The sequence below is a fragment of the Mixophyes fleayi genome, chromosome 2 (assembly GCF_038048845.1).
Source record: "Mixophyes fleayi isolate aMixFle1 chromosome 2, aMixFle1.hap1, whole genome shotgun sequence".
Taxonomy (NCBI): domain Eukaryota; kingdom Metazoa; phylum Chordata; class Amphibia; order Anura; family Limnodynastidae; genus Mixophyes; species Mixophyes fleayi.
This window is the reverse complement of record NC_134403.1, coordinates 322296430-322436309: the sequence shown is the minus strand read 5'-3', so window position 1 is coordinate 322436309 and position 139880 is coordinate 322296430. Positions and strand designations below refer to the sequence as shown.

Here is a 139880-nt window from a genome sequence, read left to right as displayed (position 1 = left end):
TAGTTGGCCAGCGTCTAAGCAATCTATTGCTAGGTGGCTTACCCTAAAGCATGTATTTTCCATGTGCACTACTTGCAAATTAACAAGTTCTACTTTGGACTGGAAGTGTTTTATTGGTAAACAGAATATTTTAAAATGTAGGTTTATGTCCACTTATTTACATATATATTCAGTAAAGCACACATACAATAATTATACAGAGAACCATATTTCTCTGTGTATTTATTAACATGAAACGAATATATTTGACAAGGAAAGAAAACTGTCATCACATTGCACTGAATAGCTGTATTTGCTGTGTGTAATATTGTTAGACCCCCCAAAAAAAATACATTTTTTTTGCTCACGACCCCACTCCTTCCATATCTAAGTCCATTGCCCTGGCATCAGAGCCTTGAAATTCTGATATTTGGGGAAAGGGTATAGTATAAAAAAAAAAAAAAAAAAATTGGAGTTCCTTAATGTAGAATATTTTATTTCATTTTGTAAGCTTAGTGTTTAGGCCTAGTTTTACGTTTATTTGGGGAACTTAATTTTTACATAAGGGGTTTTATATTTGGCTTAAATTCTAATTTTGTTCATTCACTTTGGGATGTTTGTTAGTAAATTGGGTATGGGGGTAATTTTTTGTCTTGTTAGATTTTGGAATATTAATAGTTGTATGATTCCAGGAAGTTAATATACTACATTTTATACCCCTGCAAATAAAATGTGCAATTCTGCTGCTTACCAGAAGGTGGCACTTTTTGTCCATCTAACCATATTCAACCAAAAAAGATCTGTCATTTGGAAATTATTTAACATATTTTTATTAAATGTAAAACAGTATTTGGACTACTAGTTTCCTATATGTTGGTCAGCTGTACACTGTATACGTTATTGGTCTCCATTAATTACCATGGCTCATTTTTAGCCATATTAACTTTTGCTATTAAATATTACCATATATGTACATTTCTAGTTTGTTTATAGTGAATTAGACAATGAAAACCATGAGCAAGGTAAGGACAAAATTAATTTGTCTTATATTTTTTTCCTTATCCATATCTAAAACAGAAAATTGCTGATGTAATGAAATGGTTGCATTCATTACAGACTTTTAAAGACTTGTTTCTATATCAATTTGCCATCCTGCTGCCATAATCTGGAATCTTCAGCTTCAAACATCCTCTTTAACCATTAATCAAACCTATAGTCCTCTGGACTTGGGCTTACAGATGTGCCTCTCCCAATCATATCTGTGGGTGCAACTTTGAGCTCAGTATTCCTTTACAAATGTAATATCTCATACTCTGCCTATGTTGTGAGCCAGGTTTTGTCTTTTCTGGGCCTCAATACCCCTTAACAAGTCATGTTTTCAGGATTGAACGCTTAATACATTTCCCTGGGCTAGTAATTATCCCACCTGTCACTATAGTGTGAAATCATGAAAATATGACCTGTTGGGGCTGTATATACTGTATAGCTTTTTTTCCTGAGTGACATCAGAGTTGTAGCCAATCGAAAATTAGAACAGTCACATGACTAAAACATCTACTAGCCATTCAGAACAATGGAATGTTCTAAAGTCAAGTACCAACTGCGTTACAAACAAAATGCATGTGTAAAAAGCCCCTCTGCAAAAATCATACATCCAGCTTGTCTGTTCAACCAGTTATGTAGGTCTATTAAATGTCTATCAACAGATTACACAGAAATGTAAGGTCATGGCCTAATTGTCGGAATGGATGTACCGTTATGTCAGCATTAGTCTGTGGTGGGTTATCCTCCCCTGCATTCATTATATGGTACATGTAGCTTAGGTGCTTGTGAAAACAGTGGTCATTAAATAGCTATGACAAACACTGTTTCTATAGTTGTACAAATGCTGTATGAAACTACAGTCATAGTCTGTCCAGCGTTTTTGCATCTTCCCCAAGTCAGTTTTGACTTGCATTTAAAATCAATTTATTGGAAGGCAGGTGATGCCCAGGGAGTAGCTGATGTTAAACCTATTGGAAGTGCTGTACCCGTGGGGAGCATTTGGGGGCAAGGCCTTGTTTGGATCCACCTATTATGTAGTATTACATGTTTGAGGGTTTTGTTTTATTGCAATTAATCTTAAGGGTAATTTTAAATTACATATTCTGTTAAACTGTGACCAGTCATACCAAAATAGTATCTCTGAGTACTCAAAGGCATAATAGAATAATTTCTAACTGAGATCTAAGCAGTATTTAGTTGAGAAGGGTACTGAAACTTTACTTATTTTGCTAAACTGCTTGTAGCTGTCCTTCAATATTTGATCAGTATTTTGATTAGTAAGTAATGTAACGTTCTACATTTTCATGGGCCTCCTCTAAGTGCATGTTCCTGAGTTGATCACCTTAAATTGTATGCAAAACTAGAAAAGTTCTGGAAAGTTGAGGGTTACAAAACACTTTGGATGGGAACATCTAAATAATATGTTTTATATGAATTTACAATTAATTTTGCTCAAATCTGATGACTTGGACTGTCTGCTTAAAATGTATTTTATAAGAAGGTTCTACATCATACTGTCATGTGGTCAGTACTAATTTCTAGGTCACTTATATTATTTTTGAATACACACATTACTTCTAACATTTTGTTGTTTTTTTATGCATTCATTGATAACAAAGAACAGGAAAAGGGGATGCTTTTATTCCTGTTTTACCACAGCTTCTGTAATGGATTCTTAGAACTACAAGAGCGTACAACTAGTGTTTTTGTTTAAAACTCAGATGACATAATATTAAAGAAGTTACGTATTTGTATAACAGTACTTAGATATATTGTTTAACTGTGACTGTTTTGCAACGCCAAACACAGAGTGCCTGACTCAGATTGGAACATAAGTGTACTCCCTATTCCAATTATTCTGCTTGACAACAGAAACACTCTTTGGACACTTAACGTCCAACTTGCTAACATGTACAAAAACCTTTATAATGCTACAAACGCAATTTATTTAGCATCATTTAAACTTGAGGAATCTAGTTAATACCATTGGAACAACTTTCTGGCATGCATACATAATTTTTCTTTTTTTTTTTTTTGGTACGACACACTTGACAAACTTTTATAGCCGAGTGACTACTAAAGTCTTGTGTTTTTGAATCATTTGCAAACCTCTTAATTACAAGCGGTTCGGTGTTCATAGAATGTTCGGCCTCATCCACTACTTATACCTGTCAATGACCACCCACAAATAAAACCACTTTTTCAGCCGCACCTGTGACTGACTCTGTCTGAATCCGTACGCTATTGCTTGAACATGCCCTTACCGTGCATTGCCTACGTTAGAAAACCACTTGCCCCCCTCCTATTCGGACGCAAGGAGTCTTTAAGTGCCAAAAAGTTAGAGTTGCATACTTTCACTCTCTGAGCATGCACAGTGCAAGGATACGCTGTATAAACAGTCATACGTCTCACTCTGAATCATTTTATAGTGTACTGTGAGCACTATCGGATTAAAGTCTACAGAAAAGTTTTTATGTTCTATTTGCAGATAAAGCCATATTTCAGCTCTCCATAAGCAGTACACATGTGCATAGAAACAAGCTTTTTAAATGCATTTTACTATAATTATTGTATTTTCTTTCTAGTATCAAGATCGTTGTAGATTCTTAAGTATAATATTGCCATAGACAATCTTTCAGTGTTTGGGTGGTTGCTGTAGCTTTGTGCTGTTAGAATGGCATAGGTTACTATGGTTCATAGTAACTAGAGAGGTTTCACTAACACCACGTTCACACTGCCACCCCGGAAATAACCCGGGATATTGCCGTGTCACAGATCATCCTAGCTCATCGGACCTCATTCACACTGCACCTTGGACCTAGGAAATTCCAGGGTTGACCCTCTTCATACTGAACCTGGGTCTGCCCTGGCAATAAGTGTGAGTCATCACAAGAGGAGCTTTGATTGGCTGACAAAGATGAGGTCATTTAAATTGGCTCATTTCTGTGAGACCCGGATCGAAAAACTGGGTCGGACCAATCACACTTGCGACTACCCGAGACGGACCCTGGAATAACCCTGCAAAAGTCTTGGGTCTAATTCCCAGAACATCAGACCCGGGTAATTGCAGGGACCCCCGTTCATACTGAGCCACGACCCGGCAATATCCCAGGTTTTTAGGTCCGTATGAACGTGGTATAAGTGGCTTGGCTCCAGTACCCCTCAATAATGTATCTGGTTCCTTGTGGATCTATAGACTGCACCCACAAAATGCCTACCTACATTGTTATTCAGTGATTTGCTGTGGTTTCCTAGTGAATCAACAGAGTAGATTCATAAGTGGTTGACTGACTTTGACTGAAATGATAGGGTGCATTAAAAAATATGCTTCCAATATGTGTACAGAATGGGTGCAATTTAATTTGTACAAAATGTAATAGTGGTTTTCACTTTAAAAGTGTGATGATATAAATGCACAGAGGCAATAACATTCCTAGGACATGTATACAAACAACCCATGAACAAGTTTATATATGTATTCAAAAGCCCTGCTGGTTTCTGAGTCACTTATTAAAGGGAGTATGTGTTGTACTTCTGCAAGCTCTCTCTGCTGTGACCTAGTTTTGTCTTCTACGTACTGATATCAGAGAGTTGTGATTTACAAAGCTTTGGTACATTGCTGTATGTGTCAGATACTCAGCCTGAAGCTTGAACCTCCATTTGATCTCCAGTCTTATTCCCTACATTTGTACAATCGGCTTTATTTGCCTTGTATTGTGTTATCCTGGTAGAGTGTAATAGATAAAATAATCCCTAATAAATCTAGTATTCACTACCCCGTCACTTTCCAACTCTCCTGGGGTGGCCAGGGCAATGAACAAAAAGGAGGGCTGTGGAGTGACAACTTCTGGCCACCATCTCTGCTATAATGAACCATGTCCGTTATACAAAAAGAAATATGTTCATAATTTTGAAAAACAACTTTAATTTAATAAAAAACCTAGAACCGCACATAGGTACACACATGATTGGCCACAATATTCAACTATCCTGTGGTCATTAAACAATGATCTACTTGGAGAATTAATGACAAGTGTGCAAAGAAAAAAATAGCCCATACACTTAAACTGCAATCATTGGCTTGTATTGTTGATACCCAGCAGCATGGATCCATGGACAGGCATGAGTTACACCATATCCTGATCCTTCCCGTCAGTGTGACATTCAGGAGACTCTCTCCAATCCTTCAGTGTTTGTATTCCTTACACAGCGCCTTGTCTTTCATTGTCCCAAGAGAAACTTGGTTGGCTGGCTGGCTGACATACTGCATACTTGACAAGATACATGGGCTGCATTCTGATATAACTTGTGCACAACTGTTGTACTTTGCTGTGAGCTGACTGTAGTCTGTCTGTTACTCCTCACAATTTGTCGGTCTCTGTTGGCCACTTTCATCCACAGTAATGGTTTCCATTGGCAGAGTTTTATTAGGTGGTTGACCTATTCTCTCATCACCATTGATCCTGTCATGAGCAGTGCTGTCATTCTGATACCCTTATTCTGGTGTGTCTGGTATATATTAACATGCTTGTTCAAATATTTTATCTTGCTCTGTTTTTATTGAAATTGCACACATGTGACCTATTAGTACTCGTGTACGTGCCGTGGAAGGTGTAACAACAGCTCTCCTTGTGATGTTATTCATGCATTACAGTAAGTAGCTGGAAGTCAGAGTTTATTTGAAAATAATGAGTGTCTAAAATTCAGATCCAGCTGTTGCATAATTATAGAAGATATTAACATGTAAGCAAACCAGGGAGTTGTTGCAGTGGATTTATTCCAGTTCCTCAGCAGCAGAGGAAACAGTAGCTCTCCAGCTGTTATGGAACTACAGGTTCCAGCATGTGCTTCCAGCCCCTGCGTCATTAAAAAAAAAAAAGTAATTAACATATATAGACATATATCTATCATACTTGTCAACATTGGCATCAAGCTGTCTGGGAGGTGGATGCATCATGGGGGAGGCCCGACTCCCTGTCAAACGCTGTCAATTTTGGCCTGCCACGGCAGGGGGTGGGGCCAGGATGATGCTTATAGCCCTGCCCCCCACCCACTTCACCAATAAACGGGGCATGATCTGGGAAGTTGCCCTGCTCTCTTGGGAGTCCGGGATATCTCCCAAAAATTCAGAAGTCTCCCGGACATTTTGGGAGAGTAGGCAACTATGAGATTATAGAGATAGATATAATCTCTATATCTCTATTTGTTTTGCAAGTATGAATTTGCGTGTGTTGTGATGGGGGCAGGGGGAGATATTGACTATTTTACATAGTTTCACGTTACAGGTTTGTTTACAAATTTGCTGGGAAAATGGGTAAAAATGCATGCAAGCCAACACGTTTAGTGATTTTAATGTGTCATACGCTATTCATACATTGCGCTTTTACCAATACATTCTATTTTACTGGTAATATGTGCAGCTAATGCCAAATTGCTGTGCTGCTTTTTAAAACTAATCACTGCACCACAATATTAGAACACAGTGGTGGGATTTGCATCATTGACCTTCATGTGTTTATTTAAAGCATCAAAGAGTGGATAGTAGAGAATGAACATTTGTACATAAATACAGTGATTCTGTAAAATGAACCTTGGTACTCTGGTATGCAGTCTATAAAATTGGACATATATAGGCAAGATTTCTATAAACCATTGCATTGTGATTGGCTTCAGAGTCTCATGCCTGCACCTTACCGACCTTTCATGTACAAGGTTTCATAAAACTCAACTTTAAATGCAATCCATAGTTTTAAAGGACAACCCCAACTAGTGTACAGTCTAGTGGGAGTCATTTAGCAGCTTTAGGCATTTTTTTTATTTAGCATGACCATTTGACCCTGTATGCTAGGATAGCATCAACACTGAGTAATCTGAATCCAGTTTTCCTTTCCTTCTACATAACAAGTTATTAGATGAAGTACTGAAATGGCTGATGCTATTTTTTTTTAGATACTTTCACATAGCACCTCAAATTCCTTTGTGTCCTTCCCATATTAAAAGGGCTCATACAATATGAAGATCCTGCAAATGTACACACCTCGCCATAGCCATCTGAGTTAGCTGCTGAGCCAAGCAGGAGAGCTTCACAGACAAGAATGACACAGTAGTAGTATCATTTGTGTTATTGTTAAAGTTTGCATTCCACTCTGTTTTCTTAACACTTCGGCATTATCAACATTAGAGTTAGTTAATTTCACTTTCAATTTACTGGAAAAGGAAACTCCCCAACTAAGGCTTTTATTTCTGGTCATGTGACTACACAGCACGCACTATCACAGAACTCATGAAAGCTCTTATCAAGTTAACTATTTGTTCTTTTAGTCAATTTTAGTGAGCGGTTATGTTTTTTTCACGTTTCCATTTGATCTGTTATTCTGTATTCTTGTCCAGTCTCCACAGAAATTAGACTTGTCAGCAACCAGTGCAAAAAGGAAAATGAAAGAAAATAAATAAATAAATAACCCTGCAACTAGGTAGTAACTTTGTTAGGTAGTAACATTTCATCTGCTCTTTGGGGGACAACTAGATTAGACTATATTTGATTACATATTTGGTGGTAAAAAAAAATGTTGCGTCTGTTTATCAATGTTTTTACCGCATTGTCTTGGGATTGTTTTTTTCATCAGTAACCTGCCCTAACTCACCACTCAGTGATGTTACTCTGTCACCACCCACTGATCGCGAGTGCCTACTGGACACCAGTGATAGGGGAGTAGTCTCTGGAACCCCAGGCTCCATCACGGGAACCTGGAACTGCTTACTTTTAGGTGTTGTGTAGGTGCTGCAGCACCTCTTTGCTGGCTCTTCCTGACCACTGAGGATCAGAAATGCAGGATAGCAGACAGAATGTTGACTCAGACCACTGGATTCAGCACAGGACTGCTGGGATTCGGATTAGTGTTAGCTCTTATCTGTAAGTCACACAGAAACATAGAATTTGACGGCAGATAACTGCTTGGCCCATCTAGTCTGCCCATAATTTAACCTATGGTAACCTCAAACACTATTTGATTCTTAGTTCTTTGTAAGGATATCACGGGCAGCACAGTGACCCAGTGGTTAGCACATCTGCCTCACAGCACTGGGGTCATGAGTTCGATTCCCGACCATGGCATTATCTGTGTGGAATTTGTATGTTCTCCCTGTGTTCGATTCCCGACCATGGCCTTATCCGGTTTCCTTCCACACTCCAAAAAAAAACATACTGTTAGGTTAATTGGCAGCTATCAAAATTGACCCTAGTCTCTCCCTGTCTGTCTCCCTCTCTGTCTGTGTCTATATTAGGGAATTTAGACTGTAAGCTCCAATAGGGCAGGGACTGATGTGAATGAGTTCTCTGTACAGTGCTGCGGAATTGGCGCTATATAAATAAATGATGATGATATCCTTATGTCTATCCCAAGCATGTTTAAATTGCTCTACTGTATTATCCTCAACCACCTCTGATGGGAAGTTTTCCCACTCACCCACTACCCTTTCTGTGAAGTAGTTGTTTCTCACAGTTCCTCTGAACCTGCTTCCCTCCAGTACATGTCCTCGTGTTCTAATACTTCTCTTCCTTTGAAGAATGTTTCCCTCATGTACCTTGTTAAAACCCTCTATATAGTTGAAAGCTTTTATCATGTCCCCCTTTCCCTTCTATGTACCAAACTATACATATTAAGATCTTTTAGTGTTTCTGGGAAAGTTTTGTGCTGTAGGCCATGCACTATTTTAGTTGCCCTTCTGTGTACAGTCTCTAATGTATTTATATCCTTTTAGAGATAAGGCCTCTAGAACTGGAAATGATTAGCAAGTAATAGATGTTGTACAGGATCTTGTAAGCAGGATAGTGTTATTGCTCATAAATAGTCCTTTTAAGGGCTGTCGCAGATCTGTTTATGGTACTGATGATACACACAGATGGAATGCAAGAATGTACACATATGTTGGCAGGGGGTAATCCAGCCCCCTGCCCATAACCACACGTTGGTAGGGGGTAATCCAGCCCCTTGCCCCTGTTACCAATACAGGCTGATTCATAAGTCTTGCATATGTATGAGCCTATATGGTTTCACACCTTGTAACATTGCTTTCTGTTGCTGTGGGGGGTTTCTTCCCTCATGTCAATGCACTGGTAGTGGAGAGAGTGCTGAGCCCTCCTTCACTCTAAGTCTGGGCTGTGGGAGATTTAACCTTTAAATCTCAACACAAAATACCACAAGGGGACGCATACCGTTGCTTGGTCCAGGGCAGCTTCTGCAATGCCTCTACTAAACTTACCAAGGGGAGCCCCGCTAGCATTACAGCACTCGGGTTCCCAACAATCACCATAGGACCACTAGGGCAAGGTAAAATACATTTTTATTTAAATACATGCTTTAAAATACATGTAGTTGACACGTTAACTCTGTTGGTGCCGCATTACAACACATTTTACATATCTTTTTTTTAATATATATATATATATATATATATATATATATATATATATATATATAATTTATTCCTATCACATTTGTATATTATTGGACTTTGCGTGCAGTGCTGTAGCGCTGGACATTAACCCTTCCAGTAAGGCAGCTTGGGTCCTTTGGTTAAACAAACCCATAGTATGTGCTTGCTTTAAATGTTCACGCCCTACTAAATACCCTCGATATTAACATTCTCTCTATATAACTTAAATATATAGAATTGATCCAACCTTAATTCTGCCTATGCTTAAATATTTGTGTGTGTATATGTGTGTATACATATACATGTGTGTGTGTGTGTGTGTGTATATATATATATATGTGTATATATATATATATATATATATATATATATATATATCTAATATATATCTAATATATATATAAGCCTAGCGGCGTGTGTTAGTGTGTGTGTGTGTGGAAAAAACTATTTTCTCAGAAAGGGCTCATCCAATTGACCTGAAATTTGGTATACTGACATTATTTGACAAAAAAATTATAATAGTGAAGTCAGTTAACTTCCATCATCCCCCCTTCCCCCCCGTGGGAGGGGTAGTAAAGGCTAAATTTACCAGTTGAGGGCTCAAACTCTTGACCGTGTGGGTATTTACCAGAGCCTGTGTTTGGTCATGGACAATTGTATGTCGCATTTTCACGAGTACGGAGAAGCAGTGATGTGAAAGTGCAGGTTATGAATACTGCCCTTCAAGGAAGACTGGTTGAGCAAAGCGATAAGGTGTTTAGCAGAAACGTTGTATATCGAGAGGTTTTAGAACAATAAGACGATGGAGATTAAGGATGCGGCGATGAAGATGAAGGATGAGGTGATGGAGAAGAATGATGAGGTGGTGACATGTGGACAAAACCACGTTAAAAAAGGGCGCTTACGTCGGGAAGTAACGCTCTTCCCCTGAGGAGGCCTGGCCTAGCCCCAAATGCATGACAAGAACCTTTTTAACACCTTAAGTAGCTTGATTTGACTAGAATGCATGAGTATCATGCACGGGTTAACTTGTGTGTGTATATATATATATATAACAACGTTTGTTTGTTGGTGAATATTCTCGACACCCCTGCACCGATTGGGATGAAACTAATGCGAATTGGTCCAGTTGGATACTGTCCAGGTTTTAGGGGGGTTAGGGTCCTGTTGGTGTACGCTGAGCAGAACTTTGACCTGAGAGCCTGTTCTGAGCCTTCCACTGGATAGAATTGGATGACCTTTTTATATATAAAATTCATTGGTCAGTTTGTCTGTCTGGTTTTGCATTTCAACACCCGTGCACAGACTGGTACGCTTGGATTCCAGAAGAAGTTCAGGTCCCAGTCGCACCTCCCGTTGGTGTACACTGGCCAGAACTTTGACCAAGGTAGCCTGTGTGGGGCCTTCACTAGATGGCTTTGGATGATATTTAATATAGAAACAAAAATGACACTGGGCAGCCACCACGTGGGTGTGTTGGAAGAGCTGCTAAATTGCTAATTATGTTTAAAATGTTAAGTTACATCCAACTCATTGATAACTTAATAACTTGGGCAACGTTGGGTACTTCATCTAGTTGTTAATATACTTATAAGTGGGTTTATGTGGTTTTTCCTAAATCTCAGCCAGCTAGGGGTTATGTGATGACGCCTCCACATCCAGGCGCGAGCTGGGAGAGGGAAGCCCGGGGGGCACACAGGCGGCCGCATCGCATCACATGAAACGGGATGCGGCCCCTGTCATGTGACGCGGCTGCCTGTGCGCTGAGGCGGCCGCATCTGATGTCATCAGATGTGGCCGCTAGTAAAAATGTGCTATATTGCACCCAGGGGGCGGCCGGCCTACCCCCCGGCCCTAATAGCGGTCTGACCGGGCCTCTGCCCACCTCGGCCAGCCCGCCCCTGTCCACATCAGTTGTTTAATACTTTATAAATTCAATTTTTTTTTCCTGCAGTAGTCCAAGTGGAAATGACAAATAGTCTGAATAGATGTCCACAATATGACATAATATAGTTGTGGAACTAATGAATGAAGTCAATATGCAAACAGTCGTATAGAAAAATGGATAGTATACTGTACTCAACATATCCTTGCCTACCCCCAGTTCCTCCTTTCCAGATGTAAGGGGCCGCAAGCCTAAGATATGTTTAAATCTAAATATGAAAGGCATGTTTTTACAACCCGCAAATGGATTTACGGCCAATTGTAAATGAGGCCCTTAATGTAGCCAATAAGTGAATTCTAGCACAGACAACCAACTAAAATCTGTTTACATTACTGGCACTATATATGCTAAAATATACGCACTCAAAGAATAACATTCTGACATTGTTCCTGCGTTTCTGGTTTCAATCAGCCTCACTCACCTTTATTGTCTTTGTTATGTTAAATCATAATATTAAGATAAAAGGACATGTGCTCTGGTGGTTAGAGTAACAATTCATCTCCACTATTTCATAACCACAGATAGCTACAACTTCAGAGGGTTTAAAAAAAAATAAAAAAGACATTGCCAACAGATATCGTTATGCACATGTTACAGAATTTTCAAATGGTGATTTGTATTGAATGCAGATACTGAATGCTGAATTATTGCTATTTTACATGTTCAATATAAACCATTAATACATATTGTTATAGTTATTGGGAGACTCGCACAATTGCTATTCGTTTGCTGAATTTAACATATTGAAAAAAAATAATAGTACAAGCGGAATGTGCAAATGTTTGGGCACAAGTAAGTACTTATTCCTTTCACCCAGACAATAGTTTTTGTGCCACTGGTTGACACCCAACCTCACTGCAAAATACAGCCACCCCATAACAGGTGTTCTTTTCTTCAAATGTATCTTTTGCTGATGTGACCAATTTACACACTGTTCTTTCAGAGATTCTTTGCTGGGTTTTCCAGATCTTGCCTTATTTCAACAGTTTCCTTTATCTTCCATTTGTTAATGATGGTTAATTGCGAAATACGTAGATACTGATTTCATAGACTACGAACCGGAGGTGTATTGTGGGAGTTGGAAGCCTCAACCCTATGTAAATAGCACTCAATGCTGTTTAACATTGCACATGAGTGAGTCTGATGTATCGCTACTTTTAGGCAATAAAGGATTTAAAAGATATTAGTTTTCATGAACAGTATTGATCACCAATAAGGGAACCTCTATAGCATACTTGTTGGCATTTAATTTCTCCCCTCCGGGAGGTGACTACAAAGAATTGCGTCATTTTGGCCCCTGCGATGTAATGACGCAATTGAATCTGAATTGTTGCTGTTAAACTTATTCAAGTGAAGTCCAAACATCCAGATGGAAATGTGAACCCTTTTGTGCAGTGACAATTGCCCTGTATGGATTTGGGACTTGCTGAGATAATCTACAATGCTGTTGTCCTTGCCTACCATGTTGTCTACTTCCCCCATTTCCAGAATGCATACAACTGCTTTTTGCCCTGTAGTCATGTAATTGACTTTTATAGGCAAGGTGTCACATGCGGAATCTTCAGCTGGGTGCAGAGGGCCAGATTCAATTGTCCACAGTGTTCCTAAGAACACCGTATATGTGTTTTTTTCACCGTTACTAAGGTAAAAAGTAACACAGAATTTTGCTCGCACCTCTATGGGGCGCAAGTAAAAATCAGCGTTATTTGTGTCAAAAACGGCCGTAAGACTTGTGTCTCACGGCCGTTCCAGAGGGAACTTGCGCAGATATTTAGGGAATTGAATCTGCCCCAGAGAGCGATGACACCATTCTGAAATATTAGCATCTTGATGTAGGTCCTTGGAGATATAGACAGGCTGAATTGAAGATAAGTATACTGTTACTTTATGGAAGTAAGTCGTCTTCATTGTGTGGAGAATGTACTTCTCCAGATCCTTATGATTTTGAGTGGTAAGTGTTTCAGGCTCTGCAAAATTTGAAACTCTGTCACCCATAGAACTCATTAGAGATGGATCCTGGAAACTGTCATTGAGAGAGCTTCAGCCCAGGGTTCGGTTCCTTACTCCAGAAAAGACATGGGGGTAAATGTATCAATCTCTGGTTTCTTCAACTTGCGGGAGTTTGGCGAGATGACAGCTAAAATTTAAAGCGGCGCTGCCTTGTAAAGGCAAGTTTCCCTTTACAAGGCAGCGCGGCTTTAAATTTTAGCTGTCATCTCGCCGAACTCCCGCAAGTTGAAGAAACCGGAGATTGATACATTTACCCAATGGTGTCTAGAAGTGATGTTCAGAGGAAGAGAAAAAAGAACCACTTATTCTCTGGTCTTGAGTTAAATTATTAGATTTTCCTCCAGAAATATTTTGTCATTAAGTCACATTTATCACTTTAGAGAAAAATGCTTTCAAAAGGAAACATGGCCATATGATTCTTTGATTGTGGGTCCACCACCCTAGGACACAGCCAGAGAGCTCTCCTAGCGACCACGGATGAAGCCATGCTTCTGGCATAAAGGGTAATCATCCCTAGTGAAGCTTCACATAGGAAGTAAATCCCTTGTCTCATGATGTCACTGCTTTAAAATAGATACTGTCTGTAAATGTTCTGCCTGCAGGGTATCAGCCTATACTCTGAGTGCCCTGGAGACTAAGTGCCTGAGTCATTAAGGAGATCAAAGCATAAAAAAAAAGAGTAACTTTGCACCTGGGCAAAACCATCTTGCATTGGAGGCGAGGTAAATTTAAAATGTGATGACCGATTTATAGTTTGGGTAGGGCATGTCCTAGATCAACGTTAAATTTCATTGTAATCATAATCATCATTTATTTAGCGCCAGCAAATTCCGTAGCGCTTTACAATTGGGAACAAACATTAATAAGACAATACTGGGTAATACATTCAGACAGAGAGGTAAGAGAACCCTGCTTGCAAGCTTACAATCTATAGGACAATGGGAGTTTGAAACACAAGGGCATGTGCTACATCATATTGCACAATTGACCAGTTAGAATGCAAAGGTAAAAGTATTGAGTGGGCTATGTGTGTTGCAATGTTGGTCAGAGGGTTGTTGTCTTGCGTTCGCTGTGTAGAAGAAGGTAATAGGGTAATCTAGGGAAATTAAGATGGTGGTTGAGGAATATCATAACCTTGTCTGAAGAGGTGGGTTTTCAGTGAATGCTTGAAGGTTTGAAGCTTAGAAGAAAGTCTTACTATGCCTGGGAGGGAATTCCACAAAGTGGGTGCAGCCCGGAAAAAATCCTGTAACCGAGAATGGGAGGATGTGATGAGAGTGGAAGAGAGACGTAGATCTTGTGCAGAACAAAGGTGTCGAGTAGGGAGATATTTTGAGACAAGTGAGGAAATGTATGTCGGTGCAATTTTGTTGATGGCCTTATATGTTAGTAGAAGAATTTTATGTTGGATTCGTTGAAATACAGGGAGCCAATGTAGAGACTTGACAGAGTGGCTCAGCAGAGGAATAACGGTTTGCAAGGAAAATCAATCTAGCTGCTGCGTGCAAAATAGATTGTAGGGGTTCAAGTCTGAATTTGGGAAGACCAGTAAGGAGGGAATTGCAATAGTCGATGCGGGAGAAGATGAGTGCATGAATTAATGTTTTTGCGGTGTCTTGTTTCAGATATGTGTATATTCTGGAAATGTTCTTTAGATGTATGTAACATGATTTAGATATAGAGTTGATGTGGGGAATAAATGACAGTTGTGAATCAAGGATTCTACCTAGGCAACGAGCTTGCGGGGTGGGATTTATGGTCATGTTATCAACAGAAATGTCAAGCTTCTGTTTTTGGGTGGGAATAAAGCTATCAAGTATTTGTGTGTTACGTGAAAAAAACAGCCAGCATTTAACTTATGTGCTAAATAATAAACTAATTTGCACCTCTTGCATTGTAGCATGGTTTGTCCCAGAGAACATTTACTCCTTTTTTTTTGCCTTACTTTCCTTAATGACTCAGGCCCTAATCCTGCAACTAACCCAGACTTGAGCATGGTATCCGAGGAAATATGAAGTTTCTTAAAACAGTTTTCCATTTTCCGGTCCATAGGATCTTTCAACAGGCCTCCATCCTCTAATGAAACAGTGATCCTGGCTGAAAGATTGACATTTTAGCCACAAAACACTTTTTGAAGTCTCTATCCTGAAAAGGATAAAGTGCGAGCAAGTCTCTCTTGATTCGTCTGACGTATGTCCAACTGTCTCCATTCCTTATCCTTAATAACCCTCTGCACTTGGAACATTCTGCCTTTATACTGATGATCCTCAAAAAGGGAATCTGAAAAAGAAAGAAGCTCTCAAGCCTCAATTTCAATGGTCCTATTAATATGTTTGAGGAGGGCGTTCACCACTTCATGGTTAAATTACTTTTGTCTTCTCAAATATCAACTGAATCACTGTCAGATAACCCTTCAAGATCACTGAGAGAACTGAATAAACCCCAGGCAAATGTTCCAGGCCTAACATCCTCCAGCTCCACGCTAGTCTGACTCTGACTAAAGTTTGTCACATGCTCCACAAACATGATGATGAGACATGCTGCTTCACTATCCTTCAACAGGCTCTGAAATAGTACTGACAAGCAAGAATAATTAACTACTATTCCATATATTATTATCGTAGATTTGTAAGGCGCCACAGTGCTCTGCAGAGCTGTAGAGTAGGGAAAACAGGACATACATTAAAATAAGAACATACAAGGCAGACAAAATTAATGCACATATGAAAACAAAGAGTAAGGTGGACCCTGCTCATTAGAGAGCTTACGTTCTAAAGTGGAAGAGGGCAGAGCTGAAACAAGAGGAGCGAGTGTGACTTAGAGTGAAGATTGGGACAGCTGTAGGTGTATTAGTGTGAATCGTATCCTCAGGGATAAGGTAACCTTTAAAAATAGATGGGTTTCCATATGTGGGGAGCAGCAAGGGAGATGCTTTTTAGGCGCCAGTAAGAGGTGGTTACCAGAGACGAGACAAGGCGCAGGTCAGAGGTAGATCTAAGAGGGCGGGAGGGAGAGTATTTTAATAAGAGATTTGAGATGTATGCAGGGGTAGTGTTGTTGAGGGCTTTATAGGTAAGGGTGAGTAATTTGAATTGGATTCTGGAGGACACAGGAAGCCAGTGTAGTGATTTGCAAAGTAGTATAACATGTGCAAAGGTGAGAGAGGAAAAGCAGTCTTGCAGCAGCATTTAGGATGGAATGTAGTGTCAAAATATATGTATCTGGAATGTCGGATAGTAGGAGGTTGTAGTAATCGAGACGGGTAGTCGAGACGGGAGATGATGAGAGAATGGATGAGTTTTGGTAGCATGTTGAGTAAGAACAGGGCGTATTCCTGCAATGTTCTAAAGTGGAATTGATAGGAAGTGTAGAGAGTCTATGTGAGGAATAAAGCAGAGGGCAGAGTCAAGTGTGACATCAAGACAGTGGGCTTGGGAGACTAAGGAAATTGCGGTGTTAGTGACAGTGAGGGGGATTTAAGCGGAGGTGGTGATTCTGGCAAGAGGGAAGATAATAAACTCTATTTTGGATATGTTAAGCTTTTGGTACCGTTTGGACAGTCATGTGGGGATAGCTGAAAGACAATTGGTTACAAAAGATGGTACAGAAGGGGAGAGGTCAGGGGAAGAGATATAGATTTGGGTGTCATCAGCGTAGAGGGGGTACTGGAGGCCAAATGAGCAAATTAGTGCTCCAAGAGGAGAGGTGTACAATGAAAAAAAGTAAAGGGCCAATAACAGAGCCTCCACTCCAACAGATAGTTGGAGTGGAGGGGAGGATGTGCCAGAGGTAGAAACACTAAAGGAGAAAGAAAGAACTGTGTCATGAAGGCCAGTTGAGTGAAGGGTGTGTAGAAAAAGAGGATGATCAACTGTGTCAAAAGCAGCAGAGAGGTCCAGGAGAATGATTATGGAGAAATGACCCTGAGACTTTGCAGTAAGTAGATCGTCGATCACTTTTGGGAGAGCATTTTCAATGGCATGTTGAGGACGGAAGCCTGATTGTAGAGAGTCAAGAGTGGAGGGGAGCAAATGTGAGAGGCGTTTGTACACCAATCACTCAAGTAGTTTGGAGGCAAAGGAGAGAAGAGAAATAGGGCGGTAGTTAGATAGGCTGGATCGAGAGATAGTTTCTTTAGAATTGGTGTGATGAGCATATGTTTAAAGGAGGATGGAATTGTGCCACTGAAGACAGACAGGTTGAAGAAGTGAACTTGGGGAGGGCATGCAGTAGAGGACAGGGAGTGGAGAAGTTGGGAGGGAATAGGTTGAGGTGACAGGTTGTAGGTTGAGATGCCTTACCAAGGCTTGCACTTCTGGAGGTATATCTCAGGGACCATCGGGATCCCACTTCCTTGATCTTATTTTCTCTAGAATATGCTTAAATTCTGATTTCCATAACACTTCTTTCACCCTTTCAGATCATCACCAGATCAGCTACATGCCCTCCACCAGTATTTAAAGTGATATCCACCAGAGCTAGAAAGCTACACAGTGACAACACCCACCACCCTTGTGATGTCATATTAGTTTTGAAGCTGGGAACCTCTGGGATGATGTGACAGATGCAATTGGATAATATCAACACAGAGAGGTAACTTGCCTGCAAACAAGGTGTTTGTGTGCGTGCGCGCGCGCATGTGGTGTGCTTTTGTGTGTATATATATATATATATAAATTACCTCAACACTCAACCATACAAATCCTTCCTCCTTCTGGACTTGTTGCACACACATCCACATAATGAGTCTATGGTAGCTGTGACCTAGCAGTGTCCGGATCACTGCACAGCCCTTCCCATCTCTGGAAAGTTATGTCCCTGGAAGAGAAACTCAGCGGTATGGTGGTAGTCTCTGTGCCATTTGAAAACAAAGGGAATGAGCTCTGATGCTGAAGATGTGCTGATTGAGCAAGCCACGTCCACTCTGAGCAGTGTCACTTTCACCCTGCATTTATAGGAACCATGCCGGAAATGTTGTGTGTAATAATTTCAGTATGTCTACATGTCGATATTACTACATTCTGCATTTTATTGTCACTGTCATTGTTGTCAGAATTTTTCTACTCACCATTTCATACCCCACCCATTTTATCCTCTTAAGTCAGGCTTTCTTTCGCAATAATCCACAGAGACTGCATTGACTTAGGTTGTCAATGATTTGATCACTGCTAAAACTAAAGGCTATTACTCTCTTCTATTTCTCCTGGATGTTTTTGCTGAATTTGACACTATTGACCACCCTCTTCTTATACAAAAGCTGCAATCCCTAGTTCTTCAAGACACTGTCCTATCCTGGTTTTCATCCTACCTATCTAATTGCTCTATTCATGTTAATTTCTCTGGATCCACCTCTGCTCTGTATCTCTTATCAGTTTGAGTACCACAAAGCTCAGTATTAGGTTCTCTGCTGTTCTCGATCTACACCACTTCTCTAGTATAACTAATAAGCTCCCTTGGATTTCAGGATCATCTCTATGTGGATGATGCAGACATTTATCTATTCTCTCCAGATCTCTCACCATCTGTGTTGTCTTGCGTTACTGACTGTGTTTCTGCCATTTCATCTTGGATGGCCTCTCACCAACTCAAACACAATCTTTCAAAAACAGAGCTAATAATATTTCCACCCGCCAACAGAAGTTACCTACCTGATATTTCTATTTCTGTTGACAACATGACCATAAATTGCTGCCTAGGTAGGTATGATCCTTGACTCAGAACTATCCTTTGTTCCCCACATTGACTCTAAATTTAAATCATGCTGTATACATTTAAAAAACATTTCCAGAATACGCCCATATCTCACACAAGACACTTTCCTGCATTCAGACTGTATTTGTCATTGCTTGGAACCTGTTATTTCTGTGGACTTTTTCTGCCTTTCATCACACCTGTTCATATTTGTGTATTGGAGGTATACCTGTTTATCCTTCTACCTGAAATCTGCATATTCCATGAACTGAATCCTTGTTCATATATTTTGCCTGAATAAAGACATTTGATTATTATACTTCTGTTGCTGCTTCCTGAATTCGCTAGGAATCATAACACACATAGTTCTTTTTATTCAAATGCCATAGATTTAATAGTTTAATATAATAATGCTAAAACTTCTTCAAAGACATCTAATGCTCAGGCTATAGGAAATGTACCATATCTACTGTCATACTAATTCACTTTTTACCATCAGAAATCCGCTACTATCGGCTAAGCAATCGCACCCTGCGCACACTAGTTATGGATGATAAAGGATTAATGCTCCTGAGGGAAGACATGTAGGCAACAGTTGGAAAAAGCTGCCCCCACCCTCGCAGACCATCGTTTAAACCGACCTATGACCTGCATTGTACTGGACTGTCCTAAATCCTGACCCAATGGAGAATGCTTCTACAATTATCTTGTTTACTTTATGACATCATCACTGTTTTTTATGTAACACAAATTGTGTATAAACCAGGCACTTTGACCACAGGCTTCACAAATGAATGACTGTTAGCTGGATCCAGTGTGCTGTGTATGTATCAGCTGTACTGTAATTTATTATTGTGATTTGTTACATCTTGCTATTAAATCTCTTTTGTGTGTTGGAACCACATTAATCACAGCGGACAACATTTATTGGTAGTGACAATATGGACACTATAATTTGGGTGCTCGTGAGCGGAGGCCACACTACTCGAGGATTCGTAAAACCTACATATTTTGGGTTCTCAACAAAGGGTGGAAGACGCATCTTTATCGGGTAAGAACGCAAATAGTTCCATGCTTTTTAACCTCCAGCGTTGCAAAACCGAATATCCGCTTTGTGTAATCCAAGGGGTGCTTGTTAAAACCTTGGCACAAGATAGAAAAACTGTTTCTTTTTCATGTAATTTTGCGATTTAAACGTGGTTTGTTTGCATAGTGTGTGCATCTTTCCCTGTATTGTCACATGTTTAAACGGTTGTATTGATATTAATGTTTTATTCTATAGTAAATTGCATTGTTAAAACCTCTGAGAAGTTATTACCAACAGTTGGGAAAGTCTTTTTTTTCTGTACAGAAAACAAAGGTGTATGTGGATTGTGAATTGTGTGATTTATGAAAGTGCCGTTTAAGGACAAATGTTCTGTTGAGAAAACAGGGTATAAAGAGACCTTTGTGGTGTTCTGTTGAGAAAACAGGGTATAAAATACGACGAGGTAATATACAGGGTATATGGTGATACCAAAACAAGACTTTCTCATCATAATCTCAATTCTAATTGCATAAGTGTGCAGATAATTAGTACCTGCAGGATGCGCTATGGGACCGCACGTGTTGCATACGCACGTGATTGTGAAATTGTGGATGGTGGGAGGAAATTCGCTGGAAAGGCTAATATTCTGCTATATTCAGCTCTCCCAGTTCTAAAGTATTCAGCAGGAACTCAGCTGGAGCGGCGGGATATTGTTTTGTGCTGCGAGGCGTTGAGGATTCTGCTTCCACACAGGCACTAAATCATTTCCGTTTTTCCAGTTAAGTGACTGTGTTAGGGTCTTTGCTGTGTACACTTATCGTATGAATTGTTAAGATGTATCCAGCTGAGAAGAAGTGAGTGGACACAACTCACTGAATTCGTCCACAGCCACCACAAATCTGTAGCAGGAGTTTTGCACCGGGCAGCGTTGAGGATTCCGTTTGCACATGGGTTCTAAGCAAATATGTGAGATGGCCGATAGGTTCAGCGAAGTAAATTATAAGTGTGAAATATGGTGTGTATGCAACAGCGTACTGTGATAAGTGGGTTAAGATGACCGATGAATGTGTGAAACCCTTTCCTAATAAGGTTGGTAGTTTCGATCCAGAGGTATTAAGTACTGTTAGAGATAAAACCTGTTTGATAAAATCGCTAAAACTGAGAATTAAACACAATGACTGTTTAAAACTGTGGCAACAGGAAGGGATCATGTGGCAGGATAGCGCATGCGCAGCGGAATGTAGCATTGCGAAGCGAAGAGAAGCAAGCGTGCCCCTCTGCCATATGCGGATGGGGGGAAAAGTACAGTCGATACCAAAAATGATAAAAAAAATAACATAAGTAAATTATATCCCATATTGAGTGGTATGCAAGGTAATGTTTCTGAAGAAGATGATGAACCCACTGTTGTTTCAGCCGTTATTTCAGTGGGGGAACATTCACTGTACTGAAACAGTGCTTCCAGCAATTAGTCCAGAATGTAGTGATTTAGTAGGCTTACATCTTGTCCATACAATAGCAATTCCCAATGGGAAAGCAGACAAAGATGATGTAGTTCCATAAAACATGTAACAATGCATTGTCTATGTACTAGGTCTCGGATGCATTCAATTAAGTCCGATTTCCCAGACCCAAGGAAAGATTTGGCCAAATGTCACAAATTTGTTAAAGATTAGGTAATGCACGTGAGCCAACTAATAAAGATTGGCAAATGGTGTTGAGGGCCTGTGTTCCTCCCAATCCTGACATACAAAAGAATAATAATGATTGTATGTTGGAGGAAGATAAGTCCCTAACAGATGGTGATAATCAGACAAACATTAAACACGTAACTGTGTTGGGCATATATTTTCCAGTAGTAGTGGATTGGAGCAAAATTTTTAGTATCAACTGTCAACTACAAAAAGACAGTGAAACTGCAGCAGATTATTTTACTAGAGCCCTAACAGCAATAGCCAAATACACTGGGTTATCAGACATAAAAGATGATGTGCACTACAGAAAGGTAGCTGTTTCAGTTTTAATGGATGGTCTGAAGGAAAATTTGAAAATCAGGATGCAAACCTCATTACTTAACTGGAGAGGGATCACAGTAGACATTCTCAGGGATCAGCTATAGAACATGATAGAAATATAAATAAAAGGAAGGTGGTGCAGAATGAGAGGTTAATGACAGTAAGTTTCAGGTACTAGAAGAACTACATAAACCACCACAGTATCACGACACTTATTATGGGGAAAGGAAATTGGCAGGAGACAGAGAGATGCTTCAGATGTCTTAAAGACGGGCATGTAGCAAGGAACTGTAGTGAAAGAACAGATATAGAGGAACACAGGGACAATAGGAGATTTGGGCCACCTAGGAGGGAATTGCATAGATACCCATAAAGGAAACATACACAAGCCTCAGAGGTCTCCCATCAGTTGCCCGCACACATTATAGTAGCAAATGGTTTGCAAGAGAACAAAAGCCAACACTAGGAGTTAGGTCATACCTATATCCTACAACCATTTAGGTTAATTGAAAACCTTAGGGAAGAACCCACAGTGACTTTTGATGTATCTGGTGTAGATTCTTGTAGATACAGGGGTGACCAGGTTGGTGATAACTGCTCCCTTAAGTTTACAGGTTACTAACAAAACTGTTTCAGCTATGGGAGTAACGGGAAGAGTGCAACATTACTCTTTGACTAAATCTGCAGAGAATACTATCGGGCCCCTGCATACCAAGCATTAATTTCTCTTGGCTGCAGCTGCTCCTACTAACCTACTGCGCAGGGATTTATTATACAAAATGGGATGTGTTATTTACTGCACCTCTGATGGTGTATTTCTGGATATTCCACGGATGTTTGCACATGAAGTACAGGACATATTAGATACCCCACAAAGACTAATGCTGCACTCTACTGTTCTAGAACAAAGTCCATCTCAGGTAGAGGAAATGTATTTACAAATACCGGGTTCCCTATGGACCAAAAATGGACAGGACATGGAATTGATGGCAAATGTAGCCCCTGTAATGGTTTATCTAAAAAGTGGCAGGCAAGCTCCAAAAATACCACAATACCCATTAAAACCGGAGATGGAATTAGGGGTGTATCCTGTAATTGAAAGGCTGTTGCAAAGAGGGATCTTAATTCATACATCCAGCACAGCAAACAGTCTAATTTACCTAGTAAAGAAGAGTGGGGGGAGGGGCTACAGATTAGTCCAAGATTTAAGGGGAATTAATAAAGTAATTGAGAGGCAATTCCCTGTAATTCCCAATCCAGCTGTCATCCTTATGCAGATCCCACCATCTACCAGTCATTTTACTGTAATTGATCTTTGTTCTGCCTTCTTCTCTGTTCCTCTTCATCCTGTCAGTATCTCTTTGCCTTCTCCTATACGGGGGTACAATACACATGGACAATATTCCCCAGGGGTTCAGTGACAGCCCCAGTATTTTCTCCCAGGCCTTACATGACTGTTTACAATCCTTCCACCCAAGCAGTGGGTCTATTCTAATTCTATATGTTGATGACTTGTTGCTGTGCTCGGATTCATTTATCATCCGTGTATGATACTAAACTGTTGTTGCTTCAGGTCTCACAGATAGGACACAAGGCTGCAAAGGATAAATGTCAGGCCAGGGTTAAATACTTGGGACACTGTGTCACCAAGGGGCTAAGACACCTGACAACGGACAGAATTCAGGTCATACAAGACATGACACTGCCACAGAACCAACAGCAGATCCATACCCTTTTAGGGATGTGTGGGTATTGTAGATCAGGGATTCCAGGTTTTTCTATTCTGGCATTACCTTTACAGGAGTTAGTCTCATCCTCAAAGCCTGAGCATGTTATACTCACACAGGAGTTAGAGCAGTCATTATTTAACCTTAAAGAGAGTCTGACTAGCACCTGCTTTAGGAATACCTGATTATGAAAAGCCTTTTGAGATATATTGTACGAAAGCTGATGGTTGTGCAGCAGGTGTCTTGACACAGAAACATGGTGATGCTAGCAGACCGGTAGCATACTACAGAGCCCAATTGGACAATGTGGTAAGATCTCTCCCTACATGTTTAAGACGTGTAGTAGCAACTGCTCTTCTGGTAAGTAAGAGCGAGGATGTAGTACTAGGACAGACACGATTCAACTATTTATACACCACATGCAGTATCTGCTTTGTTAAATCCTGCTCAGACTAGACATGTCTCCTCAGCGAGGTTAAGGAAATGGGAATTAGATCTGATGGCACCTGAAAATATCACCATCAAATGGGGCAATACTTTAAATCCAGCTACATGCCTACTATGTGTGCCTCGAGATGCACAAAGGGTGGAAGGAGAAGAGACTAGCTGAGGGTGAATTTGGCAGGTATACTGATACACATGACTGTATGGAATATCGGAACCAGACTTTTACTGCGAGATCTGACATACGTGACGCACCCTTAGAAAATGTAGATTTTAGGTTTTACACAGATGGAAGTTGTCATACACAGACAGACACAGGAGAACTTTGTACCAGTTATGCTGTTGTAAATGACTAGGATGTTATAGAAGCTGAACCTCTTGGTACACCTCACTTAGCCGAAGGAGTGAGTTGGCAGAGGGTAAATCAGCCAATATATACACTGACTCTAGGTACGTTTTCCGGGTGGTGCATGATTTCGGGGCCTTTTGGCGTCTTAGAAACTTTATGACAGTGGCAGGCACACTCATAGCACATAAAATATCTTTTGACAGTAATACAATTACCTAAGGCGGTGGCTGTCATCAAGTACAAAGCCCACACACATGAAGAAGACCCGGTATCAGTGGGTAATAGCAGGACAGGCGAAGCTGCCAGATGGGCAGGTTTATCTGTAAACATGTCAACTGACAAGATGATGGTTTTCCAAACGACAGACAAAAATTAATTGAAATGCAAGATTTGTATTCCCTACAGGAAAAGTTGGTTTGGAAGGCAAAAGGATGTGGTCAAGAGTCGTGTGGACTCTTGAGAGATGAACAAGGTAGGCCCGTGGCTCCCAGAGCATATTTCCCAGGCCTAGCTGAGTTTTCTGGGTAAAGAAAGTATGTGTAAGCTGGTTAGAGTATACTGGTGTGCACCAGGCTTTTCTTCTCAAGCCAGTAAGAATGCAATGTCTTGTCTTACTTGTTTGAGGAAAAATGTCGGGAAGACAATATCAACAGAGCCATCCCATATCACTCCTACAGACGAACCTTTCCAAGTAATACAAGTTGACTTCATCCCATTACCACCTTGCAGGAATCTCAAATATGTATTAGTATGTACTGATGTATTTTCTAACTGGGTAGAGGCATTTCCAGCTGCCACTAATACTGCTGTTTTTACTGCTAAAAATATTGTCCAGGAATTTGTATGTAGCTATGTTATCCCTAGAATTATAGAAAGCAATAGGGGTACGCATTTTACTGGTGATATTTTTCAGATGATGTGCTAACTTCATACTCCTTACTGACCACAAGCCAGTGGAAAGGGTAAACGGTACCATTAAGAACAAATTGAGTAAGGTAATGGCTGAAACTGGATTGGCAGGACCAGAAGCTTTTCCACTAGTCCTCCATAACATCAGAACCACCCCCAAACCTCCTCTCATTTTGTCCTCTTTTTTGGCCTACACCCTCATTGATTATAGGTCCACAGGATGATTTAAAATGCAACAATGAAGTGACTGTTCAATACCTCATAAAGATGAGCAAACAGCTAAGACAGCAGCAACAGAAACTCAAAATACTGTCACCTGGTATGCCAGACACTGTCACGATGTTAAACCTGGGGAATATGTCATGATCCGCAATTTGTTACGCTTAGGTTGTTTAACAGACTGGTGGGCAGGCCCATACCAAATATTGATGTGACCAGCACCACATCTCTGAACGTAGCAGAAAGAGACACTTCTACCCAAAGCAGGAAAATCAACAATCCGGAGAAGGTATAAGACAAAGCAGAGATTGACACCACAGATCTGTCACTGTGAACCTGTTCCGGGAGACCTAAATACTGCAGTTCATGACATCTGAGCCAAGGACGTTGCAAAGGCTATTATCCCAGCATGGAGTGCGGTTCTTCTATCCTTTATTTTCCAGAATTCTTATTTTTATAGTTTTCAGGACATTCTATTCTTGCAATGGTGATCAAATGATAGTGGATGAGGTGGAGATGGAGGAAAATTTATTAGAACAATCAGTAAGCCTGTTGCCAAATTCAATTCAGGGGTAAGTAAAAGGTCTGCTAACCCTGGAGCTCGGAGACAGTGTGAGGAGCTATTGTCTGAAGAATACTAGATCTGTAAGTGACTCCCTAGTTGAAGAGAGGTGCATCTAGCGTTACCAGTCCAATAGTCATTTGGATTTGGGCAGGCACCCCTTAGATGATTATCACTCCCTAGTGAGTAAGGTCTTAAACCAAACTGAATGCTGAGTGTGCTCTCATGTGCCTCATTGACAACATAATGTAGGATTAGTACTGTTCCCACTAAACATCTTTGAGGTCCCTGAATTATGGGGAGGGAGGCCCATAGAAGGGAGATATAATATCACTTGGTCCCCTAGTCTGAAGTTTCGCCAATACTCTGTAGATCGGTTATTGTTATGTTTGAATTTTTCACATATAAAGAAACTGGAGAATTGGGGAGCTGACCTACCTGATCAAACAATAGCTCGCCACACCATTATTGATGGGAGACTCACTAGAATACCAATAACCAGAAATACTGAAGGACATCATAGACGGGGGCGTGTCAACAAACATAAGAGGGTATTCATTGGGAAAATTCCTTTAGATTATTGTCAGAATATCATACATGCCGAAACTTGCTTTGAACAAATAGAGACGCTAGGCATGGGGAGTTTTGTCAAGACTTTATACAATGTTATCATTGATCGTACTGTGCCTTATATCCTCCCAGATGATGTGTATTATCTTTGTGGGAGAAGGGCTTACACATGGTTAACTCTGAAGTTCCAAAGGTATATGTTTTCTAGGAATATTGATTCCCTCGGTTATGACTCTTACACATGATGAAATGACAGATATCCATAGAACGACATCACCCCCATACATACATAGTCATACATAGTATGAACACCATTCCAAAAGAAACATGATTTCAGGTGAAGAACTTGTAGCTACAAAGTTAATTAGTGAAACTATAGGATTTCAAGTCAAGGTCGCATTGGACCTCACTAGGATCGCTCAGGGAACTATAAATTTTAAGTACATACAACACCTGGTTAAATTGATTGACAATATTACCGATGACACTTTCAGGTATATGGTGTCAAGGTAATAGGGTTTCTGGGATCTGTCTCAGGACACTTGGGGCTAGCTGTGGAAGGGATAAAGTGGAAACTGGGAGGCCGGATGAGTGTCTTGCTCATAGGGGTACCTCTATTCCTGTATACCAGATGTTAGGAGGAGAAATGCTGGACTGGACACCGTACTGGAATAAACTACTGGAATCTGGACCTGATGGACTGAAACCTGGACGTGGGAACAGGGAGGCCCTGACCCCATGACCAGAGACTCAATAATGCCAAGAACTCAGAGAAATATAGTACCACAACTGGGACTGGGAAGAGTCAGAACTCAGGCAGACACTATACATGGGGTGGCAACCTCCTGAACAGAATAAGCCTGGAGCTGGCCCTGGACAACTCAGAACCTGAGGTACGCCTGGAACTGGAAGTCGGTACCCAGAGACACAGAGATGGCTCCAGAAAGTGGATGACTCAGAACAACAACCTACTACCCCAGATAGCCAATAGGAGAGGAAGGAATAGATTGATGAGAGGAGGACCCACACAGAAGGTAACAGCTGAAAACTGTACAGAGCAGATAGAATGAAGGTGAATTCACAAGAGGAATAAATAGCCAAAGTCTATATTTCAGCAAGCAGAATAAAGCTAAATTCACACAAAGGGTTAATGTTTTAAGGTCCATATAACAGCAACAAGATGAAGCTGAATTCACAGAAAAGGTTAATGGTTTAAAGTCCATATAACAGCAACAAGATGAAGCTGAACTCACTCAGAGAGTAACTGATTGAAGGTCATATTTTAGGATGAGGCTGAATTCTCTCAGAGTGTAACTGGTTGAAATCTGTATACATCGGGTGGAATGAAGCAGCAAACAGGATGAAGCTGAATTCATACAAAGGATTGATGGTTGAACTCTGTATACAGCAGACAGGATGAATCAGCAAACAAACAGCAACTGTGGTAGTCTGGAACCAGGAACTAGGAAAGTGTTGCACTGGCAATTTTCTGAGTGTAGGAGGAGACTCTTATAGTCTGCAGAGGAAGCTAATTGGTGGATGAGATCAGGTGTTCAGACTTAGCAGGATGTTTAGAAAATGTCTCACCCAAGACGGCAGCCTCCAGTACTGCAGACAGAAGTCACACTTGTCTCCGGATAGAATGCTGCCTTCGACCAAAAGGGAGATGTACAGTGATATGATACCGCTGAGTGGTGTAAACAGGACTTAGACCCCGATGCGTGACATATGGGTAAGGAGCTACAGGCTTACAAAAAGGAGTTAGTTCAACATAGGTTGGTGCTAAATTACCTTACATCTATTGCTGGTAGATATTGTGTGATGTTAGCTACCCAATTTGGTTTTAAATGTTTCACATACATCACCAATAATACAGATGACCCCAAAGAAGTGGCCGAAAAATGGACGAAATCTTACAGGTAAAATAAGAATACCGGAATAATCATAATTCTTCATTGTATGAAATAGGAAATATGAAAAGGTAGCAGGATGGCTCTCAGGTCTAGAAGAATGGGTACAAGAAATGATCACTAGTATAGGTAAGCTCCTTTTCCTTATTTTGGTGTCATTATAGTAATTTATTATTGTGATTTGTTTCATCCTGCTATTAAATCTCCTTTGTGCATTGGAACCACAGTGATCACAGCGGACAATATTTATTGGTAGCGACAATACGAACACTGCATTGGACTGAGATATTTTTTGAAAGGGCAATAGAGATTAGGGAGAAGAGGGTGGTTAGGTTTGACCTGCTTCAAGTGATATAGATATTTGCAAAGCTAACAAATTGCTACTGCTGTCAGAATTTGTAGGTCTACAGGAAAAATAAAGCTGCTGAACAGAGAAGTGTGTTTTCCACCTACCATTTTGTGTGAATACAATTCAGCCCATGAGGAGCAGTTAGTGTGAGATTACAGAGAAAGTTGTGCTATTTGCTATGGAAATCTGTAGCTGCATTTATTCAAGTCAATTGATTTATCCTGTTACCTGCTATGTGGTTACACATCATTTATTCAAGTGACTGTGTTTGAATTCAAGTTGCTCATCTGCATATAGTGAAAGTGTTCAACTATACTATTGTTTCTAGTGAACAGTGATAACTGGATCACCAGGGATGTAAAAGATCAGAGGCCACCAGTATTCACCAACAAGAGAACTAAAAGTGTTACTGTGCATTTACATGTTTAAAGGGTTTCGGTATGGTACAGTGTGTTGACAAATGTTTAAAATACTGTGAAATTATTGCATAATGTGTAAAAAGTTAAACTGCTAAGGAAAGTAATGCTGCTGACTGTTGTTTAATCAGATAAAGAAGTGGAAGTTGCTCAATCAATTTTATAGGCTATAGCAGGTGCTTGAAAGGGTGGGGTTATCCTGAAAGGAACAAACACACAGAGAGATCCCCCAACACACTGCTATAGCCAGCAACAGATCTGCCATTTCTACTGTAGATAAAAATGCAAAAGTCTTAGTTACACACATTTGCAAATGTATGTTAAAGCCACCCGCCACTCCACGGCACTTTTGCTAATAGGGTGGTTCTAACTCTAAACAATGAGAGTCCCATATATTTGGGCCATACATATGTGTTTTTAAATTGAGAGCTAACTTACCAAAGAGGTACCCCAGAAGCCTCCAAATAGCAATCCAATGTCAGCACTCCCCGTCAACTACTGACACCAACATGCCTCTCAGACAAATAAAAAAGTGGAAATTGCTCAATGAATTTATAGGCCATAGCAGGTGCTTGAAAGGGTGGGGTTATCCTGAAAGGAACAAACACACAGAGAGATCCCCCAGCACACTGCTATAGCCAGCAACAGATCTATAAATTGATATAAACTGCTAGTAGCATTGTACCTAAATCCACTATTTATCAGATCATCAAGAACTTTAAGAAGAGAGGTTCAATAGTTGTGAAGAAGGCTTCAGGGCGCTCAAGAACGTCCAGCAAGCACCAGGACCTTCTTCTAAAGTTGATTCAGCTATGGGATTGGGGCAGCACCAGTGCAGAGCTTGCTCAGAAATGGCAGCAGGCCGCTGTGAGTGCATCTGCACGCACAGACTTTTAGAGGATGGTCTGGTGTCAAGAAGGCCAGCAAAGAATCACTTCTTTCCATGAAAAACATCAGAGACAGACTGATATTCTGCAAAGGGTACAGGGATTGGACTGCTGGGGACTGGGGTAAAGTCTCTGATGAATCCCCTTTCAGATTGTTTGGGGGATCTGGAAAAACACTTGTCCGGGGAAGGAAACGTGAGTGCTACCATTAGTCCTGCATCATGCCAACAGTAAACTATCCTGAGACCATTCATGTGTGGGGTTGCTTCTCAGCCAAGAGAGTGGGCTCACTCACAATTTTGCCTAAGAACACAGTGATTTATAAAGAATGCCTAAGAACTCTGTCAGTATGTGGCCCAGAAGTTGATTGACAGCATGTCAGGGCGAAGTTCTTCAAAAAGAAGGGTCAACACTGCAAATATTGACTCTTTGCCTAAACTTAATATAGTTGTCAATAAAAGCCTTTGACACTGATGAAATGCTTATAATTTTAATTCAGCACACCACAGCAACATCTGACAAAAAGTCCCTTACTCTTACTCTGCAGTATTTATTGTTTGTGTAATCCATCCGCAGTTGTACATCAGCAGTGAGGAAGGAAACTTTCCTAGAGGTGTTTTGCTTGAATATATATATATATATATATATATATATATATATATATATATATATATATATATATTGTTTAAGGAATTGTCTGTTGGGTTATTGACACATGGTAGATTGTAAAATAAGCTATTATATGATCATGCATCATCGCCTTTGATACCTCCCAAGCTCCCAAGATAAGACATAATAATGTCATGGCTGCATTAAAGTCCTTTCCCATTATTAGACTTAGTGTCTGTCTCTGAGCTAATAATCAAGATATTATAGTAAAAAAACACAAAAAACAATAATTGGGAGTATGGGGAACATATTATTTGTTGACATTCATTTTTTTGGGGGCCAGTATATGTCCAAGATGTATCTTCCTTCAAAATGCAGAAAGGTATCTACTATTTGGTATACTAATTGTTTGATGAATAGTGTAACCACACCTCTCCTGGATACAGCAGACTCTCTCAGACCCCACTTATCCACATCCTTAAATCTCTTAGAGGGATGCTGGATGTACCTGGGCAAAACCATGTTGCATTATAGGGGGGGGGTACATTTAAAATGTGGGGACAAATTTATAGTTGGGATAGGGCATGTACTAGATCAGCTTTACATTTAAATGTAAAAGTTAAGCTATTAAGTATTTGTTTGCTACATGAATAAACATCCAGTATTTTCCTTATGTGCAAATTAATAAACTAATTTGCACCCCTTGCATTGTAACAAGGTTTGTCCAGGAGATTTACTCCTTTTTTTGCCTTGCTCTCCTTAATGACTCAGGCCTGTAATGTTTTGTGTGATTATGTTATGGGATTATAATTGCATGGTTATCCAATACCTACATTTCTGTGTGCAAAGGAATGGGGGTATAAGGGGTCCCACATTGCAACTAGCAATAGATCTATGCCTCTCATTCCCTAGAAACATGTCTTGGCTGAGCCGGACCAGACACATATAAAATGTAACAACTCATACATACTAAACAATGATTTGCCACTATAAATGCTACCAGATGATACTTGTGTGTTTACAAGCACACCTTATATAACATTCACAGATTTATTTCAGAAGTTGTGGAATCATGAACAGGGGAAACTCACGTAAGTATGATCTGGCTTTGAGGGTCATCAAAGAGCACAGAATGCCCATTGTCAGAGACCTTTCGTTTAGGACAGCTTAAAGCAAACTTTTTGATATTGAAAATGTATTTGAATGTAATTATATTGAGGGCAGGTGGTAGAACTTTGCTGAGAAACTTAAACAATAATTTTCTTTGTGACCATTTTCAAATTTCCCAATTCTATATTTTACGGTCTTTCCTTCACATTTAACAGAGTTTTGAAGCTTTTGAAACCTATCCTCATGGCTTCTTTATTCTAAAGTAATAATGTGCTTTCTGGTAAATGTAAAGTGTGAGAGAACTAATATAGATATGAAATGTGCATTTTTTCTGTGGTATGGTGACTAAAGATATCTTTTTTTTTTTTTTTTAATCTCTTGATTTTAAGAGGAAACCGTATAAAAGGTACTAACATCATATTAATCAAAATAATATGAGTATACAAGACGTCTCCTTTTATTTTTATGTTTTATACTGGTGGGGAGAGGGGAAGGGGGAGAGGAATTTAGAGGGGGGGTGGGGGGTAGGAAAGGCACTAATATCACCAACAATTAAAGATATCTCTTTTGACATGTCTAATGCAGAGACAGGCTTTGGAGCATTTATATAAAGGCAGCACGGTGGCTCAGTGGTTAGCACTTCAGCCTCACAGCAGTGGGGTCATGAATTCCCGACCAGAGCCTTATCTGTGTGGAGTTTGTATGTTCTCCCTGTGTTTGCGTGGGTTTCCTCCGGGTGCTCCGGTTTCCTCCCACACTCCAAAAACATACTGGTAGGTTAATTGGCTGCTATCAAAATTGACCCTAGTCTGTGTGTGTGTTAGGGAATTTAGACTGTAAGCTCCAATAGGGCAGGGACTGATGTGAATGAGCTCTCTGTGCAGGGCAGCGGAATTAGTGGCGCTATATAAATAGCTGCTGCTGATGATATAACATTTGTCAGTGGTTCCCTGTGATCCTGAAGGGACCATAGGAGATGGAGAACTTCGATAAGGACCATCCATACCAGCAGAATTTGCTTTAAGAGAAGTAGCAAAGTATTTTTCCATAGTCTAGTTCCTGATCATTCACCTATTCAATGTGTGTGTTACGTAATGGAACTCTACGTTTTCCTTTCACCAGATAAAATGTATGAAAAATATGCATGCAAGCATCACAAAAAGGGAAGATACATACTTTAGCATTAACACATAACATATACCAATTAGATAACAAGGTCACACAATCAAAATATCAGCTATTTTGAATCTAAACATGAACATTTAATCTGGCAATGATAAAATAGTGTAACTAGCAGACTGCTTGTGTAACTGTTACCACTTACCAATCATGTCAAATATAAGTACTGCTAACGTGACCTCTTCTCAGATGAAATGTTGTTTCTTGAAATAGGTTGTTGACTTCTGTTTCAATAATCATCTGGCGTTAGCATAATAGTAACAGGTGTTCTAGTCATATTGATACGGATGAATTTGATAATGTTCTGCAAGAAAGTCTTTTAACAGTTAGAATTAATGACAGAGACGGTAACACTGTATTAACAGGTGTTAAAGGGCAGCTATGATCCGTCTTTCCCCCAAGAAGATGTTCTAACTGTGACAGTCAAGCAGTTTAGGTGTTGTGTATAACTTATCAAACAATATGGATGATTCTACAGAGTTATGTGAGAAATTGGTTTGTTACAAAAAAAACATATTCTCTCGCTATTTTAGTGCAAGCGTGGAGAACCCACAGAGGTTTTTTTTTATTATTTGATCAGAAAATCTGTCAATGTTCTTGTAGTATTTACTGCGTGATCCCTTTTCACTTAGTCAATATTCTGTTTAACAGAGTGGTGAAAGGTTTGTCATATATAGCTTCCAGATCTTTGAATAATAGGTTCTCCATATACAATGACTCTTGATTCATATGGATTTGTCATGTCACATGTATATATTATGCATCATGATGTCAGGAAATATTAAAGAATATTCGATTAATATCAACAGATTCCCAGAGTTGACAAGTCCCATTCTCTCCTTTTCACTGTTCTTCTCTTCTGTGGGGACAGTCCAGATCTGTACTGGATGTCACGGATCAACAGAGCATCAAGATCAGGTTCAAAGTGGACTGGAAGTTTTCATAAATATCAGTTATACAACAAATACAATGAAAATATAAATACAACTCAATTATCCAATGTTCTTTCCTGTAAGGTCCTTTTTCTTTTTCTTGTCTGAGCGCTTGTCAGTATTCTCCATGATTACATAAAAAAACATAATATAGTGCTTTAACGTATCAAAAATAAACACCCAAGTGACACAGGCATAAATGTGAATTTGAGCATAAAAAATAAGCTTTTAATTCTTCATATTTTTACCTTCAGAAAAGATATGGAGGGATAGTGATCCAAATACCAACAAAGCCCCCTTAGTTAATGCACTTACTTCAAGAATTGTGTAAGATTCAGCTTTAATAAAAAGTACCAACTATATAATACATCAGAAGTCGCTCTCTTGCATTCCTCCCCCCCCCCCCCAAGTGTTATTCGGGGATAGATATGTCATAGGCCACATTTTTATAGCCACCCGGGCGGTGATCGCCCAAGCCTGGAAATCAGCCACGCTGCCTTCCATAGGCAAGATAATTTCTAAGGTCCAGTTAAGTTGTGACATGGAAACACTCGGTGTCCCTTACTCTTCCTCTGCCTCCTGTCCCCACATTGTTTGGTTTGAATGGAATTGATATATAGCCAAATCCTCAGTTTTGCCCGTCCCTGGGGAAACCCTGTGTAACTCCCCCCAGTAGAACTAAAGGGCTAATTTCTATGCTGTTTCTTAAATAACTTGTATTTTCTGTAACATGTGGAGAGTGGTACTGTAGTATATTTTTGCCTTATATTGATGTGGATTGCCTCCCCTCCTTACCCTCTCCTTGACCCTCCTCATTTTCTCCCTTGTATTTCAAAATGAATGTTTTTTTTGTTTTGTATGTATACCATGTAACCAAAAGGAAAATCTTTAATAAAGTCATTATTGAAAAAAAGAAAAATGAAAAAAAAAAAAGTACCAACTATAGTTATCTGTAGTTATCTGAAATTTCTTTCTTAATCAATTGCTCTCCCGATTTCTGAATGTATAGAATTGAGTAAGACAGCACAAATCTGGAATAATACCTTCTTAAAATGTTTTAATATTTATTGAGAATACAATTTCAAACAAATAAAATCAAAATATGCTTGGTGAACAACATACAACTTGCACAGTTATTCCTAACAGTGGTTGCAGGTAAGTTAGTATGATCATATACAATGAAGGAGTCCCCAAGTTGTCCTACACAGCCTTTCATGGTAAAAGTTCCCCAGTGGAATTTGTGCAATCCTACAATGCATTTCAACTTTGTTAATCTTTGCCTAGGAATAACTAATGGCAATCATAAGTGCAACTTACATACCCTGAAGGGGACCAGAATGAAGCAACTGCAATATGGGACTTCAGATGCCAGTAAGCGAAAGGGAAAGGTAGGAGTGGGCACCAACTTTTCTAATAATGCCCTTCCACCAGTACGTACCCACAACACATCACTGGTGGGATATACAACATAACCCACATACAAATGGTGACCGACATGACAGTAAGATGATAAATGCACTGTTCCAGCCCACCATTTAGTGAACACTCCCAAAAAAGGGAGGCATCAGAGCATATGACTACCCACCTAGCAAATTCTAAGGTGTACACCCACTTCCCACTCTTTGGAAACATGCATGTAAATGAGGGATGGGCCTCCATTTTCGAGTGCTATGTCTATACTCCACACATGGTGAAAAGAGTAAAAATGTCACTACAAAGTCCAGCCTGCTTGTACTATAAAACCACCCCTATCATTAATTCTGTAACAACTTCAGAGGTAGGATTCCTTGTGTTAACCTAGATTGGCGCTGGCCGACCAAGGGTGCGGAGTCTAACGGTTTCCCTGGTTTTCACCAAGAACCGCCGTAAGGTAGAGTTGGACTTAGCAGCAGAGAACCCACAGGTTGCAGTACCCTGACCTGCCACTAGGTGTAACCAACGATACTGAACACATTAGGAGAGGGAAGAAGCAATTGGCAGCAATCGGAGAAACTGAATCTGAATAGGTACACAAATGGTTAATAATAGGTTCTGGTGGCAGGTGGAGTGTCAGAACAAGCCGGGGTCTGATGTGACACAGGCATACAATGAGGTACAGAGAGTCAGGAGGCAGATGGATAGTCAGAACGGAGCCGGAGTCTGGTACACAGGAGGGCAAAGCAGTACCAGAATCAGGAGGCAGATGGAGTGTCAGGACGGAGCCAGAGTCTAGTACATAAATGGTCAATGAACAGGATAGCCACTCGGGGAGCGAGAGCACAGGAACCGAACAAGGACCAGCAGGGCCATCTTTTCCATTGGGCACGATGGGCAGGTGCCCGGGGGCCCCACAGGCAGGGCTCTTAAGTAAAATAAATAATCCAGCAAAAAAAAAAAAAAAAATCCTACAAATATATCTTTATCTATCTATCTATATCTATATATATATATATATATATGATACACATATATAGAGGTAGTGGCCCCACTGAATGGCTTTGCCCGGGGGCCCATAATGTTGTTAAGGTGGCCCTGAGGACCAGGAGTCAGACAAGCTGAGACACTTGTTGCTCTGACAGTGCTACAGTCTCAGAGTGAGGTTTATATACTCTGCAGAAAGACTAGGCCGCCTCCCAGCCACGATCACGTGACCGCCCCAACCAGGAAGTGCTGAGTTCTACACAGAGAGAGAGGAAATCGGCAACACAGGAGTGTGGAGCAGGTAAGTTGTGACAAATTCAGACTTGCTGTTTTTTCCCCCTAAAATGCTGCTCAGTTTCATATTAAATATCTTATAATAGTCATAGGAGCATGCATTGCGATTGTCTTTATTACATGTTTTATTTTTGTGTGTTTGATTTACACTGTGCTTTTTCACTTTCATAAATGACCCTTAATGTATACAAACCCTTAGCACTATGTAAAAAAAAAACTGACCATCATATGAGTTTTTGGAAAGCATCCTAAACTGTTAATGATGCATATTATGTGATTTAAACTTGATCCCAGCAATCCTGGTTGAATTAAAATATCAATCACCCTTTTAGACACAGATGATAAAATATAAATATTGCTCTATATGCTATGTTACTACAGCAATGGTTATTTAGTCCTATAATACTGAATTTCAAAAGCATTAACACACTTGAGATATGTCCCAGTTGTTACAGTAAAACTGCAATCAGAATTAGCTGGGAAATTCACCTAGCAACATATAAGGAAGAAAATGACCTGGCACAAACAGTGAAGAATGATGCTTATTTGCATTTACATGTCAATGTTTATTTTATAACAAAGAAAACATGAACTATTTGTTATCTGTGCAGATTTCCTTATATAATCTGGCCATGCATACAGAAACTTGGATGGCTATTTTGGTAAATCGTTATGTGTGTGGAGCTCTAAACAACTATCTATTCTGATCAACATCTGATTTAGACTGATCGATGGCGGCTAATGACAGTGGGCCTGATTCATTAAGGATCTTAACTCAAGAAACTTCTTATTTCAGGCTCCTGGACAAAACCATGGTACAATGCAAAGGGTGCAAATTTGTTTTCTGTTTTGCACATAAGTTAAATACTGACTGTTTTTTCATGTAGCACACAAATACTTGATAGCTTATTTGTACACTGAAATTTAAAGTTGATATTTGTGTGCTACATGAAAAAACAGTCAGTATTTAACTTATGTGCAAAACAGAATACTAATTTGCACCCCTTGCATTGTAACATGGTTTTGTCCAGGAGACTGAAATAAGAAGTTTCTTGAGTTAAGATCCTTAATGAATCAGGCCCAGTGTTCTTAAAGTATGGACTGAACTTATAGGTGCCAGTATGATTCAGCAATTGGCTTTTGCATCTAGTTCATCCAACTTGGTCAGCAATGTGGGTGAGAAAATCAGACAAAGATTCAATCGTTCTGACAGGGTTAGTTTGAATAGCTTGTGTTGCAAACAATAGGTATCTAATCACTAATTATCTTAATCCGGTTGATTAGATTAATAAAACAAGAGATACCACCAAGTGAGAACTGAATGGTGTAAAAGATATGACAAAACTTAAACATGTTTTCAATCTAGTACCTCCATAAATGTCAAGATTCTGGAACCAAACCCCAGTAGTCTCATACCATCCCCACCCTCTGCCAAGAGACCTCTATCCAAGCCATTATATTGTGAATACCAATAAGATTATCAGGAGAAGGTAAGGGGATTATGATACAGAGACAGAAAATAATACACTACAGAATTTTCAACTATGGCTTTTTAAGAAATTATAAAAGCTGAATAAAATCCTATATTTTACATTTATTTTCTAATGTGACTATTGGACACATACAAAAGGAAAATAAAAAGTAGGGTTAATGTGTCTTTAACATTGTTTTTAACACATCTCCTTGTGTGCTTGACATTAACAACTGACTTGGATCAAGTGATCGTGAAAAGATAGCAATCTGAGTTCTCTCCTATCTGATGTCTGCCCCTATTCTCTACATACCAGATAGCCACAACAACTCTTAACACTTGTAAAACAATTATTTTAAATTCTGCATATAAAGATAACTCCACATATTACACAAAAGATACTGTTTACCCGTTTTTCAATGACAAAAAAATATAAAGAATGCATATTTTTTCTAGATATTTTGCATGTGTTGAACAAGTAATATGCTGTCACTTCAAAATAGTATTATAGGCTTAAGAACCACTGGTGGTAATACAATGCATTGTCCTAGAGTTTTTAAAGGTTTCAACTTGATGTTACATATAAAGTGTATAGGCCTATTTTATATATTTATTACAAGTGTTTTAAAGTGGTGTAATTTTTTTTACTGCATGTGACTGTGTGCATTGTCCGTTAACTCCAACCTAAAGCAAGTGTTAATCAACTGTTTTGTTTTCTTTTTGTAATCGTATGCACTAAATAATGTAATTTATAACTATAATTCTGATCCGGCTCTTGATGAAAGGGGGTATAATTTTGAGAATAAATTCTAGTTAAAGTATGCGATATTAGATCTTTCTGCATGTTGGAATATATGGGAGAGGTGATTACTAATAACTGCAGCACTCAGATATACATTTACTTTGTCTCTTTATTATCCAAGCTACATTTACAGGATCTTCAAGTCAAATGCAAGCTTCAGATTGCTATACTAGCTGCTGCATGGTAACTACAGCCACTGTAGTGAGCGTGAGCACCAGAGATTAAGGGGATTCCTCTGTATTTTACTATCTAGTCATGTGGATGGGAAGGGATGGTAGTTAGGGCTGCTTAATTACACCTAACTGTCCATAGGAGGTGTGTACAGAAAAATATATTTTAGGAAGCTGTTCACTTTTTTTGTGTAAACTTTCTTTATTGGTTTTCAAAACAGAATAAAACATGTAGTTATGACAAACAAATATACAGGAGTCAGACTATAAGGTAAAAGTGCTGTTAAGATAAAAATATACAATACATTATGAGCCCTATCTCGTAAGATTCACATAATAGCTGGGTAAAAGGGTAAACAGGGAGAAGGATATAGAAAGACAAGAGGGAACAGTGGGAGAGGGGAAATATTGAAGCTGCACATGTCTGGGGTAAGAGGGATAGGAAATAGAAGATATAACATTATAGCCAATGCACCTAGGTGAGATTTCTGAGAAACACATGTGGCAGTTAGGTTTTATTCCATTGAGAAAGAAAAGGCAGCAAGAAAGCACAGGGTACATAGAACGCTATCAGCAGTGGGAGAAAATAGTGGAATATCTCATGTCCCGATCCATCAATGAGATTTATTGAGCTCAACTGCTGGGAGGAGAGAGGTAGGAACTGTAAAGTGCAGAGTCCTTGAAATTTAGCCATCGAAACCAGATGTCACAAATCAGTCATCATCAGAGTCAGTTATCGACTGCTGCAGAAGTGATATCATCCATATCCTTAAAGAAATCGATTTTGGAAAAACAATCAGAGATAGCTGGAGAAAAGGATCGCCAACGGGTGTGTCAAGGAGAGATCAACACGCACTGGAGCGTGGTCAGACCATGTCGTCTGCCAATAGAAGCCTCTTGCAGTGTAGGTATGTGTCTATGGCTTAGAAGAATAACGTTGATCCTGGAACAGGACGAATGTGGGTGAGAATAGAATATAAAACCTTGGACATCTGGATGGACGCTGACAGTTGCAGTAAGGTTTGGCCAACAGAGGATTGTCCTGATTATGGGTACATTGGATAGTGGCAAGTAGGAAGAAAGAAAACAGTCACGTGGATCTGGCAGAAATCACTGAAGACAATGTATAATCCACAGCCAGAAAACATTGTAGAATACTCCATCAGGTTCCGTCGGTGTCTTGGCATTGAGAAGGGTTTGCAGAAGACTTTTTGGGGCAGCGGGTATTCTGCTACCTCTTTCTCCATGGTAAGTCCATTGGGGTATCCATTGGAGATCTAGGTTTGCCAATCAGGAACATCAAACCTGTTAAGGCCAAGAGCTGAACAGAATTTGTCAAGATCCGCAGGGATTTTTAGGGTAGTGAGTGTCCCATTATGTAATACTTGCAAGACTAAGTGGAAATCCCCATCGATAATTCTTACATAATTCCTCCATCAAGGGTCTCAGTATTCGACATTGTTGCAATGTGCACCAATAAATATCTTGGACAGCTTATTACCATTGAACTCTATCCCATCTAGATTCATTATTTTCTTTAGAAATTCATAGTTTTGTACAAAATAATGAAACCTGCAAAATCACATCCCTCGGTTTTTCAGTCGGCAGTCCCTTCAGTTTTAAGGCTCTATGTGCTAAATCGAATTCAATTTGGTCGTGAGGGTCTAGTTCTAAGATTTTGCAAAAGATTCTGTTGAAAGCATCTGCTTGACCATGTTGAGGATGCCATAAATTCGAATGTTTTTTTGGCGACTCCTGTTATCAAGATCATCAATTTCTTGTTGCATGGGCAGGCATGCTGCTTGCTGGTCTACAATATCCCCTAACTGTGAAAGGAGCGTTTCAGCAGTATCCTTTTCTTCCTCTAAGGTGGTAAATCTGTCTCCCAAATGTGATATGTCAGTTTGGATGTGAGCCACCTTCTGTTGCATTGATTGTTGCAATCGTTGTTCCAAGGCAAACATTTCCTGGTTGGGTGGGAGCGACTTGACAAGTGCAAGGATCTCAGTGATTTCCTGTTTAAGTTGAGGAGTTGCGTGAGATTCAGGTCACCAGAGGTCGGGAGTGGCAGTAGCGCATTCTCCCCTAGCACCAGAGACATTAGTTATCTTCAGAAAGGGCCACATGTGTGCAGGCAGCAAGTGATCATGTGGTTTAACCGACCCTCTCTGTTGTATATTCTTTTTGTCTTTCCCCATCAGGGAGGAGAAATTCCAAAATCAGTTTACAAACAAACCACAACTACTAACAGGGCCACTTTCCATCATGAGACAGATCATAAAGTCATTGTAGTTGATAGAGAAAGCTGCATGTTAAGTTGCTGAGAGACATAGAACTGTCAATAGAGTAGTATAAACAGCAATGATGCTGTCTTGTGGTAAGTTGACAGTGTTGCACATTGATAAATGAAGCCCCTAATAACCACTGAAACTCAGGGTATGAAGATGGGTCTTCTGCGGTGGGTAGGTGAAAATACAACAGGGGATATAGAGTCAAACTGGGGTGTTAGTTCTCAGGGGTTTACTCACCACGGGCTTGGAATGGAGCAAGCAGCAACTCCATCTATTGTCCAAGGTTGGCGCTGCTTGTGAGCCGCTGGATGTTGGGAGGGCAGACACAATGTGACTGACACCACTGGGATGAAAGACAGGGCCGTCTCCAGTGAGGCGAGTGGCAGTTGCACTGACTCTGGGCAGAGTAATTGCCTGGTATAGGTGCTTGCAGCGTCCAAGTGTGACGCGTTATTCGTCCATCCGTCACCAGCCAGGTAAGTGGGAATCTAGAAGGGAGCCTGAATCGAAGGACTGTAAATGGAAGGTGCAAGGCTCGGTCCAGTGTTCAGCAATCTACTCAACCCCTAGGCAGTCCAGGCAAAGGGGTGGGAGAAGCAGAAATTGAGCGGCCACTGTGCAGCACACTTTAGGCCGCACGATGGAAGCTTGGGTTTGAGCAGATAAATCTGGTGAAATGGGACTCAAAATGGGTCATGGGAGCTGCAGAGCACAATCCAGATGGAAGGAGTTGCATAGAGGCTGGGAATAAGCCGATGGATAGGGGATATTTCAGCAATTGGCCCTGGAGCAACCAAAATACTCATCCAACCAGTATAGCTGCTAAACCACACTCCCTGTTAAGCCACACCCTATGCTATCTGCTTAAATATTGTGTCAGCATTAGCTTCAAAGTTAGAAGTCCGTATTTATGTTTAAAATATGGATATCCACATAGTAAACTCAGACTTCTTAACATAAATTGTCTTTAACTAGCTTCATCAACAAATGTGTAAATTAACTATTTGCACGAAACCAACAAACACCTAGCCCCTATTAAGGTACTTCCTTGTTTCTTGCGCCATCTTTATCAAATAATCAGTAAAGCCGCTTACTACTTTTGCTTGAGTGTCAAATATAAAGTCCATATTCCTTGCACTGCTGAAACCCTCCTCAGCCAGTCACTGTGATACCTCAGTGTAGTACAGCTGTTCAGGGACCAGTCCCATCTCCAGCAGACAACTGTAGCAGTCTTGCTTCTCTGAAATATAAGATTCTTTTTAGCTCCTGTCGAGCACAATCCAGCTCTCAATTGTTGGTAGGAGATCTTTGACGAGTGCAGTAGTATATCCAAGGGCATCCTATGTTGGAAACAGTTAAGGATACCCAATCTCAGACCCTACCGTCACTGGCCAGGATTGGCTGGACCACCTGATTGCCATTTCCAGACCTCTTAGGGCAAGATCTAAAGCCCAGTTGGTACTGGAAAGGACATGCTAGGTTGATCTGACTACTCTCCTTTTACCAATCCCAAGCAAAACTTTGTCACTTCTGTCACTTTTTATGGTCCAGCAGTTCGGTACAGCTTTCTGCCATTCTTGATTCTGAGGCAGCCAAGATCTTCCATTACATCCTCCATCCAAACCAATATCTGGTTCGGCCAATACCTCTCATGGCTATAAATAGTAGCAACATTTCTGAGGCTACTATTCTGTACCTCATACCCTGCAAATGGGAACTGTCACGTTCTAGACACAGGGATAATCACTGACTGGTATTGGCACTACTAACCTAGGAGGGGCAGAGTCTAATGCACCCCCGGTGTTCACCAGGGACCCCCGCAAGAAGGTATGGACTTCGCAGCTTGAGGTGCACAAGTCGCGGTTCTCCCAGACAGTAACCAGCGCAGTGAAAGAAGTGGAATGCTCAGACGGCCCGGGTCGGAGCCAGTGGTAGCGCAGTACAACAAAGGTAACCAGCAGAATGGTCGGGGACGGGCAGAGGATCAAACCAGAATAGGCAGAAAGGTGCAAAACGATATACAGAAGAGTAGTCAGGAAAGCCGAGGAACCAGTATAGCAAGAAATAACAAGATAAAACAGGAACAGTAAAGAAGTAAACCAATCTGGCACCATCCTGGCGCCAGAGTGAGCTTTAAATACAGCCAAATGGAAGCTGATAGGCAGAGGTTCCGGCGATCAGAGAAGCTGATCACCGACAGAGGAAGAGAGCTGACGTCCCATTGCCTAGCAGCGCGCCCTCAGCCCGGGAGAACGTCCCGTTGCTAGGATAGGCATATGTGGGTAGAGTGAAGTGTCAAATGCTGACTCTGGCCTGAAGGCCCAGCAGGAAGCCGTTACCTGTATTCTGGTTAAAGTGAAAGGAAATCTCTGAACAATGTGATTTAGGATATCACAGATCACTGCAATTTTTTTTAAGTATAATGCATTTAAATCCATGTTTGGGGAAACACATTGCATCCTAATGCTAAAAATAACTCAGACTTCAGGGGCCTGGCTTATCCCCTGTGAGGCTGTGTCCAAAACTGTATAAAACAGCACTGATTTGTACTAAAATGTATCATTCTTGTTTCTTCTGATCTCTTGATCACTGGTACCTTAAACCAGTGTGAACTATCCCTGTTAGGACTACTTTAGCAAATAAACATCACTTGCTTGACAACATCTTTGTCACGGAATTTCAGCGATGGCCGCTAGCCGGTATTAGCGCAACTGATCAGGGAGGTGCGGAGTCTAACGTAGCCCCGGTATTCACCAGGGACCCCCGCAAGAGAGTTTGGGCTTAGCTGCAGAGGGTATGCAAGTCGCGGTTCTCCAAGAAAGTCACCGGTGTAGCGACAGTGTAGACAGGTGTAGTCAGGCAGTCCAGGTCAAAGCCAAACGAGCGGTGCGGTACACAGAGATGTTCCAGAGAGAAGTCTGGTCAAGCCAAATAGTCAAAGAAGCTGGGCAGCGAGGTACCAAAACAAAACACACTAGAATAGTAGCAGGAAGCCGACTCAAAACCAAAGAACACTGGATCAGAAGTTCAGGAAGCGCTGGAGCAGGAGTGAACCAATACTCTGGCACCCACCATGTGTCAGAGGGTGCTCTATATACCATAAGGTGCATCCTGATTGGGTGATGGAGATTTTGCGGTTAGACACGCTGTCCACTGACAGGTGAGCGGAGATAGCGTCCCGCTGCTAGGCAATGGGACGCGGCTGATGAGAAGGTGCAGGCGTCCATCTACTGCACCAAGTGTCAGTGCGGAGACGGCACCTGACAATCTTCCAGGCTGAAATTCCTGTGACCTACAGATTAGACCCAACTCTAATCTGTTCCCGGCTGTACTGAGGTTTGGACCCAGCTTTCCGGTACCACCGCTCTGCCCGCTACCCAGCAGCTCTGGTCAGTGTGATAGGCCAGGGGGGATTCATCCATAGCAGCCCTGATCTATAGGAAGAGGTCAGGGGTACCAGCCCAGGTGCACCAGCAAGGGGATAAACTAGTAGCGACAGTTACCCAGAAGGAACCCGGTTCTGGATGCTGGTAAGGAGTCCAGTGGTGTCAGTAGCTTAAGCCCCTCCTACTGCGGTTAGAGGGCACATTTGGGATAAAGAAAGGGGCTGGTGGCACAGTAAGCCCAGCCGGTTCCCAGCAACAATAGACAGGGTGCCATAGGCTGTCCATCCTGTCACAAAAACTTAATCTTTTTTTACCCCTAATGCTTCTTATGCTGAAGATTTTTTTCTCCATAGGATGTGGCACTGTGCAATTGAACTTCTGCCTAGTAAAGTTCCACCTTGCCATGTGACGGATTCTTTTTCGTTAAGAAGAAAGACAGAAGCCTGCACTTCTGTATTGATTATTGAGGCTTAAATGATATTCAGGTTAAAACTCTGGTATACTACACCGCTATTCTCTAAACTTTTCAACTGTATTAAAGGAGCAACGAACTTCTCAAAATTCGACATCAGGGGCGCTTACAACCTCCTATGCATCAGAGAGAGGGACGAGTGGAAAGTGACCTTTAGTGCTCTGAACACTGTTAAACAAGCATATTTCCAATTTCTCCTCTATGCTCAGACTTCTAACCCCAAACGCCTTTTTAACACATTTAAATATCTTTTCAATCCTCCCACCCCAAACCCTCCGTCTACCATCCGTGCCCAGGATCTTGCTTCCTATTTCAAGGACAAGATTGATAAAATCATACTTGACATGGTATCATCTCCCTTGACTAGCAATCGACTCAATTCCTTCCCAGCATCCTCTGTCACCCTCTCTTCATTTGGTCCCACAAATGAAGAGGAAGTTTCTACTCTGTTCTTATCTTCCTACTCTACCTCCTGTCCTCTTGATCCCATACCCTCACAAATTGGTATGAACCCTGTCTCATGTTCTCATTCCACCTCTAACTAACATCTGTAATCATTCTCTCTCTACTGCTATCTCTCCATCACTATTCAAGCACGCAGTTGACCACTCTCTCCTAATACAGACGCTACAATCCCTAGGCCTTTAAGACACTGTCCTATCCTGGTTCTCATCCTATCTAATCACTTTTTCAGTGTCAATTTATTTATATAGCACCACTAATTCTACAGCAATGTACAGAGAACTCATTCACATCAGTCCCTGCCCCATTGGAGCTTACAATCTAAATCCCTTAACATACACACACACAGACCGAGAGAAACTAAGGGCATTTTAATAGCAGCCAATTAACCTACCAGTAGGTTTTTGGAGTGTGGGAGGAAACCGGAGAAAATGCATGGTCTTATCCACACAGATAAGGCCATGGTCGGGATCGAACTTATGACCCCAATGCTGTGAGGCAGTAGTTCTAACCACTAAGCCACCGCGCAGTGTCTCTCAGTAAACCAGACTTTGGTTTGTTTGACCTTTCTTCTGTTTGTTGTTCACTACCACACTTTCTTTGGCTAACAGCTTGCCACTCCAAGGGGCAGATCTTCGAATTTCCTGGAGTGAAGCCCAAACATACTGGCACAGGGTCTCTGCTGAAAACCAGGGGACATATGCCTCTATACTGCCATTGCAACCTTGGTTGGCAATCTGCTACCACCAGACATCCCTCTGTGACACCTATTAGCATATACACTGCCTTACTAAATGACCTCAGATGAAGAGAGGCTGAGAGGGGAAGCAGATTTTATTTTTAGATCACCCTGAGATTAAAACATGGTTGTTCATTTTAGATGGAGACCAATCTGATTGAGGTTATGTTCCATATATATACGTTCTCCTGCATGATAAGAAATTGAGTACGTTTTTCTGTTTCTGTATTTACTCCATTTTATTTGAAGAAACTATTTTGCACAATATTGGTGTATGTAATTTTGTTATTTCATATACCTTAAGCATTGTGGCTTTTCTGCCATATTAAATCCCATTTAATGTTCTGTCTCTGTGAGCTTAGCAAATTCATTTGCTAGTTAGGCTTTGTAATTTATAACGCTACATAACTGAAATACGGGGTATTATTTGGTTAATGATAAATCTGATGAATTTAAATTCAGGTCGTAGTTACAGAAAGATCAATGAGTAACCAATGGCTTCCTGTAAGAGTTCAGCTCTTGAAACAGACCTTGGTGGTGACACAATTTTGGAATAAATATTGAGCGTGTAATATAAAAAGGGTATTGTTATCATTGCTAGACAGACTGGGTCACATACACTTCACGCAGGCTCATGTGTGTGCTGTATCTGACAATATTATTTCCATTTTTATATATTAATCTTTTGATATGGCTTTACAGGAGAAGGGCACCAGGCTACCAGGCACCCCCACCAGCACAGGTCAAGTCCGTAGGTGCTGTTCCACCTTCATCATAGCAAGGATGTATGGGGGAATAGTACAGGAGCAGTGGCGAATCTTCTGTGCATATACAGTGAAGCGCTAAGCAGGGCTTCATGCTGAATATGCCAACTCCAGGCAGGGGAGCGCAGGAGAACCCACCACCAGACCTGTATATAATAAGAGATGAATAAGGGGTAGGGCAGAATAAATAACAAAGCATGCCGTCATCTCGGATATTATGGAACAGAAAAATAATCTCATTTCAGATCATGGTAATTGCATGAGCAAGGTACAGTAACATTTAAGCTTCAAGTACTACTGTAGTACTTTAATTTTTGCAATAATACAACTGGACTAAAGTCAACAATTTATTGCTTAAAGACTAGAGTTGGAAAAAGTAAGATATATGAAGTTCACTAATTAATATTTCATATGATTAAAAAAATCAATTTTAGTCCAGGTCCTGGTCTCGGTTTCTTCATTGCCCTCTCTCTTAACTTTTTTTCTTCCTCCCCCTTCCTCCTTTTTCTTCCCCCTTGATACAATTCGTCACTATATTATACCTCATTTCTAGATCTATTTTCAGTTCCAGGTCATTGTTACAATTATTTTGGTCCCAGAATGTCTCTTTATTAATATCTGGTCAACTCATTATGTCTGTACTACTAGATATTTTCTATCTATTGTACCTTTTGTACATGCCATTTGCTTATATTACTTTGTGACAAACTTTAATAAATATAGTCTTTAAAAAAACAAAACAATTTTAATTATTAATCTTAAAATGAAAACTTTTTTTTAGCATATTTAAAATAAATCTTGCTGAATATTAAAAAAATTGTAAAATGATAGAGGTGAAACAAAAAATAAATAAAATTAAAGTCATATCAAACCCCCAAGTGGGAACTTGCCCACAAATTAAACACAAACAAGTTCGTTAGAGGATTTATTTTGTAATTCTGATGGTTAATTTAGAAAAAGAAAGAAAATATATTTATTTCTAGCATATCATGCTTCCTTTATTACGTCTCTTATACCTTGATATTATCATATTGCTTTTATATTTATGTTCTCTCAAGCTTAGCCCATTAATTACTGAAATGTCTTTTTAACCTATTAGTGAATAGTACAATTATTAAGGGTGTGCACCGGGCACTTTTAGTGTTTTGGGTTTTGATTAGCTTGAGGTTTTGTGTTCTGATTTGTTTTGCCAAAACACCTGACAAAAGGTTTTGGTTCTGATTTAGGGTTTTGGGTTCTGATTTATTTTTAAAAAAGCATAAAAAGCGCTAAAATCCATTTTTTTTCCACTCCTACGCTATTATTAACCTCAATAACATTCAATAACAATCATTTCCACTAATTTCCAGTCTATTCTGAACACCTCACACCTCACAATATTGTTTTTAGTCCAAAACGTTGCACCGAGGTAGCTTTCTGGACTGCGTAGTGGAGTGGGCCCGGTACCCAATTTGGTACCGGGGCCACAATACCTCCGCCTTCAAATGGTCTCAATTCCACTGCACATATGGCTGCTCCTACATCCTCTGCAGCATATAGAGGGTGTAGTTCGAGCGCGTCACTACCTCTTGTTTTTTGACGACCATGGTACAGAGCATTCATCATTGAGATCCCATCAAGTATGTCAAAGACAGACAGCGTCGAAGTGTTATTTGTTGACTTTGGGAACAAAAAAACTGTCCCTGTTGCAAATCTTCGTGCAATGAAGAGTGACTTTTTAATTTAAAGGCTGAAGCTTTCAAGTGTAGTGTTTATAACATCATTACACCAACAGGTAAAAATCCTTTTAATTGGGATAATGGAGCCACAAAGGAAATTGCCTATATATAATGTCCGCACAATGTTACTGGCGTTGTCTGACACCACAAATCCCCAGGAGAGTCTAAGTGGGGTAAGCCATCAACCGTCTAAATCCCACTCCACTGATGGCGGACAACGGACGCACGTCTAACACCAACATAGCTGTTAAGGCCGCAGTTATCCGCTTTGCCATAGGATGACTACTGTCGTACTTTGTGCTCATGGAAAACAACTGTTGGACGGTCACATAATGCCAAAAAAAAGATTTGCAAGATGGAATTGTCCTTGGGCCCTCCCACCCACCCTTATGTTGTTGAAATAGGACATGCGCACTTTAACAAACCAATCATTTCAGCGAAAGGGCCTACCAAACTGTGGCTGAAATGATTGGTTTGTTTGGACCCCAACAAAACGAGCTGGCAAAGAAAAAAAAAAGGTGCAAGATGGAATTGTCCTTGGGCCCTCCCACCCTTATGTTGTTGAAATAGGACATGTACACCTTAACAAACCAATCATTTCAGCGACTGGGCCTACCAAACTGTGGCTGAAATGATTGGTTTGTTTGGACCCCAACAAAACGAGCTGGCAAAGAAAAAAAAAAGGTGCAAGATGGAATTGTCCTTGGGCCCTCCCACCCACCCTTATGTTGTTGAAATAGGACATGCACACTTTAACAAACCAATCATTTCAGCGACAGCAATCATACCAAACTACTGTGGCTGAAATGATTGGTTTGTTTGGGCCCCCACACCAAAAAAGCTATTCATCTCTCCCTGTACAAATTAACAGGCTCTACTCAGGCAAGATGTCGTCCTCATCCTCAGATTCCTCTCCCCCTTCAGTGTGTACTTCCTCATCCTCACACATTATCAGTTCGTCCCCGCTGGACTCCACAACCACAGGTCCCTCTGTAGGATCTGGAGGCCAGTGCTGTACTTGATTGAGGAATTGATAATTCATTTTTATGAACATCATTTTTTCAACGTTCTGCGGAAGCAACCTCCTTTGCCGCTCACTGACCAGGTTCCCCGTTGCACTAAAAACTCTTTCCAAGTACACACTGGAGGGGGGACAACTCAGGTAAAATAGAGCCAGTTTGTACAGGGGCTTCCAAACTGCCTTTTTTTCCTGCCAGTAGCAATATGGACTGTCTGACATGTTTATTTGGATGGTGTCAGAAAAATAATCCTCCACCATTTTTTCTATTCTGACAGCATCCAATGCAGCGACAGTAGACATGTCTGCAATGGTTGGCAGGTCCTTCAGTCCGGACCAGATGTTGTCTGCATCACTGCTAGTGGGTCTTTTAGGAAAACTGAGCTTTTTCCTCGCAGCCACAGGTGTGGAAGAAAATGAAGGTGGAGCTGTTTGCATGTCACGGTCCTCTTCAGAGGACAATTTCCTGACCAGCAGGTCTTTGCACCTCTGTAGACTTGTGTCCGCCGGAAACAGAGACACAACATACGCTTTAAACCGAGGATCGAGCACGGTGGCCAGAATGTATTCCTCTGACTTTAAAAGAGTGACCACCCTCGGATCCTGGCAAAGCGTACGAAGGGCTTCATCCACAAGAGCTACATGCTTGGTGGAATCGCAATGGTTTACCAGCTCCTCCCTCACTTTCTCCAGCTGCTTCTGCAACAGCCTGATCAGGGGAATGACCTGACTCCAGCTGGTAGTGTCGGAACTGACTTCTCGTGTGGCAAGTTCAAACGGCTGGAGAACCTTGCACAACACGGAAATCAGTCTCCACTGTGCTTGACTCAGGCGCATCCCCACTCCTTTTCCTATGTCGTAGGTGGCTGTGTAGGCTTGAATGGCCTTTTGCTGCTCCTCCATCCTCTGCAGCATATAGAGGGTGGAGTTACAGCGCGTCACAACCTCTTGTTTGAGGTGATGGCAGGGCAGGTTCAGCCTTTTTTGATGTTGCTCGAGTCTGCAGTAGGCACTGGCAGAATGCCGAAAGTGTCCAGCAATTTTGTGGGCCACCGCAAGCATCTCCTGCACACCCCTGTCACTCTTCAGGTAATGCTGCACCACCAAATTAACGGTGTGGGCAAAACATGGGACGTGCTGGAAATTGCCCATATGTAATGCCCGCACAATGTTACTGGCGTTGTCTGACACCACAAATCCCCAGGAGAGTCTAAGTGGGGTAAGCCACTCTGAGATTATTTCCCTCAGTTTTTCTAAGAGGTTGTCAGCGTTGTGCCTCTTACTAAAACCTGTGATACACAACGTTGCCTGCCTTGGCACGAGCAGCCGTTGTGGAGATGCTGCTACTGATGCAGCTGCTGCTGTTGCTGCGGAAGGCGATGCATCTACCCAGTGGGCTGTCACAGTCATATAGTCCTTAGTTTGCCCTGAACCACTTGTCCGTGGTTAAGTGGACAGTGGGTACAACCGCATTTTTCAGAGCACTGAGGACACTTGTTCTTACTTCTCTGTACATCTTTGGTATCGCCTGCCTAGTGAAGTGGAATCTCGACGGGATTTGGTACCGGGGACACAATACCTGCATCAACCGTCTAAATCCCACTCCACTGATGGCAGACACCGGACGCACGTCTAACACCAACATTGCTGTTATTGACGCAGTTATCCACTTTGCTATAGGATGACTAGTGTCGTACTTGGTGCTCATGACAAATGACTGTTGGACGGTCAATTGTTTGGTGAAAGACGTAGCGGTCTTACGACTTCCCCTCTGGGAAGATGACCGACTACCAGCAGCAACAGCAGCAGTGGCAGTAGTAGGTGTACCACTGCAGGATTCCTCGGATGAATCCCGTATTGAAGAGGACTCAGTCTGGCTGGTGACATGGCCTGCAGGACTAAATCTGATGGAGATCGTGGAGGAAGTTGACGAAGAGGGTGTTGGTGGTATGTATCCAACAGGACCAAGGGATTTAGGTGTCCCTGGACTGCTGACGGTCCTAGCCACAGGTCCTGAACTAAACACTGAATTATGAAGATTCTTCAGGTGACGTATAAGTGAGGATGTCCCTAGGTGGCCAAGATCCTTACCCCTGCTTATTTGAGCTTTACATAAGCTACATATGGCCATACATTTGTTGTCCGGATTCGGATAAAAATAACTCCAGACAGAAGAGGTGGATTTTTTGGTCTTCTGACCAGGCATGATGATGGGCTTTTTCATCCCATGGACAACAACTGTTTCCCCCCCTGGTGGCTCATTTATGATAACCACATCAGCATCCTCCTCGTCAAGTTCCTCCTCAGCGCCAGCTACATCAATATCCTCCTCCTGGTGTACAACATTCACACCCTCATTAGCCAAATCTGTAACTGGACTGTGGGTGATCCATCCAGCATATGCAGAGGGCGTGCTGGAAATAGTTGAAGGAGCCACCTCTTCCCGTACAGTGATGGGAAGGTCAGGCTTCGCAACCACAAAAACCCTTGAACTCGCTGGACTTGGACTAGTTGTTGATGACAGCTTAAGTCTCTTAAATTTGTTAGAGGCGGGGGGGAGGAGAAGTGCTTAGATCCATGGGTGAAGCTGAACCACTAGTCATGAATACGGGCCAGGACCTAAGCAGTTCCTTGCCACTCCGTGTCGTAAATGGCATATTGGCAACTTTACGTTTCTCCTCAGATGATTTTAATTTTCTTTTTTTGCAAATTTTTGGGAACTTTGGGTTTTTGGATTTTACATACCCTATACTATGAGATTGGGCATCGCCCTTGGCAGCCGATGTTGATGGCATTTCAGCGTCTATGTCAATGTCTTGACTAGTGGCAGCAGCTTCAGCATTAGGAGGAAGTGGGTCTTGATCTTTCCCTACTTTATCCTCCAAATTTTTGTACTCCATTATATGCAGCACAAGAGAGCGCACTCCTAAACCACACACACTTTGGGTCTACACAAACAATGACCGTAGTAATAGAACTGGCAGTTCCTATTTTTTGGAACTACAGAAATAATGAACGTAGTAATATAACTGGCAGTTCCTATTTTTTGGAACTACACAAACAATGACCGTAGTAATAGAACTGGCAGTTCCTATTTTTTGGAACTACACAAACAATGATCGTAGTAATAGAACTGGCAGTCCCTTTTTTTTGGAACTACACAAACAATGACCGTAGTAATAGAACTGGCAGTTCCTATTCTTTGGAACTACACAAACAATGACCGTAGTAATAGAACTGGCAGTTCCTATTTTTTGGAACTACACAAACAATGACCGTAGTAATAGAACTTGCAGTTCCTATTTTTTGGAACTACACAATGACCGTAGTAATAGAACTGGCAGTTCCTATTTTTTGGAACTACACAAACAATGACCGTAGTAATAGAACTGGCAGGTCCTCTATTTTGGGACTGCAATAATATATTGCTCTATAATATTTTATTATACTTTTTCAATTATTTTTTTATATTTTTTTTTAAAAAAAATTTTTTATTTTTTTGGGAGATTTTTTTTTTATTTTTTAAAAGATTTTTGGCTAATTAACAAATTGATATGGACTTATCAGAAACAAATACAGGACAAAAGCACCACTGGACTCAGCAGCACAGACACTGGCCAAAGCACCACTGGAATCAGCAGGACAGAGGACTGGGAAAAGTACTACTGCACTCAGCAGGACAAAGCACCACTAGACTAAATACATCAGCAGGAGAGAGCACTGGACAAACTACTAATTCACTCAGCAGGACAAAGCACCACTTTTGTAAAGTTATCAGCAGGACAGAGCACATCAACTTCCCTCTTCAGTAACCACAGGGCAGGGGCAGATCTAGAAAAGTATCCTACCCGATTTAGGGGGGGCGATTTAGGCCCCGCCCCCTTTTTGACTTCAAGGCTGCCGGCGGCTGCACAATATGTGCAGGTCCGCTCGGCAGTGACAATGTGCTGCCCGGCTGCTCTGATTGTGTTTTAAACACAATCAGAGCAGCCGGGCAGCACACTGTCACTGCCGAGCGGACCTGCACATATTGTGCAGCTGCCGGCAGCAAGTCCCTGTTGGATCCGCCACTGTCACAGGGAGAATGAAGATGGCGGCCGCGAGCGGGGCATTTATGAGATCCGAGTCTCACGAGATCCGACGCGAGACTTGGATGTCATAGCCTCGGTTTGGATGCATTTGGCGGCCGGAAGTTCCCGAACAGTGCTCGGATCCCCTCGGATCCACACTGTTCGGATGGGCTCGAGTTAACGAAATCCGAGCCCGCTCATCTCTAACAATTATACACAATTTATTTTTATTTGCTACAGCGATTTAGTGATAGAATGTAAGTATAACTCCAGCGTTCTGAAGTGTATAACTCCAGCGTCTGAAGTGTATAACTCCAGCGTTCTGAAGTGTATAACTCCAGCGTTCTGAAGTGTATAACTCCAGCGTTCTGAAGTGTATAATTCCAGCGTTCTGAAGTGCAGATTGCCCTGTACACAGCAGGGTGTACACTGGGTGTACACAGGTCTGGCGCTCTAGCAGTTAAGTGAAGCATCGGGGCGGATCGCCCCTTTAAGAAGCCGGGGCCACTGGTGGGCAGTGAGGCAGGATCTCCCTCCCCTGAGAGTCTCCTCCTCACATCACGCGTTCGTGTAATCCCCGAGCCGGGCTCCACCTCCCTCCACGTTGTTTCTCTCCCCCCTTCCTCCTCCTCCACCAGCTACTAACTGATTGTGAAACGTAGCGCAGGGCCTCTCCCACCCACTCACCCTGCCTACAGCATGGGAACACAACACACTGGTCACAAGCAGAAGGGGACACACCCGGTAACCCTGCAACTGCCAGAGGCCCCTGTCACATTGTATCACTCAAGGTCACCAGTTCAGATGCAGGCGAGGTGGTGATGTGGTTCACACATCCGCTGCTAGAAGTCTGAAAGCTTCAATAACCTTTGGCAATAAGCGAGCTAACCTACTTGTTCTTGCTGTTACAGTAATTCTGCAGACAGGGGTTTAGGATTGCCAGCTCCTTTATATACATAAACTTGTGCCAATGTGACCACCAGAACACAAGTATTTACAATGTAACCCTCTGACTGTACCTGTGGTGGAACTACAAGTCTCAGCAAGTTGCAGCTGCACAATAAATTACCCACTGCGTAATCATGCAATGACACATTTGTTCACAATCTTGCTCATACAGTTTAAATGATTTGTGTTTCAGATCTTTTGTTGGCAGTGAAAATGTGTTTATGCTTTGAATAAAAGTAGTTCCTGGTTCATATTAGAGGCAGTGATCATTATTAGTGACTGCAGTAAGAATTACACTTATTTTGTTAGATGCTGACATCTTACTGCATGGCTGTAAATCTTTGTTATGTCTCTTTAGAATACACTAGTTTAGAAGGGTGGGGTACCAAAACTATTATCACCCACCCCTTCGCCTTTGTCAGTGATGCTGGTAACCTTCTGGGCCTCTTGTAAAAGCACTATTATGTGGCTCTGAAAATCTGTAGAATTTCTTACAAAAGTTGACAGTATAAACAACATAGTGACCGCAGACCCTCAGGCTTTATACTCTAGTTGCCGCCTTCTCATTGACATGGTTGTACCGTTTAGTAGTTGAGGCAGAGGCTTATTTAAAGAGAATGCTAGGCTGCAACAAAACTACGTTACCAATCGGAACTGTCCTTCATCTGATATTATCATCATCATCATTTATTTATATAGTGCCACTAATTATGCAGCGCTGTACAGAGAACTCACTCACATCAGTCCCTGTCCCATTGGGGCTTACAGTCTAAATTCCCTAACACACACACACACACACACACACACACACACACACACAGAGACAGACAGATAGTCTAGGGTCAATTTGTTAGCAGCCAATTAACCTACCAGTATGTTTTTGGAGTGTGGGAGGAAACCGGAGCACCCGGAGGAAACCCATGCAAACACGGGGAGAACATACAAACTCCTCATAGATAAGGCCATGGTCGGGAATTGAACTCATGACCCCAGTGCTGTAAGGCAGAAGTGCTAACCACTTAGCCACCGTGCTGCCCATGTTATATTACTTGTCAACCAGTCAGGGAATGTCGTGGTTCGCAGGGTTTTACTAGCAATGAGGAAAAGTTCAAACATGCAATAACCTATAGCATCAGATTTGCAATCATTAAACACCGTTAATTAAAAAGGAAAGCTGCAATGCAAATGCTCTTTTGTGGCATGACACTCTGTGTAAATGTACCTGTTTGTAAAGTGAAGCGATGAAAATCTAGGCTAAGATGGTTGTGTCTGCAGGAGAGCAAATGTTTGCACTAGCCAATGGGAGGACTTGGACACATTGGCGGCTTTTCATGCTACGTGTGCCTGAAATCACAGGTTCTACTCTTCTGTAAGAAGTAAACAATGTAATAAAAAGTAACATAATATTATCATCAGTTATTTATATAGTGCCACTAATTCCACAGCGCTGTTCAAAGAACATATTCACATTAGTCTCTGCCCTAAATTCCCTAACATACACACACAGACTAGGGTTAGTTTTGATAGCAGCCAATTAACCTACCAGTATGTTTTGGGAGTGTGGGAGAAAACCGGAGCACCAGGAGATAACCCACGCAAACACGGGGAGAATATACAAACTCCTCACAGATAAGGCCATGGTCAGCAATCAAAATCATGACCCCAGTGCTGTGAGGCAGAAGTGCTAACCACTACGCCACTGTGCTGCCATAAAAAAGAAAATGTTGTTGTCCCCTCTAATGATTAATTGAAGACATCAAAGAGTCTAAACTGTGCAATGTTTTAGGTGAGAAATAGAAAAGATTAAATTAACGAGAGGACTTTGAAGTGATGTTTGTACTGTTTGCACCTTCGGGAATCCACAAATGTAGGTGCAGATTGAGTTTAAGGGGTTATTTCCGTTTAGACCATAAAGTGGGTCTGCACACTGAAGTGTGGACAAATAGACGCTTTTTGTGGTTCGGAAACATGCACTATAATCATAAAATGGAACTCCTGATAGGTTGTTATGGATAAATGTACAGTTGCACATCCAAACAGTATAACTTTTGATAAATATGCTTTTGCTGTGATTCACGTATTAGCATAGTGACCACTGCTTGTAGTATACTTAGACATACTGGGCTTGATTCAAATTGGAACTTGACTTGAACGCAAGTTTTGGTTTAAAAAAAAAGGCCTGCACATAGTTCTGACTGTATTCAAATCCAAGCTGATCTCAAGATACGTTTCAGTTTCAATCTGGGTGTAAGTATGCTTTGCGTAAATAGTACTTGGCGTATGTTAAGAGAAAGAAGAGTGCAGTGTACGGAGAAGCATATATCCAATATATGGTCACATCAGAACACATACAATTTTTTTTATAAAATAAATGAACAGCTGTAAAATAATTAATAAAAATATGGTTGGGTTAAAAAAAATATATATTTGTATTATTTACATTAAATACATAAATCAAGATTGTCTTAATGCGTACTGTATGTACAATGTGATTTATGGTCTATCTTAGTTGTATACAAATGTTCTATGCTCTCTAGTTGCACGCATACATGTACTTGTCCAAAGAAAGACTAGGCCGTGCCAGTCATCGCTATCAGAAGGCACTTACACCTGCCCTGCATCTGGTGCAAATGATACGACTGAAACAAGCGTACTTAAAGAGATGTCCAGGACTTGAATCAGCCGCATCTGCGTCAGCACGCCGTTATTGTACATTGCCTACGTCCAACTTCTGTCATAGGCTGTCATGTCATTAACAGTCAGGCATGCGCACAGCTATGTAACGCAAGACACGGCACGCAAACGGACATGAATCAGGCCCACTGTGATTTGTAACTTAAAAGAGCTTGTAAATTACACTGTTTATAGTTAGGCTACAAAGTGCATTACAACACAAGTACTCCCATTTCCTGTAAAACAAACAGGGCATAGAGAAACAGGAGCGTCATGTGTAGTTTCGAAGAATATTTATCAAGCACTTGCAAGTAGAACAGTATATGACGTCTCAGTGGTTAGTTTGTTGCCTCACAGCTCTGAGGTCATGGGTTCGATTCCAACCTAGGCTCTCTCTGTGTTAAATATGTATGTTCTCCCCATGTTTGCAGGGTTTCCTCCCACAATCCAGAAATATACTGGTAGGTTATTTGCCTTCTAACAAAATGGATGTTGTGTGTGTGTGTAATATGATTGGTGCTATGTAAAATAAACAATAAATTATTTCCTTCAGTGAATACAATCTCTGAAAACACTGCTACATGTTATACATGAAACAATATACTTAGGGGAGAATTCAATTCCCCCCGAAGTAGCGCCGCAATAACTCTATTACCGTTATTATAGTAAAGTTAATCCGGCTTTCTGAGCTGTGAGCAAAATGCTGGTGTTGAAACTACCGTAATAACGGTATTTAAGCGCACTATTACTGTAATAACGGTAATAGTGCACGAGCTGCATTACTTTTACACTGGACATGATTGAGTTGATTTCTTGAGCGTTTTCAATATTTACATTCAATGTAAACTAATATATATTTAGAATTGCATCAATCATACAGAACAAGGAAAGTGATACTGTACAATAGGAAAATAATAAAAAACCAATAAAAAAAAACAATAAAAGTATCAGAAATAAAACACATCAAGGGCAAATCTTTGAAAATTGTGACTGTCCCTACATGTCAATTTCTGCAGCAATGTACTGACCACACACAAATGTGCTGGGCCCTTCACTTCTCATGTCATTGCATGTTTATGTATAGCGATCAGCATATGTGTGCTAAATATATGTTAGTGTTGCGTGCGATAATAATGTGTTGAAAATATTTTGAGTCAACTGCAATTATGTAGTTATTTAGCAGTGTCCCTATTTTGGATCTGAATGCCCTTGTCCCTCTCATATGTTAAATTGTTCATCTTTTGGAAGTGATGAACACAACTGCATGGATACTCCTGTGCCTCCAAAAATGTAATACTGTTGTCCTTGTCTAGTATTAGGTTGTCTAGAGCTTTGTGGTGTTTGCAAGTATATATGATAAGTTACGTTGACCAAGGTGTTTTCAGTAATATTTATTATTATAATAAATCTTAAATAGCCCTTTTTTGGTGTGAGGTATGGCACTATTTCTCTATGGAATTCCGTTAATTTATAGAAATGATCAGATGTGTGTAAGAAAAGCACAACACATACTAACTAATCTATCCACTCTGACAAATCGACAGAAAGTAAAGACTGTCTTTCTTTAAGGAGTTTACCCACTTGGATTACTCTTTGAATGGGTGCAAAATACAAAGTATGTCTCCGTGACTAGCATGTAAATATCCTATACAGCTCTGCATGGATACAGGAACAGGTTACAAGGGAGCATGTCTTGTTCTGTAAGTGCAGTACTGTTGTAAAACTGACATGAGTCATATGCAAAGCCGATCTGTGACATTTCCAGATCAGTAACAAATAACGACTGAGCAGCAGCGTGGAAAGTGACTTGTGGAACGGGCCTGTCCCTTTAAATGGCTGTCTTACGGCGTCAGACAGAGCAGGGAGTCCATGTGGAGCTGATCCATGCCTTGTTGTCCCGGCTTCTGATTGGCTGAACTGGAAATGACATATTTTAATGAGATGCAAACGCACTGCAGGGGGGCGGGGCGTCTGGCAAACGCGGACTGGATTCCGTTCGGAATGAACCTTGCTGGAGTGTGAGCAGGGGAGGGGGGAGAATGGTCAGTAATGAGGCGGATTAGAAACATGCGTGAAGTGTCACCCGGGTACGGAGGGGTTAAGCAGCAGTCAGCGTTGTTTATCCCCTGTTGTGTAACTTCAATACCGGTAACTGTCTGCACACTGTACGAGCAGGAAGTGGTTAATGCTGGCTGCTATGAAAGCCTATGTACAGGGAGACATGCTGTGCAAAATATACCGCTCCATACATTGAGCTGCCTGTAATCTAATATGATTAGTGTTACATCGGTACATAGCAACCTGGCAGTATCAAATATGAACAAACTACAAGAATAAAAACATTTCCTCATAAAGAAACATGACTTCAATTGAGATCACCATACAAACAGTTTAATACATGAGAATATCATTGTGCAGGTTCTCTTATTCTAAATTGTTGCATTATAACAATATTCGGTATCTCATGTTTCCACACATTATAACCTTCTTGTACGTTTAATATCATATGATGATCAATAAAAGGTGGATTGTGCTGTTAATTATCCATTGCTTTGGCATCCAGGGGTTCTTCAGCTGGTGTGGAACTACAAGTCCCAGCTGGAGGGCCACGGGATGCTGCCCTAGACAATTTACGGTGTCACATGTGAATGGTTTGAACATGTGATGTGGGAACAGCCCTCAGTGTGTGTAATAAACCTGCGAGGACACCATGTAGCCCCCATATAATGGCTGTGTGTCTGTATTACACACGTGTAACAGGACCCAGCGGGGGGGTGGTGTGTGCGGAATAAACCTGCGGGGACACCATGTAGCCCCCATATGATGACTGTATTACACACGTGTACCAGGACCCAGCGGGGGGGTGGTGTGTGTGAAATAAACCTGCGAGGACACCATGTAGCCCCCATATGATGACTGTATTACACACGTGTAACAGGACCCAGCGGCGGGGGTGGTGTGTGCGGAATAAACCTGCGGGGACACCATGTAGCCCCCATATGATGACTGTATTACACACGTGTACCAGGACCCAGCGGGGGGGTGGTGTGTGTGGAATAAACCTGCGTGGACACCATGTAGCCCCCATATGATGACTGTATTACACACGTGTAACAGGACCCAGCGGCGGGGGTGGTGTGTGTGGAATAAACCTGCGGGGACACCATGTAGCCCCCATATGATGACTGTATTACACACGTGTAACGGGACCTAGCGGGGTGGGATGTGTGGAATAAACCTGCGGGGACACCATGTAGCCCCCATATGATCTGTGTGTGTCTGTATTACACACGTGTAACAGGACCTAGCGGCGGGGGCGGTGTGTGTGACAGGCAGCTGGGTAATGAGGACATTTCCAGGGCAGGGTGTTTTTGAAGCACAGAGCCAGAGCTCTGCCCCCACTCCCTCCCTTGTGACTCAGCCCCACGGGCCAGCGCTCCAGTGTCCGGGTTTTCCTTCCACTCGGTAGTAGCTCAGAGCTCTGTGAGTCCCTTTTTTTCTTGTTGTGTTTCTGTTACTCATCGCCATCTTGTTGCAACCCTGTTCTTGTCTGGAAGAGCCGTGGGGGGATCGGGGGTGACATCTTCTGTCTCGGCTGCGCTGTATGTATGATTTAGAGTCTGGTCGCCCAGAGGAGGAGGGTGAAGACGGTCAGCGGAGCCCCTTGTGTGTGATTGATTCCTGCGCTGATTGGAGACAGAGACACAGCAGAGCTTTGCTGGAGACATGAGCCTGGAGACACTATTACAAGCAGCCCTGTTCCTGGAATGGCAAGCCCAGCAGCAACAACAGAGGACACGTGGTAAGGAGCGAGCGGGGGCTGAGAGCTGGGTCCTGCAGGGCTGAGAGCTGGGTCCTGCGGTGTGATGCACTGGAGGATGGGGCAGTGATCTCTCACTGCATCAGACAGCACAAGTGACTGCTAGGAGGTGCTAGCACTGCAGATACAAGGTGCCATTAGGTGTACACTGGATGTGATCACACAGGCACTGCAGGGTCACAGTCAGGTGCTGATTGTGTTACAGTACATGTGGTTTGTGTATCTGGGAGACTGAAGTGTTGATAGAACTGAAGGGACACAGGCAGGTGCTGCATTGTCACAGTGAACCTGGATACAGTGCAGGGTTATGCAGTGCTGGGGCATTGCAGTGTCAAACTGAGACTGGCTGCAGTGCTGGGATGTCAGTGTCTGACTGAGACTGGCTGCAGCGGTCAGTTATTGCCGAGACTGTCTGCAGTGTAAGGACGGACGGGTATTTCTGCAGTTTCCCTGTGATAGAGGGAGACGGACTTGCAGTGCAGGGCGGTGGCAAAGCTCCAGCAGCACTTTGCATAATATCATGACATGGGGTTGTCATATGACTCCTGGCTGCCTCTCCCCTTAACCCCCGCACGTCCGGATGTGTGGACACCCGGCGATCTCCCAGCCATGTAGCGGGGTACTGGTACTGAGAATGTCCTGTGAGGTGCACGGGGTCGGGCTGCGGACCCGCTGATCGCTGTTTACTGTACTAAGAAGCCGCAGATCTCCGGGTTTCCACAAATAGGGCGGGGATTGTCGGGGGTGAATGGGTTACTTGTGTCTGGTGACGTGTCTGGCCACGCCTCTCCCCCCACGTGCATCGGGAACACTCCCTTAGAGGGGGAGGATCAGTGCGAGTCTGAGCGGGACCTGGAGACAGACAGAGGGGGCGGGGCCAAACTGGGCAGTACGCACGTAGCATGATCCACGTAACTCTCATCCTCCCAGCCGCACCAACACCCCTACCCACAGCCTGGCCCCTCCTCCTCCCACAGCAAGCTGAGGGTCTCAGCCTCACAGCTTCCCACTGCACGTACACCCCTCAGCCTCCCCCAGCCACACCAACACCACTACCCACAGCACAGCCTGGCCCCTCCTCCTCCCACAGCAAGCTGAGGGGTCTCAGCCTCCCACTGCACGCATACACACCCCCAGCCACACAGCCTCCCCACTGCACGCATACATACCCCAGCCACACAGCCTCCCCACTGCACGTACACCCCTCAGCCTCCCACTGCACGCATACATACCCCCAGCCACCCCACTGCACGCATACATACCCCAGCCACACAGCCTCCCCACTGCACGCATACATACCCCAGCCACACAGCCTCCCACTGCACGCATACATACCTCCAGCCACACAGCCTCCCCACTGCATGCATACATACCTCCAGCCACACAGCCTCACCACTGCACGCATACACACCCCCAGCCACACAGCCTCCCACTGCACACATACATACCTCCAGCCACCCCACTGCACGCATACATACCTCCAGCCACACAGCCTCCCCACTGCACGCATACATACCCCCAGCCACACAGCCTCCCCACTGCACGCATACACACCCCCAGCCACACAGCCTCCCACTACACGTACACCCCTCAGCCTCCCACTGCACGCATACATACCCCCAGCCACACAGCCTCCCACTGCACGCATACATACCCCCAGCCACACAGCCTCCCACTGCACGCATACACACCCCCAGCCGCACAGCCTCCCACTGCACGCATACACACCCCCAGCCGCACAGCCTCCCACTGCACGCATACACACCCCCAGCCGCACAGCCTCCCACTGCACGCATACACACCCCCAGCCGCACAGCCTCCCACTGCACGCATACACACCCCCAGCCGCACAGCCTCCCACTGCACGTACGCCCCTCAGCTTCCCACTGCATACATACCCAGCCACACAGCCTCCCACCGCACGTACACCCCTCAGCCACACAGCCTCCCCACTGCAAGCACACGTATCCCGCGAGCCACACAGCCTCCCCAATGCATGCATACCCTCAGCCTTCCCACAGCAAGCACATGTACCCCCAGCCACACACTGCACGCATACATACCCCCAGTCACACACTGCACGCATACATACCCCCAGCCACACACTGCACGGATACATACCCCCAGCCACAGAGCCTCCCCACTGCAAGCACACATACACCCCTCAGCCACACAGCCTCCCACTGCAAGCACACATACACCCCTCAGCCACACAGCCTCCCCACAGCAAGCACACGTACACCCCCAGTCACACAGCCTCCCATAGCAAGCACACATACACCCCTCAGCCACACAGCCTCCCCACAGCAAGCACACGTACAGCCTCCCATAGCAAGCACACATACACCCCTCAGCCACACAGCCTCCCACTGCAAGCACACATACACCCCTCAGCCACACAGCCTCCCCACAGCAAGCACCCATACACCCCTCAGCCACACAGCCTCCCCACAGCAAGCACCCGTACACCCCCAGCCACACAGACCCCCACTGCACGCACATGTACACCCCCAGCCACACAGCCTCCCCACTGCACGCACATGTACAACCCCCAGCCACACAGCCTCCCCACAGCAAGCACACGTACCCCGCCAGCCACACAGCCTCCCCACAGCAAGCACATGTACCCCGCCAGCCACACAGCCTCCCCACTGCAAGCACATGTACCCCACCAGCCACACAGCCTCCCTATTGTAAGCACATGTACCCCGCCAGCCACACAGCCTCCCCACTGCAAGCACACGTACCCTGCCAGCCACACAGCCCCTCCACAGCAAGCACACATACCCCGCCAGCCACACAGCCTCCCCACTGCACGCACACCCCTCAGCCACACAGCCTCCCACTGCAAGCACACACTGGCGTGCTGCACACAGCCTCCCACTGCACGCCTACATACTCCCAGCCACAGAGCCTCCCCACTGCAAGTACACGTACACCCCCCAGCCTCCCACTGAATGCACGAGTACCCCCAGCCACACAACCTCCCCACTGTACGCACACGTACCTCAAGCCACACAGTCTCCCCACTACAAGCACATATAATCCCAGACACAAAGCCCTCCCCCAGCAAGCACATATACCGCCAGACATACCACCACCCCTTCCCACAGGAAGCACATATTATTCCCCCCCCCCCCGGAAGACATCCCCTTTAATACTTGCAACATGTGGTTTTCAGTGGTGTCATCACTGCCTGTCAATGTAGTTTTTACCTCTCTTCATCCTCAGGCCTAATGTCACACTGTATCCGGTGACACTTGCTGTTTCCCCATCTTTACAAGCAATTGTGTTTTTGTCAGTAATTACAAGCTCCTTCCACCACCAGTAACACACACACATAAAAAGACTTGCTTCATTGGTTACCGATCCTTCATGTCATTACCACATGCTCTGCATTACCAGCTCTACAGTCAGGTGCACAGGAATAAGAGTACTGCATGAGATGAACACTGCTGCCTCTACGTTGTATAGAATGTGAGACTTTCTTATAGCTGTGCTCCATATCACAAGACAGCTCTCACACTGTTTGGCCTCATTTCTAACATTAAGCCACATTTATGTGAGCTATATACAATCTTCTTCCCATATCCATAACACCAGGTTCACTAAGATTAACAATACATCCTTCCTATGCTGCAAACACACAAAACGATCCTGTAGTAAGCTTTGAAGCAGCGAACAATCTGACACAACCCTGCACTGCATCCAGTGGGCTGCTGCAAACCAGCTTCCTTTATATTGTGTGTAGATTTCCTTTTGTGACGCTAATGTTTTACAAGGAGATATGACACATGTTTAGAGCACAAATGCATGCCTGTGTGTGCTTGACCCTGCAGAGAAATAATCTTTATATAGTCTAATAACATATTTCAGCGTAGACTATTTTGCATGCGAGTCAGCAGCTGGAATATCAAGTAATCCTCCAGTGTCTGCCTCCAGACATTAAACATCTCCTATATGGTGCAATATGTAGTATTATATGCAGATGTTTTGCCAGCTATCCATTTTTGAGATGTAAACAGGCTGATAATATGTCTATATTATGTTTTTATTTTGAAAACATGGTCTGTTATTTAACTACAAAAACCTCCTTTTATAAATAATGCATTTCTAGTTCCATAGAAATGGTGAGATCACAATACTGAATACATGTGCAGAATATTGTTACTTATAGTTACTGGTCTAAATGCTAGAGGAAATAACAGTACAGGTTCTATCAATGTGATTTTTTTTAATTGGTTTGAAGCCCCCCCACAACTACCACTTTCAATCCAGTGTTCTCACTGTCCTTTTATTTTCCATCCGCATTGCTGCACACCATTTCTCATGTAGTTATTTGCACCTTCAGTACAGATGTGAAGGAGGGGGGGGTAGAAGGGGGCGGTTCCTGTGTGGGATCGTTTCACCCCCTTTCTTCCCTTCAATGCTGTGTCTGGTTCTTGGGAGAGCCCTCCTAAATACACAGGAGTGGGGGGAAGGGCAGACGCTACAGGGCAATCCTTCTTAACCAGCTTCCTGTAAGCTCATGCACACTTAGAAATCTGAGCTTTCCATCATTTAGACTATGCTGTTACAGCAGCTTTTGAAGTGTAAATTGCAGAATAGCATTTTCTCCATCCAAGTCTGGAAAAAAAAGGCTGCCGTTAATTCATATTTTTTTCCTTGCATGCTACGGTTTGGTTTGCATTTTTTTAACCATGTTGTTAGCTGTGGCTCTGATCTATTTTTTTCAGGAATACTAAGAAACAGCTTTGTGTCTATTCATTTATTTTGGTACCTACATAAAACTTATAATTTTATTCATGCAGTCAACATGTTTAAGCCTTTTGGTAATTGAATGTGGTCTGATAAACAAGCCAATAGGTTGCCTTTTTTTTTTTTTACACACCATATAGTCTTAAAATTGCTCTAGGCTGTGGCTACATGGGCAAACAAAGTATAGCGGGCTAGTGGTATATGTATTCGTCTGTGTATAGCTTGCCCTGTCTGGAATATGGAACTTTTGAATAACATTCTGTTTGTCATCTACTGAGTATCTGCTCTCATATGCTGCAAATCTGAATAGTGTTTTTTTCTCTCTCTACTGTAAGGATGACTCACAGATTCCGTTATAAAAGTTCAGAGTTGCATTTATTTTGCAATCCCGTTACTATCTGGCTCAACTTAAAAAAAAACATAAATGTGGGTATACTTTATTTCTGTCGCCACTTTCAAATCTGGTGGTCCCAAATGACTTCTTTTTTTTTTTTTTTAATCCACATATTTGTGTGGTCAGCAAATGGCAGGTAAGGGTCGGTTACATTAGTCTAATCATTTATAGGGCCCTTAATTTCTTTGTCATGAGCAGTGTAGCTTTCACATTGATACATGTAGTGTAAAATGTTTCTCTTTTCCTGTTACATATTCTCAGGATCTTTTTATGAAAGCAATTCTGGTCTATTTTCTTCCATAGTGAGGTTGATGTGTTTAAAGGGTCACCAGTCATGATTTTAGTCTAAATTGTGTAAAATATTTATGCTGTAATATTTTAGCCAATAAAACAAAGATACCAGAGAAACTGACTGAAATCGGCAGATCATAATTGGAGATGTTGTATATGTGGGTTGACAGTGACCACAAATTACAGCTATTGTCCTGTGTGTATCGATTGGGTCAGAGCATTTGCAAAATGGCAGGTCTTGTGGGGTGTTCCCGGTATGCAGTGGTTAGTATCTACCAAAAGTGGTCCAAGGAAGGACAACTGGTGAACAGGCGACGGGGTCATGGAGGTCCCAAGACTCATTGATGTGCATGGGGAGTGAAGGCTAGCCAATCTAGTTCAATTTCACAGAAGAGCTACTGTAGCACATATTGCTGATACAGTTAATGCTGGCTATGATAGGTGACAGAACACATAGTGCATCGCAGCTTGCTGTGTATGGGGCTGCACAGTTGCTGACTGGCCATGCTAAGCCCTGTCCATTGCTGAAAGAGCCTATACAATGGGCATGTCTGTGCTAGAACTGGACCATGGGGCAAGGGAAGAAGGTGGCCTCGTCTGATGAATCCACGTTTTCTTTTAAGTTACGTGAACGGCCTGGTGTGTGTGCGCGTCGTTTACCTGGGGAAAAGATGGCACCAGGATGGGAAGAAAGCAAGTTGGTGGAAGCAGATACTCTGGGTAATGTTATGCTGGAAATCTTTGGGTCCTGGCAGTCATGTGGCTGTTACTGAGACACGTACCACCTAACTAAGCATTGTTGCAGACCAAGTACACCCATTCATGGCAATGGTATTCCCTGATGCCAATGCCCTCTTTCAGCAGGAAAAATGCACCATGCCACACTGCAAAAAATTGTTCAGGAATGGCCTGATGAATATTGCTAAGAGTTCAAGGTGTTGACTTGACCTCCAAATTTCCCAGATCTCAATACGATTGAGGATCTGAGGGATGTGCTGGAAAAACTAGTTCTAAGCCATGGAGGCCCCATCTCGCAAACCTTCAGGAGTTAAAGGAACTGCTGCTAATGTCTTGGTGCCAGATACCAAAGGACACCTTCAGAGATCTAGTGGACTCCATGCCTTGACGGGTCAGAGCTGCTTTGGCAGGTGGATTTAATGTTGTGGCCGATTGGTGTACATTTGTGTGTCTAGTTTGTGGTAACCAAGCTCAGGTTCTGTTTTATTTTGCATTTTTGAATGAAAGTTAATTGTTAATATATTTATTTTAAATTCCTCTTTATTATACTATCATTTTTGCTGGATGAATACTGTTAGAATTTTAATGGAACATGGAAAGTAATTGATTCTTATAAAATGTTTAATATTACCAGCTGGTATTTTTTTTAAAGTAGTTTACTGGTGTTGCTTCCTACAGGTATTGTATTCTACCTATCAATTTGCAAGTATGAAGTTTTGAGCCTTTTATGAATAAGTAGGCATTGTTAATGAAAATTCTGCTTCTAAAAGACATATCTAGTTAAGAGTCCTAGCTTTAAATACCCTTAAGGACATGATTCATTGTCATCCTGAAAAGCTCTGGAAAAGAGCAGTCATCTAAATGACCTTTCTGTGATCATTGTGATAGTCTGATAACCTTGTCTGCTTCAGGTCATTAAGGTCAAAGTAGATTCTTTGGATGGCTATATTATTAGCAGTCTAGCTCTGGCTTTATTAGAAAGGCTGGCTCCTGTTTATGCAATCTAAAAATGTGCTTAGCATATTGACTTATTTCTTTACTAGACTATAACTGTCATGGTTCAAAACTGAAACTTGATGGTATCCTATTTGGCTACCCTTGATTGAAAACTTGTTGCTAGCATCTTGATAGCATACTGTGAAGATTTCCAGCATTTATGATTATAAATACAAGATTGTTTGTATCATATCTTATTTGGCTGAATACTTACTTGATTGTCTACCCAATGACGTAGATGTAGGATCATGATATCCAAGGAGAGGACAATCTACATACCATGTCTACACAGCAGCCTAAGGGCTGGATGGAGCCATGTATGTCATTTGTGAAACTTTTTATAGAATAGTATACAGGGCTGGTGCAAGGTTTCTTTGTGCCCTAGGCAAAGCTTCAGCCTGCCGCCCCTCCTCCCCCAATTCCCACTCCCCAGCCAATCACACACTTGATTTTTATAAAGTTAAAATAATAACTCTTACCTCTTGGCTGGCAATACTGCAGTCCAGATGTACTGATGTCTGACACACATCGCTATCCAGACTCCAATTCTGCACAGGGGAATATGCAGGTTTTCTAGAAGAGATTTCAATTGTTAGGTTTCAGAACAAAGCAAATAAAACTTGTTGCAATTCTATTTACTTACCCTATACATACTAATCACTTTAAACCAGTCAACCTGACATTATAAGTTGATTACTATACTGGTCTCACTCATCAGTATCACATGTGGTACTCACTGACCACCAGCTTTTCTCACACGTCCTCCCAGGCCCGCCAGCTTTTCTCCCATTCCTGTGAACATCAAAATGACTGAAATGCTAATTTATCCAGGCTTTGTCGCTTGTGACATTTGAAGGGTAAATGGTCTGTTTTGGTATTCTTTGGCACTGTCCAGTAGGGAATGCCATCAGTCCAGTTGGGAGCTGCCAGCGTCTGGGGTAGATCTTGCTTACTATAGGCTGAAAATATTTTGAGAATTTTCCAATTTATTGGCTGCGTCTCTGGAAAGTTCAGGGTGCCTGGCTGGATCTGACACTTCTTTGAAGCAGGGACAGGTCATGATGGAAAAACAAAACAGGGCGATCTCACCTTTTTATAGAGAACATTTAGCCACTTTTGCTTTTGTAATTTTATTGCTTTGCATTACTACTTAGTGCATTTTACACCAGTAGTTGGTGAAATAAACACCTCCGTGACTCTGGGAGAGAGCTTTACAGCAGTACTGCTTTTAGACTGCACTGTGTTCACTCCAAACGAGATGTTTTTTTGTTTTTTTTTTAAACCTGGTAAATCCAACCAAGTTTTCAACGACGGTATAATAGATTGTAATAGTAAATTAAGCAATTGTCCTTTTTGCTAAGTGTTCTTGTATGTAATATAGAAGAATAACTACTGAAGGAAATGAATGTGTTCTTCTTTAATTACTGCCGAAGCCCCAAAATTGTATGTGTGTGAAAGAACCCCAATTTGTTTTTTATTTGTAGTATATATTTTGCATCATTGATAAAATAGAGTTGTTCATGGATTTCTTCCAACAAGGAATTGGGGAAGTATTAGTGTTCTGGTTGGAAGCACTCAGAAGGTCACGAGGTCAAGTGCTTTAACTGCAGCAGGCTGATTCTTCACTGTCACATGACCTCTGATCAGTCTGCAGCCTCAACAAGACTTATAGGATCATTTTTCTTAGGGCAGTAGTGAACTAAGGACAGTGGTCTGTCTTGTCACATTTAAGAATGAAAATGCTGAGTAAAGCGGTCTTCTCTATACAGAGATCATATTAACGCATATACAGGCAACCCTGATGACTTGCACTTACCCAGATCAGTCTCATAAGTTGTTGTAGGCAGAAGACTGATCATCTGGCAGTGGAAAGAAAAACCCATTAGCAATGCACTCTGGGGTGTGCTGCTATAGAAGGCCGAAGCGTATCTGCTGTTGGGGGCAGTTCCTTAAAAAGGAGCACCTTGCTCACATGAACTGGCTCTTACTGCTCGTCTTCCTCCTGCAGTCTGCCGTTGTATAGCAGTTGTGGCCTTGTTATTCTGGCAGCATCCTTCAGGCTACACTCCCTGTACTGTTCAATGTCACATATAATACTATACTCCTCTTTGGATAGAAACACTCATAAAAACAAAACAAAAAACAGAAGTAATTTTTACTCCCCAGAAATAAATGTAGACCAATGCCTCTAATTACTACTAGCTGTTAGTTATGATATGAAATAAACTCCCCCACTTCGAGTTCCATCTGCTGCCTGTTTTCAATTCTGATTTCAAATATTTTCAAATCAAGCTACTCTCCCACATCTGACATCATGTTTAGATACTCTCCCTCACACCCTTCCATCTGCTTCTGTCCTGTCCCTAGCCTCCTTTCTGATAACCACCTCTTACTCCCACCTCCGCGGCTTCTCCCGTGCTGCTTCCCAATTATGCAACTTCCTACCCTGTGTGACCAGACTGTTTTTTTATAATGGCGTATGCCTAATATGAAACAAGAATATATATATTTTTTAAAAACACGAAAAAAGAATTTATGAATCGTCTGAAATAGTGGCTTTATTTTTGTACGATCGGAGGTGCACTTCTACTTGTACGTACAAACTGCATATCTGCACAGGGAGCAATGAAAAACTAACAGTACTCAGACTTCTGGGCATAGGGCAGTCAGTATCTTTCAATCACTAGTATAGGTGCAGGATCATACAAGCTTTGCAGACACTTTACAATTAAAAAGTATATACACAGGCTAGAAACACACCATCTTCATGCCAAAATATGGCTGTATCCGAGTGGTAGCCGCCTCATGTAATTTTGTAATACACCTAGAAGTTGAAGCAATCTGATCAAGGGCTTTACACAGCCTGGGACATGTGAGGTATTTTCACAAGTCTTTTTTTTTTTTTTTTGTACAGCCTTACAGGTTACACTGATACATTTACTGTCTTGTGGATGAAGATTGTATTAAAGTAATTTTATAATTTTCAAATAAGTATTGCATTTGCTATAGTCTGTATCAGTTCACATGGGTTATGACCTTCAGCTGCTTCCAAACAGTGATTAGTGTCTACTTAATGTAGTTTGTGTGGTCTCGTCATCTATTTATATAGCGCAACTAATTCCGCAGCGCTGTACAGAGAACTCACATCAGTCCATGCCCCATTGGAGCTTACAGTCTAAGTTCCCTAACATATACACACACAGACGCACAGATAGAGAGGTCTCTCGGTTCTATAACCTTAGTGTCTTGTTTTCTTATGTTCATACCCCTGGAGGCAAACCCTAACACTGTGGAAGTAGACATTCATCATTGAGCAGTATTGTGCTAGTCCAAGCTAGCTGGTCATAATACTCCTATCTTGCACTTGGATATCTGGGCTGTTGGCATAATTCTCCCTGTGATAATTGCAATTCAGCTGTTTGGCACAATTGATAGACAACCAAAATAAGTAATATTTTGACCACATGTGGCCAAATTACATCGATCTTGTTTGTGCTGCACCGAACTATTGTTTTGCTATACTGACACCACAAGTTGTGATGGTGGTCATTCAAAATGGTTTTCCACCGTACCTGGTTGGCAAAATTACATTGATTTTGCCATCCAGGTGTCAGGGTGAACAACCAGATTGTTCTATTCCACGTACTTTGTGCAGGGTTGGATTATGTAAGTACAATAATTACCTTCTGATTAGAAATCTTTTGGGCATTACAGTTTGTTTCAGGCGTCGTTCCGTCATTAGCACTGACGGAGGTCCAACTGAAAGGCGCCCCCACCTGAGTTGTCTGATGGTGAAGAACACATCTAGGGGTAAATTACAAGGCAGCGCCTCTTTAAATTTAAGCTGTCATCTCGCCGAACTCCCGCGAGTTGACAAAACCGGAGATTGATACATTTGCCCCCTAGTGTTTTAACAGCAGATTGAAAACAGTAACTGAATCGTCCAACTCCAATAGGGTAACACCTGGTTGGCGTGTTTCAAACCTGCTAAGCGGAAAAAGGTGAGATCTTGTCCCTATTGGGGATGACAGCCCGGGGAAGATAAAAAAAATAAAATAAAAAAATCATACATATTTACTTTTGTTTGGAATTATCCTTTCAGAAACATATTAAAATATAATAGTTTGCAGTTAGAGTACTCAAGTGCTCTTTTCGGCAGCACATATACTATAATTGGAATAATAAAAAGATTAGCGTGGCCCTTGCACGAGGGTGACACACACATTGGTGAAGTGTTCCATATTTTGTCTTGATTAATTAAACAAAGTTGGATCTGCTCAAGTGGCAAAAAGTATCGCCAGGTTGAGCAGAAAAGTCATCCTCCAGATGAATGTCCTGAATCGCCTGCTTTATCTCTATCAGATCCTCCAGTGAAGGTACCCAAGCTCTACTCTAATCCAGTTACACTGCTGGTTTTCCCAATTTGTGTGGCAACACAAATCCCCACGCACCAGCTTGATCACTTTTTGTAGAGCTACATGTAATGGAGGCAGGGACTTTCCAGATGTTCGACTATTATATTACTACTCATCTGACCCAAGCTGAGGTTGGGTCACAACCAGATTGTTCTATTCCACTTACTTTGTGCAGGGTTGGATTATGTAAGTACAATAATTACCAAACAACATTTCATCATCAACATTTATTTATATAGTGCCAGCAAATTCCGTAGCGCTTTACAATTGGGGAGAGTGGTTTGCAAGAAAACATGGACCATAATGGATAGATCTGGAGTCTCCCCGCTGTAAAATATCTTTTCTGGGTCTGTGAGTGCAATTGGTTCACCCTGACCCGTACAATTTGGCCTTATGTGTAACGTATATTATGTTTCCCTCAATAAATAAATTTGTAGCTATTATATGTAGGTCAGATCTCTGTAAAGCTGTACTTTGTGGGTGGTTATGATAAAATAATTTTATAATCAGCTGATAAATGCCTCTGGAAAACGGTTTACAGAATAGGATACATATATTTTTTGCTTGGCTCCTTAAGAACTATTTCAGTTATGGTGTAACCCTGTCTCAAATAATTGTTTCATAATCTCATACAAAAAAAATTAAAAGGACCATTCAAGATTACGACTAAACATGGACCCATGAAGGCCAAATAAACCCACCCAAAGTTACTGGTACTATACCTTTCAATACCAAAGATTTGAAAAACTTTTCAGAAATACAAAAACACTCCTAAGCACAATATTTTTAAAAAAGGTTTCCACTTTAAGGGGAGATTCAGTTGCCGGTGATGGGGCGTGGAAAAATGAGCGGAGATTCTGGTTTTTCCTTTGCAACCCTATGGGGTGCGCACGAAAATCCACGTTATTGCGGTACCGTGGATTGCTCTTGCGGCCTGTTCTGGTGCGTTACCGGAAACCTAATTGAATACCCCCCACTGTATTTAGCAGGTTTCCAGCACTCACATATAGATGGAGACTGTTGCTTCTCATTTTGGTGCTGCTCTATTCTCTATATTGTGAAAGATCCAACACAGCATCTCTAATTGAAAGCCTTAGTGCCACTGTATCTGGCAGCATAAATGTGAACGTCAGAGGGCAGGTTATACCTGAGTGCAGAATCCTACTAAATACAGTGAATGGTGAGTGTCCCTTGATCACTGTGCTGCAAGATTGAACATGGTGCAGTGTTACCTAGACCTGGTATTTACTTTTGATATGGTTTTCATAAACAAACAGAGGGAAGAATCTTCCATTCTGTTGTTGGCTGTTTTACATTGATGGGAAACCTATTGGCAGAATCAATTATGCTCCTTTTAACAGAGATTGTGGTTTGTTGAAAGTAACAATACAGGAGCATATATTATAGTGGGCAGTGAATAGACCATCTCTGACTTTCACTGACTGAACACAAGGTAGACAGTTGTAGGGACAAGTGTCCTTGAAATGTAAATATAGACAGTGCCATTTAAAGTAGATTGACAGGCATTACTAGCTCATGAATACTATTCAGACAGAATTGACAGAATAAAATGAATTTGAAAGTAGCATGAAAATGAGAATTATACTGGCATTAACGTATAATGGAACATAAGCATTGCGGGGGTTGTCCTGTTTCGTGTGCCAAGCAAATGGCAGGTCATTGGTTGCAAACAACTGAAAGTGACTGACGGCGGCTGACCGGACTTGTGTAGAGTAAAAGTCAAGCTATCGTCGGTACCGTAGTGTCGCTCAGAGGCGTATGAGACTACGCTGGGGTATGGCAGTCAGTGACACCACACTTAATTTAGTGAAAAACAAGAAGGTGCTGTTGCATTCTTAATACAAACACTGGAGGACTAAAAACAGGACTTCACCTCGTAAAGCAGTGTTCATATGCCCCACGATATCTGAATATTATTGCAAATCATGTGAATCACTTTCTAGCAGCATTGTGCACAAGATGCTTATTGAAAAAGAGAATACTGTGTGCCACAGGTCTATAAAAGTCAGGGAATGGTTCTAGGAACAGGACTATAAATTCAGCTTAATGCATTGGCAGACTGTCCCTAGGTCTTCATCCAGTAGAACATCTATAACTGGAGTTGGTTATTGGGAGTAGAAATTCACCAACAGCTAATTTGGGAATGGATTTGGGCAGCAGTCCTTGGCTGCTCTTCCAATACCTGGCAAAATCAAACTCTTCTGAGGGCAAATGTGTAAATACATTGCTATTTAGTAGCTGAATATAATAAACGGGTCAATAAGTGTCATTTTGAATGAAGTGAAAATGTATGAACTGGAATAGGAAATGTTTGATAAGTGAAATATGATAAGGTTCATTACAATGCATGGAGCAAAAGCGAAGGTAACACAGGAGCTTCTTGGAATAATTGAGAAATAGTATTTATGAAGCTTTCAATACACCATAGAGGTTAGAGACCATTATTTCACACGAATCAGTGTACAACCAACATTTTTCATAGGTCACAGTCCATCAAGTGACCTGAGTTTTACAATTTGCAATTTTGTGAATTTTCCTGCTCACAATCAGTCAAGATCTACATTAAATTCCCCTCTACTTCTCCAAAATATCAAGGGGTCACATTAGGTTTTCTAGTGTAGTTTTCATGTAACATTTCTGGTAAATTAACATTGATTGCTGACCTGAATAGATTACAACTTAGTTTGGCACGGACTGAGCTCTGTCACACTGAGCTTCTATTTAATCAGGATCTCCTAGTACACAGTACACGGATTGAAGCCAAGAGGCCATTCTGTGTGAGAGCATGGGAACATAGGAAGAGGACTAAACTATATCAATGCTTTTTCGCCTTCGTATCACTCTCCAATAAAACGGAAGCATTCACACACTCACAACACTGCTTTTTATTGTTCAGAGTGAGAATTACATGTTATGTAGTTTCTAAAAGGGTACCAATTGTGTATAAATGGACAAATTATTTTTAATTTAAATATGAAATACCAAGAAAACGATTTTTATTTTCCCCTTAATCCCACGTATTTGGTGGATATATTCTGGTTTTCATACAGGATCCTCTTCTGTAGTGTTACCCGCTACCGTCCTTCTATGTAGGTTCTCGCAGAGAGGCCACATCTGGGTCACATAAAAGCCTAATCTTACCCCTGTTTTAAAAAAAATTGGTCTAACATCTTGTCCCCTCTTCCTGCGGGTAAATTGGTACAAGCAGAAGATCCTGGATTAAGCGAAAGTCTACTTTGGAACTGGAAATACAGTCAGTACATTTTATAAATGGGATCTAGTCTTCATTTGTAAATGCGCCATTGGCCAGGTATATTTGTATGTGTGTATATGTGTATAGGTTTGATATTTAAAGACAAAAGAGTGGGCTCATGGTATAGTAACTATTCACCATCTATAGAAGAATAGAAAATTGCATACTTGAACACACTTTTCTATTCTTCTATCCATGGTAATTGAGTTACTATACCATGAATGCTCTCTTTTGTCTCTAAATATTGTTTCCAGATCAAAGAGAAGCTGCCAACTCAGTCATTTTTATAGTGTATATTGCTTTGTATTTAAAGAGTGGTGATTGCTCCAGGTTGTGGGGAGATATTAATAAGTAATAAACTCAAATAAAATGGTTCTGGCTTTTTGTTACTGAAAATTAAAACCTAGGTTTAGAGGGAACGAACCTCCAAAATATATTTTGACATGTTGCAGAGTTGGGTAAACTGTACTTGGACTAAAGTGACCAGCCTGGTGTGAAGAGCCTGCTTGAGCCCTGTAAACACAGTTAGTGAGAAAGGTTTGGGATTTGTACCTGTAAACACTAATGTGGGCACAAATGGTCTAAATATTTAGATAGAGGGCACTTTACGCCAAGATTGGTGAAATGTCTTGAGTGCACTCAAGTAGTTATCTGTTACTCCTCACTTCTCTTTTGGGGAACGAGGAGAGTTTAACTCTGACATACATTTGTGTCGAAATAGGAATAGCACAGCCAAGCCACACTCCTCCTGCTAGTAATGTGACCTAGTTTGTGTGTCCTAAAACCACCATGAAAGGCATAGGTGTGGCCTTGCAGAAAACAAAACAAAGGGAGGAACAAGAGGAAGATTCTCAACAGGTGCACTACTTCCCTATTTGGATTGGATTTAGCCAACTGGGTCAAAACAATTATTCCTACATAACCTCTCTCTGCTTTTCTGACGTGTCAGTAACCGTGGCATGAATGCGGCTGCATTAGAGATGACATTATGTTGAAACAGAGTGCATCAGGTCAGCTGTACATGGTTAATAGCAGGTTACACTATTTCCTGCATTGTTAGTCCATGTCCAAGGCCTTGCAGCAGTAAGTCTGTTTTCAGTAGTATGTAAGATGTGCAGGAATATAATATTTTAAAATCATTTATATGTGGAATTTTACCTTGTAAGCATTAGAAATCCCATTACATTTAAGAAAGCACAACCTACATTTCCAGTATTCCTTTTTATTGAGTACTATTTGCAGAATAGATTTGATTCTCAATGTCTTAAGCTGGGTACACAACTATGCAATCTTACTTCAGATGCAATTTCTGTAACGTTTTCCCCAACAACTGAAAGTCCGGATAAGCATGCTGAACACACCTACGCTATATAATCAGATCTGTGATCTTCATATCTTATAATCATCTGCTGATTGTGACTGTACACACTCTATAGAGATCTGCCTAAACTGCTCCTTGTGAGTGCATAGACACTTCCATATTTACCTGACATCGTTCCATCGTGGATCCTGATTTTTAGGCAGTTTAGAAAACCAAATCAACAGATGCGATTTGTTTTGGTGCGATGAAACATGATCGTGAGAGCGCACACACACTTTTGCAATATCTGACCGAACGGTCGTGAATCATGTGATCTGCACGGTAATTGCATAGGTTTGTAGACAGCTTTTTCTTTTTGCAAAGAGTTCTCTGACATTGTTCTATATACATAGGAGGCCTATATCAAACCATTAAAACATATTAAATGTAGCTGAAAAATAAGGTTGGCTTTTGTGTAGTACTATAAATGGTTGGCATTGTATGCCATAAGCATAGATAACTAGATTAATTCTATGAAATATGGAAGTCACCAAGGTGATCTGTTTATCATGTAAAATCAGAGTGCTGTTTATTAGAGTTTCAGAATTTTTGCCTTTAATAATTTACAGTAGTACTATTCATATTATAATTCACTATATTTCCTAGTGAACACTGAAGTGTTGTAAATCTGAACTCACTGTTCAAACATATATTAACATTTATACAAATTAATGGCAATTTTTTTTTAATATTAAATAATAATGGACATCGGCTAATGTTGTTGATGTGAATTTTACCAGTTACATAACCTTTTTTTTTTTTTTTTTTATTAATGGTCCCCTTATCAGTTATTGCTATTTTTTGCTACTTCTTATATGTGGATTTATTTATACATTTAACTAGGATCGTAGAAGTGAACCATGCCGTAATCAACACCAAATTGTTCCAAAGGGCAATAAGGAATTAACGTGACAAGTAATAATGCAAAGGCAAAACATAATTGTACATTGATTGTTGTCTGTAAATAGGTTGTTGAGAGGCCAGGAAATAAGAATGGATGGTGATTGACATTTTCATTCATTCATGTCACACTACTTTATAAATATTGGCAAAAAATAAATCCACGCATGTTCCCTCTGCTCAGTGTACAATGCTTGTGTAGTACAGATTGTGGGAGTAAGGTGCATAATCTTTTTATGGTCATAGATATGAGACTGGTAATCTATTTGTTCTTTTCAAAACTGTTTGTGGGAACCAGTGGTGTCTAATATTGTGAAATCCAGGACTTCCTTAAACACGTGTGGCTTTTTTTTTTTTTTTAAATAGGGTTGTGCTGCTTCTCTCATGAGCAGTGTAAAGGGAGCAGGGTGTGGGGAGAATCTTAATGTAATATGTACAATGGTAGCTTTTCAAAGTCGATATGCATAAGTACATGTTCTTCTATACTAGAGAGGTATATATAATATTGTCCAACAACATACAGGTAGGGTGATAGTGTATGGGGTTGAAAAATTTGAATTTAAGCTCCAAGGGACAGCGATGGATGTGATTATTGAAACATTATCTGTTAAGTGCTGTGTAATATGTTGGCAATATATAAATAAATCTGCACCTCCTTTAATATACATCAGGTCTCATTAGTATTAGTCAGTGTCTCAGTGATGTCAGTGGTTCATTTGAAATTGATAGGCTGTATACAGGTTAAGCCCTTTGTGTGTAGGTAACAGGTCAACTTTAATTTGGACATTCTGTTCATTCTGAAGTTAAATTTTTTGTGTTATGTTAAAATAGTTGCAAACAATGTACTAGAAGGAAGCCAATGCTTTGCTATGGCTGTATTGATTGTGCCCACTTTGAAGTCTTTGTTCTTAGAAATAACATTTATACTGAAACATATCCAGTAAGATTTAGTGAATTGATTGTAAAATGTGTTAAACATTTTATCCATCATGTGTTATTCACCAACATCACTTTTGTGCATCCATTCATAAGGGCATCCCAATAGCATGTTAACCGCTTCATATCACAAATGGGACTTGCTGCTCCTCATACATCTATATGGTCTGGATACATATCTAAGTTCGACACTATATGAGTGTTACTTTAAGTCAGAATGTGACTTCTATTTTATGTGCAGCTCCAGGAACCAATTCTGTTATTTTGCATAAATCCGCTTTCCAAGAGGTTCTTCTGCAGGTTTGGAGATAATCACTTCTAACAGTGGGTCATTTCCTTCGCCTTGGTTCTGACACAAATTAAAGGGGCTATAACCATATTTTTATTTATCATGTCTACTTGTCTTATGGAAATATAAAGCAGGGCCTGATTAAGGGTCACAGGTGCCCTAGGCTAATACACCAGTTGATGCCCCTAACCTTGCCACTCCCCACCCCACTTCCCACCAGTGTGTGTGTATATATGTGTATGCGTGTGGGTGTGTATATATATATATATATATACACACACACACACACACACACACACACACACACACACACACAACAATACCAAAGTCGGTGCACACAAGTCCAATTAGTTGGATAAAAAAGTTTCAGCGTATTTGTTCGTGAACAGCCTTTATTTCACGGTTTATCAAAACACCAGCAGGATAGAATCTGCGCGTCCTTCCCTTCTATCTCCCGATCTCCACGGGGGAACAACCAACACTCCTAAAACATCAGAAAAGAAGGGGCGCTTCCATGGTGTATTATCCAAGTTAAAAGTTTTATTCCAAACAATAAAAAATACACGTATCAGATGGTAGAAATATTCAGGCATAGATAATATAACAGCTCAAATCTGATATCCAATACGAACAGCTCAATCTGAGGCGGCTCGAAATCAGAGAGTCTCCACAGTCACCTCTACGCGTTTCATCACTTAGGACTTCATCAGGAGGCGTGGATTATTACATCACAACTCACCTATTTCTAGGGGATTGCTTTTATTTATATATATATATATATATATATATATATATATATATATATATATATATATAATGTGCTCGCAGAGCCTCTCACAATTCAATAGTCTGGGGGTGTGCCCTAGTGTCATATGCCCATGAATAGGAAGCTCACAGGGGAGGGAACTTGGAAACACTGCTGGCCGTCTCCAAAAAACCTTGCCCCAACCAGGGGAGAGGACCTATTACTCAGATCATCAGAGGCATTACAATACCCACCCAATCAAAGGGACTAGGTAGTGACATTTTCTTATTGAACATATCTCACCTAATTTCACAGACAATTTTTCTAGTTTTGTGTGGAGGGCTCCTTCTGAGTGCTTGCTCACTATTGCCTAATACCCATTACTTAATATTCACCTCACGTTTCAGCATCAAAGTCTCATGATTGCCTTCTGTTTCTCTATATGGGTAAATGGGATGTACAGGAAATAGAACACTTCTCAGCAACATAGTTATACAGATTCAACAGCATCCTACTAAGGATGGGTATTATAAAAGGCAGAAATATTGTAAAACTTAAATTTCACACACAAATGTTCATCTTACAGCTCATATTCTATAATTCTGTCAGTTCTCTTGAACATGCATACATTAAACAGTCCAGTGTGAATGATTGGTTGAGGATGGACTGTGTATTGTTTATTTGTACTATATGTGTTTCTCATCAGCCAATTATAGACAAACAGATATTCGTTTAATATATTGGAGCAGTTAATTTGTTACACTACACTCTTCGTGTATGCTGCACCATTTGTGTTGAAATGTGTTTATTGATGTACAAGTTCCCCATGACGACTCTTACAGGACAAAATTTGGTATACCTCTTGTTTGACTTTTGACTTCACTTTGAAGAGGTCCCCGTCACTTGCAATACTGATGATCAGGATATCATTAATTTGCTGGAGGAAGGACATTGGTTTGGAAATTGACATGTACTTTTCCTCTAATAACTCCATAAACAAATGGACATTCTCTGTCACAAATTGTGATTCCAGTTGCTACCCCCATGTGAAAGTAGAGGGCCTCGCCAAATGAACAGTAACTGCAGGTCAAAATGAAATGTGTCTGCAGGATAACCGGTCCTGCAGGTAGTTTTTGCTGCTGCAGGTGCATTGGAGATGCTGCCATACTGCAATCATGTGGAGTGCTGGTGTATAGAGATTCCACATTAATTGTGGAATAGATCGGGTCCTCTCTGATAGGGCCTTTATTATTATTGCCATTCATTTATATAGCGCCACTAATTCCGCAGCGCTGTACAGAGAACTCATTCACATCAGTCCCTGCCCCATTGGGGCTTACAGTCTAAATTCCCTAACATATACACACACACACACACACACACACACTGGGGTCAATTTGATAGCAGTCAATTAACCTAGTCAGGCATTGAGCTCATGACCCCAGTGCTGTGAGGCAGAAGTGCTAACCACTGAGCCACCCTGCTGCCTTTGATAGTAATTTTAAGGAGATGTGTGGTATACAGAACAAAACCTGATGTGTTCTTGGCCAGAGGCTTCAGGGTTTTTCCACCCAAACTTAAATTAATTCTGACCTCCTACATATTAGATTTCCACACCAGAAAATCAATCAAACCCACAAACAAGTATACTATATTATGTAAGTGTCCACGGTTAATCCCAATACTTGGATGGTGTACTCTGGAATAAGCAAGTCTCATGACAAAAAGAAGTGGCATTCTGCTTGGATACAGGGAACTCTGGGGTTATATTTAATAAAACCTATATTTTATTGATATACATTAAAATTCATACATCCAATTAAACGCACTCTACTACTTATGAAAGTGAAATATTAAAACATTGAATAAAGTACATTGTGTGAAGAAAGTGAATGAATAAGATAGAATTGATTACAATCTCTTCTGATCTGTCAAATGTATATTCCTATCTATACTATGTTCAAATTTTTCTGAATGTGGCAAGAAAAAGACTTATTCTTTTCCTTAGAAACAAAAGTGTATTGTTTTATTAAGTTGCGAATAAACATTCAGTGTGATATGTGTTCAATTTTAATTCTATTTAGTGGTGGCATCTGTCCGTTTCTCTCTCGGGATGCCACCAAAACTATCATCCACGCACTCATCATCTCCCGCCTTGATTATTGTAACCTCCTCCTCACTGGCCTCCCCCACTCCCGTCTCTCCCCCCTCTGCTCTATACTCAATGTGGCCGCAAGACTCATCTTCCTCTCGCCGCTCCTCCTCTGCCTCCCCTCTCTGCCTTGCCTTACACTGGGTCCCATTCCCCTACAGAATCCTTTTCAAACTCCTCACCACCACTTACAAGGCTCTCTCCAACTCTACTGCCCTTTATATCTCTAACCTCCTCTCCATTCACACTCCTGTCCGCTCCCTGCGCTCAGCCAACGACCGCCGCCTCTCCTCCACCCTTATCACCTCTTCCCACTCCAGAATCCAAGACTTTTCCCGTGCAGCCCCCCTTCTCTGGAACGTTCCATCCGTCTCTCTCCTACTCTGTGCTCCTTCAAACGTGCACTCAAAACTCACCTCTTCCTCAAAGCCTACCAACCATCTACTTAACCCCCATCTCCTCCCTTTGCTCGTCCTCCCTTCTCTCTTCTTGCCTCAACTGGCTCCTCTTGTGCCTGGTCTGTTTACCCTCCCTTAGGATGTAAGTTCGTATGAGCATGGCCAAACCCCCTCCTGTCTCCATACCTGTTCTTCCGCTCCGTCTTTACTGCATATGACTGGCCGGAGTCTCTGAAGTATTGGTACTTTTTGTTCATTGTTCTGTATGGTTTCACCCTGTATAGTCTACTGTTAGTACTGTGTGCGGCACTGCGGATACCTTGTGGCGCCTAACAAATAAATGATAATAATAATAGTTCCGTGCTGGTGGAGAGGTTTAATTTTTGCCAAAATTCATCATAACCTCTTTATCACAAGCTCGTATAGAAGATTCTAGTACGCTATGTCCCACTATATGTTTATGAATTATAAATACTGATTAGACACTGTGGGGGGTATTCAATTGTTTGTTTTAACGCGCTAAAACCAAGAAAAACGAGCGCTCTAAAAATATTACCGTTAATACGGTAATTACTCGCTAAATTTCATCTCGCAGCTCCCTGAGCAGCGAGCTGAAATTCAGCCCGCTGGCAGCGAGTAAGTACCGTATTAACTGTTTACGCGCGCAAAATTACCGTATAATATGAAGTTTTTTTCGAGCGCTCGTTTTTTTGGGTTTTAGCGCGTTAAAACAAACAATTGAATACCCCCCATACTAAGGGTATTGTAGGCTATTTAACTTTCACCACTATTCTTGTCATTTCTCAGGTTTAACCCATCTAATAGTATAGTATTGTATATATAGTATTGATATATACACCGATCAGCCATAACATTAAAACCAACTGCCTAATATTGTGTAGGTCCCCCTCATGCCACCAAAACAGCTCTGAAGTCCTGTAAGATGCGAGGTGGGGCCTCCATGGCTCTAACATTTTTCCAGCACATTCGATCAGATTGAGATTTGGAGGCCAAGTCAACGCCTTGAACTCTTTGTCATGTCCTCAAACCATTCCTGTACAATGTTTGCAGTGTAACACCACTGCCATCAGTTACCATGAAGGGGTGTACTTGGTCTGCAACAATATTTAAGTAGGTTGTACGTGTCAAAGTAACATCCACATGAATGGCAAGACCCAAGGTTTCTCAGCAGAACATTGCCCAGAGCATCACATTGCCTCTGCCAGCTTGCCTTCTTCCCATAGCGCATCCTGGTGCCATCGCTTCCCCAGGTAAATAACACATACGCACCTGGCCGAACACATGATGTAAAAGGAAACGTTATTCATCAGAACAGGCCACTTTCTTTCATTGCTCCATAGTCCAGTTCTAGCGCTCATGTTCCCATTGTAGGTGCTTTCGACGGTGGACAGGGATCAGCATTGGCACTCTGAATGGTCTGTGGCAACGCTTGTCCGTTTTTCCTGCTTCCAACAGATCAACTTCAAGAACTGACTGTTCACATCCTGCATAATATATCCCAGCCCTTGACAGGTGCCATTGTAGTGAGATAATCAATGTTATGCACTTCAGTTGTCAGGGGGTTTAATGTTGTGACTGATCGGTGTATATGTACTTTGGTTCACCATTAGTTCTCCATAATAAGAAAGTTGCAATGTAGGGAACACTGTGTAACAATTTTGCCAGTGCTTAGCTGATCTCCAAATAGCTCCTACTGTCTAGATCTGCACTCACTCTTGTCAGGACAAATTAATTACTCTTCCTATTGGTCTACATTACAATTCCTAACTATCCTGTTCTAGGATGATAGATTCTCTAATCACACTGTGGAGTGCAGCCACTGACCGCCATACTGGAGCACTGGTTAGCCCTCTTAACTCTCATCCTGTTAACCGCAATTGTCCTCCCTTCCAATACAGATTTATTAACCACTGATTCAGCCACATTGATTAATGTTCTATTATTTGTAGCCACTATTGACTTGATCAAACTGGGGAGTCATGTCAGCGTGTGTACTCCTGTCACCTGACGGATTAGATGGTTGTTAACAATATTGTATTATACTATATTAGTTTTTAGATCTGGTGCACGCTTTTTAAGTTTGGAGTAGTACCTACTATTCAACAACTGCCTGTGTGCTTGCTGTATGTAGTCGGAAGTAGTGTTCTTCCCAGAAAATCTTGCCAGCATTAAGAAGTAGCCAGGTGGGGGCAGTGTAATACTTTGCAATAATATTGAAAAATGTTGGAGGTTATTGTCCACACCTGCCAGGACTGGTGGTCAGTGGTCTAACACACACTGCTGGCTGTAGTGCTCACATAGTGCCTGTTCTAATAGGAGAAACAATGGTTTATTATATTATAATTGGAATCTGTTGGGTGACAAGTTAAAATAGTCGGGTGGAGCACCCAGGAAATAGGTGCTGGGAGAACCCTGGGAAGTATACATGATGCTATTGATCCCTTTTTGTTGGTTTTAGTATAATATCCTTCCTTGCTGCTTGTCCAGGATTATAGTTGGGCCTGATATGGTCAATATATTTGCCTTGTTTGGGGTTGGTTTAAATTTTGTTGGGTTTTTGTTGTCGTGACTTGGTCCTGAGTCAGAGTTGTGTTACTGTTTTTTTGTAAAGTATCCTTTAAGCTGGAATTCCCTGAAAAAATGTTCAATGTCACTTCAGAGTTTGATTTTGTCCATAGGTTTTATTTATTTTTTTAAGTATTACTTTATTTAGTCTGCATAAATAAAGATTGGTCACATAGCTCTGATTTTTAATTATCCAGATTTCTGTCTGCCTTCTTGCTGTTAGGCGTAATCATAGTTTTTTTTTATTTTGGCAGTATAATTGCAGATTATTTCCCATAACATCATGGTCCTTTATCATATAGTGTGTTGAGGATCTGGATAACGTCTTGTTATTACCTTGATAGAATATTTTGTGGTTTAACATTGTCTGTAGGTACCACATTTGCCCTAAACCATAGCAACCATTCAGACACTTTATTTCATTGCTTAACTTGCACTACTCCGATGAGCTAATTATTCATTGGTTGCCATAGTAGTGGGTGCAAATTCTGCACCTAAATGCAGTGTTCGTAAATAAGCCCTGCTGTGTTTGATTTGTTGCAAAGCCAGTGATCTGAATATCTCTTAGCAACCCTGGTGAAATTTTAATAGTAAATTGCGGTATTGTTAGACTTTCTATGGCTGTGATAGAAATTCTACAATATATCTGCTTTTACCCCTTAGGATCCTTTATGGTGCATTCAAGCCTGACTATTTTTTTATTGACTATTTTTTATTGACTATTTTTGTTTATAAACAAAAAAACAGTATTTGCCATTTAGAAGTAATTTACAAACCACAAAATATTAGATGCAGAAAAAAGGGTCTAGTGTCGTACAACTCCTTTGTTTCCTGCCTATTCTATGCGATTCTTGGTTCCCATCACACATGCTCCATTTCTTTCTTGCAGCTGGTGTGACTTTAGTTTTAAATGTTTTTGATCCCGTGTTTAGGTGTTGCACAAGTAAACATCCTGGACAGGAAGGCTTATTTGAACAATTGGATTGTTTGTGTGAATGTTCAGGGTATCCTAATGAGATGGTGCTGTTTGAAAGGTATTTTACCTATTTTTCTTTGGGGTTTAGTATTGCCTCCTATATATGATAAAAATAATGATATAAGCTGCACCCTGGTCTTCCAGGATTCACATTTACTGATTAACTTTGCAAATTAATTAGTGGCCAAAAGACTATTTGTGTGTGGTTTGTATATTCTCCCCGTGTTTGTACGGGTTTCCTCCCACAGTCCAAAAACACATTAGTAGATTAAGTGGCATATGATGAAATTAACCCTTAGTGTTTGGGGCAGTAGAGATTTTAGACTGTATTCTCCGCTGGGACTGGGACTGATGTAAATAGCATATTACTCAGTGCTGTAATAGTAATATGACATCATGTTAACTGAACTTACAGTGTAATACACATAGCCAATGGGTGATATGTATGTGATCATCATCTATATAGCGCCACTACTTCCGCAGCGCTGTACAGAGAACTCTCATCAGTCCCTGTCCCATTGAAGCCTACATTCTAAATTCCCTAACACACACACGTCAATTTGATAGCAGCCAATTAACCTACCAGTATGTTTTTGGATTGTGGGAGAAACCTACGCAAAAACGGGGAGAACATACAAACTCCACACCGATAAGGCAATGGTTGGGAATCAAACTCATGACCCCAGTGCTGTGAGGCAGAAGTGCTAACCGCTAAGCCACCGTGCTGCCTCATGTGATATAATCTGATATGTAATGTCTAAATGTCAAGATGCCGGGTATGGAAATTACTTTAAATTCTCTTACATTTTCCGTTTTTCAAAACTGTTTTTTCTTTTACTCACTGTTACTTTAAGTCCATAAAAAAATGTGTGTCGCATTCTCTGCTGAGACACTTCACCACGACTGAATGACTTTTATGCGGGGATGGGAGGAATCTCCTTGCCAAGCCTAGAAGAGGAGAGGCCCTGGATTTCTCAGATACGGGAAAGTTCTCAGAAAAATTAGCACAATAAAAAATAGAATTCTGAGATATTGGTAAATAAAGTGAGACTTAGGTAGTTTTCCTATAGACTTTAAAGGAGTGATTGAACGCTGCCCATATACATTCAGATCTTGTCAGCCAAATAGATTATTTTAAACCAAATTGGCTGGTCACACTGCATATTATCTGGATAATCAATTATCATGAACAATCAACAACCAATTTTATCACGAGTGATCTGGCAGTCTTTGTCAAAGTCTCACAACTCTAAAGTATATAAAATAACTTTCAATTCATTGTAAGAAAATACATTGGGAAACGTATGTTTAAAAGTGAGTCTGGGCCCTGTGCTTCAGAAGTGGCCTGAGTCGTTGTGCAGGGAATAACAGCAGCACTCTACCAAAATCAACTGTGTATTTTATGAGTAGGGTTCTGCAAGGAGATAATTTGGCTGCATATTTAATGTTAGTTTGAGGGTGGACTTAAATGAAACAGTTGCTATGAGTTGGATTAGCCATATTGCTTGATCTAATAATGGGTTAAAAAGAGTCACTAGTATATAAAAAAAAATCTATATCCCTCAAACATCAGTGAGACAATAGGCAACTCCGCATGGAAAGATCATGTGGGTAAATTTAAATGATAAATCTCTTTAAAGCAAATATCTGGTGGAGTTATGCTGTATACCTCACAACTACACTACACTATCCACTTTTAATTGCCAATTGATTTTCAATACTGGAAACCGCAAATGCAAACGGTGTTCTGTACCCTATACCTGCAGTTTGATCACCAAAACATTAGAAATAACAAAAGATACATTTGAAATAATCACATAATTAGATTTTTCACACATCATTGAGGCACGAGGCAGAATATGACACCACCCTAAAAACCTCTTTCATATAAAGTTTTAGAGGAGTAGAAAGCCGCTGATGTTGTGACTCCAGTTCATGCTTACTACACGTGCGCACCCCATTTACAGATTGCATGTGAACGAGCAACTACAAATGGCTTTGCTGGCATAGAACTCCGTTTTTCTTCTCTGGGAGAACCATGTGTTATGCATTAGCTGAGAGACAGAAGGGAATCTCTAAACCTGGTCCTCCCACCACATCACGGTTACTATGCCAATGACTAAGTGCTTGCCGAAAGTGCAGCATAACCTATTTAAATGAGCCTTGTGTGTTAGTTGTAGAAAGAGTGAGGAATACCAACTGTTTTGATATCTCGACTGTCGCCAGACACTTACTACTATGCTTTCAGCACACACAGTTCAGGTTTCGGTGTTCTTAAAAGGTTAGCAAAATACTGTATCTAGAACACCATATTATTACATTGGCACGTTTGTTAAAATCTTACCCCCTCCATGTAGGAAAGAGAGAGGTCCTCCAAAACTACTCCACCCTTCTCCCTTATCAACATAATATCTGTCCAGTGCTCCAGTCCAGCTTTATAGAAGAATTTTGGACATAATGGGTGGGAATTCAATTCTGAGTGAAGTGCCTGCCGGAACGTCCCATCCCGAGAGTCCACTGCAGAGACCGACCTTAAATCTCTGCTCATTTTGCTCTCACCTAACAAAGTTGCAAACAAAAAAGAGCAGAGCCTCTTCTACCATTGTTCCTGGTAGTGTGTGCAGCCGCACATTGAGGTGATGTCCGGCGGTACCTTGCGCAGAATTGAATTCCCCCAATTGACTCTTCCAGCAGAGTTAGTTTTTGTGAGATTGGATTTGAGGGAGGATCACCTTGCTTAACACATGGATGACAGAATATATTGCAGGGGGTGTCTAAAAGTGGACATCCCCTTAAATGTGATTAAATGTTGTGATTGCATTCACTAGAATGTTTTTTATGTTTAGAATGCACCTCTATTATACCCCTTTCTCACCAAAATCCTGGGTCAGACATGGGATAATGAACACAGTTTCAACCAGTGTTTCAACCATCCACACTGCACTTAGGTCCCGTTTATATCCCGGGTCGCCGCCTTTCACACTGGACTTGTCTGCTCTGCATTTTCAAGTTGAGCCAGTCAGCTGCTTTTAACTGAACCTGGGTCAAATAACCCGGGAAGACCTTTCAGGCAGCAACGTATCCAGCTTCAACCCGGGAATAACCCTGGTCGTGACCAGGGTCGCATGACCCAGGTAGCCCCATTCACACAGACACATGACCTGGGTTATTGACCGGGTCCATGACTCTGTGTGAAAGGGGTATAATAGTCTGCTGTCTGTGAATAGCTTATAGTTGTTATCTAAAACTCTTCATAGACTGAGCTAGCAACAGTAACTGCTGCAGGTTCTATAAATCAGAGCAGGAGCAGCATCATAAAAATAAATATAAAAATAGGATTTTTTTGACATCTGAAAACAAGCATCACCCAAAATGCAACGGAGACAGCTATTTAAAAGGTTGGACCAACGGTAGTCATGAGAATGCATCCTATTATTTTAATTGAAACTGGGGCGTCATTGAGGCTGTCTGTATTATGTGTATATTCAGATATCATTGTTTTCTATTCAGTAGTTTTAGCATTTCTATTTAATAGTCTGCATTGCACCCATAAAGCATTAGCATTATGAATGCAATGCAAACTAGTATATGGGCCAAAACAAAAGACATTTGTGCACACTTCAATGAATGTATTTATGATTATTTTATTTTTTTAATAGAGGCTTTATTGCTGGTAATGAGTACGTGAGGCCTGGTCAAAAATATTGGCAAGCCACTGTTTTAAATAATACCATTTATCTTGGTTTACCCAATTAAGCCAATGGTTCAAGTTTACGGTATTTTATTTAGATTTCTCTAAGTGAATCATATAAGACAATGTTTGTGTTGATGTAAAAAATGGAATTCAATAACAGCTGCAAAGAGATTCTGGTTAACTTGTTTGTTAAAAGAGAAGTTCACACATACTATCGATTTTAACTGTAAGCACCCCAACTAGCAGAATGACAGGGATCTCTGCCACGGCTCAGTCTCTGGCCACTTCGCACAAGAGATTTTTGACCTCAAATGACATCTCTTGTATTGTCAGCACTGGTTGGCTGCCTGTAGTGCACTGATACATGGGGACAACCCCTTTACATTAAGCCTTTTTTTCAACTGTGAGTTAGCACAAACAATAATGACTATCATTTCAGGATATAAATGTTCATTTCTTAGCTTATTATTGATTTGCCTTGAATATAATGTATTTGAAAGCTTCTAAATGTCCTTGCAGTGTTGATTTTATTCTCTGATACACAATCCTTTTGTGGGCTCACCTCAAAATGACTGGAGCAGATGATAATGAAACCAGTGTTTTGCTTGTAGAACAAAATAGACTATACAATGAATTGCTGCGTACATGTTTGGCAGTGCTAGAAGATCAAGTAGGAGACATTCTGTAGATTAGAAGTAACATATAAGACATAACTTTGATCTCATACAATCTTTTTTTTTTTTTTCCCCCCTTTAATTACAGAGGAAAATGATAAGATTTTGCTGGAACAGGAGGAAGAGGAAGAAGAAGACGAAGAAGAAGAGGAAGAGGAGGAAGAGAAGAAAAGCATTGCTCGAATAGAAGAATCTGTAAACCAGGCCCCTCCTGATGCTGCTTCTCCACCAGTGCCTGCTCCACCTCCACCTCCACCTCCTCCCCTACCAACTCCAGTGGCTGTCATCCCCCTCCCTGTGGTACCCAGCACTCCTCAACCCATACTCCAAACATCTTTGTCACCTCCTGTTGTTCATCATCAACCACCTGTTGTAATCCCACCTGTTATAAACAAAGATGTGTCCCTGGCTCCTGTCATCCAGCGACCAGCAGCCCCTGGACTCCCAGAGATCAAGACTACACCTATTAGTGTTGGAAGTCCCAAGCAGCTGCACCATTACCCAGCGCCTGTGCTGGCAATAACACACCACCACCTCCTGCAGCAGCAGCAGCAGCAACAACAACAACAGCAGCAGCAGCCTATACAGCCCCAACCAACAACTCTACAGCACCCACAGCAACAACCTCCACATCAGCCCCTGGGTGCCCTCAGACTGTCTGCAACAGACGATGGAAGGCCTAATGAGCAGAGGAGGCGTCCTGGAGGGTAAGAGTTCATAGTATGTAGACCGAGTTCCGTTAAAGAACCACTAAACCCCAAAATAGAAGGGTAAATGTATATTGTTCTGTGCAACTGCTGCTATATTAAAAATAAAGTTTTATAGGGTATTACCTCCCTGCTCCATTACAAATAGCTAAACCAATATGCCACATCTTTAAGGTAGTATCCTAATGGGATTTGACACAGTTCAAAAAATCTGAAATTACAGCTCCTGAGACATCATTGGTTTTATCCCTTGGCATGAATTTACCAATCCACACAAGGCATTTCTGCAGAGCAGGTCAATGTACCTGTCATTTACACTTCTGCTGGCTCACTTTGGGAAATAACTCCATCTTTTCATTGCAACTTGTTATACATCGATGTCACATAGTGGCTTTACTTGCTTTTTTGCTTATTGGGATAGAAACACTTTTTGGAAGGCTTTTAAGAGGCACAAATATGATAGACTGAGCAACTTGTAATAGAAATTGGAATCAAGATTCTGATCAGTTCCGTGGATATGTGTGTGAATAGATGCCTGCTTTGGTACTCTGTCCACCTACACATCATTATAGTAATCAGCACTTCTTGCCCCTACACTTCAATTCTTGGAACGCTCTGAAATGACATACAGAGTACTCTGAGCCTGGGGTGATCAAGCGTACTGTTGTTAGAACATCAACTATCAGTCTGTCACGGTTCTGGGGTCGCAAATTAGGCAATTTCAAATAGAATACACTGCATTGTTGACAATTAGATGACCCCAGAACAGATTCTGGGCCCCTACTTGGGGTCCTGACACAGGCTGCAAACCTCTGCTCTACACCACCAATACTTAGTATGAGTGATCTCTTTCTTAAAGTTAATTATTTTGAACTTAGCAGTCTTTATGCGGGTTTATATCCATTTATAGATATTGTGACATTATTTATACCAATAGGAATAGCATTATAACCATATTTCTTATGGCCAAACAAAAGAACACTGTACTCTACTCTTTAATCATTATTTAAATTATTTTCTTTTTACCAATGAACTACCTCTACCTTACCAGTAGTTCAGCAAGAGCCCCCCCCCCTCCTCCCCAACCATCTACAACATTTAGAACCCCTTCCTTCCACTTGTGTTTTAACCAAGGTATTTAATGTAGACTTAAAAGTATTAAAGCTGCACTACCACCTAGTAAAGGATTTTATTAAGATGCCCCTTACAAGGCCAGTTCTTCCTACAGCCCTCCTGAAAACCAAGATTGTGATTGGTTCTCCAGCCCATACACCTCTTAACTGCTATTTAAAGCTGGTGAATGAAATGTATTTAACAGATCTGTATTACGGTAATGGCAGAGACCCAGAAAAAAATCATCTGTACGTAGCAGCCCCCGGGAAAGTCAGCTTAGTAAAAAATCTTTAATGTAGTAATAGTCTAGTGTTAAGGTTTCTTGTACTGTACATTCACATTCACTTCATCTGGAACTGTATGATTACTCTCAACTATACCTACGTTCCCCTGCAAAGAGCTCAGGCAGCTGTGCACATAATATATCATGTTAAGAACAAGGGGATGTAGACTGCTGTCCTTGTGAGCATTTGTGTTTTCCATGTCAGATGCTGACAGGAACTATTTGTCAACTTTGTTATGAGGAATGAGGAAACAGATTTCTTACAGTAAAAGGACAGTCCTTCATGAAACAGAACCGAAATTAAAGCTGTTGTCCTATGTGGCATTGAGTCTTCTGGTAAGGGAGAATAAAAATGACTTGTACATTTGAAATCATCCTCATATCGAAGCATGTTTTACCTTGGTGTGCTTGTCACCAGCTCACTGTGGAGGCAGATGTTTTCCAGCCTATCAATTTGCTAGGATTTAATGGCATAATTGTGGAATGGGCAGCAAGTGCTGTCATGAGTTCCTATTGAATCGATAGTTTTCATTATCATGGATACAGTTCATTGTGCAGTGTTACTTTCTGTAACATTTTCATGCAATAAGATGGTAAAACAAATCAGTACACAGACTAACTGATCAATAAAATAGGATAAATCTATTTCACAAAACTCACTTCTAACAATCACAGGTTTTTTTTATGTGTCCATAGACACACACACACACACACACACACACATATATATATATATATATATATATATATAAAGGGTGTGCACCGGGCACGATTTTGGGTTTTGGGTTCTGATTTATTTTTAAAAAATCATAAAAAGTGCTAAAATCCATATTTCGTTGTTTTTTTTTCACTCCTACACTATTATTAACCTCAATAACATTCATTTCCATTAATTTCCAGTCTATTCTGAACACCTCACACCTCACAATATTGTTTTTAGTCCAAAAGGTTGCACCGAGGTAGCTGGATGTCTAAGCAAAGCGACACAAGTCGGCAGCACAAACACGTGGCCCATCGTAGGTGGCTGTGTAGGCTTGAATGGCCTTTTGCTGCTCCTCCATCCTCTGCAGCATATAGAGGGTGGAGTTCAAGCGCGTCACTACCTCTTGTTTTTGTTGATGGCAGGTCATGTTCATGCTTTTTTGATGTAGCAGGAACAGTAAACGTAGTTTAATATCTGATACTAAGATTTCTGGACTGCGTAGTGGAGTGGCCCCGGTACCCAATTTGGTACCGGGGCCACAATACCTCCTTCAACTGGTCTAAATTCCATTGCACAGATGGCGGACACACGGATGCACGTCTAACACCAACATAGCTGTTAAGGCCGCAGTTATCCGCTTTGCCATAGGATGACTACTGTCGTTCTTCGTGCTCATGGCAAACGACTGTTGGACGGTCACATAATGCCAAAAAAAGAGTTGCAAGATGGAATTGTCCTTGGGCCCTCCCACCCTGATGTTGTTGAAATAGGACATGCACACTTTAACAAACCAATCATTTCAGCGACAGGGCCTACCAAACTACTGTGGCTGAAATGATTGGTTTGTTTGGGCCCCCACACAAAAAAAGCTGTTCATCTCTCCCTGTACAAACTAAACTGGCTCTACTGAGGCAAGATGTCGTCCTCATCCTCTGATTCCTCGCCCCCTTCAGTGTGTACTTCCTCATCCTCACACATTATCAATTCGTCCCCGCTGGACTCCTCAACCACAGGTCCCTCTGTAGTCTCTGGAGGGCCGTGCTGTTCTTGATTGAGGTATTGATAATTCATTTTTATGAACATCATTTTTTCAACGTTTTGCGGAAGCAACCTCCTTCGCCGCTCACTGACCAGGTTCCCCGCTGCACTAAAAACTCTTTCCAAGTACACACTGGAGGGGGGACAACTCAGGTAAAATAGAGCCAGTTTGTACAGGGGCTTCCAAACTGGCTTTTTTTCCGGGCAGTAAGAATATGGACTGTCTGACATGTCTACTTGGATGGTGTCAGCAAAGTAATCCTCCACCATTTTTTCAATTGTGACAGCATCCAATGCAGCGACAGTAGACATGTCTGCAATGGTTGGCAGGTCCTTCAGTCCGGACCAGATGTTCTCAGCATCCCCGCCAGCGGGTCTTTTAGGAAAACTGAGCTTTTTCCTCGCAGCCACAGGTGTTGAAGATTGGGCATCGCCCTTGGCAGACAACGTTGATGGCATTTCATCGTCTATGTCATGACTAGTGGCAGCAGCTTCAGCATTAGGAGGAAGTGAGTCTTGATCTTTCCCTACTTTATCCTCCAAATTTTTGTACTCCATTATATGCAGCACAAGAGAGCGTACCCCTAAACCACACACACTTTGGGACTGCTGAACGTAGTAATATTGATTTCAGTTCCTATTTTTTGGACTGCAGAAACAGTGAACATATAAATATAGATTGCAGTTCCTATTTTTTGGACTGCAGAAACAGTGAACGTAGTAATATAGATTGCAGTTCCTATTTTATGGACTGCAGAAACAGTGAACGTATAAATATAGATTGCAGTTCCTATTTTTTGGACTGCAGAAACAGTGAACGTAGAAATATAGATTGCAGTTCCTATTTTTTGGACTGCTGAAAGAGTAAACGTAGTAATATAGATTGCAGTTCCTATTTTTTGGACTGCAGAAACAGTGAACGTATAAATATAGATTGCAGTTCCTATTTTTTGGACTGCAGAAACAGTGAATGTAGAAATATAGATTGCAGTTCCTATTTTTTGGACTGCTGAAAGAGTAAACGTAGTAATATAGATTGCAGTTCCTATTTTTTGGGACTGCAGGAATATATTGCTCTAGAATATTTTTTATACTTTTTAAATTATTTTTTTATATATTTTTTTAATTTTTAGAAGATTTTATTATAATTATAAAATTACTATGGACTTAGCCCAAAAAAACTCAGGAGAAAAGCACAACTGGACTCAGCAGGACAGACACTGGCCAAAGCACCACTGGAATCAGCAGGACAGAGCACTGGACAAATTACTACTGGACTCAGCAGGACAGAGCACTGGACAAAAGACCACTTGACTATAGTAAATTAGTATAATAACAGAGCACAGGATATCAACCTCCCTCGACAGTGATCGCAGGGAGAATGAAGATGGCGGCCGCGAGCGGTGCATTTATGACATCCGAGTCTCGTGAGAGCCGTCGCGAGACTTGGATGTCATAGCCTCGTTTTGGATTCGTTTGGCGGCCGGAAATACCCGAACAGTGCTCGCTCCCGTCGGATCCGCACTGTTCGGGTGGGCTCGGATTTCGGTAATCCGAGCCCGCTCATCCTTAATAAATATATATATATTACACACACACACACACACACACCGATGAACCGCAACATTAAAACTCCCTGCCTAATATTGTGTAGGTCCCACTCATGCTGCCAAAACAGCTGTGACACGTCAAGACATGGACTACTAGATCTATGAAGGTGTCCTGTGGAACATGGCACCAAGACATTGGCAGCAGATCCTATAAGTTTCGAGGTGGGGCCTCCGTGGCTCAATTTGTCTTTCAGGCACATCCCACAGATTGGATTGAGATCTGTGGAAGTTGGAGGCCATGTAAACACCTTGAACTCTTTGTCATGTTCCTCCAACAAATCCTTGTCATGTTCCTCCAACAATTTTTGCAGTGTGGCAGGATGCATTATCCTTCTGAAAGAGGTCACTACCATCAGGGAACACCATTGTCATGACAGAGTATACTTGGTCTGCAACAATGTTTAGGTAGCTGGTTCGTGTCAAAGTAAAATCCACATGAATGCCAGGACCCAAGGTTTCCCAGAGTATCACACTGATTCTGAATGGCTTGCCTTCTTCCCATAGTGCATCCTGGTGCCATCTCTTTCCCAGGGAAAAGAAGCACATACACATGGCTGTCCACATGATGTAAAAGAAAACGTGATTCAGCAGACGAGGCCACCTTCTTCCATTGCTCCATGATTCAGTTCTGGCGCTCACATGCCCATTGTAGGTACTTTCGGTGAAGGACAGGGGTCAGCATGGGCACATTGCAGGTCTGCGGCTGCGCAGTGTTCTGACCCCTTTCTTAGCCAGCATTTACTTTTTTTAACAATTTGTACTATAGTAACTATTCGGTGGGATTGGACCAGATGGGCTAGCCTTCGCTCTCCACAGGCATCAATGAGCCTTGGGCATTATGACCCTGTTGCTGGTACACCAGTTGTCCTTCCTTGGACCACTTTTGGTAGGTACTAACTAGGGATGAGCGCGCTCGGATTTCTGAAATCCGAGCCCACCCGAACGTTGCCGATCCGAGTCGGATCCGAGACAGATCCGGGTATTGGCGCCAAATTCAAATCTGAAACTGAGGCTCTGACTCATAATCCCGTTGTCGGATCTCGCGATACTCGGATCCTATAAATTCCCCGCTAGTCGCCGCCATCTTCACTCGGGCATTGATCAGGGTAGAGGGAGGGTGTGTTAGGTGGTCCTCTGTCCTGGTAGATCTCGTGCTGTGCTGTTTAGTTCTGTGCTGTGCTGTGCTGTGCTGTGTTCTGCAGTATCAGTCCAGTGGTGCTGTGTCCTGTGCTCTGTCCTGCTAAGTTCCGTAGTGCTGCTGGGTCCTGTGCCGTGTCCTGTTCAGTCCAGTGGTGCTGTGTCCTGTGCTCTGTGCTTCTAAGGGCATAGTTATTTCCCCATTATTCCCAAGTTTTTATAAAATACTGTGCAGTCCATATTTAGGTGTATCAGATATTAAACAACGGTGACAGTTGATGCCCAATTTTTTAATTATATTGTGGCCTCGGTACCAAATTGTGTACCGGGGCCACCACACTACGCAGTCAAGATAGATAGATGCGTATCATAGATAAAGTACATTCAGTGGTGTGGGGCAAATTGAAAAATATTCAAAATGCACTGACATTATCAAAAACAAGAGGTTGTCACACGCTAAAACTCCAACATGTATATGATGGAGAGGATGCAGGAGCAGCCGTATGTGCAGTGTAATGCAGACCTGTTGAAGGTTTTTTATATATTTTATTGTGGTGCCCAGTGCCCACTCCTCTACGCAGTCCAGATACATTTATTGGTGCGAATCATAAAAGTTCAGGGTTTTTAATATATATTGTGGTGACCCACTCCTCTACGCAGTCCAGGTACATTTATTGGTGCGAATCATACAAGTTCAGGGTTTTTAATATATATTGTGGTGACCCACTCCTCTACGCAGTCCAGGTACATTTATTGGTGCGAATCATACAAGTTCAGGGTTTTTAATATATATTGTGGTGACCCACTCCTCTACACAGTCCAGAAAGATACCTCGTTGCAACGTTTTGGACTAATAACTATATTGTGAGGTGTTCAGAATACACTGTAAATTAGTGGAAATGCTTGTTATTGAATGTTATTGAGGTTACTAATAGCATAGGAGTGAAAATAAGCCCAAAAACTTGATTTTTAAACTTTTTATGTTTTTTCCAAAAAAAATCCGAATCCAAAACCTTAAATCCGAACCGAGACCTTTCGTCAAGTGTTTTGCGAGACAAATCCGAACCCCAAAAATAATGAAAATCCGGATCCAAAACACGAGACCTCAAAAGTCGCCGGTGCACATCCCTAGTACTAACCACTGCGCACCGATAACACAGGACCTGCCGTTTTGGAGATGCCTTAACCAGTCGTACAGCCATCACAATTTGGCCCTTGTCAAAGTCTCTCAGATCCTTACGCTTGTCCATTTTTACGGTTCCAACACATCAACTTGAAGAACTGACTGTTCACTTGCTGCCTAATATGTCCCACTCTTTGACAGGTGCCATTGTAATGAGATAATCAATGTTACTCATGCAACCTCCAGCTAGCCGGCATTCCTGACACCCATATATCCACGCTTCAATCCATCTTAAATGCTACTGCAAGACTGATCTTCCTCTCTCACAGCTCCACATCTGCTGCACCAGTTTGCAAATCCCTACACTGGCTCCCTGTGTCCTTCCCTCTCCCTCCCGCCGTCTTAGATCTACCTCTGACCTGCGCCTTGTCTCGTCTCTGGTAACCACCTCTCACTCCCGCCTACAAAACTTCTCCCGTGCTGCTCACCACTTATGGAATTTCCTACGACGCTCAATCAGGCTCTCCTGCAGCCTTCAAATCTTTAGATTCTCTTTGAAAACTCATCTCTTTTTTAGAGGTGACCTTACCCTGATAATACTATTCACATTAATGCACCCTCACAACTCTCCCAATCTTCACTCTGAACCTCATTGGCTCCTCTTGTTACAGCTGTGCTCTCTTCCACTTAGAATATAAACTCTCTAATCAGTGGGGTCCTTCATACACTATGCTTTCATATCTGCATTTATTTGGTCTACCATGGTATGTCCCTATTTTATGTATGTAATGTTTTTCCTGCTGTACGGCACTGCGGATCAATGTAGCGCCTTACAAATCTTCGATAATAGTAATAATTGGTGTATAGATCCTATCTTTTCTGTGTGAACAAGGAAATTATTTTTCCACCAGCCAGAAAAATAGAAATACCTGGCCCCACACAAAGCAAACCTGCTCCGCATGATCACCAATACCAATAGCCAAGAGCAACAGTAGGCAGAATCGCATACTTCAGGATCATCATATCTGTGCATTAACTTAAAGTTCAAAACAGTTGAGCAACTGCGGATCGATTGGCTGCAAATTCCAACCTGCAGCCTGCTTAGTAAAAAATGTTCTAATGAACTCCACAGAACAGTTATAGTTGGGTTGCATTGCAGAGAACAGCTCATAACACCCGGCAATTCATGTTAGTGGTGCAAAGCGTACACCAAAGCGTACACAGGCAGGTGGACTAACAGCAGTGGAAGAAAGTGCTTATATGAATCATCCTTTCTTGACAAACAAATGAATGAGTGCAAGAGGGTCTCCAACCTAAAGAACTCTCCAGTCCTGAGTAATTGTTTCCTACAGTGAATGGTTCTACTGGGTCTGTAATGTAGGGCACATTTTCCTGGCATGGTTTGAATGTAGTCCTTTCCTTAGAAGGTAAGGCGAATGCTAATCATTATTTAGTGGTACTGAGCGATCTTCCCCACAGGTTGCAGCAGTTGTTTTCTGACAGGAGGGGTGTCTTTCAAAGAGCATGGTTTGATGAGTAATTATCCTCATGTTATCCATATATAATAGCCTTCTTATACACCAAATCTGAACCTAAACATGCAATTATAGAATTTTCCCGGAACACTTGAGACATCAACTAGGCATCAATTGTTTGACTTGATTATGGAAGTGTGGAAGAATTTTACTGAATCCCCTTTGCACAATTGTAGACATTGGTTGACTGAATGCCATGGCACATACAGGACGCACGTGGCTTCCCAATGCTCTTTTAAGTGACTTTATATTTGCTTTCTATTTTTGTCCACTACCAGTATAATATATAATCGGTGAATTTTTATTTTATCGCATCAACTAGTATGTTAGATTTTGAGGCTGTATAACTAACTTGACATATAAGATGGGAATTAAAGAGCAAGTAAAGCCACTATCTGACTTTAATATATACCAAATACTGTGTATTACAGAGCAGAATAATATGCATGAAATAGACAGAGTTTTTAAACCTAACTAAATATATCCATCATGCTCTATTTCACTCCTTTGCAGCATGTTGCTATGTTAGCAGGGAGGGGCTTCTCTAACTAAACAAGCAGACCGTGTGGGACAGCTTGGCAGACTTGCTTGCAGAAATGCTCTGTGTGGATTGGTTGATTTATACACAGGGGCAAGGTCAATGACGTCACAGCAAGTCAGTGTCCGCTTTTTAACCTGTGTCAGATCCCCTGTCCTAAAGATGACTGAGGAATTGCAGCTGTCTGTAAGGAAGGTAATGATTTACTTTTTATCAGAGATGCAGTGGAATGTCAGTTTAACACAGACCAATGTATTTTATTTTAATGGCTCAAATCTGAACATTTTGAGATTTAGTGGTCCCTTTAACATACAGACTATGAAGTGATATTTTATACATGAAAATGTATGTATTACATTAAGAGACATAGGTATATAAAAGGCACTCTAACACTAGGTCTTTACTATAGCACATTTTAATCACTTCATGACTAGATGGTTTTCCTCCTAAATGACCAGACCAATTTTCACACTGGCGATATGCCTATTCCACAGTGAATAACTTTCTTATATCTTAGTCCTCTAAGATATATTGCATATTGTTTTTCCCATTGACAGGTAGGGCTTCCTTTTGGTAACATGGTAGAATATAAAAAACTTTTATTTATTTGGCATTATATAGAAATAAATAAGCAAATCCATTTTTTTTTTGCATTTTTGTCCTTACTGTGGCAGATCTTATTGAGTGAGAAGAGGGTCTGATGGCTCTCCCCTGCAATTTCAATGACTTCTATTTTCTTACCCAGACGATGGAGACAGCAGGATCCGAAACAAGTGGCCAATGATTGGATCCTTATGCTGTCACCAACAGCCCAGCACCATGAATCCATTACTGCCCACCTTTTATCTGTGTTGGCTCAGAGTCATGAGCCGCCAGTGCCAATGTAGGTACACTGCGAGCAGCCATGAAATGATTCCTTTCCCTTCCTACTTGTCTAATGGAAAGAGTTTGTGATAAACGTAGAACAACAGGCTTATTATAGGATTTTACCTTTTTTTTTTTTTTAATATGCGGTTGTTTTGATCTGCCATCTAATCCCACTATCTCCTCTCAGAGCCCTCCTGTTACTCTTATTCATGATACACCTTTCATAATAACATAGGTTTGAGGTTTAGCAAGTGATGTCATTATTGGGCATGACATCTTTTGGGGGCCAGAGCACTGAAACAGGGGGCAGACTCCCTAACTTTGCATAGAAGTAGCACAGAGAAATAGCATAAATGCCTGGCATTTATATACCCATGTACTATACATAACTAAGCAAAGGAAATATTTGAGGTTATAGTGCCTTTAAGTAATATAGGAGATTTCCATTAATAGCATTCCATTAATAGCATCTTAAATTTTTTTTTTTTCTTTTGCATGCAGGGCTGGCACTCGGGAAGTCCATAATAAACTGGAGAAAAACAGGTGTGTATGTAGCCCAAGCCCTGTTTCTTATATATTCTCTTCCACTGGATTTCAGTGGATAGTCAGGACCGTACAAATGGTATTTGGTCTACAGTGAATACTTCAGATGGTATTTGGTCCTCATTTATTGTAAAGGACAAATTATCTCTTATGCCCGTTTATTTTCATAGCACTTAAACCTCTAGTATATTGGAGTTCAGACGTAAAGATTTCTATAGGACAGGACAGTAAGTACAGGCAATAGGACAGGACACTAAGTTCAGGCACACAAAACACCAATTTTTCCTTCTTTATGAACTCCCTGGACTATTTACCCAACAATGAACTGAAACTTAACACATCAATTTATTGTTTACCATAGCTGTTGCTCACTATACACTTAAATTGGTTCCATGGCTTAAAAAAACATTTTACACTTGGTCGCTTTATAGCCACATAAACCTTTCTTATTGCCCGGTGTATTTTATTAGGCGTTAAATACCTTTTTTCAGCATTCCACAGTCCAGTCGGTAGTTTTCAATTTCCACTGGTAAGCTGCCTGCGGCATTAGGGAAGTCAATCGTCCTCCATAGGTGGTGTATGCATGATTACCCTTGTGGTGGCTAGTATCGCACTTGGTAATCTCCTAGATCCTGGTAATACAGTGCAGGCAGACCCAACGGGACGGAGCTTGTAGGCAGGGAAAGATTGACAGCATTACAGGTGTCAGTCACTATAAGGGGACAGGAAATACTTGGACCCCGCCCCCAGCAGATAAATCTAGACATCAAGGTGAAAGTATCTCTCACATGTCATATATAACATACCAAAAACTCAAAACAGGTACCCTATGAAGAGATGCAGTGTTTAATTTGCAGTATAATAACTGGATATGTTCTTAGGAAAATACCTAGTATGAAAACAAAACTCTTTTTTCATCCTAAATTTGGTAACAAATATTAAAACCCAAAACTTTGTTAACTATAACTGTGGAAAAGCATATACAGTATATACACTTGTTAATAGGATAGCTAGTCAAACTATTGTTTGGCATATGTATCTGATAATGGAATCTCTAACCTGTGTGTCATGTATCCTACAGACGAGCACACCTCAAGGAATGCTTTGAGACACTAAAAAGAAACATCCCAAACGTAGATGACAAGAAAACTTCCAACCTCAGTGTATTACGAAGTGCTCTGAGATATATCCAGGTAGGATTCACAAATTGTATCAATATTGAGTGTTATTTGGTCCACTCAGAGTCTCATGAGAGCTGTTTTCATAGTAATTCTATTATTTAGATGTGGGACAAGTCTTGTTGTATACCACTGCTGTGTACACAAAAGCTCTTGTCCAATGCCAGTGATCCTCTCAGCTACATGATGTGCACAGCTCAGACATTATTTGGAAACGGAATCATTATTCCCTATTGAACAGTATATACATTGTTTATAAGGACATTGAAATAGACCACTGACGCAAGAAAGCGCCTGTGTACAATACATTGTCTCTCATTGTAAATAAACATGTAGGGCCTGATTCATTAAGGAAAGTGAGGCAAAAAAGGAATAAATCTTCTCCTGGACAAACCATGTTACAATACAAGGGGTGCAAATGATTTATTATTTTGCACATAAGTTAAATACTGGCTGTTTTTTCATGTAACACACAAATACTTGATAGCTTTATTTTTATACTGCAATTTACAGTTGATCTAGGACACGCTCTAAAACAACTATAAATCTGTCATCGCATTTTAAATTTAACCCCTCCTCCAATGCAACATGGTTTTGCCAAGGTGCAAAGTTACTACTTTTTTGTTTTTGCTTTACTTTCCTTAATGACTGAAAAGCCCATAATGGTAGAATATAGTAACGTAAACTATTGCATTCTCTATCATATTGGTTACCCATGTTTCCTATGTGTATGATTATATGTGTATCCAACCTTCTGGCTGTACTTGAATTCTGATTGTAGAAATGTGCCAAAGAGATAATTTAACTAGTGAATGTAGAGTGATGTTATAATATGTTATTACATTGTTCTATGCAGGGGCGCACACAGGGGGGGTTTCTGGGTCTCCAGAAATCCCTCCCCTCCACTAACGAAGTGCCCCACATAGCGGCACTGTACTATATAGCAGCCGCGGAGCTGTCAAAGAAGCGTCTGTGGCGGTACTGTATTGTATACAGCATCGCCGCGGACGCTTCTTTGACAGCGCCGCGGCTGCTGTATAGTACAGTGCTGCCGAAACCGAGCTGCTGCGCATGCACAGCAGCTCGCTCGTTTTTTTTATTTTTTTATGCTTCTACTCCTTTATTCAGGCAAACAAAACTATATTATACATTTTGTCCCGGAGAAGTGGGATTGTAAACAATGTGCTTGTGAAATACTGCACTTAAGAATTCTCACTGGTTTCAAACAGACTCGTGAATAGTCTTGTGAGATGTTGCTCCAGGCACAATAATCACATGCTTTGGTAAGGGTGCCGTGGCAGCACAAGTAGGTAATTTTGCAAGCTTGCAAAGGCAGGGAAGAGAATTCAGAAATCTACAATTTGAGAAGCCAGATTCAATTGAGAATTCTGTGTGTAGCACAAACAATATTTTTTTCTTTTCTCTCAGGTGGAACTTAAACATTTTTAAAATGGCAAGTTCCTCCATCCTTTCACTAGAATACAATCAAGTATAATTAAGAGATTCTACAGAAATAGCTTTTTTGTTTCACCTATGGGGGCTGCTGCTACTAGAATGGGAAAGGAAGGAAGTCTGTGGCACACTTAGCTCTGAGTGAACAAGGCATAAAAAGAGTTCTAACTAGCAAGATCCATGCTCCGATACTTCCAGGAAAACACTGTCTCCACTGAAACCAGCTTAATTTACATAGTAACACCAGGATTTTAACAGACAAATTATAGCCTCATGCCATTAGGGATGATAGATCAGGTTTATTTAATAAATGCACGTTTTAAACATTAAAGCTTTATCATACAAAACAATTTCAAAGGGTTCTGAATTAAAATGTTGACCTGTTAACATATAGAATCTGAAGGTACTATGTGTTCAGATTTTCCTATAATTGTGATATACATGTTTCATAGTTTTAGGATTTTATTATATGCACAAACTAGCATGATGTAGCTTTTCATTTGTGTATTCTTCAATCTTATTAAAGCCTAGCTGCACAAGTATCCCATGTTCTACTAGATTGTATTCAGATGCACATGAAACTAATGCAGTATTGCAGCTGATATTGGCCAATTGGCCGAGATTGTAGCATGAGGCCCCAGAAAGACCATGAAGTCTTATCATTGGTAAATGTGGTCATAAGATGACCGCTATCAGTGTGGTAATCTTTTGAAAGGCATAACTGGCCCCATTGATGGCGAAAGTGTTCTGGACATTTGGCCACTTTGTGCGACTAGCTTAATGTCCTATTTTAGATTCTTCTCTCCACATACTCCTAGCAGGTGGCCCCACAATGAGACCGAGAGGATGGAAATATGCTGCTCTTTCAGCCATATTTGCTTATAGACTCCCAGGTTATTCAACAACTCACTTTTGTCTTCCGAGATGTGTAAATTTGACTTATTAGAAATGTAGTTATTTCCCTGGTGGAAGGGGATACAATTTTGCAGAGGTGGTGTCCTGACTATGCTGAGCAGGTGGTAATGTTTTGTGTAATACAACATAGTTGGTGAGTGATAATTGAGGTGTTAGTGTATATGCAAAAGTGCTGCACTGATGTTTGTAATGACGTACCAGAAAGATGGCTATTTAATTTTGCATGTAATGTAAAAATGATGGCAATTGGTAAGAGGCACGGTTTTTTGTTTGCCAGGCTTTTTAATGCTGTGCAATAAAAATAGATCTTGTTATATTTTTGAATCTACAGAAAATGCACAATTAACTGTATTTATCCCTTATTTTGCTTTTAACCTATAAAACTCCCCAAAAATCTAAATAACAGGTATCCTTCATTCATATGACATCCTAACAATTGTCAAGTGTTGTGTTGCTCTGAATGTTAAGCTGTGTGGGGGTAGGAATTAATTATCCAAAAATGCTTTCTGAGTCACGCTTTTTTAAATTATCAAGATCAGCCCTTTTTTAAGAAGCCTGCAGTATATTAATATCTTTATTTCAACTGTAGAAATCTTGTTGTACTTCCAAATACATCATTTTTAATTAACATATGATTGGCCAGTGCCAGTCCTGAAAATAGCAGTAGTAGTTATTATCAGGCTGGATTTTAGTTATTTAAGGATGAGTGCAAGTACATCCTAAATAGTATTTCTGTAACCTAAAAACCCATGTAGGCAGCTATATGCCTGTTGCTGCACAGCATCGCCTTCATAGCAATCAAGACAAAAACTACAACTCACCTGTACATTGTCCTGACATTCTAATTACAATGGTAGCGTAAGTTAAAGCATAGACAGAACTTGTACTTTGTCCTTCCTTTAACAGAGCGTTAAAGGCAGAGAAAAGCATCCAATTTTTTTTTTTGTTGTAAATCATATCTGCATAAATGGCATACGAACATGCCGATTACAGTATACTACCATGCCCAGCTGCTCTCTACTGTACCCGTTACTACTGACCAACACTATGAGTTGCTGCTCTGGGTCTCTACAATTGTCTTGTGAGCTTCTCACTGGCACATGCAGTGTTTCATATCCTGCAGAATATAGTTCTCTAATGACTCTGGGAGAAAGTGTAAATGTTTGTGTGTCACTTCCTTATTTTTGGAGCTCCTAGAATGGTTCTAATATCAGCATTATTTTAATTTAGGGATTACTTGATTTCTTAATCTGCAAGTTTCACTTGCAATCAAAACAACTTTTTTGCATGAGTTGATCCTCGTATGCAAGTGTTTTTTACCGTCACTAACCCTTGTAAATTCTTTCAGGGAACATAATCTGTGTATACGGACAGCACATTTACTACGGCCCCATTTTCTGACCAGTAAACAGCACCATTCTGAATGCTGTTCTTGGGGGCAAAACACCTATATATTTTATACTCCTAGTCGCATACTCTTCTGGAATCTCCGGGAGACTCACAAATTTTTGGGAGTTTTCCTGGACTCCTGGGAGAGCAGGGGAACATTGTACCCTCTTTGTTGGTAAATTCGGGGCGGGGATAATCACATCATCCTGACCCCGCTTTTGTGATAAGCCAAAAGTAATAATTTGACATGGACGGGGCCCAACTACGAGAACCGCGTGGCCACGCCCCATGACGAAGCCCCCTCCCGGAGACCTTACTGCCGAAGTTGGTTAAGTATTCTTATACTTGGACTCGGTTATAAAGGGTACATGCATGGCTAAACTCCAGTGTGTAGTAAGTACCCTTACAGACCCATAAGTAACACAAAGGGGACATTTAGGATAAATGCGTGCACAGTAAGAGTTTGTAAAACATATTTATTGTTTAGAAAATGAAAGCAATATCTAGTAGTTTTTGCCCCAGTTGTGCATGTTTCAAAAATGTTTACTGTGATGTAATTCTAGTTTTGTATATATTGTAAACTATTTGTTTCAAAGTTATGATGTAACTTCAGTGCGAGGTGCCACCCAACATCACCGCCATGTCCGGCTGTGACGCCTCCGCCGTGTCCGGCTGTGACGCCTCCGCCGTGTCCGGCTGTGACGCCTCCGCCGTGTCCGGCTGTGACGCCTCCGCCGTGTCCGGCTGTGACGCCTCCGCCGTGGCCGGCTGTGACGCCTCCGCCGTGGCCGGCTGTGACGCCTCCGCCGTGGCCGGCTGTGACGCCTCCGCCGTGTCCGGCTGTGACGCCTCCGCCGTGTCCGGCTGTGACGCCTCCGCCGTGGCCGGCTGTGACGCCTCCGCCGTGTCCGGCTGTGACGCCTCCGGCTGTGACGCCTCCGCCGTGGCCGGCTGTGACGCCTCCGCCGTGGCCGGCTGTGACGCCTCCGCCGTGTCCGGCTGTGACATCTCCGCCATGTCTGGCTATACATAATTGCCACCTGTACAGTAAGGAATCTCCACTCATTTTTCTACCCTCCTCTGTGGGGGAAGATGAAAAATGAGCCAGGCTTTCTTGCTGGACATCACCTCCATGTGTCTCCAATTTCATTTGTTACATAATTTCATACTGGGTCCCTAAGTTATCCATACTTACCTACTTTCTTCAGCTCTCTTCCGGGAGCCAGCCAGTGGAGGGGGGCGTGAGGGGGCGGGGCGGCCAAAATCGCGTCATTTCGGCCCCGCCCCCTGTGACGTCATGACGCAAATTGCGTCATTTGACAGCGGGGGGCGGGGCTAAACGCCGCGATTCATCGGGAATCGCGGCGTTTGGGATCTAATTCTGCCCACTTCACTAGGAAGTGGGCACTTCCTAGTGAAGTGGGCAGAATTCGGGAGATTGCCACACTCGCCCGGGAGTCCGGGAGACTCTCGCAAAATGCGGGAGTCTCCCGGACATTCCGGGAGAGTTGGCAAGTATGAGTTATGCTAGCCACAAAGGCTAGTGTCTCCACACATGGAATGCCGTATTTTTCATTGAGGGATTTATTAGCAGTTTGCATCCAAATGAGAAAATGTATACAGTGGTGACCTATTCTGGAACTATGAGAGCGAGCCTGCTCTGGCTGGCTGTGACCTAGCAGCCTCCAGTCTCCTACCCCTTCCCCGACCGAAATGCGGCCATATGATAGACCGGCAAGGGAATGAGTCTGTCATGTGTGTTACATTATAAGGCGGCGGTGACACTGCGCCCTCCGCCTCCTCCCGCTTCATTCCTGGATCTTTTATCTAAGCACCGCCCCTTTATCACACGAACGCGCGCGCGCACCTTGAAGGAAAAAAAGAAGGAAAAAAAAACTAGCGCTCCGCCCCACTCCACGTGCGCATAGAGCACATGGCTACCCCGAGTCCGCTGACGTCACCGCTCCTTAGCCCTACCCTTTTCCTCTCTGTCTAGTGCAGGAGGGGGGAATCTGGCTAGAGCGGTCGCACGAGATCCGCAGCGCGTGCTGCTGTGTTTGAGGTCAGACGGTGGGCGGAGTTACATGCACGCTCCAGGCCAGGTACAGTGCTGCCACCTGCAGGTTGCAGCGTTAAAGGCAAGGCTGCACAATACCCCAGGAAACTGTTATTTACACTGGTTAAAGGCCCCATACAAGCGGGTAGATTATGAACCAGTATCTGGACACATTCCCGTGTGTATGTAAGAACTGGCTTATCCTGAATGCAGGTTATTGTCATCTATCCTTTAGCACTAACTGGAAGGTTCTGTATTTAATGTCAGTATGGTTGCTGGCAAGTATGTTATGATAAGATTTTAAAACTGATACATATTAATGTTATTAGCCTTTATGTATAAAGCAACATATATGTTGTTTTACTGCCCATTAAACTTTATATTTCCCTCACCTGTTACCATTTACTGCTGGGTCATGTGTTAAATAAAATTATCATTATGCCATAAGTGCTGCAATTGAAAGTGCACACATTGCTAAACTATACATGATCTCCAGCTGTAGATAAGAGAACACTAGTGAGTAGAAATAACAAATTTGATTTAAGTTTTGCTTTTGATTATCATCATCATCATCATCATTTATTTATATAGCGCCAGCAAATTCTGTAGCGCTTTACAATTAGGAACAAACATTAATAATACTGGGTAAGATCATACTTGCCTACTCTCCTGGAATGGATTTCGGGGAGTCCTCTAAACTATTATCAAGTGTTTTATTTATATTGGGTTGTGATTAGGTTTTGTTTCTAGGCATAACCCAAATATTTAGTTTATTGGTGGGTATTAAAGAAATCTTTTAAAATGTCATAGATGGAGCACAATGATTATCATTGTACTCATGTGCACCCCTGTAGTGGAAAAGTTGCTTTGCAGCTATGTAATGTATTTCATGCACTCTTTTTGTGGTAATTTTATATAATAAAAGTTTAAATGAACAGTAAAGGTATAAGCATGCGTAAAGAAAAGGCTCCTTCACAAGCAGCTATTTAGATAAAATTGTGAGAGAGTATATTGCTTTCTAAAGCTGGGTACACCTATGCAATCTTAATACAGATGCAATGTCTCCAACAATTTCACCAACAACTGGCCTTATCTGTGTGGAGTTTGTATGTTCTCCCCGTGTTTGCGTGGGTTTCCTCCGGGTGCTCCGGTTTCCTCCCACACGCCAAAAACATACTGGTAGGTTAATTGGCTGCTGACAAAATTGACCCTAGTCTGTCTGTGTCTGTCTGTCAGTGTGTGTGTGTGTGGGGGAATTTAGACTGTAAGCTCCAATGGGGGCAGGGACAGATGTGAGTGAGTTCTCTGTACAGCGCTGTGGAATTAGTGGCGCTATATAAATAAATGGTGATGATGAAGTCCAGATGAGCATGCCGAGTCATGCATACCGAACTACACAATTTACCTTCATTTTTGTGATATTCATCTCTTAAAACCATCTGCAAAAAAAAGATTGTGGGGGGAATTCAATTGTCTGTGTAACTTGCAAAAGTAACACACCATACACACTCTACAGATATCTGCCTACGCTGCTGGTCATGAGTGTGTGTGTATACACTTCCATATTTGCCCAACATCGTTGACCATGATTTTTAGGCAGTTTACAAAACCAAATCAATAGATGTGATGTGATTTGTACAATAATACATGATCATGGGAGCATACACACTCCTGCAATATCTGACCAAACAGTCGTGAATCTTGTGATCTGCACGATAATTGCATAGATGTGTACCCAGCTTAACTATACACATCAGACTTCTTGCCAATCCGCACACAGTAGTCAGTGTTTGGTTCAGAAACATAGCAGAACAATAGCTTGAACTTGCTGGCACTGCAGTGTTTATGTCTTTTCATATTGGATAAAGGCAGTAATATAATAACAGTAAGTACTGCTGTTCCATCAAAGGAACATCAATGTGGGTCATTGATGGCTCTGGGGAGGGCTCGCAGCAGTGGCCACGCTGGTAGATCTACATGATCTACATAATGCCAATAAGGTTTTCAAAATGGGTGGTGTTCAGCAAACTATAAATCTAGATGATTTAAAGGTTAATAAAGTATTGTAATGCTACACCTACATGATGTTTAACAAATGAGATGACTTTAGGTGACCGGTCCACTTTAAGTAATATATATATATATATATATATATATATATATATATATATATATATATATTATATACACAAGGTATGTCTATTAAATAACGAGACTGTGATTCCACCTAGTAAAAAAGGCAGTCAGAACCGGTTCTAACTGCATACGTAGTAACCTTGAACCACTCTGAACCTGCATGACAAGCTGCACCACTCTGACGTTCAGTTGATTGTGAGTCGCCATTTAGTTTGGTTGTGTTTTCTGTAGAGTGCCGAAAAAATGCTAAGTTTAAAAGTTGAACAACGTGTCAATTTGAAATCTTTAGTAAAATAGCACAAAACACCAACAGAGTGTTTTCAAATTGCTTACTACGGCCTATGGGAATAACTGCCTGTCTCGTGCGCGTGTTTGGCTCAAAAGATTTAGCGAGGGACGTGAGAATGTCGGAGATGATGAACGCCCTGGATGACCTTGCACTTCAAGAACCGAAGAAAATGTAGAAAAAATCAGTCAGATTGTTCGAAAAGATCGCGTACTCAGTGTTCGAATGATAGCTGAATCCGTGAACATTGACAAAGACACCGTATGGACAATTTTGCATCAGGATCTTAACATGACGAAAGTTTGTGCAAAGATGGTCCCAAGGGTTCTCACACCAGAGCAAAAAGAACGTCGCAAGGAATGTTGTGTTGACATTCTGCAGCAACTTGACACAGATCCAAACCTGTTTCATAAAGTAATCACTTGGGATGAGACCTGGATCTTCCAGTACGATCCTGAAACCAAAAGACAGTCAATGCACTGGAAAACACCGTCATCACTAAGAATGAAAAAAGGTTGTCAAGGCAAGTCATAATTCAAAGCAATGCTCATTGTTTTTTTCAATATCAAGGGTGTAATTTTGGAAGAATGGGTTCCAGAAGGCACTACAGTTAATCAGCATTATTATAAGGAAGTTTTGCAAAAGCTGAGAAAAAGAGTCAGAAAGAAACAGCTGCAACTGTGGAAAAATGGTTTCTTTCTTCACCAGGACAATGCGCCTGCTCACACAGCACAATCTGTGAAGCAGTTTTTGACCAACAAACACATTACTACACTTGAACATCCTCCATATTCGCCCGATTTAGCACCTTGCGAGTTTTATCTTTTCCCAAAAGTTAAATCCGTGCTTAAAAGGACACATTTTGAGTCAGTTGATGCTGTAAAGAAGAAGACGGCAGATATGTTGAAACAAGTGACAGAAATAGATTTGCTCCATGCCTTCGACCAGTGGAAAACAAGACTACAGAGATGTATTGGTGCAAATGGGGAGTATATTGAAGGGGACAAACATTAAATCTTTAATGGCAATAAATAAAGGTGAGTTATTTAATCAGTCTCATTATTTAATAGACATACCTTGTGTGTGTGTGTGTGTGTGTGTATGTATGTGTGTGTGTATATATATATATATATATATATATATATATATATATATATATATATATATATATTTATTTTTATTTATTTTTAAATAAGTCTTATCCTCTATCATGTGATGCTATTTTGCCTTGGATCGGATGTCTGCAGAATCTTGTACCTCTATAGAAGGAACACCAGGTCAGTATTGACAATCATGCTGTTTTCTGCATATTAGACATTTTCAGCTGATATGGTGTTACATGTATATCAGCAGCTATGGCTGAGCTAGCATAGTGCATATTTAAGCAGACCCACCTTTACTCTTATGATCTGGAAATCGTTATTTCTTTATCATTAGCATGTAGAGATAGCATTCTATACCGTAAAATAAAATACACATTGGATGTTATGAAAACCCAGAAAGAAGTATTTCTCCATTTGAAGGATTCCTATGTTAGGACTATTGCTGTGTATTGAATGCGTGTGGTCTCTGGCAGCGTAGCATGTGCTGTGGATTTTGGCGTTGAGCTTTCTGTTTACTGGTACAGAATTCGATCCCTGAGTAATATGGTGTCTGTATTCTGTTTGCGTAAACTGCAAAAAAGTTTAATTCTGCGCGTGGGTGGCTGTGTTAAATACCTGGTACTCTGCCAGGCCTTTTACTCACCACATGATCTGTGGAATGATGAGGGACGGGGAGATTAGGAATTTCTTTTTATGATGGGGGAAATACAAAGGAAATTTGAAACTTCCTTTTAACTGTTGTGTCAAATTTAGCAGTTTGAATACCTTAAATACTTAACAAAACCCTACGTTTAACTGCCATTTGAGCTAGAATATGGTTCCCTACCTCCCATGGAGAAGTAACAATAAACAGTGCTCCTTCTAAAACGCCAACTTAAAACACAGGATGACACGGTTTTATAGCGTGTGTGGTGTCCTAAAGAGACATGCAACAGATATAATATATTTGCAGATTACACCTGGCGGTAAGCAAGACCTTGGCTTCATGGCGGGTGGCATTAAGAGGGAGCACTGTACTGATTTGGTAGTTCTGTCACCGACATTTAGTTTGTCTCTAGGCTATATTTATTTTTTCGCAGCAACTAATTACATCCCACTGTATGTATTTCAATAAATATCTTGAGGTACTTTGGACAGCCAGGCTTAACAGAAGTCAAGTTTTCCAGGGTTAATAATGCTTGGTTCAAGATAAAGGTTATACTAGTAAAATCTGTGGTGGAGCATATACTATGTACTGATTAAAAGTGTGAGCCAAACTTGAGCTGTCTTCTACACTTTATGTTGATGTCTAATTCTTGGGGTAGATTTAATAAAGTGTCCAAAAAGGAAACTGGAGGTGTTTTCCATCGCAACCAATCAGATTCTAGCTATTATTTCTCTAGTACTCTAGAAAAGGATAACTTGAATTTGATTGGTTGCTAATATAGGCATCATCTCCAATTTGCTATTTTAGAAGCTTTACTAAATTTGCACAAGATATGTCTCTCATCCATTTTCATTACATGCTCCCCTTCCTGACTACAGGACTTTTTTTCAAGCTGCACCCACTATGTGGAATTCCCTCCATCGCACAATAAGACTTTCCATTTGTCTTCAAATGTTCTCTGAAAACCCACCTCTTCAGGCACATTTATAATATTCCTTAACCTCCCTATGTTACCCTATTACCACCCTTTGAACAGTTCACATAAGTTCTACAACCTTCTGACCCCCTGACCAACATTGCTGTGTGACTGGATCCTATAGCCAACAAGCACTCTTTGACTCTGCATTCTGGCTGGACCAATATGCAATGTGTGGAACTTGACTTCATGTATCAGACTCCCATTGTTGTATAGATCGTAAGCTTGCAAGCAGGCCCACTCACCTCTCTGTCTGTCTGTATTGTTTCATTACTGTGATGTCCCCAATTGTAAAGCGTTACGGAATTTGCTGGCACTATATAAATAAATAATGATCTACCCCTTAGTGTTTTATCAAAGCTGGAAAAGAGTAGCTCTTATACAGCTTGTAGTGAACCCTTATATGTTCTGTGTAACGAGGTCTGCTCACATAATGGATTTCAGTTACAGAGCGTTAGTATTGAGCTCTTTGGATATTTTTCCAAAAAGCTGCTGTCCGCCTTTTGAAAACGCTGGAGCAACTAAAGTGATATAATGTTTACTTATAAAACAAGTTTCTACTATTTTACCTATATCAGATTGAGGGTTCAGTGACATTAACCATTTATCTGGCTAGGTGTCAATATTCATGTGTATTTGTTATGAATGTAGACATCCAGGGTACTTTCAGGAGCATGCTAGTTGTGATGAGCATTTTTGTTGTGAAATGAACAAACTAAGAAATCATAGACTATTATTTTACAATAAAATGTCCTGGTTGATGACATGATTTTTCATTGTCTAGTTCAATTCTGATTTTAGGAAATGTAACCCTATCACACTTCAGGTAAATATGCAATCTGGTCTCTTGATTCCATGCTAGCTGACTGGTCAGCCAGAGATAAAAATAAATAAATAAATAAAAAGTCAACTATTTTAAAAGCTATATTAAGATAATAATAAGCATGATAACTTTGTCTCCTGCATGGTCCATTTTCAGTCTCCCTAGACTCCGAGCAATATGATGTGTAAGATGGTTTTTATTATTCATGGTCAATATTTGTGGCTATAATATTTTAGTCTAAGGAGTGATTCCCATATAATGTGCTTTGTATTTACAGCAAGATGCTCTCAGCAGAGAATAAATGGGTCATGCAGATCTCCTGTAGATTAGCATATTTCTGTTCATTATTTTCTATTTATGTCTATGTTGTTTAAGCAAAGATAGGGCAAGGTGGTTTTGTAGATTTGTGCAGTATGACCCAGGTCATCTTCATTATGTGTTTGTGTGTCAATGTCAGTGAATGTCTAACTTTTGGCAGATTTTACCAATATAACTACTGCATTTGTGAATGTATAGCTAATAGAATCCTGCAATTTAGAAGGTTCCATTGTCCTATATCGCTGTTAGTAAACCATAGATTTTGTTAGGCTTGTAGCATGGTCCGCTGCTTGTGTTTGTCCACTTATAAATGTCCCCTTAGCCCAAGTGAAGTTTTCTGTTATTAGTATTTGAGTTTTGATGACTGTCTGGATGACAGAATTTTGGTGTTCAGGAAACTGTTATTGATTACTGCTTGTAGTTTTTTTTTTTTTTTTGGAATGATTCATCCAACACATGATGGAGGTTATTGGTCTGTTCCTCTGTATTATAACATATTCAGTGCATCAGATATGGTTATAAGAGAGGAAACCACCATTGCAACAGTGTACTGGTCAAACGGAAAAGGCTGCAAGTGACCTATTTATAAAACTAAAAGCATATCTTCAATATTTATTCTTATGTAACAAGATGGAATGATCTTTATCAATCAATAAGCAGTCTATATGGTGCTCAGTACCCCAACTTTCAGTTTTATTCTGCCTTGCACAAATGTAGTTTTTTCTTTTTTACAAGAATTAAGCTTCAATATAACCACCAGTACACATTTACCTTGGACAGTAACTTGATCTATAATAATTTCATAACCAGGCAAGCTATGCCATCTACAGAACTACCCACAATACAGCTAAATATTCTAGCCTGTGTCACCGATAACTACTATTTTTTCTGTGTGTGTAGATAGATATAGATATATACATATACATAGACATACACATGTCTGTCTGTGTGTTTGTTAGGGATTTAGACTAAGCTTCAATGGGGTAGGGACTGATGTGAGCTCTCTGTACAGTGCTGTGTAATTAGTAGGGCTATATAAATAGATGATGATGAGATATATATAATATATATAGATAGATCGATGTCGTGCATTTATTGCGCAGTGTAGATTGGTTTTTGTGTGTCCCTTTAAGAATCTCCTTCCGGCAGTGATTAAGAGGAATGTAATTTTAATTTATTCAATTGTGTTCATGTAGTTGTATCCTTCAATGATTAGACACTATACTTTTGCCAATTAATCACATTGTGTGAATGTTAAAGGAAGCATTATTTCTTGAGGATTGAGGACAATATCAGTTTGTTTATTTCTTTATCTTTTTACTCCTGTGTTCCATGGCACAGCTCTCGAACTATATGGGAGCATGAAATGGCCGGTTCATGTAAATCAAGAGCTTCTATTGCCAGATATTGAATTTAACTTTTCAGGCGTTATATATCACCGTGTTTTGTTTGTTATTTTGATCCCATAATACACCAATTTTGTTTTAATACACACTTTTTCTCTCCTATTTTCACCCTTATATTTGCAACCAGGACGGGACAGACTTATGAACTGTCAAAAATGAAATACAGCAGAAAAAGTAGCAAGAATTAAAGCTGATCCTTTGCAGAGTATGTTTGCTACTGGCACCACAAAGAGTGGTGCTGAGATACAAGTGTCGCTGCATTTAATATAGGCCATCTAAAGTCAGGGAGCTCCCTGTGTTTATTTAGTTGCTTAGTAACAGGGATGATTAATCCGCCCACTGACTTTTAAGCTGTGCCACTTTTTTTTCTTTCTCACAAAGCTACTTCACATGAGAGTTGTCGCAACACATCTATGAAAGCTGATGTATGGAGAGTTGTGCAAAAATAGTTGTGTAACCTGCAGAAACCTATCAAACACTTGCTTTCATTTTGGAAATTATTACAGAAAAACAATATGATTTTTTTTGTTCACTGCCCATTTTTGCACAGTTAGATGTGCACCGAGAGTTGCCCACTTTTTGTTAAAATCTTACCTTATAGTTCTTAAAATATCAGAGAACATACTTGCTACAATGATAAAAATCAAATGGTTGCTTAGCATAGTATATCCCTGATTTTAGCATAAATATTCTTGTGTTACAATAATGCTATATTTTATACTTGAATTGCCACTATTTTTTTTGTTTGTTTAGGTATAATTAATTTTTTCATGCCTGGCAGCTGAACCTCTGCCTGCCTGGACTGGTCAGACAGGTAGGGTACATAATTGCAACAGTGGAAATGTTGGCAGATTAAGTGCCGAAATTTCCACTGTCGCAGTTATGATTGCCACCGGGTCAGACTGGTGGTCAGTGGTCTGACACACTCTGCTGGCTGCAGTGCTCACACAGTGCCTATTATAATAGTGAACAATGGTTTGTCTTACTATAATAGAGCTCCAACAGCCGGTTGTCAAGTAAAAACAGTCAGGTGGAGCGCCCGGGAAAGAGGTCCTGGGGAGAACACTGAACTTTAAATGAAACAGGGTCCAGATGTAAATTTCAAATCATGAACTTAAGAAGTTGCAAACATCCTAGACATGAATATGTTGTTAAAGTTCCACTCCACTATTTCTACATAACCGAACAAACCCCCCCACCTGCCTCTTTTAAAGGGCGTAACCGAGTAAGCTGTTTTCAAGCGTTTTTTCAAACATAGGTGCTACCCACCACATTGTCATCCCTGACAATGGAAAGAAGGGTTCAATGTTATCTCCAGAAAAGATGGTCCCAAATTGATGCAGTATATATCTGTAAGAAGCAACTCAGCCGAGGCAGTTTCCAAGGCAATATCTCGTTTCCGTCTCCCTGGAAACGCGCTGGGATTCCTCCAATGGCATATGTAATACAACTTCATGCTCTCTACAGACACATTGTGAGGATTTACATTTCAGCACACACAGTCATTAGCTATGCTATCCATTCCCCTTTTTTCTGGTACGTACTGTAGCTAAAGCATAACTGTTTTTTTTTTGTTTTTTTATCCTATGCTTTCAGAAAATAAGTGGTTAATATGAAAGAGAACAACACCCTTTGCTTTGCAGATGTGTGTTTGATTAGAAAGTAGCTTTTCAGGTTTATTGTATGGTTGAAGGAAAGATAACTAATACTAGTCATTTGTTTTTATCTTTTTTAACATTTTGTTATCCATTAAAGTTGTCCCTAATCTGTGATTCAGATGGTGACTTGGTCACAGGCATCTGTTTCAAACAAGTATTCAGAACAAAGACTTAACTGTATGATGGCGATCCAGTTGTAGTGGGATAGCTCAGGATTCCGAAGCCCATTATTGTTAGAGACCTATTCATATCCAGTAGATAAGGACAGGTATATGGACATAGTACAGCTACAGTTTTGTATAAGTGTGATGTGACTCTAGGCTATACTTTATCTCCCATTACAGATTGTTTTCACAAACAGGTAACTGTGAGGATAAAGCTGAGGGAAAACAACAAACATCATATCTCATATTATTAATGCATTGATTTCAGGTACAACACTTTCATAGAAATGTAAATAAAATCAATGAGCAAGAGATGTAGATAATGGAATTTCTTTTGTAACATGGTCACCATGGTTATGGATATAACCTGTGCATTCTAGCAAATAAAGCTACACAGGACTTGCAAATATGACTCCAACGTGGCAGAATGTGTCTAGGGCATAATGCAGGCATCTTGGGGCAGAGGAGTTTAGGGATGAGTTTCTGATAAGAAAGTTGCAGTGTCTCGTCAGAAATAATTACCTATAAAACTCATCTTTTGGCCATTTTTGTAAACTGGTGCCGAATTGTCAATCCGTAAGTGAAACTCCTGAATTCACTCCTAGGGATATGCGTTTAATATTTTCTTTCACCAGTAATTCATTTTTTACCAATATTACACAAATAAGAGTATTTAATATAACGGCATACTTGGTTACCAATCAATGTGGCTTGTTTTCTGGAATTTACAACCCCACATTATAAATCCACTAGCAGCCTATGACAAGTACTTTTACATGGGAAAAAGACTGGAGTGTCATTGTTTGGCTCAGGAGGAGGGACAGAAAACACAAGTACATGCATAAAATACTCCCAATTCCGTTATGTCTTATAGCACCTATGTAGCCAGAATCTGCAACAGCAGCAAATAATGTACCTGAAAGATGGAGGGGGTTGTGGTAGAATTGCAGTCATTGCAAATCAGAAGTGTATATTACGTCAGCAGTGAAGATCAGACATCTGACTATGAAGACGTACTGTCTCCAACATTGTAGATTACTTCTCATTTTGTATTTTTCTGTGTTACATCTCTTTGTCAGTAATTGAATAACAATGTTCTGACTGTACCATATGTGGAAGAAGTTAAAAGACAGTAATGTAAAATCTTCAAATACGTTTTTAAACACTTTGTCTTTATCTAAAGTTGGTGTCTGAATCACATTGCTTTAGAGCCTTCATTAATACTCCCGGATGGTGGCAATCACTATCTTATTATCAGCAATATTTTTTTATACTGATCGAAAATTTTTTTTCCCATATTATGCTTAAATCACATTTGTAACATTTATTTGAATCTGTTATAATTAAATACATATGCATAATTTTATCAGCATTTACTTTTGCTATGTTTCCTTTACAAGTGGACCTTGTTATTGTTTCTGATAGAAAGGTTGTGCTGAATAATTTTAGTTAATAGTTGATTTGTTGAAACCAGGGGTGTCCAACCTTTTAGCTTCCCTGGGCCACATTGGCAGACGACGAGTTGGTTTGGGCCGCACATAAGATACACTAACAATAACGATAGCTGATCATCCAAAAAAAAACCATAGAAAACATAGTTAACATATATATATATATAATTTTTTTTTAAATCCCCCTATACTTACCTTTCAATCGCCCTGTTCAAAAAATCCTCTCTAGTTATTATACTATAATCACTTTTTGTATTGTTTCGATGCAATATCATTTAAGCCAGGCATTGTATATCAGGGTGCTCTGACCAGGCCTGCGGTACCTGACATATACACCACTGTGACCCCAAATTGTGACCTGTTTTGATAATTACACCACTATGTTAGTTAAGGGATAACAACTTATAATGGGCCAAAGAGAATAATATATAATGCCCTATTAGTAATACTAGTAGAAGTATGTAGCAGGGAGATAGGGTCCATGATGCTCCAGGACCAGGTGACTTTTATTCACTTGTCAGCGTCCCTTGAAATAATAAAAAAAATCCCCCTTAACTTACCTTTTAATCGGCTTGTTCTCCTGTCCTTTTCTCTTCTTTTCTCCAATTTTGTGCTGCTGATTGTTCTTCTTGCGCAGGTGTCTCCTCTGTGCTGCGCTCCTCAATGGATGTTGGGCGTGATGACATCACGCCCGACATTCACTGTGAGCGCCGCACGGAGAAGGAGACAAGGGAGGGGGCCGGAGTACCAGCTGACGTGACCGCAAGGTAAGTAGTTTCTTTTCTTTCTTTTTTGCAGGATTTTTTTTTTCCATTAAGAGCGCTGCCCCCTTGCCACAACCAAAATTCCTTCTGGGCCACATTTACAAGTGTGCTGGACAACCCTGGTTTAAACATTGGAAAAAATATCTTTACATGTAAGTTGGCACCAGCACAAAAAAGTTGCTACTTGGGAAGAAACATTGGGCTGACTTAGAAATCTGTTCTACAAGTATTTTTTTAAAACTACAAACAAGTTTTCTGTTGTGTTTTTTTTAAGTTGTGTTTTTTTAATGTGGTGAGAGGCTGTCTATCTATCTGTCTATGTGGAACACAGCAAAATAAACGGGAAATGACCTGATACAAACAATGCTTGGATGAAATCCCAAAATCAATGGATTTCAAAGACTGAAGGGAGTCAATTGAATTTGTTTTAGATAACAAAGTGCTGACCTTTTACCCTAATTACAAAGTCGGCCACACATGCTGAAATATTGCACCAAAACAACTGAAATGCCAAATAATGATCTTACTGACATTGCTAGGATTGTTATCAGACATGGCAGAGAATGCACTTGGGAGATGGTCACTACCAGCCTGTGCAGGTACAGCTCTGATGCCACAATGAAACTTGAAGCAATGTGGGGGTTCATATATTATGTAGCTAAATTGAATGATGATCCTATCCTGTTGGTTAATTCTCTGGTCAAGCGACAGGATGGGCCTATGTAGGAATTAACTAGTGATTAGTAAACGTGAGTGTTGGTTTGCACAATCTCTGCGCTTTAAATTGCTGCCATGAGTGATAGCTGTCCCTGGTGAAATATGCAGTGGAAGTCTGCAGATTTCCCGTTCTCTCTTCAGAGGCAGCCATCACTCACGGTAATAATTTTAAAGTGCTGAGAAAATATTTTCATTTTTTTCAGACATGAGATAATACTTTTATTGCTCATAGACTAGCTTATTTTATCAGTGGAATATTTCACAAAGTACCTTTGTTGTATTCCATATGAAATTGTGGAGGGTAGATGGTATATAGTACACTTGTTTCAAAGCTACCAACAATTCATAAAGTAAAGGGATACTCTCCAATGGCCACATTTTGGGCGACTTATACTGGTGCAGGATCAGACAGCACAGGGAGTAGAGGTTACTGTGTGGCAAATGTGTAAATGGCGTTTGCGGTACATTGAAAATGCCTATACAAAGTGATCCAAAGAGCATGCACCACATAGCAGAAAATAAACTACCGTTCATAGGAGCCCCTACCACATACAGCATCTACCCAGCATAACAGCCCAATGCACTCGATAGTCAGCTGTGAACCTGTCATTACAGCCGTGTCCAGCATAAGAACATCATGTCCATAACATGTCTACCATATACAACTCTATACTCAGTATTCCAGCCTCATGCCCACATATTTTACAATGTACACCACATACAGCTTTGTCTACCATGTCATTTGTACACCATAAGCAGCCTACCCACACTCTTTGTGCCCAGGTGATAGCCTCATTGTGCACTATAGCCCCATTTCCTTCATTGCAACTCTGTAGCCTAAATAAATGTGTTATGGTAAGATCACCCAACTAGTGTGGAAAGGAAGCATTCCTCTCCGTCCAATGAAATCGCAGGAGGTTTCAGCCAATGATACCATAGTTATTTCTTATAGCAAAACTGGAGAGATTTCATATTGAAACCATGTGGCTTTTATTGATAATAACACTAGTGGCTACTGTGAGGGGGGGGATAGATGCCTAAATTGTTGACTGTGAGGGGGGGGGGGGGGATAGATGCCTAAATTGTTGGAACAGTACTGTTCAACATATGGGGCTGCAGATGGTGTCCTGAAGGGCAACATGTGGACAGCCAGTTGGATAGCACCAAAGCAAAGTATTATTTGGAGACCACGCTTGTTTATTACAATGGACCTCAATGTGTGTTCACAACGACTTTTACTAGAGTTCACTTTCAGAGAATAATTTGTATAGAAAATCTGTCCCAGATGCAAACACAGACACACAATATTTACTTGTTGGTTCCTTGATTGTGATGTGTCCTTACTGTACTCCATGCAACTAATGTGAGTAATTAAAATTACACTGTGACATATAAAAGTGTAACCCATAGAGGTGTGACACCCCATAGAGGTGCGCAAAAGAATGAGCGGAGATTCCTTACCGTAATAGGCGGTAATGTGCATAGCTGGACATCACGGTGATGCCCGTGACACATTGCACTGAATTGAATCTGCCCCTCTGTGTATTTGATAAGTTACAAGTAAATATTTTTTCTATTTGTTCTCTGATATTAGCAATATTTCTAAAAATTTATGATAGTTCTAATAATAGCAATTTCAAACTTAGAGAAGGTTTTTCTTGGCATTGTTAGTGGACTTGACTTATATATATTACATGTGGTTGGTGCTAAAAGCTTTATTCTTTCTCCAGAAATGAATCTGTTCCTTGATTCCCTATTCTTCAAAAAAGAAAATGCGTTGTGCTTATAATAAGTTTAGCTTTTATATGGTTTTAGAGACCAAGGTCAGAGATAATGGGTTGATTGCTAGACACTGCATGTTATAACAAGTTTGATAAATCCCTTTGGTACAGACCAGATTACCCTAATTACTCCAGGAAAATAAAGGTTATAAAACATTGCAAGTAGGAGCCCCCACACGTGGCTGGAGACTTAGCCTACCTCTACCTAATAGCCTGCCTGCTCAGCATGCTACAGTGTCCAAGATGCCGACATTCCCTGCATTATGTTGTTACCCATTTAGCAACTTGTGACATAAACAGTACGTCAGGAGTTCTTGAAGTGCTTTGAATGCTTCACATATGATTCTAAAACACCCTGCCATTCACTTGTATTGAATCCCAAATAAATATCCTAATAATTGCCTGTGAGCCTTTTATTTTATTTTTTTAAGAATACGCCAGGCACAGGCATGGCAAATGAGAACGGACTTGTTTCCCAACAATCCACAGATCATTTATAGACAAAGCTCTTAAGATTGTAAGCTCACTTGGGCAGGTCATTTTCATAATGTAATTTGTTTGTATTGTGATGCTCAATGTACAGCGCTGCACAAAATGTCTGTAAAGTACAATGTAAGGTGAAAGGAAAAACAAAGGCATCAATGAAAAAACTGTTACGTCAGGTAAGGGGCAGCTTATAAAAGCAGATGTGCACTGACAAGTGAATATGTCCAGGTTTTAATCTTTAAATGCAATTGTTTCTGCCACTACATTCATATACCTTAATTACATTATTGAAAATCATGGTAGTGGTTTCGTTTTGCATTTTTAATATTGCATTTGATATGTTATAAGCTTAATAAATTAATATTAATGGTGGGAATAGATATACAACTATATACTGGTTTACTAGCGCACAGCTTCCCTTGTTTGGGATAAAGTGCCTTATAAAGTAGATAACATTATTATGTTTTTTCACAAGGTTGTAAAAATGTTGAAATATATATATATATATATATATATATATTATTTTTTTTTTAAAACAAAAACCCATAAACCGTAAATTATACTTTCACAAACGAGACAAGTTAGGGGCCTGTATTGTTTATATTGAATCCAGATTCAGAATAATGCTATTTGCCAATGAAAGCCTGTTGATAATAAACAGTATAAATAACAACAGAATATTACATAAATAAAATCACGCTTTTAGGGGGTATTTTACGCTGTAACCACCACTAACCAAAGCAGAGTATGTTTTGAGGTTCCTACAAACTATGGTGGTATTTAGCAGAGAGGGGGTTTTTTTTCTCTCGGAAACAAAAACACAATTGTTAATAGTTCTAGTTAGAATGTTTAGTCCCCAAGTGTTTCTGATTCCCACAGACAGTGCCAGGTTTGAAAATTGGTTCCCGCAAGTTTTCCATCCAGGCAATGTCATAGTGTTTTTTTTATATTCACCTGGAAAACACTGCTAAATGTGACTACCTGTATCCCTCATACAACCTTCTGTACAACCAGCATGCTGTTCTGAGCACATGGTTTCTGGCAGGCTGTTTGTGCAAGCCTTAAATGGAATGCACGCAGGCAGGGGGCGGATTTAAAATCTGGCACCAGTCCAGTTAATTTCCCGGCAAAATAAAGAGCAAAAGGCGGAGGGAGGGCTGGGAGTTGTGAAGGGGAAGTATGACGTCTTTGCGTACACGTGTTTCTGTCCCCACTGAGAAGGGAGGAGGCTCTGAAGCAAGGATTCTCTTAAAGGCGCAATCCACTTGTGAATTACAGCAACAGAGACTTCTTTTTTCATTCTGCAGTGTAGCACATTGTTCACCTTCAGCATTCTCCAGGAACCTATTTGTGATATTTTCTTTTCCACCACATTGTTTTCTCAAAATAGATGTGGCATTCTGATTTTGTTTTGTTTTTTTAATGTATAAGAGAAAATATATTTCATACTCACTGTCCTTTTGTTTTACTGGACTGTAGACATGGCAGTGGGACACTGAAGGGTTTATCCACCTTGCTAGTCTGAAGGACAACAAATTGATCAGCTGTTAAACCCTGCCTCTCCATCCTAGCAGTAATCTTCTTGATCTGACCGATCTGCAAAACAATTTTTTGGGTTGGATCTTGTGCCTAATGCCATTTCTATGGTCCAGAAAGGGAAATAAGGGCAAGTATGAAATAAAGTGGGACACTGAAGGGATATATCCTAGGAGTAAATGACACATGGGCTGAGAGATGCTGCAATTGTTTATTTACACTCAAAACAGAAATAGCTTTAGTCCCAGGTTCTAATTCAGGAGTATGGTTTACATCTAGGCTGCAGTGCTTGACAAATATGTTGAGTGAAGACCACATACCTGAAATGCTCAAATATTCTACAGCTGCCCAAGATGATGCTGCTGCCCTGGTTGAATGAGCCTTAACTGTGAGTGGAGCAGCTATTGGTTTCTGCTGAATAGCCTTCTTTTATGCCCGGCGTAATCAGTCTCTTAGAAGGTGAATGTCCTGACTACGATCCCCCAAATGTAAGAAGCAAATGGGTCTAAATTTCTCAGGGTTCTTTTTTTTGTGTGGAAAGGCTTCAATCCAGTCTAGGATAGTTCTCTACATATGCATTTTATGGGTTATCAAAGAAATTAGAAAGCACAATTTAAGAAGGAGCTGTGAATGAACCTTCTGGAAGACGTTCTGTGTCATGGGACAACTTTATCCTCCTGATTGACCAGGTATTGCTCTGACACCCTTAATGCATGGATTTCACTCACTTTTTTTTTATCAAGGCAATATCTACAAGAAAAGCTGTCTTTATGTCAGTTCTCTTAAACCAGTGATGTCCAGTAGATCAAAGCAAGTTATTTTCATTCCAGTAGTACCCAAAGACAGATTCAAGGGTGCGACTTTTAGTTTAGTTTAGTTCAAATGTGAGAAGATATGTCCTCAATCAAGGTTCCTCTTATCGAACAAGAATGAAATTGCTGCTGATACTACAACCTTTAGTACAGTATGGCTTAGGTTTTTCTCCAGGGCAGCGTGAAGGATTTCTACCACCTGTTCATAACCCAACTTAGAAAAGACAGGCCAAACTTTGCAATATTTCTTAGACATAGACCTTTTTCTCACTGCTAAAAGGATTTTTATGATCCTTACAACCAATCTGGTCCACATATTCTCCCTTTCATTCCCCAGGCCATTAACCTTAGTTTTTTCACCTCCGGACAACAGATTGGATACTGCGTCAAGACTAGCTGAGCGTGAGTGGCTGGTATATCCTGCCCAATGAAGCAATCTCAGAAGCAAGAATCTCTTCAGCCACCAAGGAGCATTGCGATCATCTTTGCTCTGTCATCTAATATCCTTTTGACTACTCAACGGATCAGAGGTAGAGGGGGAATATACAGCAGGAGTGTGCGACAGGTGCATGCTGAGGAAGTCTGCTTGTATATCAATGGCTGGCCAGGTTGTGAAAGGCCTCCAAATGCTGTAGATGGATTTCGACCCATGCAAAGCAGGCTCATGACAAGGCAAGAAGAGGACTGCTGCTTGGTGATTTGGAAGTTGCAAGGTTAGCTGTACTGTGTTTAGTTCCCTCTAATTTGAAGACAATCTGTGATACCGCAAGCACCACATTCTTTTCATGGGCTTCTGATGTTATTTTCCTGGCAGGCTTCTTCAGTAATATTTCCCATTTCAAATTTATCAGGATCAACCATCAACAGAAGCTGACCATTTCTGCTTTCTTTGGGTAGACCTGCTAATTAATTTTCCTTGTTTTCTCTATCCCATTGCCTTGACAACTCTTGAAGTAGACCAATGTGAATCATGGCACATCTGACAGAATCTGTGGCATCCACCAACTGGCCCATTATTTCATTTGCCTTAGGTGCTGAAATATAACTAGCTGCCTCTCCTTGGGTTACGGCATAAGGAATTGAGTAGTCTGTTTCTACTCCTCGAAACCTCAAGGACTGAGCTGGCTCAGTTTAGGACTTCTTCCATTCCTGTAGCCACCCATGGTTTTGCAGACACTCAGTAGTGACCTGGACTTGTAGTAACAATGAATTCTTGTTTCAAGCTCTTGGGAGATTACTATCTAGGTAAGTAAAAACTTTCCCACAAGTGTGCAGTAAGCACCCAAGAGGCATTTGTGAAGGTCTGTGGTGATATAGGAAGCCCAAATGGTATTACTTTGTATTGGACATTTCTCCCTTGAACTCCGAAGGAATTTCTTGAGAGCACTGGGATGTGAAAATAGATGTCCAGTCTTGGATAGCCAGTTTCCCTGATCCAAGGTTTGATTCACTTGACTCCATTCTGAAAGACTTGACTATCAGGAACTTTGTAACATAACATCATAGGAATAGAAGAGAATATATTCCTACCATACTTGGATCCAGTGATAACTCTCAATTTCCTTAGCAAACAATGTAGTATCTCCTCTAGGGGTTCTGGATATTACACGTTGGCTGCTTGAGGTTCCATGCTCACTGGTCCTGGAGAGGAACAGGGCATCAATATTGAGAGAACGCAGTCCTGGATTACTTATGCAAAAGAATAAGATACTCTGGAATTGCTGTTTCTATAGATTAAGCAAACTAACAAGGACAAAATTTGGTCTTTAGCCCCCCACCCAGACATTACATTTAAAATCATCCTCTTTTTGTCACATACAAAGCATTTCTTTCTAATCCTGCTTTGTCTGTATAAATCCTCTGACGAGTAGAGGTCTTGAAAGAATAATGAATATTATCAGCAAGTTGAAGTGATATATTCCTGTACTCTCCTAACAAGTATGCTCACCCCTTGGACCTTGATCTTGACTGTGATCGGAGTGCATTGCAGCTCATAAAAACAGACCTAGTTGTCGAAAGTGTATGTTATGTATATAATAGAGCTTTTCCCTTTACAACAGTATTAGGTTGAGTCAAAGTAATGCAGGAGCAGCAACCAGAATTATTTAAAAAAAAAAAAAAATCACACTCTCTGATGTCCTTCCATCTGGACCTACAGTATTGGCAAGCTGGCATCCTGCCCCCCAGACAGTGGTTTTTATATAGCCAAGTGGGAGAGGCAAGGTCGTCTCAGGTGAGCGCTCTCCAGTCCTGCGAGGATAGTAAAGACGACTGCTGGAATGGAGGAGGAGAAGAGATTTTACTACTGGTTTCTGTCCTGACTGGTGAGGGACATTAAATCTTCAGTGTCCCACTGCCATGTCGGTAGGACCATGAAAAGCAATATTCTTATTGCTTTTAAAAGTATATCTGAAACAAAACTGAAACAAAATGCTGGCTCTAGGGATTATCTTCCAGTAGGAGTAGACCGTTTAATAACCATGTTTCCATGTGAAGTTAAAATTGTGAAACTGAACAGGCTGCTCTGTGATTTATTGACAACGGTTTAATATTCAGTAACCGTTTCAACCACTCTGACATTTGCTCTCATTGTGTGACTTGCTCTGATCTATGAAAGAGAATTGATGATCAGTTGCTATGTTGCACTGTTTGTTAAATAAACTGAGCATCGATGTGTGACATTTGTCCAGTAGTGCTCTATACATAATATCGGTTTAAGTGTGTTGAAAGTGATGTAGTTCAAAATTCTCTTGCCATCTGCGATAAAGGTGCCGGGGTGGGGAAGTAAATTAAGTTTATTTTGGTTGACAGCAGAAATAGAACCTGGCACATGGGCTGAGTGGCCAGATCTGGTCGAATATAGATATGTTTAGAAGGTTTGCGGTTCACATAATAAAACCAATTGCTATTGATGTCACAGAAAGTTTAATGGTCATGGTATACTTTTGAAACTTGTTTTTGTCTTATATCAGATAATATTTTGAAGCTGTTGGGGTGGCTCTATATATTTCTGATGGGGAGAGAAATAAATCCTTTTTTAAACAAGCTGCGGTAGACAGAGTAAGACAAAAAGGTGCACATTACATTCATGCATCATGTATGAAAATGTACATGTCATTGTTTAGCTGTGCTTTTAAATCAGTACTGCATCATTTTAATATGTCTAGTTTTAAAGATTGTAATACTTAAATGATATTCCAAAAAATGGACAGCACCCAAGTTCCAGTGGGCCGCAGGCCTAGTTTCGTTGTCCTGGTGGTATTTTCTGCCCTCACCGAGAAATACAGTTTGTGTAATAGGCGGCATTTCTGGGACTTGTAAAATTCCCCAGTAATGACTGTGAGGTCACCTCCACAGGTTCCTTGGTTGAAGTAAAGGCTCCAACACAGAGCAGTGCTCCCATAATGCCACTAGTGTGAAAGCATGTAATAACACTGGATATTTGGTTAGTTCAATTTACAAAATAGACTAAGTGGTATATTTACTAAACTGCAGGTTTTGAAAAATTGATAAGTTGAGATGTTCAAAATAGACCTATTTAACCAGACATAAGAAACTGAGCAAAGACCTTGCCTAGCAAAACCAAATTCAGATGAGTGCCTCCAACGTGTTTAGAGCAACTGTAAGCATTTGCTACATGTTCAGAAATTCACAAATCACACAGACTTAAGCGTGTTAACCAGACCAAACTATCAGATGTGTTTTCAGTTATACTGGAATAAGAACATAATGTTCTGTTTAAATGTAAAGTCATAAGCATGTTTTTCTGCACAGTCAATGGAAATTTCAAATTATTTTTTCCTTGGTTCTCAGAGTCTGAAAAGGAAAGAAAAGGAATATGAGCACGAAATGGAACGTTTGGCAAGAGAGAAAATAGCCACACAGCAGCGGCTGGCTGACTTAAAGAATGAACTCAGCCAGTGGATGGATATCTTGGAAATTGACCGAATTGTGCGTCAAACTGTTCAGCCAGAGGACGACCAGGCCTCCACATCCACAGCTTCAGGTACCTTACATCCATGAATACTGTTAGTGTTACTATAGTGGAGGGCATTTGTCAAAACTGTTCCATGGGTTACTGGGAGCAACACCATCTTTTGTACGTATTCTGTTATTTAAATAGTACAGTTTAGAAAATGAAAGTGGGCACCTTTTTAGTTGTGATGGGCAACACTTAAAAAAGCTCAAAAATATTCAACCGGTTTGGGTCAAAGGCCCAAAACACCGGGGTTTTGCGGAACAGTTGTTAATAGACCCCAATTTGAAACGTTCACCTTCATGGTTTTGTTTTGTTCTGTTTTTTAAAGCACTTTTAAATAATTTTTTTAATTGCATACATTTACATTGTTTTCAAACTGATCAAATCGAACAGCGAACACCAGCGTTCAAGATTTGCAATAAAAACTAATTTGAAAAAATTTGAAATGTAACTTAAATATCTGCGAATCTCTCAAACATTGTGGAACCTACTTTCTTGATTGTTATTGTTTCTTAAGTTTGAGAATCTCCAGTCACTTTATCAAATTTTAGAACCTGTTTCAAAATCAATATGCGGCCAGTTCAAGCAGCTATAGTACAAACACTTTTCCTTCAGGTACCTGGGGAACATTGTTCATACATATCCCTAATTGTGTTTCTCATTCCTATTAATTGACCTCCTTCAGTCAGTCTTGGCACGTTGCTTTTAGCAAATACCGAGCATCACCTCTATTCCCTGATATTTTTATATTGCATAAAGAGGTACAGTGAACCTTTCCTGCTTCTCTGTTAGAATTAAATGTCAATATTTTATTTTTATTTTATTTTTTAATTTATTTTCTTAGAACTGTCTTGTAGTTCTAGTCACTGCATCTATATTGCTCCTTCAGCTGCTGACCCCTACAGACTATTCTTAATATTGCTACTTGAAAAAAGTGTTACTTTGGGAAAGCCTATACTATTGGAGGTGTCGTAGAGCATTTTATTTACAGCAAAGTATATGCATAAGACGTGTTTCCTTTATGTTAGCTTGATCTGCAATAAATGCGATTTGGAGTTATTTATGAACAAAGTGCAAATGTATTGTGACCCTTGGCAAGCAATAAAACATTTGTGGTCATTGTCTAACCTGTACTGAAGGATGCTTGCTGCTTGCTTGCGGAGAGTTACTACTGCACATTAGTACTTTAACCACTATCCCATCACCTGCTTTATATAAACAGCAGGTGAGACTTTACTGATCCCACTCTTCTCTGTAGCACTGCATTAATACATAACTGATAGTGAGTCTCATTGCATTAGGTAATCTATTGCTGCAGAGATACATAGGGGACATGGATTATTTTTATGTGTAAAAGGAAAAATATCATTATGATCAGGGCAATAAAGGTGCAGCTACTTAACCACTTCAAGACTGCACGATAAGTGAATTCAGATGGACATAACCTTTTTGTTGTTATTATTATTATTTCTTAGTTCACCAATTGAATTTGATATTCTTTTTTTGAGAACAGTATATTTTATGAGCATTTCATGGAGGTATTGACGTTTGTTGGGATGTTTTTTTTAACCATTTTGTCTTGTTTTGTCTGTCAGAGGGAGAAGACAACATAGATGAGGACATGGATGACGACAGACCTGTAAATTCATTACCAAAACGCCAGCAGCCAGAGCTCCTGAAGATGGTACCGTCCAACGCAGCTTCCCTGAATCACCATTCCACTGTTCTGCCTCAGCACATCTCCATTCAACAGAAACAAGTCCCCACTCCCCATCTACAGCCTCTCTCCAACCAAGCTCTGGTCCCGCCTCAGGCCATGGTGCCAGCACAGACTCATATTGTGGCTGCTTCCACGGTGCAGTCAACAGTGATAGCCCACACAGCTACCACTCATGCGTCCGTCATCCAGACTCTAAATCATGTCATCCCAGGGCCTCAGACCAAGCACATTGCTCATATTGCACCTTCCACGTCAAGCCCTGTACAGCTAACCACTGCTGCTCAGCCGATTGGCCACATCACTGTGCACCCAGCTGCCATTAATCATATGACCCATCTTGGCCAGCAGTTACCCATTTATCCCCAGTCTGTTGCAGTAAGTCAGCCCATGATGAGCCACATTGCTCACACCATTTCCCACCCACAAGTAAACGGAACCACAAACCTGGGCCAGCCTGCCGTCATGGCAAAGCCAACTGTAGGAGCCCAGGTGGTTCACCACCCCCAATTAGTTGGGCAAACAGTCCTGAACCCGGTGACTATGGTAACAATGCCATCGTTCCCTGTCAGCACTTTGAAGCTAGCTTAAACATTCAACTGCTAAAAAAATTTAAGAATGATTTAAATAAATTAAGTTATCCACCGGACAGCTGAAACTACATACATTCCTTTCAAGTCATGTTCCATGGAAGAGCTACGCAGACACTTCTTAACAAGGCTGTGAACCACATTGTTATTGGCTTTGGAAAAGGCGCCAGGCTTCATTGTATAGGCCTATCTATTGCAAACCACAAAGGGCCCAGTGCTCTGGAATTTTACCATTCTCATTGTCTCAGTGGCAGCCACTCATAATGACTTTTTCATTTTCTCCCTTATTCCAGTAATCAATGAATACGAAATAGGACTTTAATATCTGTTTGCTACTTCATTAACATTTTTATTTCATTCAGTTTTTATTTTTTTGTTTTGTCTTTTTAAATGTGTATCTTTGTAACATACAAATTTGATGATCTCTCTCTAATATAAGAAATCAAGTTGGCAAAAGTAACCATAATGTCGGTTTATACCTTCATTGAGGTGACAATTGTAGAATGTATACACTAATGAAAAAAAAAAAACCAACACTTTTATTTTTAGCAGCATAAGCAAAAATGCAGAAAAACCTTTACTGCTGCTGAGGTGAGATGTGAGCAAGACACACACACACTCTTGCAGCAGTGAAGAGAACGGAGGACATTTCTGAAGATTGTTTTATAGGTAACTGCAGGCGGTGATGCCCATAACAGCCAGTCAGACTCTAGTTTATTTCCTAAACTGCAAGTTAGAATCTCTTTACTGTGAACTTTCTACACAGCTGCCCAAAGAACAGTCTTTTTAAATGCCCCCTTTTGTTCTTTTTTTTAAGCACTGGTTACTTACATTTTTAATATATTGGTGCCTTAGTTCTACTACATGATCTCCTAAAAACATGAACATGTTGCCCCACTGTTAATTAATGTTTAGATTGGGTAGTTTTCCCCAAGGAGTTGAAATGCAATTGCATTCCTTTGTCATGTGATTTGGTAACAAACTTACTCAACGCTAGATCGGAACTTGAAGTGATATGTATTGTTTCTTATAAAAGATACTCTTATTAGTTAAAGGCAAAATGAATAAGTCTCTCAGGTGTAGTTTACAAACACAGCAAAGTACTGTAAGTTGCTTCACACTTAACAAGTAATCTGTATAACAGTACAGAAATTGCTAACACAAATTTAAACAGAGTAAGAAAAAAATATATTATTTTTTTTTTTAAATGTTTTTAAGATTTGTTAAGACCCCTGACATCCCCAAATCTTATGAACAAATTTCCCATTAGAAGACCACAATGTTTTGTCACAATTCTTAAAGCGCACCTAATGCCTACAAAGAGTGGAGGCAGACCCAGCATTCACACTGAACCTTGCATGCCACGTTGTGCCTCCGTGGTGCCTAGTAAATTGACAGGCTGCATTCGTTGTGTAGGAGATGGGTGTAATGTTTAACATCTAGCCTAAATTAATTTGGTTGATGTTTTATAGTGTTCTACCATATACCTCCCCATCACACCTCACACACCCGCTTGTAAGGGTTATTGCTCATTGTGTTTCTGCTATCTCCCATTTCATTGTGTCAAAAGACAGCCTTATAGGTTAGAGGCATCATCTCTGTGCCCCATGTGCCATCACTTACCAACTTTTTTCAGATTGTTTAAGATTATTGAGTAATGTACCAATGCGGCATGACCTAATCACCCAAAGAAATCAAGAGTAGTTTTACTACTGCACCATGAACAATAATACAATAACACAGAGAGAAAGAGACTGACATTCTATTTAACACCCATTACAAATCCGAAACAAAATTTTAACAAGTACTGAAATTTCCTCTTTTAATGTGGAAGACATTTATCATGGAGTTTGTGCCATTACTTTCTGTTTAACTTATTTATTTGTATTATTTTCATTGACAACTAAACTGGTTTTAAACTCATGTTAATAATTTTATCTCAGATTTTATATAAACCTCACTTGGGTTCAATTGTGCATAACTGGGCCCATCTTGAGCTGTTAGAATATTAAACTATGTACATAAAGGCATTATTCTCTTGAAATGTTGTAAAAAGACAATTAATTAGAGGCTTTGTGTCGAGGCATGAGAGTGTATTACAGTGCACTGCAATCATTTTTATCAGAATTGTGTTAAATGTGAGCAATGTGTTCCTTTTTGGTTTATTAATACCAAATACAGATAATTTGATTTCATACATAATACCTATATTTATAAAAGTTTTTTTGGGGAGGTATTCAAAGTATTTTGTGCATAAACCAACTCAAGATTTTAAATTCTCCTTAAAGCCACTAAACTTAAAAGCATAAGTTGGTGAAATATTAAGACATTTTATTAACAAATGTATGTGAAAGTTCCCATATCATGGCTAATGTTTGACATTGTATGTGCACTTGTAATGTTGGTGCAAGCTATTGTTCTCGTCGGCCGTTTAAGGCTTATATCCTGGAATGTTGCTTATAGATCTTTTATATAAAGCGACTTGCATTTTTAAGTTTAATGGCCTTTCATCATAGATCCCCCCCCCATCTTTAATATTAATGAACTCACACAGTCCTTCCTGCTCAAAAACGATGACCCTCTAAAAATAAAAGCAATACTGTAGTATTATTATTATTATTTTTTTTAATACTTGATGCCTGTAGAGGCCAACAAAGGCATTAAACAGCTGGAAAAAAATAGTAGCGTTGTATGTTAATGGTGGAAAAGCTGTCCTTTTTATTGTTGTATTTTCTCATTTCATACCCTACCACACAGCTTGTAGCCAGTGTGATTCCAACCTGGTACCATATGGATTTCTTCCTGTCTATTTGGCTTGTACCAGCTCTAAGACTGCCACCCTACATGAATATTTACCCGAGCAATGTTATTTAAAAATACAAGAGGCATGTCCAGCATACAATGCTGAGGTTACTGCCCAAGCGAGCTAATCCAGATAGCACATAGCAATAGGTTCCAGAAAAGGCATGGCTGATCTTGCAGATGGGAAGCATAAAAATATTCAATCTTAGAAGTATTTGCAAAAAGCATTCATTTTTTTTTAGTGGTGACAATGGGATTAAAAACTTCATTGTTTTGGAGGACGGGCATTCTTTGTTGCAGAAATATTCTCCGACTTAATGAACCTGAAAAGAGAAGCAGCAATCTTTATAGGCACAAAGACAGCTTATTTATCTATTTTCTAGACTGAATAATCAAACTGCTGTTCGTTTACCTTGGAAGTAATTATATTGTCCTCTAAAGTCAGTTTTAGCAGGAGATAATTGAAAAGCAAGAGTTGTATCACTGATAAGGACATGACCAGCTCAGAGTGGACTATCAGGAAGTTTTCCTGCCTGCAAGTTTTATAGTAGGACAGGGAAATGGTCTAATATACGTTACCCTCTCAGCATTCTGCAGCCCATCCATGGCCATGTCTACATGAATGGGGTTTTTTCAGGGGTTTATGTGCACATAGTAAGGATGTGAAAAATGATGTTTGCATGTATGCCTGAAAAAAAACCAATTCTAGTGTGGACCTAACATTTGTCGTCCTCTTATTTACAGGTGAATGTCCTCACTTTTATAGATCTCCTATCTCAATGTAACTAGGGTTACCAGATCAGTCATGTAAATAACGCCACATGTGAAATGCCAGTGCAGCATGCAGGGCTGTTTATCCCATGACGTGCCGGGGAGAACGCAGGCGTCTCCATCGTAGGGGTCTGGCCCCTAACAGGACCACCCCAACCTGCCTCATCATCATCATCATCATCATCATTTATTTATATAGCGCCACTAATTCCGCAGCGCTGTACAGAGAACTCATTCACATCAGTCCCTGCCCCATTGGAGCTTACAGTCTAAAATCCCTACTATAGACACACACTCACACACAGACAGACAGAAAGACAGACACAGAGAGAGAGAGACTAGGGTCAATTTTTTTTTTTTTTTGATTGCAGCCAATTAACCTACCAGTATGTTTTTGGAGTGTAGGAGGAAACCGGAGCACCCGGAGGAAACCTACGCAAACACAGGGAGAACATACAAACTCCACACAGATAAGGCCATGGTTGGGAATCGAACTCATGACCCCAGTGCTGTGAGGCAGACGTGCTAACCACTATGCCACTGTGCCTCAGCACTCTGGCCACTGGCTGCATTGCAATAATTGATTGCAGAAGGATCACAGAGTGACACAAGTCTCCTACTCTCTCCTGCAACAATCATAGTGGTGCGGTAACAGATAGAAGGAGAAGATTATATAGTATTCTTTCCCACCTAACTGACTTCTTTCACCATATCAGTCCCAATATCCTGTCCTACAGCAATGAAGGGGGGGAGGGTGGATGCCTCTGGGTGCATGCAAGTTAAATTATTACAATGACAGCCTGCACCATGTTTTTCATGTGTGTCCAGATTTACATTCTGATCTGTGTACCGTACCTGTAATAAATTCATCTATGCAAAGCCTTTATTTCTACAGTATGATTTCTTACTGTGGAGCAACATAGTATACACCCACCTCAAGTTAGTGGCTTACTTCTAGATTAAATCCATTTTAAGAGTCTGTGGTGGCTGTAAAATATTTGACATTACATATTGATAATTACCTATTAACTTCTGAATTCAAACTTCTAAACCACAGATGACTGTTCTTCACCAGATTCCACTCTCTGCACAATACAACGACATCACTAGTAATTATAAGTTACAGTTTAGTTTCAAATGATTTACTTTGTCACTATAAATATAAAAACTCAAAGCTTTTATTATGAAAATCCATTATCCAGCTATATTATCCATTTACATATGTCTGCGTGTACATATGTAAAAGTATAGGTATTTATTTATAGTTCTAAATATATTTTGTAAAACATTCCTGTCCATTGTTACAATCACTGTGATGATTTTTTTTTTTTAGGTTTGTTATGATGTTGAAAAAACATTACTGTTAATAAAGTAGAGAGATCTAAAGGGTTTTTTTTGGGAGGGGAGGAGGAGGTGAATGGCTGCTTTGATTTTACAAATGTTTCATTTTCCACTGTCTGTTCAAAGAGATTATTATGCTTACTTAAAAAAAATAATGAACACTTTATTTATTTAACTCAGTTTGCATTTATTTTGACTTTATTACTGTTTATTTGTTTTTAGCATTTATGTTTTAATTTCCATATTAGTTTATCATTAACATTTTAAAAGTGTTTGGCTGTGGCCAACTGTTTATCAATAAGGGATGCTTCATGTTACTCGGGTAAGATTCAAGAAGTATAGAGGGGTTACAATAGATTTTTGAGGTATTGTAAAATCAGGCTACAGCATAAGTGGGTTATGTGTGACTCCTAAAATCTGTGTCATCAAAAGCCTAATTGTAAACAACAAAAACACAATTTAACCATAAAAATGTTTAGGCTGAAATTCATCGAGATGAACAAGAGAATGTGAATACGTCTCCTACAAGCAGTGGAGTCAGCCCTCTTTGAGAATGCAAACTACCCACTCGCTAGCAGCCAGTGGCTGGGCTGACAGTGGTGTCACTGATTCCTAGTGAAATGGTAAGCTTCAATTATATAAATATTGGTTCACCCTGCAGATGGACTGCCTGTACTGAAGTACCTACCTGTACTGGAGTACCTAAACAAGAGGGAAGTATAAATAAAATGCAGATTACATTTGTGATGTTTTTTGGACACTCACGGATTTGTCCACAAAGATCACAGTATAGTATAAAATTTTGCATCCAATGGTTCTTGCTGAATGTCAGCTTGGTACCCGTGTATTCCATTTTATATATATATATATATATATATATATATAATATCTCATACTTGCCAACTCTCCCGGAATGTCTGGGAGACTCTCGAAATTTCGGGTAGGACTCCTGGGAGAGCAGGCAAATATCCCGCATATGGCATCTGCTCCTCAAAATGACTCGTTTCGCGTCACTTTGGCACAGCGACAAAATTGGCAGGTTGGTAAGTATGATGAGATATATATATATATATATATATATATATTCATATTCAAGGGGTGAAGAGGGTGCATTTTGAGGGGCATCTAGGTGCCTTGTATATGGAAAAGTGCATTTATAAGCACGTTTCTACCATTTGTAATAAACACCATATTGACCTTTAATAACACTAGACAGCCTGAGCTGGTTTCCACTGATAGAGGGTGACAATAAACATATGTTACCCCTGCTAGACTGGAAGCAAGCAGGGTAGTTGCCCCCGTCATAGTGGGAATCGGCCCAGAGTGGTCAGTATCGGGCTGCAGTCTCTGGTTTTGGGCACAAACAAACTAGGTGACCACCTCCCAAAGACTTCTAACCCTATGTTGAAAAGCTCTAGGGCTCTTCAATGGTACCCCTGGTTTGTGGAGATTAGTTTAGTGAGCAATATTTGCCACCATAGTGGTCCTAGTGGAATAGTAACTGGTCCATAAGGCCCCGTTTCATTATACTAAAATGTAATCTAAACACATAATTATTAAATAAACTTTTAATGAATTAAAAACTTCCTAAATCATCATTTACAAAATCAATAATACAAAAATAAATCATTATTTGTATTGCAAAGGAATCGTCTTATTGTAATCCAACTGAATTTTTCTTGTAATCTATGGGAAATGTTCTTTTGTTTGTAGTCCATGGGATTTATTCCTGTAATCCACAGGAAATAAAAAAACCATGACATGAACTGCCGCGCTATGAACCCCACTGCAGAATGAGCTCCCCTTATTCGCTGAGCCAATCTCAAGGAGTTTTCCATGCTAGTCACAATGTGATTGGCAGTGAGAAAAGTCCAAAGGGCTGTGGTCACACTGCAATAGAGATAAGTTAAATCTCTCCCAATGTGTGAAAAAAAAAATTAACAATGCTGTGAAGCTCAATTCATGTGAATAGCCTTCTCATTTCAGTGAAGTAGTGCACAATTCCGTTGAAATGAATGGACCATTAACATGGCATAA

At 40.8% G+C, this 139880-nt stretch overlaps 1 protein-coding gene and 1 non-coding gene across 3 annotated transcripts; both read left to right on the top strand.

The window, feature by feature from the left end:
- Nucleotides 1-61449: 61449 nt before the first annotated feature.
- Nucleotides 61450-135131, top strand: MNT (MAX network transcriptional repressor). Of its 2 annotated transcripts, XM_075196761.1 has the most exons (6): nt 61450-61799; nt 91482-92100; nt 102549-102590; nt 103672-103783; nt 130457-130649; nt 132218-135131. In XM_075196761.1, the coding sequence occupies exons 1-6, from the start codon at nt 61724-61726 to the stop codon at nt 132928-132930; spliced, it is 1755 nt and encodes a 584-aa protein (XP_075052862.1). In that variant the 5' UTR covers nt 61450-61723; the 3' UTR covers nt 132931-135131. The 2 variants fall into 2 exon arrangements, with proteins under 2 accessions (XP_075052862.1, XP_075052863.1); XM_075196762.1 differs by lacking the exon at nt 102549-102590.
- Nucleotides 73138-73241, top strand: LOC142141832 (U6 spliceosomal RNA). Its single transcript, XR_012688871.1, has one exon. It is a non-coding gene; the product is annotated as a U6 spliceosomal RNA (small nuclear RNA).
- Nucleotides 135132-139880: the final 4749 nt, after the last annotated feature.

Coding starts and splice junctions, on each gene's coding strand:
- MNT (XM_075196761.1), top strand. CDS start 61,724: ATGAGCCTGGAGACACTATTACAAGCAGCCCTGTTCCTGGAATGGCAA. Junction 92,101..102,548: donor CAGAGGAGGCGTCCTGGAGG/GTAAGAGTTCAT, acceptor TTTTGCATGCAG/GGCTGGCACTCGGGAAGTCC. Junction 130,650..132,217: donor CTCCACATCCACAGCTTCAG/GTACCTTACATC, acceptor TTTGTCTGTCAG/AGGGAGAAGACAACATAGAT.